Source organism: Anolis sagrei, chromosome 8 (genome assembly GCF_037176765.1).
Source record: "Anolis sagrei isolate rAnoSag1 chromosome 8, rAnoSag1.mat, whole genome shotgun sequence".
Classification (NCBI taxonomy): domain Eukaryota; kingdom Metazoa; phylum Chordata; class Lepidosauria; order Squamata; family Dactyloidae; genus Anolis; species Anolis sagrei.
Genome location: NC_090028.1, coordinates 39737448 through 39881626, shown reverse-complemented (window position 1 = coordinate 39881626; position 144179 = coordinate 39737448). Strand labels below are relative to the sequence as shown.

Genomic DNA, 144179 nt, shown 5'->3' with positions numbered 1-144179 from the left:
TTGGTTTGTTAAGAGTGTAGTGTCCAAATTTTGTGTCAATTCGTCCAGTGGTTTTTGAGTTATATTAATACCACAAATGAACATTACATTTCATTTATATAGGCTAGACGTCCCCGCTATGTGTTGCTGTGGCCCAGTCTGTGTATACGTGTTTTGTATTATGATTCTATGATTCTATCCATCTGAACATGAGGAAGAACTTCCTGACTGTGAGAGCCGTTCAGCAGTGGAACTCTCTGCCCCGGAGTGTGGTGGAGGCTCCTTCTTTGGAGGCTTTTAAACAGAGGCTGGATGGCCATCTGTCAGGGGTGCTTTGAATGCAAAATTCCCACTTCTTGGCAGGGGGTTGGACTGGATGGCCCATGAGGTCTCTTCCAACTCTTTGATTCTATGATTCTATGTGTATATGTGTGTGCGTATATTTGTGTTTATGTGTATATATGTGTGCTTGTGTATATATCTGGTTTCGCACATGTGTTGTAATGTATCATGTTGTTTTCTGGCTTTTTAAGTCTCTTCCGCTGTGTTTTTCAGTGTTTTTATGAGTGATGGTCACTTGTTGGCCTGAGAAGTGTCTTGTGTCCAAATTTGGTGTCAATTCGTCCAGTGGTTTTTGAATTATGTTAATCCCACAAACAAACATTACATTTTTATTTAAATAGATTTATTATTTATCTCTCCAGAAGGGGACTCAAAGCAGCTGGGTTTTAAAGCAACAATAACAACTTTATATTGTTGTTGTTGTGGTTCTTGTTGTTATTTCTTTTCTGCCTCTTCCCAAGATGCCAGGTGAGTTACGACACGATTAAAATACAATAGCCTCCTTCCTTACAGGCTTTGAAACAAAAGTCTGGATGGCCATCTGTCTGGGCTGCTTTGATTGTGCTTGTCCTGCATTGCAGAATGGGTTGGACTACGTGGTCTATGTGGTCTATGTGGTCTCTTTCAACTCTGTTAGTCTATGATTAGATAAAAAACATGAAACCATTTGAAACACAGATGGAAAACTGGGCTTTCTGCTGCTCTAAAGACTAGGACATGAAGTAATGAATTCAAATGGCAGGGAAAGAGATTAACATTAAACATTAGGAAGGACTTCCTGATTTCCTGATTGTAAGGAACTTCTTGACAGTAAGCTCATTCCAGAAGTGGAATCAACTGCCTATAAAGGTGGTGGGGTCACTTTCTCTGGACATCTTCCAAAAGGATTACTTACTTACTTAGGCGATCCCTTGTTGTCCGAGTAGGATTGTCTTCCAAGATCGGTGTCCTGGCGGTGCGTCCGTAGGTGACTGTGGAGCCCTATTCTTGATCTGAATCTTCTTCCGCAGTGAGGGCATCGGTTTCCAGGTGGAAGGTGGTCTCGGTCGGGGTTAGCTTGACACACCTTCCTCTTGGCATGTTTCTATTTCTCCCTCCATTCGTGCCTCTTCAAATTCTACAGCATTGCTGGTCACAGCGGACCTCCAGCTGGAACGCTCAAGGGCCAGGGCTTCCCAGTTCTCAGTGTCTATGCCAGAGTTTTTAAGGTTGGCTTTGAGCCCATCTTTCAATCTCTTTTCCTGTCCACCAACATTTCGTTTTCCATTCTTGAGTTCGGAGTAGAGCAACTGCTTTGGGAGACGGTGGTTAGGCATCCGGACACGTGGCCGGTCCAGTAGAATTGATGGCGTAGGACTATCACTTCAGTGCTGGTGGTCTTTGCTTCTTCCAGCACACTGACATTTGTCCATCTGTCTTCCCAAGAGATTTGCAGGATTTTTTGGAGGCAGCGCTGATGGAATCGTTCCAGGAGTTGCATGTGACGTCTGTAGACAGTCCTTGTCTCGCAGGCGTATAGCAGGGTTGGGAGGGCAATGGCTTTATAAACAAGCCCCTTGGTATCCCTACGGATGTCCCGGTCCTCAATCACTCTCTGCTTCATTTCGCCACCTATCTTCCCAGGAGATTTGTAGGATTTTCCGGAGGCAGTGCTGATGGAATCGTTCCAGAAGTTGCATGTGACGTCTGTAGACATTCCACGTCTCGCAGAGTTGGGAGGACAATAGCATTATAAACAAACACCTTGGTATCCCTATGGATGTCCCAGTCCTCAAACACTCTCTGCTTCATTTGGAAAAACACTTCACTCGCAGAGCTCTGCCGGTGTTGTATTTCAGTGTCAATGTTGACTTTTGTGGTGAGGTGGCTGCCAAGGGAGCGGAAATGGTCCACATTTTCTAATGTGACACCATTAAGCTGTATTTCTGGCATTGGAGAGGGGTTGGCCAATGACTGCTGGAAGAGCACTTTAGTTTTCTCGATGTTCAATGACAGGCCGAGCTTCTCATATGTTTCTGCGAAGGTGTTCAGAGTGGCTTGTAGCATAGTGTCTAGATCTAGGGAAGTAATGCTACCCCTCTTTTCCACTTTGATTAGACCACATCTGGAATATTGTGTCCAATTCTGGGCACCACAATTCAAGAGAGATGTTGACAAGCTGGAATGTGTCTAGAGGAGGGCGACTAAAACGATCAAGGGTCTGGAGAACAAGCCCTATGATGAGTGGCTTAAGGAGCTGGGCATGTTTAGCCTGAAGAAGAGAAGACTGAGAGGAGATATGATAGCCATGTATAAATATGTGAGAGGAAGCCACAGGGAGGAGGGAGCAAGCTTGTTTTCTGCTTCCCTGGAGACTAGGATGCAATGGAACAATGGCTTCAAACTACAAGAGAGGAGATTCCATCTGAACATGAGGAAGAACTTCCTGACTGTGAGAGCCATTCAGCAGTGGAACTCTGCCCCGGAGTGTGGTGGGGGCTCCTTCTTTGGAAGCTTTTAAACAGAGGCTGGATGGCCATCTGTCAGGGGTGATTTGAATGCAATATTCCTGCTTCTTGGCAGAATGGGGTTGGACTGGATGGCCCAGGAGGTCTCTTCCAACTCTTTGATTCTATGATTCTATGAATACACACAGATGGCATTGTCATCAGCATATTGGAGTTCTATAACAGATGTTGTAACCTTGGTTTTGCACCAGTGGTTCTCAACCTGTGGGTCCCTAGATGTTTTCATGTTCAACTTCCAGAAATCCTAACAGTTAGTAAACTGGCTGGGATTCCTGGGAGTCGTAGGCCAAAACATCTGGGTAGCCACAGGTTGAGAACCACTGAAGACCTTTACCTTTAGCTGGAGGTCCCATATTGAGTGAGGGATTGAATCAGATGTCTCGCATGGTAACATTCAGCTTGTGGAACAGGCAAGTTTTGGAGACAGAAAAGAGAAGTTGAGTTGCTTATTGAGTTTCCCTGTTATTCTACTTTCTCTTCTACTTTTTAAAACCACTTTCACGCAAGCAAAACCATGCCCAGCCTTGTTCCGGAAAGGATTTTACTTTATTGGCAACTTTAGCGTTTGACCCTTGTTGGAGGCAATTTGGGAACTGTAGTACCATTTGCAAGCTGTATTTTAGAACAGGATCTACTGAAGTAGTTCGCACAGACTTCCAGGTGAGAGCTCACTCAAATGTTTCTATGTCTATTTCTGATATGCATATAAGCCCATCTAAGAAATATCCACATTTTTTGACTATATCTCCCCAAATCCCTGACCCAAATGGCCATGAGTCCATGTGGCTGAATGACAGGAAGAAACCACCTCCATTGTGTTAAAGCTCTCGATGTAATATTCTTTGAAGGTGCAGCCCATGCAAGATGCCTGTCAACGTGAATGACGTGATGCAGCTCCTGTGCCATGTCTCAGAAGAGCGGAAAATGAAGGCGGCCGTCAAGCACTCTGGACGGGGCGCGTTGGTGGCCGGTGCCACTGCTTTTGTTGGGGGATTGGTGGGAGGTCCTCCCGGCATAGCCGTAGGTGAGTAAGCCGTTGTTGAGCCAGTCCTGTACAGGCAGTCATAGAATCATAGAATTATAGAATCATAGAGTTGGAAGAGACCTCATGGGCCATCCAGTCCAACCCCATTCTGCCAAGAAGCAGGAACATTGCATTCAAATCACCCCTGACAGATGGCCATCCAGCCTCTGTTTAAAAGCCTCCAAAGAAGGAGCCTCCACCACACTCCGGGGCAGAGAGTTCCACTGCTGAACGGCTCTCACAGTCAGGAAGTTCTTCCTCATGTTCAGATGGAATCTCCTCTCTTGTAGTTTGAAGCCATTGTTCCGCGTCCTAGTCTCCAAGGAAGCAGAAAACAAGCTTGCTCCCTCCTCCCTGTGGCTTCCTCTCACATATTTATACATGGCGATCATGTCTCCTCTCAGCCTTTTCTTCTGCAGGCTAAACATGCCCAGCTCCTTAAGCCGCTCCTCATAGGGCTTGTTCTCCAGACCCTTGATCATTTTAGTCGCCCTCCTCTGGACACTTCCAGCTTGTCAATATCTCTCTTGAATTGTGGGGTCCAGGATTGGACACAATATTCCAGGTGTGGTCTCACCAAAGCGGAATAGAGCATGGGGAGCATGACTTCCCTAGATCTAGACACTATGCTCCTCTTGATGCAGGCCAAAATCCCATTGGCTCTGTAGATTTGTCCTTAAGTTGAATCTGTTTATCAGTTGGAAGAGGGACACTTTAAAAGTGCAAATCCAGCCATGTATGTATGTACATGGGTTGAATGAAAAGTAATGCCTCCACCTTCATAACTCCTCAACAGATGGCAGTACTGATATGCAGTAGGTTCTGGCTTGTTCAGTAGACTCTCCTCCAGCTGTGATGTTTTTTTAAATGTCTTTCTGTGTTGCTTCCCAAGGCGGTGCCGTCGGTGGTTTGATCGGGGCCTGGATGACCAGCGGACAGTTCAAGCCCATTCCTCAGATCCTCCTGGAATTGCCTCCCGTGGAGCAGCGGAGGCTTTACGACCGCGCCTTCGCCATCATCAGCAATTTAGACTGGACGGACGCTGCGCAGCTCATTGCCCTCGTCATGGGAAACGCGGCCATTCAGGAAAAGTTGCTCACTGTCCTGACTTCCTATATCACCAATGAGCTCAGAGCAGAAATCCAGTATGGAAAGTAGATCCCGACCTCAATCTGATTGTGTGGGTTTTCTTATTTATTTATTTTTTCAGGGTGCAAAGTGTGCCTGTTCTATGTAGTGGAGAATATTTTAAATCTATGAAGATAATAATAGATTTAGTATGGATGCGGAAGTAGTAATCATCATGGTATGATAACAGTGATTCCTAAATAAGAGTCAACGTGATTTTGGGAAGGTATCTGTGACTGGTTTGCCTCTGTTCCAATATCTGGATTTCTTTTCCACCAGCACTTTCCTATGTTGCCCCTAATTGGCAGCATCTTAATTTTGGTTTTTGTGCATAAATGTGCTCACTTGGAGCGAAATCTTGGTTAGAACCCAAATGAATGTGGTCTCCAGATGAGCAAGAGCATGCTGGAAAGATAGTATTTTACTAGATGGTCAATGAGGGCATCTGATTCCAAACTTGGATAAACTTGGTATTGGAGCGACATCTCTGAACGTGCCCAAGACTGGTTTAGGGATTGAAACCATGGCACACCTTGGAAGTAGGCCTGACCCACCTGCTATTCTAATAAAACAAAACAGTGGGCAAACAAGAGGATTATACTGGCCAACGTGACTCTCTTAACATTAGATATGGATAACTGCTATGATTTGCCATGTATTTTGGTATGTTCATAACACCACTTGAAATGATAGTTGTCAAGATACCTTGACTTATTGACCTCTTATTGTGAAGGACATTTTTTTAAAAAAGAACAAAACATATTGTGTGAGTGATTAAGAATACATTACGACTTTTTGACTTAAGCAATTTTGGATTTCTTTGTACTTTGTGTGTGTGTATTATTTACATCTACATGGTTTCAAGTAATACCCCTGTCAGAGGTTATTTGCTTTCTCAGCCTTGTTGCCACTGTTCTATTTATTTTATTTATCGTGTCAGGAGCAAACCAAAACAGTTGCATTGCATTAAAAACAAACAAACAAACAAAACAAAACACAAAGTTTGCAGACTTGGTATTCTACTAAATGTCCTTTGACCAGTATCTGGCCACTTAGAATCATAGAATCATAGAATCAAAGAGTTGGAAGAGACCTCATGGGCCATCCAGTCCAACCCCATTCTGCCAAGAAGCAGGAATATTGCATTCAAATCACCCCTGACAAATGGCCATCTAGCCTCTGCTTAAAAGCTTCCAAAGAAGGAGCCTCCACCACACTCCGGGGCAGAGAGTTCCACTGCTGAACGGCTCTCACAGTCAGGAAGTTCTTCCTCGTGTTCAGGTGGAATCTCCTCTCTTGTAGTTTGAAGCCATTGTTCCGCGTCCTAGTCTCCAAGGAAGCAGAAAACAAGCTTGCTCCCTCCTCCCTGTGGCTTCCTCTCACATATTTATACATGGCTATCATATCTCCTCTCAGCCTTCTCTTCTTCAGGCTAAACATGCCCAGTTCCCTAAGCCGCTCCTCATAGGGCTTGTTCTCCAGTCCCTTGATCATTTTAGTCGCCCTCCTCTGGACACATTCCAGCTTGTCAATATCTCTCTTGAATTGTGGTGCTCAGAATTGGACACAATATTCCAGATGTGGTCTAACCAAAGCAGAATAGAGGGGTAGCATTACTTCCTTAGATCTAGACACTAGGCTCCTATTGATGCAGGCCAAAATCCCATTGGCTTTTTTTGCCGCCACATCACATTGTTGGCTCATGTTTAACTTGTTGTCCACGAGGACTCCAAGATCTTTTTCACACGTACTGCCCTCAAGCCAGGCATTGTCCCCCATTCTGTATCTTTGCATTTCATTTTTCCTGCCAAAGTAGAGTATCTTGCATTTGTCACTGTTGAACTTCATTTTGTTAGTTTTGGCCCATCTCTCTAATCTGTCAAGATCGTTTTGAATCCTGCTCCTGTCCTCTGGACTATTGGCTATGCCTCCCAATTTGGTGTCGTCTGCAAACTTGATGATCATGCCTTCTAGCCCTTCATCTAAGTCATTAATAAAGATGTTGAACAGGACCGGGCCCAGGACGGAACCCTGCGGCACTCCACTTGTCACTTCTTTCCAAAATGAAGAGGAAGCATTAGTGAACACTCTCTGTGTTCGTCCACTTAACCAATTACAGATCCACCTCACCGTAGTTTTGCCTAGCCCACATTGGACAAGTTTCCTTGCCAGAAGGTCATGGGGGACCTTGTCGAAGGCCTTACTGAAATCCAGGTACGCTACATCCACGGCATTCCCCGCATCTACCCAGCTTGTAGCTCTATCGAAGGAAGAGATCAGATTAGTCTGGCATGACTTGTTTTTGATAAATCCATGTTGACTATTAGTGATGACTGCATTTGTTTCTAAGTGTTTGCAGACCGCTTCCTTAACAATCTTTTCCAGAATCTTGCCCGGTATCGACGTGAGGCTGACCGGACGGTAGTTGTTTGGGTCATCCTTTTTTCCCTTCTTGAAGATTGGGACCACATTGGCCCTCCTCCAATCTGCTGGAACTTCTCCCGTTCTCCAAGAACTCTCAAATTGGAGTGCCTCTGGTGTTGCCGCAAGGAGGTCCTCCATTGTGCATGTCACAGGGCTCAGGGTGCATTGCAGCAGGTGGTCAGTGGTTTGCTCTTCTCCACACTCGCATGTCGTGGATTCCACTTTGTGGCCCCATTTCTTAAGGTTGGCTCTGCATCTCGTGGGGCCAGAGCGCAGTCTGTTCAGCGCCTTCCAAGCTACGTGTGAATGTTTCAACTGACTACCTTGATTAGCATTTGATGGCCTGGCAGTTCCTGGAGCAATCTTTTGTTGAGAGGTAATTAGCTGTCCCTGATTGTTTCCTCTCTGTTGTTTTGCTCTTGTAATTTTAGAGTTTTTAAAACTGGTAGCCAGATTTTGTTCATTTTCATGGCTTCTTCCTTTCTGTTGAGATTGTCCACATGCTTCTTGTGGATTTCAATGGCTTCTCTGTGTAGTCTGACATGGTGGTTGTGAGAGTGGTCCAGCATTTCTGTATTCTCAAATAATATGCTGTGTCCAGGTTGGTTCATCAAGTCATGGCTGACTTCTCTGGTTGAAGGAGACTGCAGTGCCTTTCATGTTCCTTGATTCGTGTTTTGGCAATGCTGCTGTGTTTGGTGGTCCCTATGGAGACTTCTTGTCCACAGCTGCATGGTACAACAGACAGGAAACAATCAGGGACAGCTAATCACCTCTCAACAAAAGATTCCCCCAAGCACTTTTTTGTCCTGTCAGGAGCGACTTGAGAAACTGCAAGTCGCTTCTGGTGTGACAGAATTGGCCGTCTGCAAGGACGTTGCCCAGAGGATGCCCGAATGATTTGATGTTTTTTTTATCATCCTTGTGGGAGGCTTCTCTGATGTCCCTACATGAGGACTTGGAGTTGATAGAGGGAGCCCATCAGCCTCTCCCTGGATTCGAACCTGCGACCTGTTGGTCTTCAGTCCAGCCAGCACAGGGGTTTAACGCACTGCGCCACCGGGGGCTCCCCCCCAGACACTGCCAGGCCATCAATGCTAATCAAGGTGGCCAGTTGAAACATTCACACCTAGCTCCAGCAGAAAAGAGACCTTTGTCCCACCCTGGTCATTCCACAGATATATAAACCCTTTTTCCTAGTTCCATCAGACCTCACTACCTCTGAGGATGCTTGTGATTCCAGCCATGAAAGCCTTCAACATTACATTCTTTAGCCTTGTTTGCCAAAGAGCTTGGATTCTTCACCAAATTACAAATTCCAGGATTTCATAGCATTGGGTCATGGCAGTGAGTGGGGCCAGATGGCAGGAATTCCACAGTGTAGATGCATCCGAAGTTATAATCCCTGAGAACCTTGAACCATTCATACTCAGACAGTGGCAGTTAGCCATTCTGATTCTATACTACCTCTTTGGTCAGGGACATGACGCCTGTGGACAATACCAATTGAAGGGCAATTGTTTTCCTTGGGGGTACCCAGACACTGTGTTGAACAAGCTACACAGTTGCTCTGGTTCTTCTTGGGTCATCAAGTCTCTTTCATTTTCTAAATAACAGTAATACATTTCTGGAAATGGAGCAGCTGCTGAACTAATCGTCTTATTAATCTTTAACTCTCACCCCCAAGAATCTCACCACACTAAAACAGTGGATGTGGCTCTTAATGAGACATGCTGCATTATCACGGGTTGTCTGCGCCCTACACCACTGGAGAAATTACACTGTTTGGCAGGTATTGCACCACCTGACATCCGCCGGGAAGTAGCAACCAACAGTGAAAGGACCAAGGCAGAGACATCTCCAGCTCATCCTTGTTTGGGTATCAGCCAGCACGTCAACGACTTAAATCTAGAAATAGTTTTCTAAGATCTACAGAGACACTCGCTGGAACACCTCAGCAAGCGAGAGTCCAAAAGTGGCAGGCTCAAACCCAGAACCTCAACCAATGGCTGATACCAAATGAGAGACTCCCCCCCTGGGGACACAGAAAATGGGGCGACTTGGAAGGCGCTGAACAGACTGCGCTCGGGCACCACGAGATGCAGAGCCAACCTCAAGAAATGGGGCCACAAAGTGGAATCCACGACATGCGAGTGTGGAGAAGAGCAAACCACTGACCACCTGCTGCAATGCACCCTGAGCCCTGCCACATGCACAATGGAGGACCTTCTTGCAGCAACACCAGAGGCACTCCAGGTGGCCAGATACTGGCCAAAGGACATTTAATCAACTACCAAACTACACAAATTTTGTATTCTGTCTGTTTGTTTGCTTTGTCCTGTTAGAAATGTAATGTAATTGACTGGTTGCCCTGACACGACAAATAAATAAATAACCCCAAGAATTTACCGGCAAAGCAGAAATTAAAAGGTATTGAGTTATGAAAAGAAATAACAGGAGTCTGATGTGAAATCACGTGGCTGACATTCTGGTCTTGTTTCTGGCTGAACTGAAAGCAAAAAGAGACAGGGTTCAGTCCCTGAACCTTGTCTTTTGAAAGAGCATGCATTCTGGGAATACGAAACTGACAAATTTCTGGGAAGACTAGGCTTGTATTTGCGTAACCACTATATGTGTGTGTGTGTGTGTGTGTGTGTGTGTTTGTGTATAGTTATAGATATAGAAATAGAAATGTGATGTTCGTTTGTGGGATTAACATAACTCAAAAGCCACTTAACGAATTGCTGCCACATTTGGCCACAAGACACCTACTAACCCAAGGAGTGACCATCACTCAATATTTTTAATTTTGTCATTTGGGAGTTGTAGTTGCTGGGATTTATAGTTTACTTACAATCAAAGAGCATTCTGAACTCAACCAATGATGGAATTGAACCAAACGTGGCACACAGGACTCCCCTGACCAGTAGAAAACACTAGAAGGGTTTGGTGGGCATTGACCTTGAGTTTGGGAGTTGTAGTTCACCTACATCCAGAGAGCACTGTGGACTCAAACAGTGATGGATCTGCACCAAAGTTGGCCCAAATATGAATACAGCTGGAGTTTGGGGGAAATAGGCCTTGACATTTGGGAGTTATACTTACTGGGATTTATAGTTTCCTACAATCAAAGCCATGGTATTCCCTGTAGTCACCTACGGATGTGAGAGCTGGACCTTAGGGAAGGCTGAGCGAAGGAAGAGAGATGCTTTTGAGCTGTGGTGTTGGAGGAATGTTCTGAGAGTGCCTTGGACTGCGAGAAGATCCAACCAGTCCATCCTCCAGGAAAGAAAGCCCGACTGCTCATTGGAGGGAAGGATACTAGAGACAAAGTTGAAGTACTTTGGCCACATCATGAGGAGACAGCAAAGCCTAGAGAAGACAATGATGCTGGGGAAAGCGGAAGGCAAAAGGAAGAGGGGCCGACCAAGGGCAAGGTGGATGGATGGCATCCTTGAAGTGACTGGACTGACCTCGAAGGAGCTGGGGGTGGTGACGGCTGACAGGGAGCTCTGGCATGGGCTGGTCCATGAGGTCACGAAGAGTCGGAGACAACTGAACGAATGAACAACAATATATATATATATATATATATATATATATAATCTCAGTCCCTAAGTTATGAACAAGATAGGTTCTGTAAGTTTGTTCTTAAGTTGAATTTGTTTGTAAGTCAAATCACGCACATTTTTAAAGTGTAACTGCAGGCCCAAATAAATATATCATTTTTGTTGTCAAGATGAGCTTAAAATGTTTTTCTGTTTAGACAAGGCTTGTTATTCCTGCAGAAGTGGAGGCTAAACAAATATGCATATTAGGCCTGGTTGATCAAGAAAAAAAATGGTTCTAAACTCGTTTCGTATATAGGGGGCGCTGGCGATTCAATTTTGAAATGATTTCTGAAATTTTCTTGAAAAAAGATCAGAAATAGCAGAAATCAGAATCGCTTTGTTTGCTTCATTAATGGAAGGTGCCCCTCCCTCCCTCCCTCCCTCCCTCTAGAACCATTACGTAACTTTGACAAAGTCAGAAAGCCTAAACAAACAGCTTTAAAATCTCGCAGTTTCCCTTCAGGCTAAACATGCCCAGCTCCTTAAGTGGCTCCTCATAGGGCTTGTTCTCCAGACCCTTGATCATGATGGAATTGAACCAAACGTGGCAACAGGAAGAGCTGTTCTTAGCCACGCCCACCTCGTCCCTCTTCATCATCCTTCACCGTAGATGCAGGCGAAACGTCAGGAGAGAATGCCTCTAGACCATGGCCATATAGCCCAAAAAACCCTACAACAACCCATTCACACCTAGCTCCAGCAAACAAGAGTCCTTTGTCCCACCCTTGTCATTCCACAGATATATAAACCCTTTTTCCTACTTCCAAGAGACCTCACTACCTCTGAGGATGCTTGCCATAGATGCAGGCGAAACCTCAGGAGAAATGCCTCTAGACCATGGCCATATAGCCCAAAAAACCCTACAACAACCCATTCACACCTAGCTCCAGCATACAAGAGTCCTTTGTCCCACCCTGGTCATTCCACAGATATATAAATCCTTTTTCCTACTTCCAAGAGACCTCACTACCTCTGAGGATGCTTGCCATAGATGCAGGCGAAACGTCAGGAGAGAATGCCTCTAGACCATGGCCATATAGCCCAAAAAACCCTACAACAACCCATTCACACCTAGCTCCAGCATACAAGAGTCCTTTGTCCCACCCTGGCCATTCCACAGATATATAAACCTTTTTTCCTACTTCCAACAGACCTCACTACCTCTGAGGATGCTTGCCATAGATGCAGGCGAAACGTCAGGAGAGAATGCCTCTAGACCATAGCCATATAGCCCGAAAAACCCTACAACAACCCATTCACACCTAGCTCCAGCAGACAAGAGTCCTTTGTCCCACCCTGGCCATTCCACAGATATATAAATCCTTTTTCCTACTTCCAAGAGACCTCACTACCTCTGAGGATGCTTGCCATAGATGCAGGCGAAACGTCAGGAGAGAATGCCTCTAGACCATGGCCATATAGCCCAAAAAACCCTACAACAACCCATTCACACCTAGCTCCAGCATACAAGAGTCCTTTGTCCCACCCTGGCCATTCCACAGATATATAAACCTTTTTTCCTACTTCCAACAGACCTCACTACCTCTGAGGATGCTTGCCATAGATGCAGGCGAAACGTCAGGAGATAATGCCTCTAGACCATAGCCATATAGCCCGAAAAACCCTACAACAACCCATTCACACCTAGCTCCAGCAGACAAGAGTCCTTTGTCCCACCCTGGCCATTCCACAGATATATAAATCCTTTTTCCTACTTCCAACAGACCTCACTACCTCTGAGGATGCTTGCCATAGATGCAGGCGAAACGTCAGGAGAGAATGCCTCTAGACCATAGCCATATAGCCCGAAAAACCCTACAACAACCCATTCACACCTAGCTCCAGCAGACAAGAGTCCTTTGTCCCACCCTGGCCATTCCACAGATATATAAATCCTTTTTCCTACTTCCAACAGACCTCACTACCTCTGAGGATGCTTGCCATAGATGCAGGCGAAACGTCAGGAGAGAATGCCTCTAGACCATGGCCATATAGCCCAAAAAACCCTACAACAACCCATTCACACCTAGCTCCAGCAGACAAGAGTTATTTGTCCCACCCTGGCCATTCCACAGATATATAAACCTTTTTTCCTACTTCCAACAGACCTCACTACCTCTGAGGATGCTTGCCATAGATGCAGGCGAAATGTCAGGAGAAAATGCCTCTAGACCATGGCCATATAGCCCGAAAAACCCTACAACAACCCATTCACACCTTGCTCCAGCATACAAGAGTCCTTTGTCCCACCCTGGCCATTCCACAGATATATAAACCCTTTTTCCTACTTCCAACAGACCTCACTACCTCTGAGGATGCTTGCCATACTTATTCGAGAAGGGGGTCAATGGAAAGAGCAGAGTTGACAAATTCTCCTTCTCAGCCTCTCTAGCATTGGAGGGGCTCCAACCCAAATGCTGTACTTTTTGGCGTGTCGAAGGATGAAACTCAATACTTCGACCGAGTGCAAAGTCAACAGAGACACCAGACAAAGAGAACGAAAAGAACCACAGTCGGCGGGAGCCTGGCAACAGAAGCCGTTGCCTTCTGCTAGTAATTACTCAGTTTCATATGTGAAATGTCATAAAGCCTTTTTTTGACCAAGGATCATTTTGACCAGGGACCACTCCCCAACATTAGTACCAAAAGCTTTACGAATCAGTTTTTGGTCAAGTTTAAATTCGGTTTGGTTATTTGGGGTGCTGATTCAGGAAATCAGATTGGTCCAACTTACCTGTCCAAACACATCTCTCCTTATGAACCTTCCAGGACTTTAGGATCATCTGGAGAGGCCCTGCTCTTGGTCCCGCCTTCGTCACAAGCACGGCTGGCAGGGACAAGACAGGACCTTCTCAGTGGTGGCCCCTCGGCTATGGAACATCCTCCCTAAGGACATCAGAGAGCAGGCATTTGCAACTACAGTGTAACAGACAGGAAAATGGAAAATGGACTGAAAGCCAAAACCAAGGATACAACAACATCTGTTATAGAACTCCAGTATGCTGATGACAACATCATCTGTGCACATTCAGAAGAAGATCTACAAGCCACTCTAAACACCTTTGCAGAAGCATATGAGAAGCTTGGCCTGTCATTAAACATCGAGAAAACCAAAGTGCTCTTCCAAGAGTCACCAGCCAATCCCTCTCCAATGCCAGAGATGTAGGGAACATTAGAAAATTAATGGTGGAACATTAGAAAATGTTGACCATTTCTGCTCCCTTGGCAGCCGCCTCTCCACAAAAGTCATCATTGACACCGAAATACAACACCACCTGAGCTCTGCAAGTGCAGCATTTTTCCGAATGAAGTAGAGAGTGTTGGAGGACCGGGACATCCACAGGGAGACCAAGGTGCTTGTTTATAAAGCTATTCCCCTCCCATCCCTGCTATATGCCTGTGAGACGTGGACTGTCTACAGACATCACATGCAACTCCTGAAACGATTCCATCAGCGCTACCTCTGGAAAATCCTGCAAATCTCTTGGGAAGACAAGCAGACCAATGTCAGCGTGCTGGAAGAAGCAAAGACCACCAGCATTGAAGCGATGGTCCTCCTCCATCAACTCCGCTGGACTGGCCACATTGTCCAGATGCCTGACCACCGTCTCCCAAAGCAGTTGCTCTACTCCGAACTCAAGAACGGAAAATGGAATGTTGGAGGACAGGAAAAGAGATTTTAAAAAGGGCTCAAAGCCAACCTTCAAAACTTTGGCATAGACATTGAGAACTGGGAAGCCCTGACCCTTGAGTGTTCCAGCTGGAGGTCAGCTGTAACCAGCAGTGCTGCAGAATTTGAAGAGGCACGAATGGAGGGCGAAAGGGAGAAGTGTGCCAAAAGGAAGGCATGTCAAGCCAACCCCGACCAAGACCGCCTTCCACCTGGAAACCGATGCCCTCACTGCGGAAGGGAGAACATGCAAGTGAAGAATAGGGCTCCACAGTCACCTACGGACCCACCTTGGAGGATTATCCTACTCAGACAGCGAGGGAGTGCCAAAGTAAGTAAATAAGTAAGTCTGTAAGTAAGTACGTAAGCTGGCTCTCATCCTTTTTGGCGAGATTGAATCGGTGAGACTTCGATTGGGAACTTTAGGCTTTCGCTTTAAGCACCAGGATTGTGGCACAGCTGGCTGAGTGTCAGCCGCATTAAGATCACTCTGACAAAAAGGTCATGAGTTCGAAGCCAGCCCAGGTTGGAGTGGGTTTCCAACCAATTGTGTGTAGCCTGTTGTCGACCTTTGCAACCCAAAAGACAGTTGCATCTGTCAAGTAGAAAAATTAGGTACCACCTTAAAGTGTGGAGAGGCTAAATTAACTGATTGATGAGGCCATAAAGAAGACTCCAGAAAGCATTCCAGCGGGGAAGCATGCGGGGAATGCGGAAGTACTTCATCAGCGTCACAGATGGACAATAAAAGCGACAGCTCCCCTGGCGGCCAGAAAAAGTTAAATAGCTTCTGTGTATGTCTGTATATGTTTGTATGTCAAAAATTAGCACTGAATGTTTGCCATATATGTGTACACTGTAATCCGCCCTGAGTCCCCTGCGGGGTGAGGAGAAGGGCGGAATATATAAAGAAAGAAATAAGCCTCGCCAGGCACGGACTCGGTTTCCACGTTCCAGATCTCACTATCTGCGAACTGCTCTAAATTGCTCGATAATGAGGACAAGATCCAATTTAAAAAGCCATAGCCCTGAGTGTGCAAGACATGTTTTAGGAGGTCTCCAATTCATAGGATCGCCATAAATCAGTCAGTTTGAAGTCAGCTAACAACCCCACCAGTGCAACCTAGGATCCATCTACACTGACCACATCATGCAGTTTGAAACTGCATTATATGATCAGCGTAGACTGGTGGCTCTCCAGATGTTTTGGCCTTCAACTCCCACAAATCCTACCAGCTGGTAAACTGGCTGGGATTTCTGGGAGTTGTAGGCCAAAACACCTGGGGACCCACAGGTTGAGACTCATATAATACAGTTCAACTGCATGGAAATGCATTATGTCGCAGTATATTTGGCCCCATAGATTGAAATTGCAAAATAAGTGAAGTTTTAATCTATGTAGTTGACACCCAAACAGGGGATGAGCTGGAGATGTCTCTGCCTTGGTCCTTTCACTATTGGCTGCCACTTCAAAGCACTGAGCTGCTGAGCTTGTTGATCGAAAGGTCGCAGGTTCGATTCCGGGGAGCGGCGTGAGCTTCCGCTGTCAGCCCTAGCTTCTGCCAACCTAGCAGTTTGAAAACATGCAAATGTGAGTAGATCAATAGGTACCCCCTCTGGCGGGAAGGTAACGGCGCTCCATGCAGTCATGATGGCCACATGACCTTGGAGGTGTCTACGGACAACGCTGGCTCTTCGGCTTAGAAATGGAGATGAGCACCACACCCCAGAGTCAGACATGACTGGACTTAATGTCAGGGGACTACCTTTACCTTTACCTTCCCGGCGGATGGTAAGATGTGTTCCACACTGGGCATGCATACTCAGCAGCAGAGTAGCACAGCGCAAGGGCAGATGTCTTCACTATATCTGGTTGTGATCCCCAGGTTGTACCAGTCAGCTTTCGTATGATATTGTTTCTAGTACCCACTTTTTGCTTGATGTTCAGCCAGTGCTTCTTGTAGGTAAGAGCACAATCCAGAGTGACTCCCAGGTATTTGGGTGTGCTGCAATGCTCCAGTGGGAATCCTTCCCAGGTGATCTTCAGAGCTCGGGGTTTCCCTGTAATAGGCAGTAAGAGCACCTAGAGCTTCGGAAAGCTTCTGTTCTACCATCTCAAAGCTCCCTGCTTGAGCAGTAATGCCACGATCGTCAGCATTGATGAAACTCTCTGTCCCTTCTGGCAGTGGCTGGTCATTTGTGTAGATGTTGAACATGGATGGAGCAAGCACGCTCCCCTGAGGCAGGCCGTTCTTCTGTTTCCGCCATCTGCTTCTCTGGCCCTGGAACTTTCTAAGATCTACAGAGACACTCGCTGGAACACCTCAGCAAGCGAGAGTCCAAAAGTGGCAGGCTCAAACCCAGAACCTCAACCAATGGCTGATACCAAATGAGAGACTCCATTCTGGGCACACAGAAGACTGGGTGACTTGGAAGGCGCTGAACAGACTGCGCTCTGGCACCATGAGATGCAGAGCCAACCTTCAGAAATGGGGCCACAAAGTTGAATCCACAATTCTGGGCACCACAATTCAAGAGAGATATTGACAAGCTGGAAGGTGTCCAGAGGAGAGCGACTAAAATGATAAAAGGTCTGGAGAACAAGCCCTATGAGGAGCGGCTTAAGGAGCTGGGCATGTTTAGCCTGAAGAAGAGAAGGCTGAGAGGGGATATGATAGCCATGTATAAATATGTGAGAGGAAGCCACAGGGAGGAGGAGGGAGCAAGCTTGTTTTCTGCTTCCCTGGAGACTAGGATGCGGAACAATGGCTTCAAACTACAAGAGAGGAGATTCCATCTGAACATGAGGAAGAACTTCCCGACTGTGAGAGCCGTTCAGCAGTGGAACTCTCTGCCCCAGAGTGTGGTGGAGGCTCCTTCTTTGGAAGCTTTTAAACAGAGGCTGGATGGCCATCTGTCAGGGGTGATTTGAATGCAATATTCCTGCTTCTTGGCAGAATGGGGTTGGACTGGATGGCCCAGGAGGTCTCTTCCAACTCTTTGATTCTATGATTCTATGACATGTGAGTGTGGAGAAGAGCAAAGCACTGACCACCTGCTGCAATGCAACCTGAGCCCTGCCACATGCACAAGGGAGGACCTTCTTGCAGCAACACCAGAGGCACTCCAAGGGGCCAGATACTGGTCAAAGGACATTTAATCAACTACCAAACTCACAAACGATGTATTTTGTCTGTTTGTTTGCTTTGTTCTGTTAGAAATGTAATACAATTGACTGGTTGCCCTGACACGACAAATAAATCTATGTAGTGAAATTCTTTTCAGTCACCGAATGGCTTTTGGGATCCCGCCGTTCCTTCCTGCAAATTTTGGGGGTGAATTCCTGTTTTATGTTTCCTGTCTTTTAGCCGCGCTCATCTATCACGCTTAATGGGAGGCATTAGCAGAGAGTTCGCAGCAATTAAGGGATGAGATGTGTGTATCGGCGGCTCACAGCTTGGGGACATGCACCAGTTTTATGATCCCTTGCAATAAGGAGATGAAAGCTTGCATCCTGATGTGAGACAAAAAGGGATTTGAATTCCAGAAGAGCCCTTATGCTCTTTCTTCTGTTACCACCTAGAATCATAGAATCATAGAATCAAAGAGTTGGAAGAGACCTCCTGGGCCATCCTCCAGTCCAACCCCATTCTGCCAAGAAGCAGGAATATTGCATTCAAAGCACCCCTGACAGATGGCCATCCAGTCTCTGTTTAAAAGCCTCCAAAGAAGGAGCCTCCACCACACTCCGGGGCAGTTCCACATTAGTGTTTTCCAAAGCTTTTTGAATTCTGCTTTAATTTCATTTCACCAGGGACTGTGGTGAGCGCCGGGACTTAATGCAGCTGGCTGGGAGTCAGCTGCATTAAGATCACTACTGACTGAAAAAGGTCATGAGTTCGAAGCCAGCCCAGGTCAGAGTAAGCTTCCGACCGCTGTGTGTAGCTTGCTGTCGACCTTTGCAGCCCGAAAGACAGTTGCATCTGTCAAGTAGGAAATTGAGGTATCGCTTATGCGGGGAGGCTAATTTAACTAATTTACGACACCATAAAATCTCCAGCAAGCAAGCAAAATAATGAGGAAGTAATAATAATAATAATAATAATAATAATAACAACAACAACAACACTTTATTTGTACCCCGCTACCATCTCCCAAGGGACTCGGTGCGGCTTACATGAGGCCGAGCCCAAACACAACAATACAGGCAATAATCATGACAATACAAGCAATTAAAATAAAAGTAGGTTCTTGTGGGTTTTTTCGGGCTATAGAGCCATGTTCTAGAGGCATTTCTCCTGACGTTTCGCCTGCATCTATGGCAAGCATCCTCAGAGGTAGTGAGGTCTGTTGGAACTAGGAAAAAGGAGTTTATATATCTGTGGAATGGCTGGGGTGGGGCAAGGAGCTCTTCCCTGCTGCAGTTAGGTGTGAATGTTTCAGCTGATCACCTTCATTAGCATTTGAAGGCCTGCCTGAGCCTGGGAAAATCTCTTGCTGGGAGGTATTAATCTGTGCCTGGTTGTTTCCTCTCTGTTGTTTTGCTGTTGTAATTTTAGAGTTTTTTAATACTGGTAACCAGATGTTGTTCATTTTCATGGTCTCTTCCTTTCTGTTGAAATTGTCCACATGCTTCTTGTGGATTTCAATGGCTTCTCTGTGTAGTCTGACATGGTGGTTGTGAGAGTGGCCCAGCATTTCTGTGTTCTCAAATAATATGCTGTGTCCAGGTTGGTTCATCAGGTGCTCTGCTATGGCTGACTTCTCTGGTTGAAGTAGTCTGCAGTACCTTTCATGTTCCTTGATGCGTGTCTGGGCAATGCTGCGTTTGGTGGTCCCTATGTAGACTTCTTGTCCACAGCTGCATGGTATACGGTAGACTCCTGCAGAGGTGAGAGGATCCCTCTTGTCCTTTGCTGAATGTAGCATTTGCTGGATTTTCTTGGTGGGTTTGTAGATTGTTTGTATGTTGTGCTTCCTCATCAGCTTCCCTCTGCGGTCAGTGGTTCCCTTGATGTCTGGCAGGAACACTTTTCCTCTGGGTGGATATCTTCATCTTGACTCTTGTGGCTTGTTCTTGGTCTTGCAGCTCTTCTGATGTCTGAGGTGGAGTTTCCATTGGCCTGGAGAGCCCAGTTGAGGGGGTTCAGTTCATCCATGAACCAACCTGGACACAGCATATTATTTGAGAACACAGAAATGCTGGACCACACCAACAACCACCATGTCAGACTACACAGAGAAGCCATTGAAATCCACAAGAAGCATGTGGATAATTTCAACAGAAAGGAAGAGACCATGAAAATGAACAAAATCTGGCTACCAGTATTAAAAAACTCTAAAATTACAACAGCAAAACAACAGAGAGGAAACAACCAGGCACAGATTAACACCTCCCAGCAAGAGATTTTCCCAGGCTCAGGCAGGCCTTCAAATGCTAATGAAGGTGATCAGCTGAAACATTCACACCTAACTGCAGCAGGGAAGAGCTCCTTGCCCCACCCTGGTCATTCCACAGATATATAAACCCTTTTTCCTAGTTCCAACAGACCTCACTACCTCTGAGGATGCTTGCCATAGATGCAGGCGAAACGTCAGGAGAAATGCCTCTAGAACATGGCTCTATAGCCCGAAAAAACCCACAAGAACCTAGTGATTCCAGCCATGAAAGCCTTCGACAATACAATTAAAATAAAACATAAACGATAAGCATATAACATTATCAATAAGACAACATACAGTTAAAACTGTGGGAAGGCCAAATGTAAAAATTAAAATTGGAAGTAGTGCTGAGGCATGGACAAAAAGGTGATAGTGGCATTTGTGGAAGACATACGAGCAGACCTAAAAGTATAAAGTGCTTTGGAGGGACAAAGTGCTATGGGATCATTATTCCGGGAAGGCACACTGGAACCACGTCTTCAAACTCCTCCTGAAGACTGCCAAGGTTGGGGCCTGCCTGGTGGCCTTAGGGAGTGAGTTCCAGAGTCGAGGGGCCACCACCGAAAAGGCCCTCTCTCTCGTCTCCACCAATCGCGCCTGTGATGCTGGTGGGATCGGAGCAGAGTCTCTCCAGATGAACGAAGAGATCGGTTCGTATACAGAGATGCGGTCACGCAGGTAGGCGGGTCCCAAACCGTTCAGGGATTTAAAGGTAAAAACCTGCACCTTGAATTGGGACCGGAAAATGAATGGCAACCAGTGGAGCTCCTTGAACAGGAGGGTTGACCGCTCCCTGTAAGGAGCCCCAGTTAACAACCTGGCTGCCACCCATTGGATCATCTGAAATTTCCGGGCCGTTTTCAAGGGCAGCCCCACATAGAGTGCATTGCAGTCAGGCCCGTAGCCAGGATTTTGATTCGGGGGGGGGGGGGGGGGGGGGGGTTTGAAAGAGATTTATTTATTTATTTAGAGGTTTTCTACATATTAAAATAGTACAACACAGTACAATAAAAACATCATCATTACATCATTACAGTTTCCTACGCCAAATCGTCAATCCAATCATAGTCATAGTCATGTTCGTAGTCACAGTTCATCATAATTCATCACAGGGAAGGTTCTAGGTTCAGTCCTCGAATGCCGCATTCCAGAGCCAGGTTTTTAGTGATTTCCTGAACGTCAGGAGGGAGGGGGCAGATCTAACCTCTAGTGGGAGGGAGTTCCAAAGCCGGGGAGCCACCACCAAGAAGGCCCTGTCTCTCGTCCCCACCAACCGTGATTGTGAGGGTGGTGGGACCGAGAGCAGCCCCCCCCCCCAGGAAGATCTTAATAGCCTTGATGGTTCATAGGGGAGAATCCGTTCGGACAGGTAAACTGGGCCAGAGCCGTTTAGGTCAGAACCAGCACTTTGAATTGTGCCCGGAAGCTAATCGGCAGCCAGTGGAGCTTGGGTAACAGAGGGGTCGTATGGTCTCTGTACCCTGCTCCTGTTAGCAATCTGGCTGCCGCACGTTGGACTGATTGAAGCTTCCGGGCAGTCTTCAGAGGCAACCCCACGTAGAGAGCGTTGCAGTAGTCTAAACGGGATGTAACCAGAGCCTGGACTACTGTGGCCAAGTCAGACTTCCCAAGGTATGGGCCCAGCTGGCACACAAGTTTGAAAGATGGGTTCAAAGCCAACCTTTAAAACTGTGGCATAGACACTAAGAACTGGCAAGACCGGGCCCTTGAGCACTCCAGCTGGAGGTCAGCTGTGACTAGCAGTGCTGTAGAATTTGAAGAGGCATGAATGGAGGGCGAAAGAGAGATACGTGCCAAGAGGAAGGTGCGTCAAGCCAACCCCGACTGGGACCACCTTCCACCTGGAAACCAATGCCTTCACTGTGAGAGAAGATGCAGGTCAAGAATAGGGCTCCACAGTCACCTACGGATCCACCAACAGAACACCGACCTTGGAGGACCGTCATCATTAGACTACGAGGGATCGCCTAAATACATTCCTGCAGTCCAAAACCAGAAATGGCCTTGGGTCTACTCCCCACACTGTGTTTCTTTGTTAGCTCCGAGGGATACAAGATTGTTCACAGATTTGCTGCAGATTTCAACCCAGCGTCTTCATTATGAAGCCACCAAGTACCAGATTTCAAGGAACCACTCACTTCTGGAATTGAACTTGAAGGCTGGGAGGAACCTCCTCCATTTCATTTGCTCTGTAACCTTCAATGCTTTTGCTTATTTTCCACTGGGAATGAGGAAGAGGGGTTTTTCGTGAAAACAGAAGCAAGAATACACACACACATACACAAAAGCTCTCGCCATCTGCCTGCTAAAGGTTCAGCTTGACTCTGTCATACCCGGAGCAATACCAGGTTAATAACCGTTACGGGAACAGATGGTTCCTTGGTACAAATATGTCCCTTTCTCCGCCGCACTCAGGCTTTCTCAGCTGTTTGGGGAAACTGCTGGCATCGCGTTTCTTGGTTTCCAAGGCTACGCCGATGCAGCTGGCATTTGGCACTTGGCATCATGCAGCCAAGGAGGGTAATGGGATCCGCCATCTTAACAGCCGACAACAGAGCTATGGAGAAGGGGGGTGGGTCCAGGTGGCACCTTCTCGCCCCCAAAATGAGCGCATCCCCCCCTGTGCCGTCGCGCTTGGGGGCTATTAGTCTTAATGAAGGAAGGATGGACGTGGCACCTTTCCCCCAGGGGATTGCTTCTTGCCCTCCTATAGGAAACTGGAACTCCCAAAAACCCAAAACACTGTGAATAGCTCAAGATAGGTTTTATATATCACAAAGTCATTTCTTCAAAGCAAATAGCTGGAAAACTTCAGAGGGGTGAAGGAAAACATACATTACAGTCTCAATTAGTCCTGGGTCCATGGGGTTTGAAGCTGAGAAGCCTCACCAAGTTTCCTCTTTCCTCAATGGCTGTGAATGCCGGAGCAAACCACAACCCCAGTTCAGATGGACTATGTTTTGAAGACTCAGGATCTTCCTCTGGTGCCAAAACAACCACCTTGAAGGCGCTTGGGAACTCCTCAATGTTATCCAGGACGATCTGGACATAAGGCATGAGTCCCAAGGGTAAAAAACCTCAGAACTGGTGCTAAGAGGTAACTTAAATCAGGGTCCTTTAGAATCAAGTATTTTACTCACGTCCATATGGTAGGAACTCTGATGGCAGAATGAAAAGAAAAAGGAAGCTCTCCCCTCTTGCAGGAAGAGGTGGAGCCAAACAGTACTGATTGACAGCTACAAGCAACCAATCCATACAACTATACATAAGCAGGGTAAAAAGGGGCAAGATTAAGCATGATAGAACAGTTTAAATCTTGCAACTAACAGTTCTATACATAGGTGGCCCCACTTGCGCCGTCACACCCCCATCACAAAACCCAATAAACGCTGCTGCTAGGATTGAGAGACATAGACATTAACTACCAGTCTCTGACGTGCAAAACAAGTGAAAAGGTTGCAGTTTGGAAGAGAACCATAGATGTAGAATGGAAAACATATTTACATGTATCCATTTATAAGTTCGGGAACTCCTATTTACAGTCAGCTTGTTGCACCTCAGAGTAGAATCACCTTGCTGAAGAACACCAAACTGCACACAGCCAGTAGTCTTTATGGTTTATTACGAGTAAAAGGTAAAAAGTTCTTAAAAGCAAAAGTAATGTTTCAAAAGATCATGAGCTACATGAGAAAATGCAAATCACTTCTGGTGTGAAAGAATCAGCCGTCTGCAAGGACCTTGAAGACTTGTAACCCAGAAGTGTTTTTAAGTTTACTCTAATGCAACCACAACCACAGTGCTCAAGGGCCAGGATTTATAAGTTTATTGCAACCACAAGCTTTTCATGCCAGAAAGCGCCTTGCAATCCTCTGATCTTGGGAGAAGAGTTGACTGGTAGCCACGTGGGCCTCATGGAGCTGCTGCGGTGGCTCCAGCTGCTGCTGGGGCTTGCCTCCCCAAGCCCCCACCCCTCCGTTTGGTCAGGCCTTCTCCTTCCTTCCCTCTTTCCTTCCCTCAATCCCTCCCCTCCCCAAAAGAAAAAGGACTCTGCCTTCCGGTATGGAAAGGGACTCCATGGTGAGGCTTCTTTTCCCTCATAACGGTTGGTGCTTCAATCTTCTCGCACAATGGGGAAAGAGGCTTTTGCGCATTTTTCTTTTTGGGGAGTTTTAAGTTATTTCCCCTTCGTTTTTAATGTGTGTTTTTTTGTTTGAAAGACATAGATCGGATTAGAATGTGTTTTGCTGCCAAATTTGGTGTCAAATCGTCCAGTGGTTTTTGAGTTCTGTTAATCCCACAAACGAACATTACATTTTTTATTTATATAGATGAGGATGGAGCTCAAGCCAAAGTGAACATGTTTCCGATTTGTTTTTTCCTTTTGAAAGAAATATTGTTTCAATGTAACTGGATTCCATTTCCCATCTAAGTGGATCACCATGGCCAGGAATGGTGGAAGTTGCAAAGTCCATCCATATCTTTATTTGAGGAGGGGGTCCTATTAAATTTAGTCAATTTCTGCTTACCAGAGCTACATTTTTGACTGAGCCAAGACTGAGAAGTGAGTAGGTCCTCTATTACAGTAGAAGCAGCGTTTCTCAGCGTTTCTCTTTGCAAACCTGAACCACAACAGTGACTTTGCTCTTCACCGTGCCTCTGTTTTGTTTTCCGGTGTTGAGTCTAAGCAGCCACTTGAAGCTGCAAGAGAAAGGTTATGGCCACAGGTTTTGCAATGGGAGGCCCTAAGGTAGAACGGCACATGGTGAGAAGGGAAGAAGCAATACAGGAGGTAAAGGCAGTTATCCTTCTGTTGCTTCCTGTGCAGGAGTCTGTGCAGTGTCCTCAGTGCTGTATTGTTTTGAATGACATTCCTAACCCTGTCCATCTCTGGAGATATAAAGGGAAACGCACGGCCAATAAAGGAATTCCATTGCCCTTGCAAACCCCAGAATCTAGTGACAGTTTGTTTCCTATGGCGAATAATATGAAGACCAGAGACCTTAAAAACATACACACATCCAACAACAAAGTTTAAGTATTCGGGGAAAGCATCCTGATAGCCTAATGGAAGAAATTAATGAACACTGTCTAGCTGGTATTGCACCACCTGACATCCGCCGGGGAGTAGCCACCAATAGTGAAAGGACCAAGGCAGTGACATCTCCAGCTCATCCCGTTTGGATATCAGCCAGCACGTCAATTACTTAAATCAAGAAATAGTTTTCTAAGATCTACAGAGACACTCGCTGGAACACCTCAGCAAGCGAGAGTCCAAAAGTGGCAGGCTCAAACCCAGATCCTCAATCCATGGCTGATACCAAATGAGAGACTCCTTCCTGGGCACTCAGAAGACGGGAAGCTGAACAGCCTGCGCTCTGGCACCACGAGATGCAGAGCCAACCTTGAGAAATGGGGCCACAAAGTGGAATCCGCAACATGCGAGTGTGGAGAAGAGCCAACCACTGACCACCTGCTGCAATGCAACCTGAGCCCTGCCACATGCACAAGGGAGGACCTTCTTGCAGCAACACCAGAGGCACTCCAAGTGGCCAGATACTGGTCAAAGGACATTTAATGAACTACCAAGTTTGCAAACTTTGTGTTTTGTTTGTTTGTTAAAAATGAAATACAACTGTTTGGCTTGCTCCTGACATGATAAATAAATAAATATAGTATTTGTGAATGGTCTTTCAAACCAGAAACGTCTGTTTCAGTCGAGGCCTTTGTCGGCGGGTTCTGTTTTCTATTCATGGGCAGACGAGATGGGGAATGCTGTTCACTTGCACACAACAGCTGCGGAGAATGGCACACAACTTGGGGAAAACTTAGTCAGCTGGAACATTATAAATGTGACATCGGAAAAAGGCTGCTTCCCATTGATCCCCGCTCTCCAGTTTCTGACTTCTGCAACTTGGAAGCCTTCCCCAACTGACCAGAGACCTCATTTCCACACACACACACACAAGGCTGTTTAAATGAAAATCATATGACTGGTGACTTACTCTGGAATTCTGTTTGAAAGTCATAAACATGACCGGATGGCTTTCCCATATGAGTCCTGCTTGTTTTGCTGAATAGAGACACAAAGAGGGCAACCACGGCGGCCTTGCTCCCATTCCTTTCCCCCAATCCTTCAAACTCTGTGCGGCTGGATCTGAAAACGATTGGCTTTTGTATGAGGACGGGCTTTGTATGAACTAAAATCTTGGGATTCTGATTTTTCAGGGAGAATCTCAAAAATGTGTTGTCAAAGGCTTTCATGGCTGGAATCACCGGGTTACTATATATATTCTCGATGCAGAAACAGAAGAACGGCCTGCCTCAGGGGAGTATGCTTGCCCCATCCATGTTCAACATCTACACAAATGACCAGCCACTGCCAGAAGGGACAGAGAGTTTCATCTATGCTGATGACAGTGCCATTACTGCTCAAGCAGGGAGCTTTGAGACGGTAGAACAGAAGCTCTCCGAAGCTCTAGGTGCTCTTACTGCCTATTAAAGGGAAAACCAACTGATCCCTAACCCATCTAAAACACAGACATGTGCCTTTCATCTCAAGAACAGAGAAGCATCCCAAGCTCTGAGGATCACCTGGGAAGGAATCCCACTGGAGCATTGCAGCACACCCAAATACCTCGGAGGAGTCACTCTGGACCGTGCTCTGACCTACAAGAAGCACTGCCTGAACATCAAGCAAAAGGTGGGAGCTAGAAACAATATCATACGAAAGCTGACTGGCACAACCTGGGGATCACAACTAGATACAGTGAAGACATCTGCTACTCTGCTGCTGAGTATGCATGCCCAGTGTGGAACACATCTCACCATACTAAAACAGTGGATGTGGCTCTTAATGAGACATGCTGCATTATCACGGGGTGTCTGCGCCCGACACCACTGGAGAAATTACACTGCTTAGCCGGTATTGCACCAGTTGACATCCGCCGGGAAGTAGCAGCCAATAGTGAAAGGACCAAGGCAGAGACATCTCCAGCTCATCCCCTGTTTGGGTATCAGCCAGCACGCCAATGACTTACATCTAGAAATAGTTTTCTAAGATCTACAGAGACACTCGCTGGAACACCTCAGCAAGCGAGAGTCCAAAAGTGGCAGGCTCAAACCCAGAACCTCAATCCATGGCTGATACCAAATGAGAGACTCCCTCCTGGGCACACAGAAGACTGGGCGACTTGGAAGGCATTGAACAGACTGCGCTGGGGCACCACGAGATGCAGAGCCAATCTCAAGAAATGGGGCCACAAAGTGGAATCCACAACATGTGAGTGTGGAGAAGAGCAAACCACTGACCACCTGCTGCAATGCACCCTGAGCCCCGCCACATGCACAAGGGAGGACCTTCTTATAGTAACACCAGAGGCACTCCAAGTGGCCAGATACTGGTCAAAGGACATTTAACCAGCTACCAAACTCACAAGTTGTGTATTTTGTCTGTTTGTTTGCTTTGTTCTGTTAGAAATGTAATATAATGGACTGGCTGCTCTGACACGACAAAGAAAGAATCGGGTTACTATGAGTTTTCCGGTCTGCCTGGCCATGTTCCAGAAGCATCCTCTCTTGACATTACACCCACATCTATGGCAATGGGATTTTGGCCTGCATCAATAGAAGTCTAGTGCCTAGATCCCGGGAAGTCATGCTTAGAACTCAACAATTCAGAACTCAAATTTCATTCTAAATGGCAGTTCCTAGCTGATTGTCATAAAAATCACCAATAATGAAATAATAATGAAATTTTGAAAGTTTTGTTAGAGTTCTGAAATTTTCATCACCAGGACTTTAGCAACACTGTAGAAGCAAAGCACCAGCGCCCCCTAGTTTTCACCACCAGAACTTTAGTTTTGTAAGAACTTTAGAACCATGGATTGCCCATGCCTAATACACACACACATCACAAAGCATGAAAAATGATGTTATCAACTCAAGAAGACAAATACAGAAAGAAGAGAGGAATTGCCTGCATTCACACGTAACACTAAGCTACAGGTTGCATCTACAGTGTAGAATTAATGCAGTTTGACACCACTTTAACTGCCGTGGCTGTGCTATATAATGATGGGAGTTGTGGTTTTACAAGGTTTTTAGCCTTCCCTGCCAAAGAGTGTTGGGACCTTGCCAAACTACATCTCCCAATGGAAGTCTCTACACGAGAATCTATTTGTTGTTTGTATACAATTTATCCTAATGGTTGGCAATTCTGATGGGGAAATTGCCAACAATTCCTAAGATCGGAAGCAATAAACATGAATTCCACAGATACCACATTAAGTGATATAGAGAACGAACCTGCTTTGAAGAATCATAGAATCAAAGAGTTGGAAGAGACCTCCTGGGCCATCCAGTCCAACCCCATTCTGCCAAGAAGCAGGAATATTGCATTCAAATCACCCCTGACAGATGGCCATCCAGCCTGTTTAAAAGCTTCCAAAGAAGGAGCCTCCACCACACTCCGGGGCAGAGAGTTCCACTGCTGAACGGCTCTCACAGTCAGGAAGTTCTTCCTCATGTTCAGATGGAATCTCCTCTCTTGTAGTTTGAAGTCATTGCTCCACATCCTAATCTCCAAGGAAGCAGAAAACAAGCTTGCTCCCTCCTCCTCCCTGTGGCTTTCTCTCACATATTTATACATGGCTATCATGTCTCCTCTCATCCTTCTCTTCTTCAGGCTAAGCATGCCCAGCTCCTTAAGCCGCTCCTCATAGGGCTTGTTCTCCAGACCCTTGATCATTTTAGTCGCCCTCCTCTGGACACATTCCAGCTTGTCAATATCTCTCTTCAATTGTGGAGCCCAGAATTGAACATAATATTCCAGGTGTGGTCTAACCAAAGCAGAATAGAGCATGGGGAGCATGACTTCCTTAGATCTAGGCACTAGGCTCCTATTAATACAGGCCAAAATCCCATTGGCTTTTTTTGCCGCCACATCACATTGTTGGCTCATGTTTAACTTGTTGTCCACGAGGACTCTAAGATCTTTTTCACATGTACTGCTCTCAAGCCAGGCATTGTCCCCCATTCTGTCTCTTTGCATTTCGTTTTTTCTACCTAAGTGGAGTATCTTGCATTTGTCCCTGCTGAACTTCATTTTGTTAGTTTTGGCCCATTATCTCTCTAACCTGTCAAGATTGTTTTGAATTCTGCTCCTGTCCTCTGGACTATTGGCTCTCCCTCCCAATTTGGTGTCGTCTGCAAACTTGATGATCCTGCCTTCTAGCCCTTCATCTAAGTCATTAATAAAGATGTTGAACAGGACCGGGCCCAGGACGGAACCCTGCGGCACTCCACTTGTCACTTCTTTCCAAGATGAAGAGGAAGCATTAGTGAGCACTCTCTGTGTTCGTCCACTTAACCAATTACAGATCCACCTCACCGTAGTTTTGCCTAGCCCACATTGGACTAGTTTCCTTGCCAGAAGGTCATGGGGGACCTTGTCAAAGAAGGCCTTCCTGAAATCCAGGTACGCCACATCCACGGCATTCCCCACATCTACCCAGCTTGTAGCTCTATCGAAGAAAGAGATCAGATGAGTCTGGCATGACTTGTTTTTGATAAATCCTTGTTGACTATTAGCGATGACTGCATTTGTTTCTAAGTGTGTGCAGACCGCTTCCTTAACAATCTTTTGCAGAATCTTGCCCGGTATCGACGTGAGGCTGACCGGACGGTAGTTGTTTGGGTCATCCTTTTTTCCCTTCTTGAAGATTGGGACCACATTGGCCCTCCTCCAATCTGCTAGATCTAGACACTAGGCTCCTCTTGATGCAGGCCAAAATCCCATTGGCTTTTTTTGCCACCACATCACATTGTTGGCTCATGTTTAACTTGTTGTCCACGAGGACTCCAAGATCTTTTTCACACGTACTGCTCTCGAGCCAGGCATTGTCCCCCATTCTGTCTCTTTGCATTTAGTTTTTCCTGCCAAAGTGGAGTATCTTGCATTTGTCCCTGTTGAACTTCATTTTGTTAATTTTGGCCCTTCATCTCTCTAATCTGTCAAGATCGCTTTGAATCCTTCTCCTGTCCTCTGGAGTATTGGCTATTTCTCCCAATTTGGTGTAAAACATAAATTCCACAGATACCGATTTAAGTGATATATAGAAAAAGAACTCTACGTTCCAGTTTATGGCACCATTTCTATTGCAAAGTAACCAATGTTTAGTGCGTAACTGTAAATTAAGAAAGTAAATTAAAATAATTGGCCTTCTGGCCTAGACAAAATGAAATAAAATGCAGGATCACCAACAAATTAAGTTTGGAAATTAGTGTTTCAAAATACCTTTCCGTAACGGTGACAGCATGGCATGCAATCTTCACAAACAAGACGCTGGGAAGACAGTGTTGGTGTTATTTTATTATTCCAAAGAGCATAAATAAAACAAAAATATGAAAGCTAAGGAATATGAGACATTCAGGTTCCTGATATAGTACCACGGGAAGGAGTCAGAAGTTTATTTTATAAATGGCTGGGAATATGTTTCTAAGCATTGTCAGAATTCTCTTAATATCTGCTTCTGCATCAAGCTGGCCCCAAAGAGCTCATTCTTATAATATATAATTGTTTTGAATCTTGGAACAGAATGTTACTAAAACCCTTGATTCACTTTAAAGGTAAAGGTTTTACCTTAAATCTAGAAATAGTTTTCTAAGATCTATAGAGACACTCGCTGGAGTACCCCAGCAAGCAAGAGTCCAAAAGTGGCAGGCTCAAACCCAGAATCTCATTGAAATCAATGGCTGATACCATTGACTTTTGAATATCTGTCTTTCAAAGATTTGATTGATTTCTAAACACAAATTTAATATATGTTGCATATACGTCATCTACGCATAGTTTGAATGTAATTGTGTACAATATATTTAATAATTTGTGCATATAATAAAAATGGGAGTGCACTGAAGCATGTGGAAGCCAATGTGATCCATACTCCTAGAAGTCACCATAATGTCCTGACCGTGCGTGATGCTATTTGCTTTTGGAAGCTAAGCAAGGTCGGACTTACTCAGTACAGAAGAGTCTCGCTTCTCCAACCTAAACGGGCCGGCAGAACGTTGGATGAGTGAAAATAATGAGGGATTACACAAAAGCCTATTAAACATCAAATTACGTTATGGTTTAACGAATTAGAATCATAGAATCCTTCAGTTGGAAGAGACCGCATGGGCGATCCCGTCCAACCCCTTTCTGCCAAGAAGCAGGAATATTGCATTCAAAGCACCCCTGACAGATGGCCATCCAGCCTCTGTTTAAAAGCCTCCAAAGAAGGAGCCTCCACCAACACCACAGTGTTGTTAAAACTCTGGTGGTGAAAATTTCAGAACTCTAACAAAACTTTCAAAATTTCATTATTAATGACTTTTTATGACAGAACCGTGCTCTTACCTACAAGAAGCACTGCCTGAACATCAAGCAAAAAGTGGGTGCTAGAAACAATATCATACGAAAGCTGACTGGCACAACCTGGGGATCACAACCAGATACAGTGAAGACACCTGCCCTTGCGCTGTGCTACTCTGCTGCTGAGTATGCATGCCCAGTGTGGAACACATCTCACCACACTAAAGCAGTGGATGTGGCTCTTAATGAGACATGCCGCATTATCACGGGGTGTCTGTGCCCTACACCACTGGAAAAATTACACTGTCTAGCCGGTATTGCACCACCTGACATCCGCCGGGAAGTAGCAGCCAATAGTGAAAGGACCAAGGCAGAGACATCTCCAGCCCATGCCCTGTTTGGGTATCAGCCAGCACGTCAACGACTTAAATCTAGAAAAAGTTTTCTAAGATCTACAGAGACACTCACTGGAACACCTCAGCAAGCGAGAGTCCAAAAGTGGCAGGCCCAAACCCAGTACCTCAACCAATGGCTGATACCCAATGAGAGACTCCCCCCTGGGCACACAGAGGACTAGGCGACCTGGAAGGCACTGAACAGACTGCGCTCTGGCATCACGAGATGCAGAGCCAACCTTCAGAAATGGGGCCACAAAGTGGAATCCTCGACATGCGAGTGTGGAGAAGAGCAAACCACTGACCACCTGCTGCAATGCACCCTGAGCCCTGCCACATGCACAAGGGAGGACCTTCTTGCAGCAACACCAGAGGCACTCCAAGTGGCCAGATACTGGTCAAAGGACATTTAACCAACTCACATACTCACACATTTTGTAATCTGCTTGTTTGCTTTGCTCTGTTAGAAATGTAATATAATTTGACTGGTTGTTCTGACACGACAAATAAAATAAAATAAATGACAGAACCAATTAGGAACTGCCATTTATAACGAAATTTTGAAAGTTTTGTTAGAGTTCTGAAATTTTCACCACCAGAACTTTAGCAACACTGTAGAAGCAAAGCACCAGCGCCACCTAGTTTTCACCACCAGAACTTTAGTTTTGTAAGTACTTTAGAACCATGGATTGCACATGCCTACTAGGTAGATACACCAAGGGCAGTGGTTCTCAACCTGTGGGTCCCCAGGTGTTTTGGCCTACAACTCCCAGAACTCCCAGTTTAACAGGTGTTGAGATTTCTGAGAAACAATAAATGACGGTGTCCTATGTATTTAAGAAAATTGGATCCCTTCCTCAGATGCAATTTGGAGCATTCTCGTGCATAAATCTGCAATAGTTCCCATGGCAATACTTCCTATTCTAGAAAGGGAGAACTACTTCAAACGCCCAGACTAAAAGAATGCAACCTTCTCTGGTATATTCCACAGGTTTTGAACTGCATTGCAACCCAAACCACGACAGTGTCAGCATTCAAAAAAATGTGAGTCCCAGCAGAATTGGAGAATGTTCATTGTTCTGTGGCATATTCTGGACCAAATTCGGGCTACAATTTCCACACTCCAACCCTTGGTCATATAGCCTGAGCACTCCCTTATACTCCCTTATACTACATAACACGATTTTTGTTCCTGGGTTATAAATGTCATTTCCTATTTGGTGGATGGGAAGCTTCCCACCGGAGTGACATCATCTATCGGACAGATGGCAATCTATTTGACCTCAACAGACTGAAAGCCAAAATCAAGGTTTGTTATAGAACTCCAATATGCTGATGATAATGTAGTCTGTGCACATTCAGAAGAAGACCTTAAAGCCACTCTAAACACCTTTGCAGAAGCATACGAGAAGCTCACCCTCTCATTGAACATCAAGCAAACCAAAGATCTCTTCCAGCAGAGCCAATCCCTCTCCAATGCCAGAGCCAACCCCTCTCCAGTGCCAGAAATATAGCTTAATGGTGTATCATTAGAAAATGTTGGCCATTTCCGTTCCCTTGGCAGCCACCTCTCCACCAAAGTCAATACTGAAAGCCAAAAACAAGGTCACGACAACATCTGTTATAGAACTCCAATATGCTGATGATAATGTTGTCTGTGCACATTCAGAAGAAGACATACAAGCCACTCTAAACACCTTTGCAGAAGCATATGAGTCTTTCCCTCTCGTTGAACATCAAGGAAACCAAAGTGCTCTTCCAGCAGTCACCAGCCAATCCCTCTCCAATGCCAGAAAGATAGCTTAATGGTGTAACATTAGAAAATGTTGACCACTTCCGCTCCCTTGGCAGCCACCTTTCCACAAAAGTCAACACTGAAAGCCAAAACCAAGGTCACGACAACATCTGTTATAGAACTCCAATATGCTGATGATAATGTAGTCTGTGCACATTCAGAAGAAGACCTACAAGCCACTCTAAGCACCTCTGCAGAAGCATATGAGAAGCTCACCCTCTCATTGAGCATTGAGGAAACCAAAGTGCTCTTCCAGCAATCACAGCCAATGCCTCTCCAATGCCAGAAATACAGCTTAATGGTGTAACATTAGAAAATGTTGGCCATTTCCACTCCCTTGGCAGCCACCTCCCCACAAAAGTCAACACTGAAAGCCAAAACTAAGGTCACGACAACACCTGTTATAGAACTCCAATATGCTGATGATAATGTAGTCTGTGCACATTCAGAAGAAGACCTTAAAGGGACTCTAAACACCTTTGCAGAAGCATACGAGAAGCTCAGCCTGTCATTGAGCATCAAGAAAACCAAAGTGATCTTCCAACAGTCACCAGCCAATCCCTCTCCATTGCCAGAAATACAGCTCAATGGTGTAACATTAGAAAATGTTGACCATTTCCGCTCCCTTGGCAGTCACCCCTCCACCAAAGTCAACACTGAAAGCCAAAACCAAAGTCATGACAACATGTTATAGAACTCCAATATGCTGATGATAATGTAGTCTGTGCACATTCAGAAGGCCTTAAAGCCACTCTAAACACCTTTGCAGAAGCATACGAGAAGCTCGGCCTCTCATTGAACATCGAGGAAACCAAAGTGCTCTTCCACCAGTCACCAGCCAATCCCTCTCCATTGCCAGAAAGACAGCTTAATGGTGTAATATTAGAAAATGTTGACCATTTCCGCTCCCTTGGCAGCCACCTCTCCACCAAAGTCAACACTGAAAGCGGAAACTAAGGTCATGACAACATCTGTTATAGAACTCAAATATGCTGATGATAATGTAGTCTGTGCACATTCAGAAGACCTTAAAGCCACCTTAAACACCTCTGCAGAAGAATTTTTTTTGTTGTGTCAGGAGCAAGTTGCTTCTGGTGTGAGAGAATTGACCGTCTGCAAGGACGTTGCCCAGGGGACACAACCAAAAAATTATTATTATTATCATTATTATTATTATTATTATTATTATTATTATATCCTTGGGCTATGCTGGATCACATAAGGAAGTCTATCACAAAACCATGGAAAAGGTTTCTCAAACTGCAAAAAACTTTCTTTCTGTGGGAGGGACATTTTGCAGCACGTTTTGTTATAGTTTTTCACTGTCTCATAGAATCTCAAGCAATTCAACAGAATTTGTGGCAGGCACAAAAATGAAGTTTCTTTCAAATTAAGTACCACACGATTAAACAGGAGTAATACTTTCAAATTAGGAACAAAAAAATATATCAAATTTTGTTAACGTTGTGCTATGGAACTAAACTGCATAATTATAATATCACTCCTCTGAAAGGACATTAAGGCAAATGTGTGTCCTTTGGAAAGAATAGAATCATAAAATCCTAGAGTTGGAAGAGAGTCCAACCCCATTCTGCCAAGAGGCAGGAAAATTGCATTCAAAGCATCCCCGACAGATGGCCATCCCGCCTCTGTTTAAAAGCCTCCAAAGAAGGAGCCTCCACCACACTCCGGGGCAGAGAGTTCCACTGCTGAACAGCTCTCACAATCAGGAAGTTCTTCCTAATGTTCAGGTAGAATCTCCTTTCTTGTAGGTTGAAGAACAAAGTCCCCAAAATGAACTTGAGGTCAACTATGGAACGATGACCACGCCACGTCCGATGTGTAAAATTCGGTCTCCGGCGACCATTCTAGTCGATCCTCCTCGGATCGGTCGCTGTCGTCCCCGCTGGAAGGTTCGTAGCCGGACACAGGAGACGGGACTCGTTTCGACTGCTCTTCGGCTTCCTGTTTCTCCGCCATGAGCTGTTTGTAGCACAGATTGCAAACTCTCAACGGCTTTGGGGAGAGCCGGGGCATGAGGAAGCGCTGCCTGGAGCAGTCTCCGCACACAACGAAGCCGCACTTCCGACAGTGGTGCCGTCGCGTGATAGCGGAGAACTTGGTCTGCGTGCACCGCATGCAGATATCGGTGGCCTTGTCAGGGATCCACGGGGCAGCGTGTTCGGTGGGGGGCGGCCGGCCCGTCTTGGACAACAAAATGCGGATGCACTCCTCCAAGTGGCTGATCCACTCTTTCCTCTCCGTCAGGGAAGCGGCCGACACCACAAAAGACTTCTTGGCCGTCTTGATCATCCACCGGTTCTTCATCTGCAAGGTGTCCGGCAGCGTTTCCAAAGTGACTTCGTCCAGCGGGATGATGTGCTGGGAGCTGTACTTCCTCTTGTTGATGACAATGCTCCCGTAGACAAGGATGTCGTTGAAAAGGAAGAAAATCCGCGGCTTGGCCTTCTTGCGGCATTCTTTGGTCAAGATCCCTTCGCCCAGGAGGACTCTTCCCGGCACGGCCAAGGGCTGCCCAGAGGTACCAAAGCAGCTTTCCACCGCAGCAATGCGCTGGCTGTTAATCTCCGTATTCGCCAGGTGGTCCACCATCTTGGATGGTCACCTAAGGGGGAAAGAAGAGTACCAAACAGAAATTAAATCCATGAATTTTCCAAGGGGTAAAAAAAAAAGGACTGGATTCTTTCCCCTAATCTTTTGAATAATTTGGCCACGGTGGTCAACGCTCTTGTTACATCCCGTTTAGATTACTGCAACGCACTCTACGTGGGGTTGCCTTTGAAGACTGCTCGGAAACTCCATCTAGTCCAGCGGGAGGTAGCCAGACTACTCACCGGGGCGTCATACAGGGAGCATACCACCCCCCTGTTGTGTCAGCTCCACTTGCTGCCGATCCAGTTCCGAGCAACATTCAAGGTGCTGGTTTTGACCTACAAAACCCTATACGGTTCCGGCCCAGTGTATCTATCCGAACGGATCTCCAGAGGTCCCGACTCCCAGGTTGAGAAACACTGCACTAGGGAATGAACCCACTTTAAATCCGGTTGCTGCCTTCTGGGGTTTGTAGTTTCTGGAGTAGAACAACTACTTTCAAAGTAAGGTCTGCACAATTAAACAGGAAAAACACTTCAATTTTTTAAATATTTTGTTACATAGTGATGTTATAACCTGTATATATTAAAAATGCATATACGTGTTATTTTCAAGCAATTGAACCATCTGTACTGGTAGCTTATATTTCAAAATTGCGAATAGTTTTGCTCCCAGAAGCTCACTTAACACTCCCAGACAGGATGAACTGCTCCAATACTTAAGAAAACACTCTCTTAGGCTTAATCAAACATAGCTTCACAACATGCATCATAGGAACAGCATGCAGATACGGATTGACAGGCTGAGTCATTTCCTCATGCGCAAAGGTAATCTGAGGTTTACAAAGAGCACACATGTGTTCCTGCAAGTACACACAGCACTTAATATACTTTCATTCACTAGCAAACACAGAGTTCAAAACTAAAGGTCAGAACAGGACCAAGTTCCTGGGTTGTTGTAGGTTTTTTTCAGGCTATATGGCCATGTTCTAGAGGCATTCTCTCCTGACGTTTCCCCTGCATCTATGGCAAGCATCCTCAGGGGTTGTGAGGTCTGTTGGAACTAGGAAACAGACCTCACTACCTCTGAGGATGCTTGCCATAGATGCAGGCGAAACGTCAGGAGGTGAGCACCTGCACCTTGAATTGGGACTGGAAGATGAACGGCAGCCAATGGAGCTCCTTAAACAGGAGGGTTGACCTCTCTCTGTAAGGAGCACCACTTAACAGCCTGGCCGCCAACCGTTGGACCAGTTGGAATTTCCGGGCCGTTTTCAAGGACAGCGCCACGTAGAGCACATTACAGTAGTCCAATCTAGAGGTGACCAAGGCATGGACCACCCCGGCCAGATCAGCCTTTACGAAGTACGGTCGCAGTTGGCGCACGAGTCTTAGTTGTGCGAAAGCCCTCCCAGACACCGCCGATGCCTGAGCCTCAAGTGTAAGTGATGAATCCAAGAGGACACCCAAACTGCGGACCTGTGACTTCAGGGGGAGTGTAACCCCGTCCAACACAGGTTGCCACCCTATACCCTGGTCAGGTTTGCGATCGACCAGGAGGACCTCTGTCTTGTCGGGATTGATCTTCAGCTTGTTCCTCCTCATCCAGACAGCCACAGCTGACAGGCACTCGTCCAGCACTCGAGGGGCTTCCTTGGAGTTTGGTGGGAAAGAGTAGTAGAGTTGTATGTCATCCGCGTAGAGATGGCACCCAACTCCAAAACTCCGGATGACCTCTCCCAGCAGTTTCATGTAGATGTTAAAAATAGAGACTTATATCATGACACGTGCAGTTTCAGCATCCTGTGATAAACAGAAGTGAGCCAGGGGAAATCTTTAATGAACCCCCCTCGTATATGCAGGTGGAACAACTACAAAAATTAAGGATCATGGGATCTGGTGCCATTTCGAAAAACAAAACAAACCACAGTTAAGTGTATAGTGCAGCGATGCTGGGCTGCTTTGAGGGCGAGCTTGCCGTAGTGACGGACTCACTTCCCTGCCATCAGTCGCTCTGATCATAATTTGATCATTTAGGAGACCAAAAAGAAAACCACTATGAAGTCATTTCCCTCCTATGAACATAATGACTCTGTGCACTTCAGAGCAAAGGGAGGCCGGCGCATGAAAGCCCTTTGTAAGGAAACTAAAACTACCGTCCCTCTGATCTCAGTGCGCATTTGAAGTAGTAACACACAGCTTTAAAAAACGGCAACTCCAATTATACAATAGAGAGGGAGAAGGAGGGAGGGAGCGTTGCAGGCGAGCCAAGCTTTTATAGCGATTAGAGAGCAGTTGTTTCCATGAGTGCTCTTAGCGGGGGGCTCGTGCTAACCTTTTATCACGGAATCCATGGGGCTGATTAGTGACGCTGGACTTCTCCCCTTAGAATGGAAATGTTCACAACGTCACATGCAAAAGCAGTAATTGCATGCCTTGGTGGCAGCTGAAAATCAAAGGCAGGGGGAGAGGTTGGTCTGAGATGCCAGTTCAAAGCCCTTTGGAACTAGCTCTCCAAACAGTCGGGAGCACTTTGCTCTCCGTTTCCAAACTCCAGACCTGGAAAGGGAGGTGAAGAAAGATCCTCCTGGACCTGGACCAAAGGGACATTAAGTCCAAGGGGACAGCATACTTCCCACATTGATTTTGCAGTATTCACACAAGCTTTCAGGATGCCAGGACTACATTTAGTCTGCTGCTTTCAAGCTATGCTTCTAAGTTGATATTTAAGTACGAGGGTTGGATGAAAAGTAATGCCTCCACCTTCGTAACTCCTTAACCGATGGAAGTACTGGTATGTGGCAGGTACTCACTTGTTCAGTAGACTCTCCTCTGCAGTTCCATTTTGGCAGGAAGCCTTAGCAGGAAAAGTAATGCCTCCACCTTCATAACTCCTCAACAGATATTTATTTATCGTGTCATCCGCATCCAGAACATTGTATTACATTTCTAACAGAACAAAACAAACAAACAGATAATAAATAAATAAATAAATGCAAATTTTGCAAGCTTGGTAGTTGATTAAATGTCCTTTGATCAGTATCTGGCCACTTGGGAGTGCCTCTGGTATGGCCGCAAGAAGGTCCTCCATCGTGCATGTGGCAGGGCTCAGGTTGCATTGCAGCAGGTGGTCAGTGGTTTGCTCTTCTCCACACTCGCATGTCGTGGATTCCACTTTGTGGCCCCATTTCTTGAGGTTGGCTCTGCATCTCGTGGTGCCAGAGAGCAGTCTGTTCAGCGCCTTCCAAGTCGCCTAGTCTTCTGTGTGCCCCAGGGGGGAGTCTCTCATCTGGTATCACCCACGGATTGAGTTGCTGGGTTTGAGCCTGCCACCTTTGAACTCTCGCTTGCTGAGGTGTTCCAGCGAGTGTCTCTGTAGATCTAAGAAAACTATTTCTTGATTTAAGTCGTTGATGTGCTGGCTGATACCCAAACAAGGGATGAGATGGAGATGTCTCTTCCTCAACAGATTGCAGTACTGGTATATGGCAGGTACTGGCTTGTTCAGTAGACTCTCCTCTACAGTTCCATTTTGGCAGGAAGCCTTAGCATTGAATGGTTGTGTCGTTAAAGTATGTGCAGACGGTTGGTCAATGCGACTTAAACAACATGCAGTCACTTGAATTCTTGACAGCAGAAGGTGTCACCCCAAAGGAGATCTATCAGAGAATGCAAGCTGTTTATGGTGATTGTGTTGATGTGAGTACTGTGCGTTGTTGAGCGAGTAAGTTTAAAGATGTTGAGGTGACACTTTATGCTGTCAAGAATTCAATGACTACACATTGCTTACGTCTGCACATGGTTCCATACTTTGCGCTCTACCACACTTTTGGGCAGAGAGTTCCACTGCTGAACAGCTCTCACAGTCAGGAAGTTCTTCCTAATGTTCGTAGGGAATCTCCTTTCTTGTAGTTTGAAGCCACTGTTCCATTGTGTCCTAGTCTCCAGGGCAGCAGAAAGGAAGCTTGCTCCCTCCTCCCTGTGGCTTCCTCTCACATTTATACATGGCTATCATGACTCGTCTCAGCCTTCTCTTCTTCAGGCTAAACATGCCCAGCTCTTTAATCCGCTCCTCATAGGGCTTGTTCTCCAGACCCTTGATCTTTTGAGTCACCCTCCTCTGGACACATTCCAGCTTGTCAATGTCTTTCTTCAATTGTGGTGCCCAGAATTGGACACAATATTCCAGGTGTGGTCTAACCAAGGCGGAATAGAGCATGGGGAGCATTACTTCCCTAGATCTAGACACTATGCTCCTCTTTTTGTAGGCCAAAATATCATTGGCTTTTTTTGCCGCCGCATCACATTTTTGGCTCATATTTAACTTGTTGTCCATGAAGACTCCAAGATCTTTTTCACATGTCCTGCTCTCGAGCCAGTCATCTGCCAAGAAGCAGGAAAATTGCATTCAAAGCACCCTCAACAGATGGCCATCCAGCCTCTGTTTAAAAGCCTCAAAAGAAGGAGTCTCTACCACACTCTTGGGCAGAGAGTTCCACTGCTGAACAGCTCTCACAGTCAGGAAGTTCTTCCTAATGTTCAGATGGAATCTCTTTTCTTGTAGTTTAAGGCCACTGCTCCGTGTCCTAGTCTCCAGGGCAGCAATAATAATAATAATAATAATAATAATAATAATAATAATAATAATAGCTTGCTCCCTCCTCCCTCTGGCTTCCTCTCACATGTTTATATATGGCCCTCATCATGTCTCCTCTCAGCCTTCTCTTTTTCAGGCTCAGCATGTCCAGCTCTTTAAGCCGCTCCTCATAGGGCTTGTTCTCCAGACCCTTGATCATTTCAGTCACCCACCTCCGGACACATTCCAGCTTGTCAACATCTCCCTTCAATTGGAAAGGATACGCAAGCAAATTCAAATAGGAAAAAAGACACAAAGGACAAGAATCATGGGAGTCAGCAGGTTTCAGAGTAGACACGACTGAGCCGAGACAACAGTTTTATCCGGCTTTTGGAAATCATTTGCAGAGGTTGACTTTTGACCAAGTCATGGGAAAGCCGCCCTCTTTCCTTCCAAATGCACTTTTGCAAAAGATACAGCCGTGATTTATACATTGGCTTGAATGTGCACTTCGTAAAACAAAACAAAACAAGACAAACCAAAACATGTATCTGGTTGTAACTGTTTCCAGAGAGCTTGAAACTCTTGAGTGCAACATATGAAGCACTTTGTAAACACATACTTCCTCCCTTCGCTGAATGTATTCAGTGGGGCTCATTCAGAATGCAGCTTTGGTCAGTCGGATTTCAAAGGGGGAAAAGGCAAACAAGTTTGCCATTGTATCCTGACCACACAGAATCCTGTCTTTTCTAATGTCACAAGGGATAGAAGTCAAAGCAGGTCTTTGTGCTGCAGAAACTCAACACAACAACCTTGGAGACAACAGGAGAACACGTTTACTGGACTCGATTTCGCTGCACAGGAACAAACGCTCCTCCAAAACCCACCCATTTGTAGTATGAGGGTGGATCTAAAGTTCAACCATAAATAAAATGATCAAGGGTCTGGAGAACAAGCCCTATGAGGAGCGGTATGAAAGGTAGAGACTAAAATCTGACATGGTGCAGACCAATGATAATGGAATGTGGCTTAAGTAATTTAAAATCCAAAGCTGTAATAAAGCTGGAACTATCTTCTGGAGAGTTGCCAGATGTTCAAGCTGGGTTTAGAAAAGGCAGAGGAACGAGAGACCAGATTGCCAACATCTGGATGCTGGAGAATGGAGAAAGGCAGGGAGTTTCAGAAAAACATCTACTCCTGCTCCATTGACTATTCTAAAGCCTTTGACTGTGTGGATCATAATAAATGGTGGCAAGTTCTTGGTGGGATGGGCATCCCAAGCCCCCTTCCCTCTCTCCTGAGGAATCTGTACAAGGAGCAACAGTCAGAACTGACCACAGAGGAACAGACGGGTTCAAGATTGGGAAAGGCGTCCGGCAAGGCTGCAGACTCTCTCCCAACCTTTTTAACGTGTATGCAGAACACATCATGAGATGTGCGGGGCTTGACTAATGCAAGGCTGGGGTGAAAATTGCTGGAAGAAACATTAACAACCTCAGATATGCAGATGACACCACTCTGATGGCCGAAAACAAGGAGGAGCTGAGGAGCCTTCTACTCAAGGTGAAAGAAGAAAGCGCAAAAGCCGGGTTGCAGCTAAACGTCAAAAAAACCAAGATTATGGCAACAAGAATGATTGACAACTGGGAAATAGGGGGAGAAAATGTGGAGGCCGTGACAGACTTTGTATTTCTAGGCACAAAGATTACTGCAGATGCAGACTGTGGCCAGGAAATCAGAAGATGCTTCCTTCTTGGGAGGAGAGCAATGTCCAGTCTCGATAAAATGGTGAAGAGTAGAGACATCAGACTGGCAACAAAGATCCATTGCCTAGTCAAAGCCATGGTCTTCCCTGTAGTCACCTACGGATGTGAGAGCTGGACCATAAGGAAGGCTGAGCGAAGGAAGATCGATGCTTTTGAGCTGTGGTGTTGGAGGAAAGTTCTGAGAGTGCCTTGGACTGCCAGAAGATCCAACCAGTCCATCCTCCAGGAAAGAAAGCCCAACTGCTCATTGGAGGGAAGGAGACTAGAAACAAAGTGGAAGTCCTTTGGCCACATCATGAGGAGACAGCAAAGCCTAGAGAAGGGAATGATGCTGGGGAAAGTGGAAGGCAAAAGGAAGAGGGGCCGACCAAGGGCAAGATGGATGGATGGCATCCTTGAAGTGACTGGACTGACCTTGAAGGAGCTGGGGGTGGTGACGGCCGACAGGGAGCTCTGGCGTGGGCTCGTCCATGAGGTCACGAAGAGTCGGAGTCGACTGAACGAATGAAAAAAATTGCCTTTTCAATGTATTTTTGTCTGCTGATTTATTCATCTTAATTGTTGTGTTCTGTTTCTTTGTCGGCATCTAATGACTGCCAATTGTACAAATCTATATAAATAAAAATGTAATGTTCGTTTTTGGGATTAACATAACTCAAAAACCACTGGACGAATTGACACCAAATTTGGACACAAGACACCTAACAACCCAATGTATGTCCTTCACTCAAAAAATTGATTTTGTCATTTGGGAGTTGTAGTTACTGGGATTTGGGAGTTGTAGTTACTAAACCCCACCAAGGATGGAATTGAACCAAACTTGGCACACTGTTCTGCCATGTCCAACAGAAAATACTGGAAGGGCTTGGTGGGCAGTGTCCTTTGGTTTTGGAGTTGTAGTTCACCTACATCCAGAGAGCACTGTGGTCTCAAACAATGATGGATCCAGACCAAACTCATACTCAACACGCCCAAATGTGAACACTGGTGGAGTTTGGGGAAAATAGAATCTTGAAATTTGGGAGTTGTAGTTGCTGGGATTTATAGTTCACCTACAATCACAGAGCATTCTGAACCCCACCAATGATAGAAATGGGCCAAACCTCCCACACGGAACCCCCATGTGGGCCACAGCAACGCGTGGCAGGGGACGTCTAGTACTCTAGATAAATAAATAAAAAATAAGTTGCTACTGACATGATAAAAAAAATCCCATGAAGCTCCAGTTGGTTTCATCAATGTTAAGAAGTTGTGTGCGAACATACGTAGGATAGATGGAAGTCACTTCTGCCCTTCACATTTTTGGGTTTAGGGGCACAGGACCCCATGAAAGTGGAAAGTAGAATAAAGAAATTGTTTTTTGGGGGGAGCACCTCTCTAAATAGCTAGATATTCCAATTGGAAGCTCATTATAGAATTGCATTGGAGAACCTACAGATTCTTAAAGATCAGGTCTCGCTAGAAATCGACCTCACAACCTCTGAGGATGCTTGCCATAGATGCAGGCGAAACGTCAGGAGAGAATGCTTCTAGAACATGGCCATATAGCTCGAAAAACCTACAACAACCCGATCTTTAAGTTGTCCAGAATGACTGCAGGAAATTGACTACAGAGTCGAATCAACCCTGGCAATCAATTGAGTGGCAAATGTCGCAGTCAGATCGTCCTCACATCCAGAGTCACATTGGAAGATCTAGACATTTCTAGACGTTTAAAAAAAAAAAAAGCAAAGCCACAAATGTGGAGTGGAAACTGTACAAAAAAATCAGTGAATCTCTGTTTTACAAAGTCTTTTAACCCCCTGCCCCTTTCCTCGTTTTCCTGTGTCCAGCTGGCTCCCCCCCCCCCCCCCCATCCCAGCAACACTGGAAGGCAAATGAAAGATTGCTGGAACACCAAATAAGTCTGTTGTCAGGTTGCAGTGCAACACCTGCAGCAAACAATGCAATATACTCTGGGCTGAAAAAGAGCAGAATTCTATTCTGGCCTATCTCATTGAAGCCTCACGTGCATGCCTACAAAAGGCAAGATAAACAGCAGCTGCCTTCGGAATCTGAGAAATTGAGGATCCATGCGCAACAAAACAGAGGGACAGCAGAGAAGCCTGCCTCTCCAGTTATGCCCGAAAGAATAGACAGACTTGCAAGTTTGGCCAAAATGGAAACCACAAGAGAAGTAGAAAGAAAAAGCCAGAGCTACATGCATTTTAGGGAAAGCCTTCAAGTCGTCTCATAGAATCATAGAATCAAAGAGTTGGAAGAGACCTCATGGGCCATCCAGCCCAACCCCCTGCCAAGAAGCAGGAATATTGCATTCAAATCACCCCTGACAGATGGCCATCCAGCCTCTGTTTAAAAGCTTCCAATGAAGGAACCTCCACCACATTCCAGGGCAGAGAGTTCCACTGCTGAACGGCTCTCACAGTCAGGAAGTTCTTCCTCATGTTCAGATGGAATCTCCTTTCTTGTAGTTTGAAGCCATTGTTCCATTGCGTCCTAGTCTCCAGGGAAGCAGAAAACAAGCTTGCTCCCTCCTCCCTGTGGCTTCCTCTCACATATTTATACATGGCTCTCATATCTGCTCTCAGCCTTCTCTTCTTCAGGCTAAACATGCCCAGCTCCTTAGCCGCTCCTCATAGGGCTTGACCCTTGATCATTTGAGTCTCTCTCTTCCTCTGGACACATTCCAGCTTGTCAATATCTCCCTTGAATTGTGGTGCCCAGAATTGGACACAATATTCCAGGTGTGGTCTAACCCAAGCAGAATAGAGCATGGGGAGCATGACTTCCCTAGATCTAGACACTAGGCTCCTATTGATGCAGGCCAAAATGTTCACAATAATATTCTTCACTTGCACGAGGCTCACTTGGTTGTTTCATTAACATTAGTTTTTAATAAAAGGTTATCCAACATGCACCTCTTTCTAATCCCAATCCTTTCCATTCTATTTCTGCCTCTGGCCCCAAATGTAACCATGGGAGGAAGCATGAATGCCTAGTTCTTCTTGCCCATTGAGGAAGATGTCAATGGGGCGGAGGAGCTGACCTCAGTTTCACCCAGGCACTGACCTTCCTCCTCGTCTTCTGCCCTGAACAAACAAAGGCACTTATTGACAGATGAAGGCCGCGCCTTGCCCAATGATAAGCTGGAGAGGATCCTGCCACAACAGCAAAGTTGCAAAGGAAGGAGAGGAGTTTCCTAACTCAGCCCTTCCAGAACTGATGTGCCTACTGTCCCCAAATCCTTTTTTCAATCATCAATATGATTAGCCTCAATGAACGCAATGAGATTTGCCAAAGTAGACAATTACAAGATTCCAAATCTACAGCAAAAGAGTGTGGTGACCTTTTTGGGGAGTTGGGAAGGCCCAGGGACCAAAATGTTTTGATTTTATATTGTACGAGGGTTGAATGAAAAGTAATGCCTCCAACTTCGTAACTCCTCAACCGAATGTAGTACTAGTATGGGTCAGGTACTGGCTTGTTCAGTAGACTCTCCTCTACAGTTCCATTTTGGCGAAAAGCCTTAGCATTGCACAGATGTGTTGTTATAGTGCGAAGAGCACCAGGATTGTGGCGCAGCTGGCTGAGTGTCAGCTGCATTAAGATCACTCTGACCAAAAGGTCATGAGTTCGAAGCCAGCCTGGGTTGGAGTGGGTTTGCAACCAATTGTGTGTAGCCTGTTGTCGACCTTTGCAACCCGAAAAACAGTTGCATCCGTCAAGTAGGAAAATTAGGTACCACCTTAAAGTGTGGGGAGGCTAATTTAACTAATTTATGAGGCCATAAAAAAGACTCCAGCAAAGCACTCCAGCAAAAGCATGTGGGGAATGCGAAAGTACTTCATCAGTGTCGCAGATGGACGTTGAAAGCGACAGCTCCCCTGGCGGCCAGAAAAAGTTAAGTAGCCTCTGTGTATGTCTGTATATGTTGTATGTCAAATTGCCATTGAATGTTTGCCATATATGTGTACACTGTAATCTGCCCTGAGTCCCCTGCGGGGTGAGAAGAAGGGCGGAATATAAAAGCTGTAAATAAATAAATAAGTATGGAACTCTGTGCAGATGATCGGTCAATGCGACTTAAGCAACGTGCAGTCATTGAATTTTTGACAGCAGAAGGTGTCACCCCAAAGAAGATTCTCAGACAAAGCAAGCTGTTGATGGTGATTGTGTTTTTGTGAGTACTGTGCGTCGTTGGGCAAGTAAGTTTAAAGATGTTGAGGTGGGAACATCTGACTTGCATCGCAAACAAAGAGTTGGACGTCCTGTGACAGCAACCACCGAGTTCGCAAGCAAAAGGTTGACAGATTGATTCAGGACAATCGTCGTATCACTCAAAGAGAAATTTCAAACATAATCGGGATTTCACAAGAACGTGTGGGTCACATTATTGCTTTGCTTGGCTATTGGAAGATCTGTGCATAATGGATACCCAGGATGAGAGAACTGTGAGACGCTGGTCGCGGAAACAGAGTGTCGACTTCTTCCGTGATGGCTTCAGAAAACGTGTTCATCATGGACAGAAATATATCTGTCTGGTGATTATGTGGAAAAGTGAATCACCTCGCAACAAAAGATTGCTCCAGGCACTGTCAGGCCATTAATTTTCAAATTTTATTTATTTATTTCAAAGTTTTATATACCGAGCTTCTCACCTCATAAGAGGGACTCAGCCCGGTTTCCAACCATAAAAACACATACAATCGGTAAAATATCAAAATACACATTACAATAAAACATTAAAAAGCACATATATTTAAAACTACAGTAGTCAGTTGTCATACTAAAATCGAATATAAACAGTCTTCCATCCAAATAATTGTCTCATTCTTTGAAAGCCTGTCTCCATAACCACGACTTCACCTGTTTCCTGAATGTCAGGATTGTTGGGGCGGTTCTAACCTTTGGCGGGAGAGAGTTCCAGAGTCGCGGGGCCACCACCGAGAAAGCCCTGTCCCTCGTCCCCACCAGCCGCGCTTGTGAGACCGGTGGGATTGAGAGCAGGGCCCCTCCAGACAATCTTAGTAATCTTGATGGTTTCAAGGTGGTTAGTTGAAACATTCACACCTAGCTCCAGCAGACAAGAGTCCTTTGTCCCACTCTGGTCATTCCACAGATATATAAACCCCTTTTTCCTAGTTCCAACAGACCTCACTACCTCTGAGGATGCTTGCCATAGATGCAGGTGAAACGTCAGGAGAAAATGCCTCTAGAATATGGCCATACAGCCCGAAAAAACCTACAACAACCCAAGTTTAAAGATGTTGAGGTGGGAACATCTGACTTGCGTGACAAACAAAGAGTTGGACGTCTTGTTACAGCAACTACAGAGTCTCACAAGCAAAAAAGTTGACAGATTGATTCAGGACGATCTTCGTATCACTCAGAGAGAAATTTCAAGCATAATCGACAATTCACAAGAACGTGTGGGTCACAATGGATCTGTGCACAATGGGTACACAGGATGAGAGAAATGTGAGATGCTGGTTTATTTATTTATTTATTTATTTGCTTTATTTCTATACCACGTTTTTCAGCCTGATTAGATTGCGGAAACAGAGTGTCGATTTCTTCCGTGACGGCTTCAGAAAACTTGTTAATTATTGACATAATCTAGTGATTATGTGGAAAAGTGAATAGTGGTAGTTAAAGAGGATTATTTCTGTGTTTGATTTATTAAAATATTCCCATTCAAACCCAAGTAACGAAGGCAGAGGCATTACTTTTCATTCAACCCCCGTACTACCAATATCTCTGCTGCATAGCAGAACTGCTGTGGCCTTAGAGAGAAAGAATAGTAGTCTGCATTTGCTGGACTTTAATCCCCTCCCTGACTGCTCCCCCTTATGTTTTCCAATTTTTTTTCTGACTGAATCCTTGATTGGCAGGATAATTATTAACAACAACAAAATCCACAGCAGTTATTGCGATGCAGTGGTTAGACTGCTGAACTGGGATTGGGAGATCAAGCTCCAAGTCCCTTTGCCTTCAAGTCACTTCCGACCTTTGGTGACCCTAAGATCAGTGTTTCTCAACCTTCTGAATGCCGCGACCCCTTAATACCGTTCCTCATGTTGTGGTGACCCCCAACCATAACGTTATTTTCGTTGCTACTTCATAATTGTCATTTTGCTCCTGTTATGAATCGTAATGTAAATATCTGATACACAGGATTATTTTCATTCACTGAACCAAACTTGGCACAAATACCTGATACATCCAAATCTGAATACTGGTGGGGTGGGGTGAGATTGATTTTGTCATTTGGGAGTTGTAGTTGCTGGGATTTGTAGTTCACCTACAATCAAAGAGCATTCTGAACTCCACCAATGATGGAATTGAACCAAACTTGGGACATGGAACTCCCACAACCAACAGAAAATACTGGAAGGGTCTGGTGGGAACTGTCTTTGAGTTTTGGAGTTGTAGTTCACTTACATCCAGAGAGCACCGTGTACTCTAACAATGATGTATCTGGACCAAACTTGGCACGGATACTCAATATGGCCAAATGTGATCACTGGTGGAGTTTAGGGAAAATAGACCTTGACATTTGAGAGTTGTAGTTGCTGGGATTTATAGTTCACCTACAATCAAAGAGCATTCTGAACCTCACCAACTATAGAATTGGGCCAAACTTCCCACACAGAACCCCCATGACCAACAGAAAATACTGGAAGGGTCTGGTGGGAACTGACCTTGAGTTTTTGAGTTGTAGTTCACCTACATCCAGGGAGCACTGTGGACTCTAACAATGATGGATCTGGATCAAACTTGGCACGGATACTCAATATGCCCAAATGTGAAGACTGGTGGAGTTTAGGGAAAACAGACCTTTACATTTGGGAGTTGTAATTGCTGGGATATATAGTTCACCTACAATTAAAGAGCACTCTGAACTCCACCAACGATGGAATTGAACCAAACTTGGCACACAGAACTCCCACCATCAATACAAAATACTGGAAGGGTTTCGTAGGCTTTGACCTTGAGTTCTGGAATTGTAGTTCACCTATATTCAGGGAGCACTGTGGACTCTAACAATGATGGATCTGGACCAAACTTGGCACGGATACTCAATATTCCCAAATGTGAACACTGGTGGAGTTTAGGGAAAATAGACCTTGACATTTGGGAGTTGTAGTTGCTGGGATTTATAGTTCACCTACAATCAAAGAGCATTCTGGATGCCACCAACTATAGAATTGGGCCAAATGTCCCACACAGAACCCCCATGAAAAACAGAAAATACTGTGTTTTCTGATGGTCTTTGGCAACCCTCTGACACTCCCCCACGACCCCCCAGGGGTCCCGACCCCCAGGTTGAGAAACACTGCCCTAAGATGAATCTATTACAGGGACCTCTTGATGGAGTTTGCTTTTGCGTTCCTCTGGGGTCAAGAGAGCATGAATCGCAAAAGGTTACGAAGTGCAGAAGTGCATCCATATCCCTACATAGCAGGCACAAAAGGGAGCGGCACTCTAACCCCAGGTTCCTTCTGTATATTAACGTTGGGCAATCTATGTTCCTCGGGATGTTGTTGTAGTTCATGCCCTACAATCCCTTGCCACTGGCTAGGACTGATGGGATCTGCAACCCTGCAACATTTGCTGTCGTAGAGGAACCAAGAACGGCAACTCTGGCACGGTGTTAAAACCAAAAACAGAAACTACGCCTCCCTAAGCTTTGTTGTCTTTTTGTTTCTGAGCTACTTCCAAAGAAAGAATGGCTTGAGTTTAGTGTACAAATCTGATGAGTCAAAGAAGGGAGTCTTGGTTGCAATGTTCCTGTGTGTGTGTGACACTTGGGAGCCATGACTCACAACGCTGCCTGCCAACCTCTGGGTGAGGAATCCCTCTGTTTTTCTGTGCGTTTCCAAAGAAACTCCTCAAGGAACCAAGTAGGACTGAACTTGAGTCATGAGCAAGCCTTGGGAAAGTTAGCTTTTTGGAGAACAATGCTTCTGCAATCTGTAGTCCACTAAAGAGTACATTTTTCAAGTTTGGGATTCATTGGGATAGCAACACTCCGTTTTGGGGATTCCCCGTAAACTGGTTCTAATTCATGACCAATTTGATGGATTTCATGGCTTTGTGGGAATGAGAACCTTCTCTCTGTGTGGTCCAGATGCCTCTGAGACTGTTGCAGATGGAGACCCATTTGTGCCAAATTCTACAGTTGTTGTCAAATGTGTCAAGAAGGTCATAACTTGAGATTCACTCCCACATGGGCCCCAAATACCCACCAACGTAAATACCTAAACGGGTTATATCCTGTATAGACTACTGCAACGATCTCTACGTGGGGTTGCCTATGAAGACTGCCCGGAAGCTGCAATTAGTACAACGCTCGGCAGCCAGGCTACTAATGGGAGCGGGATACAGGGAGTCAGGGCCGTAGCCAGAAAAAAAATTCGGGAGGGGTTGAAATTTTCGGGGGAGGGGAGTTGAAAATTTTGCGGAGGGGGGGGGGCTGTTGAAACTTGCCTTCTAGCTCACGCTGAAGCAAAGAGCACAGCAGGGGGCAGAGCAGCCTTCAATAGCCTGCAGCTCCGCCCCTGTCAACCACCTCCACCAAGTCTGGCCTCCTTAATGAGAGCATTCAACACACACACACCCAACTTGGTTGCTTCACTACATCGGCTATTCCTGCAAGTAATGACAGTGTGAATAAATTGTCAATATTTAAGGCCTTGCATGGTCTGGGGCCGATGTACCTGAGGGACCGCCTCACCCCCTACCAACCCCAGAGATCCCTCCGTTCTGAGGACCAAGATCTATTGGAAATTCCCAGTGTCAAGACCTTGCGTCTAACAGCAACCAGACGCAGAGCCTTTACAGCAGTGGCACCATCGCTCTGGAATACTCTGCCACCTGAAGTCCGTGCCTTGCGGGACTTATCAGCTTTCCGCAGGGCATGTCAGACATATCTGTTTCGACGGGACTTTGATCTCTGATATTGCTGTTTTTAAATTGTTTTAAATTGTTTTTAAATTGTGTTCGATTTTAGCCTGTTCTTGTAAGCCGCTCCGAGCCGCAGGGGAGTGGCGGCAGAGAAATTCGAATAATAAATAAATAAATAAATAAATATTTTCTTGAGATAGTGTTTGCAGTTCTGGAGGGACTCTTAATTTTTTGCATCTCATAGACTTACACCGCAATGAGTTGCCCTTGGGCTGAGAATTGCGGTATATAAGAGCAGTAAATAAATAAATAAATAATAAATAAACTTCGCATGGGGATTTAGTTAACCAGTTAAAATTCATGAGTAAACTGGTTTTTTTTTTAAAAAATCTAAAACATTTCGGGGGGGGGGGGTTGAACCCCTAACCCCCCCCCCCTCGCTACAGGCCTGCAGGGAGTGCACAACTCCCTCGTTGCGCCAGCTCCACTGGCTGCCAATTAGCTTCCGAGCACAATTCAAAGTGCTAGTCTTAACCTACAAAACCCTACACGGTTCCGGCCCAGTTTACCTGTCTGAACATATTCTCCCCTATAAACCATCAAGGATGTTAAGATCTTCTGGAGAGGCCCTGCTCTCGGTACAGTCACCTTCGCAGTCGCATCTGGTGGGAACGAGAGACGGGGCCTTTTCTGTGGTGGCCCCCCCGGCTATGGAATTCTCTCCCGAATAAAATTAGATCTACCCCCTCCTTCCTTACCTTGGACATTTTCCTCTGTGGGTTTTAAGGACTATGCATTCATGGATTTTGCTGTGGATTCAAGAATCATCTCTGTTCTCTTTTATGGATTATATTTGCCTACCTGCCAGTCTGGATTGTTTTAGATTCTCTTACTTAATCTTTTATTTGCCTTTTTCACCCTTTTTAATATTGCTTGCTTTTATTCATCTATTTTTGCTTCATTGACTATTCTAAAGCCTTTGACTGTGTGGATCATAATAAATTGTGGCAAGTTCTTGGTGGGATGGGCATCCCAAGCCCCCTTCCCTCTCTCCTGAGGAATCTGTCCAAGGACCAAGTAGCAACAGTCAGAACTGATCACGGAACAGGAGACGGGTTCAAGATTGGGAAAGGCGTCCGGCAAGGCTGCATCCTCTCACCCAACCTTTTAAACGTGTATGCAGAACACATCATGTGAGGATGTGCAGGGCTTGAGGAATGCAAAGCTGGGGTGAAAATTGCTGGAAGAAACATTAACAACCTCAGATATGCAGATGACACCACTCTGATGGCCGAAAGCGAGGAGGAGCTGAGGAGCCTTCTAATCAAGGTGAAAGAAGAAAGCGCAAAAGCCGGGTTGCAGCTAAACGTCAAAAAAACCAAGATTATGGCAACAAGAATGATTGACAACTGGAAAATAGAGGGAGAAAATGTGGAGGCCGTGACAGGGTTTGTATTTCTAGGCGCAAAGATGAGTGCAGATGCAGACTGTAGCCAGGAAATCAGAAGACGCTTACTTCTTGGGAGGAGAGCAATGCCCAGTCTCGATAAAATAGTAAAGAGTAGAGACATCAGACTGGCAACCAAGATCCATTGCCTAGTCCAAGCCATGGTCTTCCCTGTAGTCACCTACGGATGTGAGAGCTGGACCTTAGGGAAGGCTGAGCGAAGGAAGAGAGATGCTTTTGAGCTGTGGTGTTGGAGGAAAGTTCTGAGAGTGCCTTGGACTGCAAGAAGATCCAACCAGTCCATCCTCCAGGAAAGAAAGCCCGGCTGCTCACTGGAGGGAAGGAGACGAGAGGGAAAGTGGAAGTCCTTTGAATGCCACATCATGAGGAGACAGCAAAGCCTAGAAAAGACAATTATGCTGGGGAAAGTGGAAGGCAAAAGGAAGAGGGGCCGACCAAGGGCAAGATGGATGGATGGCATCCTTGAAGTGACTGGACTGACCTTGAAGGAGCTGGGGGTGGTGACGGCCGACAGGGAGCTCTGGCGTGGACTGGTCGGAGACGACTGAACGAATGAACAACAAGCTTTTATTCAATAAACTGTTTATTTGCTAAAGAACTTTGGAGTGTTCATGGGTTCAAAGGTGTGCTTTCAGCCTTGATGTGTGACACCCGCCACCTTCACAGTTGCGTCTGGTGGGAACGAGAGACAGGGCCTTCTCGGTGGTGCCCCACTGGCTATGGAATTTCCTCTCAAATGAAATTATATCTGCCCCCTCCCTCCTGACCTTTAGGAAGCTAGTGAAAACCTGGCTGTGGAACAAGCTAGTAATAAATAAATAAATAAATAAATAAATAAATAAATAATCAAGGTGGCCAATTGCAACATTCACACCTGACTCCAACAGACAAGAGTTCTTTCTCCCACCCTGGACATCATTCCATAGATCTATAAACCCCACTCGCCTAGTTTCCAACAGACCTCCCAACCTCGGAGGATGCCTGCCATAGATGCAGACGAAACGTCAGGAGAGAATGCTTCTGAGACATGGCCAAACAGCCCGGAAATCTCACAATCAGTTATTATTATTATAATTATTTTTGCAATATCTGCAGCTTTGCATGAAATACAAAACGGCGTGAACTTTGCATGCCGCTTTGACCTCCATAGGAGAAGGATGGGGTATAATTAAAACATCTCCTATAATCACAGCCACACAATTACAGCGTTTTTCTACCACAGCTTTGCCCTATGGAATCCTGGGATTTGCAGTTCAGTCGTGGGAAATGCCCCAAAGAGTTTTACTGGAGCGTGCTTCACCAAACTACAAACTCTAAGGATTCAATGGGATATCGCTAAGTAAAACAAAATGGTATCAACCAGCTTTTAAAAGTTACTTTTTTGGGACCTGAGAGTTCCAATGCTAGGAGTTATCACCCAAAGGTCAACTTTCCCAAACTCTGCATAATTATGTCCCATGTGGTATGTTATTATTAATAATAATAATAATGTTATTATGATTATATTCCCTCCTCCAAATTCTGCATAATTATGTACCATATATTATATTAATATCAATAATAATAATAATAATATATTATTATTATATTCCCTCCTCCAAACTCTGCATAATTATGTCCCATACAGTATATTATTATTATTATTATTATTATTATTATTATTATGTTATTATTATTATATTCCATCCTCCAAACTCTGAATAATTATATCCCATATGGTCTATATTATTATTATTATTTATTAATATGTTATTATGATTATATTCCTTCCTCCAAACTGTGCATAATTATATCCCATATGGTATATTATTATTATTATTATTATTATTATTATTATATTAATATGCTATCATGCTTATATTCCTTCCTCCAAATTCTGCATAATTATGTCCCATATGCAATATATTATTATTATATTATTATTAATATGTTATTATGATTGCATTCCTTCCTCCAAACTCTGCATAATTATGTCCCATATGGTATATATTATTATATTATTTATTATTAATATCCTATTATGATTATATTCCTTCCTCCAAACTCTGCATAATTATGTCCCATATGGTATATAATAATGATAATAATAATAATAATATGTTATTATTATATTCCCTCCTCCAAACTCTGCATAATTATATCCCATATGGTATATTATTATTATTATTATTATTATTATTATTATTATTATTATATTAATATGCTATTATGTTTATATTCCTTCCTCCAAATTCTGCATAATTATGTCCCATATGGTATATATTATTATATTATTATTAATATATTATTATGATTATATTCCTTCCTCCAAACTTTGCATGATTATATCCCATATCATATATTATTATTAATAATAATATGTTATTATGATTATATTCCCTCCTCCAAACTTTGCATGATTATATCCCATATGGTCTATATTATATATATATATATATATATATATATATATATATATATGTTATTATGATGATATTCCCTCCTCCAAACTCAGCATAATAATGTCCCATACAGTATGTTGTTGTTGTTGTTGTTATTATTATTATTAATTTATTATGGTTATATTCCTTCCTCCAAACTCTGCATAATTATGTCCCATATGGTATATATTATATTATTATTATTATTATTATTATTATTATTATTAATATATTATTATGATTATATTCCCTCCTCCAATTAAAAGGGCCCAATTTTTGACACAATTAACTATATTTTAGCAGCCCTGAGGCCCCTTCTATCTACACTGCCCTGTAATCCAATTACAATCGGCATGATCTGCTTTAATTCGGATTATATGAGTCCACACTGCCATATAACCCGGTTCAAAGCAGATAATCCGGGTTTTATATGCCAGGGTCCAACTTGGCAGAACTTTCAAAGCAACTAGAGAATCCCTCCTCGAATTATATGAGTCCACACTGCCATATAACCCGGCTCAAAGCAGATAATCCGGGTTTTATATGCCAGGGTCCAACTTGGCAGAACTTTCAAAGCAACTAGAGAATCCCTCCTCGAATTATATGAGTCCACACTGCCATATAACCCGGCTCAAAGCAGATAATCCGGGTTTTATATGCCAGGGTCCAACTTGGCAGAACTTTCAAAGCAACTAGAGAATCCCTCCTCGAATTATATGAGTCCACACTGCCATATAACCCGGCTCAAAGCAGATAATCCGGGTTTTATATGCCAGGGTCCAACTTGGCAGAACTTTCAAAGCAACTAGAGAATCCCTCCTCGAATTATATGAGTCCACACTGCCATATAACCCGGTTCAAAGCAGATAATCCGGGTTTTATATGGCAGGGTCCAACTTGGCAGAACTTTCAAAGCAACTAAAGAATCCCTCCTCGAATTATATGAGTCCACACTGCCATATAACCCGGTTCAAAGCAGATAATCCGGGTTTTATAAAGCAGAATCGAACTTGGCAGAACTTTCAAAGCAATTAGAGAATTTTTGGGGGAATGTTACCTCCTCGTGACTCTGTTGCTTCTCCTTCCTCCCAACCGGGACCCGATCTTCTTTTTGCTGTTCCGAGCCCGTCCACACGGAGACGGAGTTAATCGCGCGTTCGTCCCGCGAGAGGGGCCTCCTTCCGCCTCTGGGAGGTTCAAACTCCCCAACATTCCATTGGCCTGGGCGGGCAGCCAATCAGAGCGCCGCCGCCTCCCGAGCAGGACGGTCCGGTTCTGGCACTCTCAAACAGCCAGCGTTCCATCGCCTCAGGCCACGCCCCCGAAAGTAGGCGGCGGCCAATCACGGCGCGCGGAACCGAGCCAGGCGCGTCTGATTGGCCAGGACGGGAAGCGGAGCCACGCCCGGAAAGAACAAAGGTGAATCAAAACAAAGGCTTTAGGGAGTTGCAGTTTGGCAAGGTCTCAGAGCCAAAGGGCTGGGGTCTCACCAAAGGGGACTCAGAGCAGCTTACAATATTACATACATACATACATATATATATATATATATATATATATATATATATATATATATATATAATTTTACATTTCACATTACATGTAATATTACTAATAATATTACACTATTATGGTATAGTACAATATAGTAATATATAATACTAATATTGTGCTAATAATGTATAATATTATAATTTAATATAATACAAATAATTTATTTATTTATTTATTTATTTATTTGGTGCATTTGTTGACCGCCGTTCTCAGCCCTAGGGCGACTCACGGCGGTGTACAACATGTAAAAAACAATTTACAACAAGGCAATAACAACAAATCAACATATCATTAATACACAATAATATAGTTACACTAAATAATCCGCTCCGTCTCTTCGTAGAATCATAAACCAATCTCGTAATCCATATTCCGTTCCAGTTGTCATTACCACTTTATGTAGCACTCAGTTAAATGATTTTTCGAATAACCATGTCTTTAAGTTCTTACGGAAAGACATAAGGGAGGGTGCCTGTCTGATGTCAACAGGGAGGTCGTTCCACAGCCGGGGGGCCACCACCGAGAAGGCCCTCTCTCTCGTCCCCGCCATATACATGGCCATATAGCCCGAAAAAAACCCACAAGAACTGAGTGATTCCAGCCATGAAAGCCTTCGACAATACAATATAATAATTTTACATTTCACATTACATGTAATATTACTAATAATATTACAATATAATGGCATAGTACAATATAGTAATATATAATACTGATATAGTGCTGTGATAATAATGTAATATATTGTATGCACATATAATATTGATAACATTATAATTTAATATAATATAATACTAATAATACAATATAATAATTTTACATTTCACATTACATGTAATATTACTAATAATATTACACTATTATGGTATAGTACAATATAGTAATATATAATACTGATATTGTGCCGTGATAATAATATAATATCTTGTATACACATAAAATAATATAATATATTGTATGTGCATGTGTATATGTGGGGAGTTGTATGTGTATGTAAGAGGAGAAATTGGGTTTGTATTTGGTTTTATTGATTTTATTGATTTTATGGTTATAATGCATAAATTGTTGTTAACTGTAAATTGATGTAATTTTGTGTATGATTGTTTTTGATGCAGGCATCAAATTGTGCCTTTGCTTTTGTAAGCCGCCCTGAGTCCCCTTCGGGGTGAGAAGGGCGGGGTAAAAGAACCCCAAATAATAAATAAATAAATAAATAAATATGTGTATATGTGGGGAGTGGTAGTTTGTGGGGAGTTGTATGTGGGGAGTGGTAATTTGGCAAGCTCTCAGAGCCAAAGGGCTGGGGTCTCACCAAGGGGGACTCAGGACAGCTTACAATATATACATATACATACACACACACACACACACACACACACATATATATATATATATATATAGTAAGCTGCTCTGAGTCCCCCTTGGTGAGACCCCAGCCCTTTGGCTCTGTATGTGTGTGTGTATGTATGGATATATATATATATATATTGTAAGCTGCTCTGAGTCCCCCTTGGTGAGACCCCAGCCCTTTGGCTCTGTATGTGTGTGTGTATGTATGGATATATATATATATATATATATATATATATATATATATATATATATATTGTAAGCTGCTCTGAGTCCCCCTTGGTGAGACCCCAGCCCTTTGGCTCTGTATGTGTGTGTGTATGTATGGATATATATATATATATATTGTAAGCTGCTCTGAGTCCCCCTTGGTGAGACCCCAGCCCTTTGGCTCTGTATGTGTGTGTGTATGTATGGATATATATATATATATATATATATATATATATATATATATATTGTAAGCTGCTCTGAGTCCCCCTTGGTGAGACCCCAGCCCTTTGGCTCTGTATGTGTGTGTGTATGTATGGATATATATATATATATATTGTAAGCTGCTCTGAGTCCCCCTTGGTGAGACCCCAGCCCTTTGGCTCTGTATGTGTGTGTGTATGTATGGATATATATATATATATATATATATATATATATATATATATATATATATTGTAAGCTGCTCTGAGTCCCCCTTGGTGAGACCCCAGCCCTTTGGCTCTGTATGTGTGTGTGTATGTATGGATATATATATATATATATATTGTAAGCTGCTCTGAGTCCCCCTTGGTGAGACCCCAGCCCTTTGGCTCTGTATGTGTGTGTGTATGTATGGATATATATATATATATATATATATATATATATATATATATATTGTAAGCTGCTCTGAGTCCCCCTTGGTGAGACCCCAGCCCTTTGGCTCTGTATGTGTGTGTGTATGTATGGATATATATATATATATATATATATATATATATATATATATATATATATATATTGTAAGCTGCTCTGAGTCCCCCTTGGTGAGACCCCAGCCCTTTGGCTCTGTATGTGTGTGTGTATGTATGGATATATATATATATTGTAAGCTGCTCTGAGTCCCCCTTGGTGAGACCCCAGCCCTTTGGCTCTGTATGTGTGTGTGTATGTATGGATATATATATATATATTGTAAGCTGCTCTGAGTCCCCCTTGGTGAGACCCCAGCCCTTTGGCTCTGCATGTGTGTGTGTATGTATGGATATATATATATATTGTAAGCTGCTCTGAGTCCCCCTTGGTGAGACCCCAGCCCTTTGGCTCTGTATGTGTGTGTGTATGTATGGATATATATATATATATATATATTGTAAGCTGCTCTGAGTCCCCCTTGGTGAGACCCCAGCCCTTTGGCTCTGTATGTGTGTATGGATATATATATATATTGTAAGCTGCTCTGAGTCCCCCTTGGTGAGACCCCAGCCCTTTGGCTCTGTATGTGTGTGTGTATGTATGGATATATATATATATATATATATATATATATGTAAGCTGCTCTGAGTCCCCTTTGGTGAGGCTCTGAGACCTTGCCAAACTACAACTCCCCACATACAACTCCCCACAAACTACAACTCCCCAGATATACACATACACATACAATATATTATATTATTTTATGTGTATACAATATATTATATTATTATCACAGCACAATATCAGTATTATATATTACTATATTGTACTATACCATAATACTGTAATATTATTAGTAATATTACATGTAATGTGAAATGTAAAATTACATATAGGCAGGGACATCTAATTACCTCTCAACAAAAGTTTGCCCCAGGCACTGCCAGGCCATCAAATGCTAATCAAGGTGGTCAGTTGAAACATTCACACCTAGCTCCAGCAGACAAGAGTCCTTTGTCCCACCCTTTGTCCCAAGGGGAATCAGAGCAGCTTGCACATACACATACAATATATTATATTATTATGTGTGTATACAATATATTATATTATTATCACAGCACAATATTCGTATTATATATTACTATATTGTACTATACTATAAAATTATTAGTAATATCACATGTAATGTGAAATGTAAAATTGTTATATTGCATTATTAGTATTATATTAAATTATAATAATATATTATTATACATTATTAGCACAATATTAGTATTATATATTATTATATTGTACTATACCATTATATTGTAATATTATTAGTAATATTACATGTAATGTGAAATGTAAAATTATTATATTTTATTATTTGTACTATATTGTATTAATTATATGCAGATGACACCACTCTGATGGCCGAAAGCGAGGAGGAGCTGAGGAGCCTTCTAATCAAGGTGAAAGAAGAAAGCGCAAAAGCTGAGTTGCAGCTAAACGTCAAAAAAACCAAGATTATGGCAACAAGAATGATTGACAACTGGAAAATAGAGGGAGAAAATGTGGAGGCCGTGACAGACTTTGTATTTCTAGTTGCAAAGATTACTGCAGATGCAGACTGTGGCCAGGAAATCAGAAGACGCTTCCTTCTTGGGAGGAGAGCCATGTCCAGTCTCGATAAAATAGTAAAGAGTAGAGACATCACACTGGCAACAAAGATCCATTGCCTAGTCCAAGCCATGGTCATCCCTGTAGTCACCTACGGATGTGAGAGCTAGACCTTCGGGAAGGCTGAGCGAAGGGAGAGAGATGCTTTTGAGCTGTGGTGTTGGAGGAAAGTGCTGACAGTGCCTTGGACTGCGAGAAGATCCAACCAGTCCATCCTCCAGGAAATAAAGGCCGACTGCTCATTGGAGGGAAGGAGACTAGAGACAAAGTGGAAGTCCTTTGGCCACATCATGAGGAGACAGCAAAGCCTAGAGAAGACAATGATGCTGGGGAAAGTGGAAGGTAAAAGGAAAAGGGGCCGACCAAGGGAAAGATGGATGGATGGCATCCTTGAAGTGACTGGACTGACCTTGAAGGAGCTGGGGGTGGTGACGGCCGACACGGAGCTCTGGCGTGGGCTGGTCCATGAGGTCACGAAGAGTTGGAGACGACTGAATGAATGAACAACAACAAGCTGGTGTTGCACCACCTGACATCCGCCGGGAAGTAGCAGCCAATCGTGAAAGGACCAAGACAGAGACATCTCCAGCCCATCCCCTGTTTGGGTATCAGCCAGCACGTCAACGACTTAAATCAAGAAATAGTTTTTAAAGATCTACAGAGACACTCGCTGGAACACCTCAGCAAGCGAGAGTCAACAACAACAACAATTCTTTATTGATTAGTCAATTTTGACCATATCAAAACATGCAAAACATACAAATCATACACATACAGTAAAACCATATATGAATACAAAATATCATGGCCTACTGGCCTGTCGACCCACTCCTGAATAATTGAGCAACTACAAGATAAAGAGGTTAAAAGATTAAAAATTGATTAATTCTTTAACATAGGGTTAGGGTGGCAAGCGAGAGTCCAAAAGTGGCAGGCTCAAACCCAGAACCTCAATCAATGGCTGATACCAAATGAGAGGCTCCCCCCTGGGCAGGCCCATAGCTAGGATTTTGATTCGGGGGGGGGGGGGGGCGAGTTTGATTGGGGGGGGGGGGGGGTGAGTCTGAGTGAAAGAGGGTCTACCCTAGCAAACCTTTTGTATCGCTATCCCAATACCCCCATGCATATGAGATATATTGAGCATGGTGATCAGACCATGATATGAATAAACCTAACAGTTTAAATAATGTACTAGTAAGGCCTTTTCACAGACCACCATGAGAATTTCGGGGGGGCTGAAGCCCCCAAAGCACCCCCCCCCCCCCGGCTACATGCCTACCCCTGGGCACACAGAAGACTGGGCGACTTGGAAGGTGCTGAACAGACTGCGCTCTGGCACCACGAGATGCAGAGCCAAGCTCAAGAAATGGGGCCACAAAGTGGAATCCACGACATGCGAGTGTGGAGAAGAAGAGCAAACCACTGACCACCTGCTGCAATGCACCTTGAGCCCTGCCACATGCACAAGGGAGGACCTTCTTGTGGCAACACCAGAGGCACTCCAAGGGGCCAGATACTGGTCAAAGGACATCTAATCAACTACCAAACTCACAAATTTTGTATTTTGTCTGTTTGTTTGTTCTGTTCTGTTAGAAATGTAATACAATTGACTGGTTGCCCTGACATGACAAATAAATAAATAAATGTTCATTCATTCATTCGATACACACACACACACACACACACACACTAGCTGTACCCGCCATACATTGCTGTGGCCAACCTTTCCTCTTTCTTGCCTTCTTTCTTTCTTTCCTTCCTTCCTTCCCTCTTTCCTTCCTTCCCTCTTTTTCTTTCCCTCCTTCTTTCTTCCTTCTCTACCTGTTTCTTTCCTTGCTTCCTCTGCTCTTTGGTTCCATCCTTCCTTGTCTCCTTCCTACCTTCTCTCTCTCTTTCATTCTTTCTGAAAAACTAGGGCTGAAAAACTAGGCTTATACTTGAGTACATACAGTCATTTCTTGAGATACAGTCACAAAATGAAATGCAAATTTTTAAGCGTATTGGCTTCTGACAACAAAAAGGTGTCCCGGTGTCAAATGATTATGAGATTCTTGAGCAGGCAAAATCTCAGAAGCGGTGCTGCTTCATTGCCAGCCAAAGACACCAATATCATATTACCTATTTCACGTACTTCATTAGCACCTAGCATTTTTACGATTCATCTTTAAAATGTAATACTTGACATTATTGCAGCGTCAAAATCAGTTTTTAAATCTTCAAGTTCAGAAGCAATAATCCCCCCTGTTTCATTTTTCGACAGCCTCCTTTTGTGATCAGTTGACTTACCTGTGCCTAGAAATGGAAGTGATTGTGCATTTCCCTCACTTTGTCTCCACCAAAGGAGAGAGCCCTGTGCCGATCCCTGTTTTGAATTCTCATTCTTCGCCAGCTCCCTTTTATTTAAACAGCAATCTTATATTCTGCGTGTGTTCTTTTATTATACAGGGGAAATCGTGATGAATGATTAGGTATTTCAAACACTAAAACTTAGGTAGATTAGCTACTTCAAATATTAGAACTGAAAAAATATTGCAGAGGACAAGTGTATGATAATCATCAGTTAATTTAAAAAGTTGTAAATGTGTTCACCGTGATAGACGGAGCCTTCGCAGAGGTACATAAAAGAGCCACGCAGAATATAAAACTTGGGGTGGCTTCAGGCCCACCGCTACCAAGCTGTCAAGGCTTGAGAAGATGTCTTAGAGAAAGCTGTCCTTCATTCTGACAAAAACCACCTGTCACTTTTAAGACAGGCACCATTTCTTTCCATTGGTTCCTTTCCTTATCCTTCCACTTCCCTTCCCTTTCTTTCCCTTCTCTTTCCCCTTCCCTTTCCCTTCCTTCCACTTTCTCCTTTCCCCTTTCCTTTCCCATCCCTTTTGCTTCCACCTTCACTTCCCTTTCCCTTTTTCTTCCCTTCCCATCCACTTCCCCATTCCCTTCCCTTTCTTTTCCCTTTCAATTTCCTTTTCTCTTTGCTTTCCCTTTCCTTCCCCTTCCCTTTCCCTTCCTTCCCCCTCCTCCTTTCCCTTTCCTTTCCCGTCCCTTTTGCTTCCCCCTTCCCTTTCTTTCCCTTTCCCTTCTTCTTCCCTTCCCCATTCCCTTCTCTTTCTTTTCCCTTTCAATTTCCTTTTCTCTTTGCTTTCCCTTTTCCCTTTCAAATTCCTTTTCTCTTTGCTTTCCCTTTTCCCTTTCAAATTCCTTTTCTCTTTGCTTTCCCTTTTCCCTTTCCTTCCTTCCCCTCCTCCTTTCCCTTTCCTTTCCCATCCCTTTTGCTTCCCCCTTCCCTTCTTCTTCCCTTCCCCATTCCCTCTCCTTTCTTTTCCCTTTCAATTTCCTTTTCTCTTTACTTTCCCTTTCTCCTTTCCTTTTCCCTTTCAATTTCCTTTTCTCTTTGCTTTCCCTTTCCCTTTCCTTCCTCTTCCCTTTCCCTTCCTTCCCCCTTCTCCTTTCCCTTTTCTTTCCTTTCCCATCCCTTTTGCTTCCCCCTTCCCTTTCCTTTCCCTTTTTCTTCCCTTCCCCATCCCCTTCCCTTTCTCTTTCCTTTTCTTTGCTTTCCCTGCCTTTCCCTTCCCTTTCCCTTCTCTTTCCCTTCTCTTTCCCCTTCCCTTTCCCTTCCTTCCACCTTCTCCTTTCCCTTCCCTTCCCTTTCCCGTCCCTTTTGCTTCCCCTTCCCCATCCCCTTTCCTTCCCCATTCCCCTTTCTCTTTCCCTTCCCTTTTCTCTTTGCTTTCCCTTCCCCTTCCCTTCCCTTTCTTTTCTCTTTTCCTTCCCTTCCCCTCCCCTCCCCTTTCTCTTTCCCTTCCCTTTCGACTTCCCTTTCCCTTTCCCTTTCCTTCCCTTTCTTTTCTCTCTTCCTTCCCTTCCCCATTCCCTTCCCTGTAGCTGCTTTCTCTTAGGATAATCTGTTTCTTTGGGCATTTCCTTCTCATAGGCATAGGACACTCAGGATCTCCAAAGTTTCAGAACTTTTCTCAGCATTATCTTAGGACTTGAACGTGGTGGCTCCCATGGCAGTGATGGTGTGAGTCCATCCTAGGCTGAGCCTGGTCTTTAGTAGAACTATCCAAGGTTTTGAAACTAATGTCAGAGGATAGGGTTCACAATTGCCTTTCGATTTCAGACTGAAATCCAGGGCAGAAACACCATCCTACTGACATTGGAGCCACAACCCTCCATTGCTCGAACCCTTCAGTGACATCTTCTCACACTCAGTTTTGTTGGGAAACGTTTCCATCTTGGTGGCATTTAGCTCTCTCTTGTGATATTATTCTGTTCCCCAGCATTCAGTGTGGGACTCTGTATTAATAAACGGAACAGTTTCCATCAATGTGTCCTAACATCCATACACAGTAAGTTATGAAAAGGTTATGGTGTCACGATTGCCCCGAACAGCGCTGCATTTGTGGCTGTGAATAGCCTCTCTGTGCATGTTGCATTGGGGAGAAGTCCTAAATATTCACTTTGCTAGCGAACCAAACCCGGTTGCCAAACAATGAATAACTCTTCCCCATATTTATTTGAGTGCACAGCATTAGGCAAATTACAATATGTAACACATTTTGAAAAGAAACTGTTCCTAGTTTGAAAGTGTTATTTCCTGTTTAATTGTGCAGTCCTTACTTTGAAAGCCGTTGTGATATTTCCTGCTTGCCTATGGCTGCAGAGAGAATTATTAAATACCAATGTTCTGTTAAGGATATTAGAGGCAAGGATGAAGTTCTTTGGCCACATATTGAGAAGACAGGAAAGTTCGGAGAAGATAATGATGCTGGAAGGAAGGAAAAGGGAAGGAAAAAGGAAGAGAGGTTGACCAAGGGCAAGATGGATGGATCTTATCCTTGAAGGGACTGCCTTGGGCTGACAGGAGGCTCTGGCATCGGCTGGTCCATGAGGTCACGGAGACTTGGAAGCAACTGAATGAAGAAACAACAATAAATGTTCTGTTGTGGTTTTGATCATGTTGCCTCCTTTATTATGACGGAGAGCCTCTGGTTAGAGATGACTGATGCACATCCCTACTGAATGGAAATATACTCCTGAAAGAATGTGGAGAGAATGGTGCCGCAAAACAATTTACTTCTGTAGCACCGATAGAGCCACAGTGCAATCTTCATGTGAGCATTTTGTGAGGAGTTGGTGTGTCAGCTCAGGTCCTCCCTCTTTAAAGATTTCAGCAGGGATCCCATCAGGTCCGCTGGCTTTGTTCTTTTTTTTGTTGTTGGCTGATGGCATTACTGACTTCTTCCAAACTAATAATAATAATAATAATAATAATAATAATAATACTTTATTTATATACTGCTCTATCTCCCCGAGGGTAACATCACAAAACATACAAAGTAAAACAACATAACCATAAGATTAACAAAACAATATAAGCATAAAAATTGTCACCATAACACACATATATCAAAAGTAATCCTGCCTGTTCAAGGCAATTAAAAAATTTAAAAGGATGGGCCAAGATTTATGCAAGCCCAAAATTCTAGGGGGCCTGGGGAATTAAGTGCAATGCTATGGCAGGCAATAATAATATTAGGTAGGGGTCTGTGGCTATTCATTTCGGAGCCAATTAGAGGAAATGATCTGGGTAATTGGTAGGAAGAATAAGGCTGTATTCGACAATATGTAAGACTGAGTTAGAACTGGTCATTTTCAAAAGCTTGTTGAAACCACCAGGTCTTCAAGCACCAGGTCTTCAAACTAGGCAGTGCTGCAAGCCAACCTTAAAAACTGTGGCATAGACACTGAAAACTGGGGAGCCCTGGCCCTTGAGCGCTCCAGCTGGAAGTCAGCTGTGACCAGCAGTGCTGCAGAATTTGAAGAGGCATGAATGGAGGGCGAAAGACAGAAATGTGCCAAGAGGAAGGCGCAGCAAGCCAACCCCGGCCAGGACCGCCTTCCACCTGGAAACCGATGCCCTCACTGGGGGAGAACATGAAGGCCAAGAATAGGGTTCCATAGTCACCTACATACCCACCACCAGTACACCAATCTCAGAAGACAATCCTACTCGGACAACGAGGGATCACCTAAGTAAGTAAGTAAGAGATATAAAATCTTAAACTACCATATTATTTTTCACATCTCAGACAGAACATTCCTCTTCCTTATGTAGTTTAATGCTATAGTATCATGGGAGTTGTAGTTTGATGAAACACCAAGAGAAGATAAAAGATCTTGTAAAACGATAACCCTCATGGGTTGTTGTAGTTTTTTTTGGGCTGTATGGCCATGGTCTAGAAGCATTCTCTCCTGACGTTTCGCCTGCATCTATGGCAAGCATCCTCAGAGGTAGTGAGGTCACCTCACTACCTCTGAGGATGCTTGCCATAGATGCAGGCGAAACGTCAGGGAAGAATGCCTCTAGACCATGCCCATGCAGCCCGAAAAAACCTACAACAACCCAGTGATTCCGGCCATGAAAGCCTTCGACTATAACCCCCATGATTCCTCAGCATTGAGTCATTGCAGTTAAAGTGGTGTTACACTGCATTGATTCTACAGTGCAGATGCATCCTGTGTTCCCCATGCAAGCAAGCACAAGGAGAGTTCAGAGAAAGCTGCTTCAGAGATGTTCTTCCTGCGACACACACATGTGAAGAATTCAGTATCTTGTAGAGCAGTGTTTCTCAACCTGGGGGTCGGGACCCCTTGAGGGGTCGCAAGGGGGTGTCAGAGGGGTCACCAAAGACCAGAAGAAAACCCAGTATTGTCTGTTGGTCATGTGGGGTTCTGTGTGGGAAGTTTGGCCCATTTCTATCATTGGTGGGGTTCAGAATGTTCTTTGATTGTGGGTGAACTATAAATCCCAGCGACTACAACTCCCAAATGTCAAGGTCTATTTTCCCCAAACTCCACCACTGTTCACATTCAGGCATATTGAGTATTCATGCCAAGTTTGGTCCATCATTGTTTGAGTCCACAGTGCTCTCTGGATGTAGGTGAACTACAATTCCAAAACTCAAGGTCAGTGCCCACCAAACACTTCCAGTGTTTTCTGTGTGCTAAGTTTGGTTCAATTCCATTGTTGGTGGAGTTCAGAATGCTCTTTGATTGTAGGTGAACTATAAATCCCAACAACTACAACTCCCAAATGACAAAATCAACCCCCCTCAACCCCATTAGTACTCAAATTTGAGCATATTTGTGCCAAATTTGGTCCAGCGAATGAAAATACATCCTGCATATCAGGTATTTACATTACGATTCATAACAGTAGCAGTCTTACAGTTGTGAAGTAGCAACAAAAATAATTTTATGGCTTGGGGGTCACCACAACATGAGGAACTGTATTAAGGGGTCGAGGCATTAGGAAGGTTGAGAATCACTGTTGTAGAGCTTCCAGAACATGTGACAGAAGTGTCACATCCATAATATCCTCTTTTTTTATTCCCATAAATTCTCCTCATATTCTTTGGGTGACTTGTTTAATTATACGTAAAATTGCTTGGCAACATTATACTAGAATTACTAGGTGATTATGAGAAGTTTGGAGTGGGTGGCTTAGTGGGGATGCTGCTCCACCATGTGGCAGAGACACAGCTGTGCCTCGAAAGGAGAGAAATGCAAAGGAAGGTGAGAAAATGTATTGTCGAAGGCTTTCATGGCCAGAATCACTCAGTTCTTGTGGGTTTTTTCGGGCTATATGGCCATGTTCTAGAGGCATTTCTCCTGACGTTTCGCCTGCATCTATGGCAAGCTTCCTCAGAGGTGAGGACCTCACCTCTGAGGAAGCTTGCCATAGATGCAGGCGAAACGTCAGGTGAAATGCCTCTAGAACATGGCCATATAGCCCGAAAAAACCCACAAGAACTGAGAGAAGGTGAGAAAGTTGGACAGAAACAGAAGGGAATGTGGCGAGACATGGCGACTGTGGGGTGGAATGGGAATTGGTTGGCTGCCCAAAGGATGCTTCCCAATGGATCCTCTTCATCCTGGGAAGAGGTGACCAGAGGGGTGCCATAAAGAGGGTTCTGTCCCGAGCTCTGTGATATTCGACACGTTTATTAATGATTTGAATGACATTTATTTGTCATGTCAGGACAACCAGTCAAATTGTCCTGACATGACAAATAAATTGTCAAATTGTCCTTGGGAAGTCTGACTTGGCCACGGTAGTCCACGCTCTGGTTACATCCCGTTTAGACTACTGCAACGCTCTCTACGTGGGGTTGCCTTTGAAGACAGCTCGGAAGCTCCAACTAGTCCAACGCTCGGCAGCCATGATGTTAACAGGAGCGGAGCGCAGGGAGCATACAACCCCCCTGTTGCGCCAACTCCACTGGCTACCGATCTGCTACCGGGCTGAATTCAAAGTGCTGGCATTGGCCTTTAAAGCCCTAAACGGTTCCGGCCCAAGCTACCTATCCGACCGCATCTCTGCCTATGAACCCACCAGGACTTTGAGATCTTCCAGGGAGACCCTGCTCTCGATCCCACCTGCTTCTCAAGCTCGGCTGGCGGGGACGAGAGATAGGGCCTTCTCGGTGGTGGCTCCTCGGCTGTGGAACGCCCTTCCTATGGACATTAGACTAGCACCATCTCTAATGGTATTCCGCAAAAAAGTGAAGACCTGGCTGTTTGAGCAGGCGTTCCAATAATTAGTGCAATGATTGGTTAATGAACACTGGAATGGTACAATGGATGACGAATCTGGAACATGTTTTTGATGACGAGACGACAGTGAATGAGTATTGTAGTAACTGTTTATTAATTGTGTAGGTTGTTAACTGTTTCTATACTGTAGCACTGGATTTTTGCTGTTCGTATTTGTTGTGAACCGCTGTGAGTTGCCTTCGGGCTGAGAACAGCGGTATATAAGTAAGGTAAATAAATAAATTATATTACATTTCTAACAGAACAAAGCAAACAAACAGATAAAATACAAAATTTGTGAGTTTGGTAGTTGATTAAATGTCCTTTGACCAGTATCTGGCCACTTGGAGTGCCTCTGGTGTTGCTGCAAGAAGGTCTTCCCTTGCGCATGTGGCAGGGCTCAGGTTGCATCGCAGCACGTGGTCAGTGGTTTGCTCTTCTCCACACTCGCATGTCGTGGATTCCACTTTGTAGGCCCATTTCCGAAGGTTGGCTTTGCATCTCGTGGTGCCAGAGCGCAGTCTGTTCAGCGCCTTCCAAGTCGCCCAGTCTTCTGTGTGCCCAGGGGGGAGTCTGTCATTGGGTATCAGCCATTGGTTGAGGTTCTGGGTTTGAGCCTGCCAATTTTGGACTCTCACTTGCTGAGGGGTTCCAGCGAGTGTCTCTGTAGATCTTAGAAAACTATTTCTTGATTTAAGTCATTGGCGTGTTGGCTGATACCCAAACAAGGGATGAGCTGGAGATGTCTCTGCCTTGGTCCTTTCACTATTGGCTGCTATCCCGGCGGATGTCAGGTGGTGCAATACTGGCTAAGCAGTGTAATTTCTCCAGTGGTGTAGGGCACAGACACCCTGTGATAATGCAGCATGTCCCATTAAGAGCCACATCCACTGTTTTAGAGTGGTGAGATGTGTTCTACACTGGGCATGCATACTCAGCAGCAGAGTAGCACAGCGCAAGGGCAGATGTCTTCACTGTGTCTGGTTGTGATCCCCAGGTTGTGCCAGTCAGCTTTCATGTGATATTGTTTCTAGCACCTGATATCGAGCTCTTTTTGGGGGTTCTCCCAGCGAGGGGAGTCCCTAAGGACCGCTAATGGGGTCCTGACCTTGGTGAGCGGCCAGCGGATGCCAATTCTAAAAGACGCAAAAATGTTGAAAATCAATCTCACCAGAGGCTGAAGAGAAATCTGCGACCGAGGCGTTTATTTTGCGATTCAGCTGAAAAGGATGCGTTACAGGGATGAATCCTCCATAAGCATGCAGTACAGTGAATTTCAGGCATATTTATACAGGCAAAACAAAGAAAATCCGGTTTGAATCTCCCGCCCGCCTTCTGTCAGTTTCCTCTGTCCTGATTGGCCGGCTCCGGAACAGCTGGGAGGAGGCTTGGCCGCTGATCCCGCCTTCTGTCCAATCGTCGGCCGCTGTCGCCTCCAGGGGGCCAATCAGAGCCCTCGGAGCGCCTCCGGAGATTGTCCAATCAGCGGCCAGGAGGCGGGATGTATTTTGACAGCGCAGAGGGGCGGAATGCCTGGGAGGCGTCCGCCAGCTGATTGATCACCTTTTGTTCTTTACACGGCAGGGGGGCAGACGGGGGAACAAGGGATTTCCTGAGTTCCGATAACAGATGTGTATAGGCATAAAGGGTGGGCTATGGGTGGCATTTGGATCTCAACCTTGTGGACAAAGGGGGTCCTTAGTCACAAAGGAGCGTACACAAACACCATGATTGATTTAATCAGTCTGTTTTTCCGGGTTTTCGGCTGACAAATCTCTGGCTTTGTTTGTCTGACTCTGAAAACAAAGCCATAAGATATTGCCAGTACTGATCCATGCAATGCTAGTATGAATGGAGTTTCTTCTAAGGAAATTGGATTCCTTAACTGTAATCCCCAGGTCACATACTTTAATAGGGCAAAGTTCAAGAGGGGAAAAGTAAGGAAGGAGGGTGAGGGTACATCTCATTTCATTTCATATCATATCATATATTCCATATATATATTCTTCATAGACTTTCATAACTCATAGATTTCATAAAAAGGGGTCCCCATCCCATCCCATCCCAGTGAAGTTTATTAGAAAACCACAGCAATTGGTAGAGGCAATCAGCAGAGTTCCTGAGGTATGATCCTTTTCAACAAGGGCATGCACACACACAGGCGGGGGCCCTTTCTCCCCAAGCGGCTTGGCTTTGAGTTCGTGGAGGAAGTCTGTGATGATAGGGCATCAAGTCAATCAGTGAGGGCCGAAAGGTCCGCAAAGAGTCCGCAAATGGTGGAGAGTGGAGCAATGTCCTTCGGAGAACTGCATCTCCCAGCCAAGACCTGGAACCCATCTAGCCCCCTCCCCGGGGCTGCTGCAGCCGGCTGCCGCGGAGAAGCGGGAAAACCCGGTCGCTGACAATCAGCTGTTTCTCTGCAAGACAGAAGCTCTCAAAACAAAACTAATTTTTCTCCCGGGAGGAGCAGCCCAAAACAGAGAAACGGAGATGGCAGATAGGCTCAGAATAAGTCATAGAACAAAGCAAAATTGGAACGGCGGCGATCCGCCATGTTATGTGTTTTTGGTGGATAGCGGGGTTTGTAATGGAGGTTTCCGTATCCGCGGGTTGATTTAACGCAGATTCGGGGTCCGGGGGGCACCTGGAGGCGCCCCCCCGCGGGCTCACGGCCCTCCGGAGCCCAGAAAGGGGTTTGTGGAAACGTTCATGGAGTGCTGAGCCAGGAAAGGATACAAAAGTAGCATGCGGAAAGATAAAAAGTTTCAAGTTTCAAGTGTTTTATTGGGGAATGATACAAGGTAAGGGAGAGGGAAAGTTAGCCGAGGTTTGCAGGCATTCCTGGTCTTGGAGCTGGCGGCTGAGGCACATTCCATCTGCTGGCCTCAAAGCTTGGCCCAGGAACTGCGGAACTCCCTGCTGCAATTCATACTAATGTAAAGGCTGGGCTACCGGCTGCGCCCGCTGTCACACCCACTTTTTACTTGATGTTCAGGCAGTGCTTCTTGTAGGTAAGAGCATGGTCCAGAGTGACTCCCAGGTATTTGGGTGCGCTGTAATGCTCCAGTGGGATTCCTTCCCAGGTGATCTTCAAAGCTTGGGAGGCTTCTCTGTTCTTGAGATGAAAGGCACATGTCTGTGTTTTGGATGGGTTGGGGATCAGCTGGTTTTCCCTGTAATAGGCAGTAAGGGCACCTAGAGCTTCGGAAAGCTTCTGACAGAACAGAACACACACTTATCATATTTGCAGATGACATCCAACTGGGAGTGAGTTAATATCCTAGAGGACAGGACCAGAATCAAAAATGACTGTCAAAGATTAGAAAGCTGGGCCAAACAAGTATTGACAGGGAGAAATATATTATTATTTTATTATTATTTCCAGCATTTCTCTAACCTGCCTTTCTCAACCTCTCGAGGGGGGACTCAGGGCGGTTTACACCCGGCAACAATTTGATGCCGCAACATAAAACAGATACAAAAATATAACCACAATTTAAATCAGTAAATAGAACATTGAGTTAAAACAAGTTAAAGCATCATTATCAAACCATCCAGCCATTTCCAGTCTGATTCTACTTCCAAAGTGCTGTTATAATAACTACTACTACTACTACTACTACTACTACTACTATATTATTTAATAACATTATATTAAATTTACCTTTACACATGGAGCCCCCGGTGGCACAGTGGGTTAAACCCCTGTGCCGGCAGGACTGAAGATTGACAGGTCGCAGGTTTGAATCCAGGGAGAGGCGGATGAGCTCCCTCTATCAGCTCCAGATCCTCATGCGGGGACATCAGAGAAGCCTCCCACAAGGATGATAAAAACATGAAATCATCCGGGCGTCCCCTCGGTAACGTCCTTGCAGACGGCCAATTCTCTCACACCAGAAGCGACTTGCAGTTTCTCAAGTTGCTCCTGACACAACAAAAAAAAAACCCTTTACACATTCACACACACACACACACAGAAATATAATATAATTTATAATTAGAATAGACAAAGTATGGATTGTTGATGTTGCAATCTCAGGTGACAACAGGATTGAAGAGAAACAACTGGAAAAGTGAAAGTGCTGTAACAACAACAACAACAACTATTATTATTATATAATTTAATAATATTACATTAAATTTACCTTTACACACACACACAGAAATATAATATAATTTATAATTATAATATAATAATATTAATAATCCTCAACTGCTGCAAGAAGATCACACAGACAGACTACAAGCAGAGGCACAACACCGTTGCTCAGATGATTCATTGGAATTTGTGCCACAAACATAATCTTCCTGCGACAAAGAACTGACGGGATCACAAGCCAGAAAAAGTTACAGAGAATGAACACGTCAAACTACTCTGGGACTTCCAAATTCAGACAGATAGAGTTTTGGAGAATAATACTCCTGACCTCACGATCATGTTAATAAACAAAGTATGGATTGTCAATGTTGCAATTTCAGGTGACAGCAGGATTGAAGAGAAACAACTGGAAAAACTGACAAGATATGAGGATTTAAAGATCGAACTGCAAAGACTCTGGCACAAGCCAGTCAAGGTGGTCCCAGTGGTGATCGGCACACTGGGTGCAGTGCCTAAAGACCTTGGCCTGCACTTAAACACAACCGGCGCTGACAAAATTACCATCTGCCAGCTGAAGAAGGCCACCTAACTGGGATCTACATGCATTATTCACAGATACATCACACAGTCCTAGACACTTGGGAAGTGTCTGACATGTGATCCAATACAACAGCCAGCAGAGTGATCTTGTCTGTTTTGGACTCATCTTGTCCATGATTCTGCATAATAATAATAATAATAATAATAATAATAATAATAATTTATTTTTAACCTGCCACCATCTCCCCAAGGGGACTTGGGACAGCTTACATTAGGCTAAGCCTAGCAATTACAACAATGCAAATATACAGCATAAAAATACATCAATAAAATATAATAAAAATAAAATACCAAAAACAATACAAAATAAAAACTCAGAAGGAAATGTGGTCACAAAGGTAGGTGGGTCCCAAACCATTCAGGGCTTTGTAGGTAAGAACCTGCACCTTGAATTTCTAACAGCCTCATGGGAGTTGAAGTCCAAAACACCTGGAGGCCTGAAGTTTGCTCATGCCTGGTCTACACTGCCATATAATCCAGTTTAAAGCAGACAATCTAGATCTTATATGGCAATGTTGATGGGGAGAAGGCCTATGTGTGATACACAGGGACCATGAAGAAGAAAGTCAGGGTGTTTACCTGTATCTCACACTCTTTGCGTGGTCACCTAAGCATTCCTCAAAACACCTGGAGATCTCAAGTTTGCCCATTCCTGCTGGAGACTCATATAATCCAGTCCAAATCAGATAATCTGGATTATCTGCTTTGAAAATCTGAATTATAAAGCAGTGTAGTTCTAGCTATAGAGTATCAACTAGCAAACACACTCACCTAGTAGGGCAGGGGGTGCATTAGTTGGAAATAGAAGATATGAGAGCCTTATTGCCAATGCCATTGACATCTATGCTGTCACGCCTGGGGGCTATAACTCTTAGTGAAAGAGACATAGACATGACATCTTTCCCTTGCCTTCCTTTAGAGAACTGGAACTCCCAATGACCAAAACACTGTAGATAACTCAAAATAGGTTTTATTGTTCACAAAGAGTTATCCCTTTAAGGCTATAAGCTGGAAGTTTCAAAGGGGGTAAAGGAAATATACATTACAGTCTCTGGTTGTCTTGGGTCCAAGGAGATTACGCAGCTGAGAAGCTTTTCCTGTTCCCTCTTTTCTCAATGGCTGTGAAAGTCGGAACAAACACAGCCCCCAGTCCAATGGCCTATGTTGAAGGCACAGTGTCTTCCTTTTGATGTGAAAGGACTGGTTTGAAGGCGCTTGGGTCTCCTCAACGTTGTCCAGGGCGATCTGGACATGACGTATTAGTCCCAAGGGTAAAAACCTTAGAATTGGTGATGAGAGGTAACTTAATCATGGGCTTTAGAGCCAAGTCTCTTTCTCACATCTATCTGATAGAAAGTTTGATGGTAGAATGGAAAAGGAAAAGCTCTGCTCTCCTCCAGGAAGAGGTGCAGCCAAGCAATTGGGCTGAGGAAGCAATATAACTGGTGCAAACAACATTGATTGACAGCTATAAATAACCAATCAATCCAACAAACTTGTGCGCCAGCTGTGCCCGTACCTTGGGAAGTCTGACTTGGCCATGGTGGTCCACGCTTTGGTTACATCCCGTTTAGATTACTGCAACGCTCTCTACGTGGGGTTGCCTCTGAAGACAGCCCGGAAGCTCCAACTAGTCCAACGAGCGGCAGCCAGACTACTAACGGGTGCTGGGTACAGGGAGCACACCACTCCGCTGTTACACCAGCTCCACTGGCTGCCAATTAGCTTCCGAGCACAATTCAAAGTGCTGGTGTTAACCTATAAAGCCCTAAACGACTCCGGCCCTGTTTACCTCTCCAAACGTATTCTCCCCTATGAACCATCAAGGTTATTAAGATCGTCTGGAGAGGCCCTGCTCTCAGTCCCACCGGCCTCACAAGCGCGTCTGGTGGGGACGAGGGACAGGGCCATCTCGGTGGTGGCCCCGCGACTCTGGAACTCTCTCCCACCGGAGATCAGAACCGCCCCTTCTATCCTGACATTTAGGAAATAGGTGAAGACGTGGTTATAGAGACAGGGTTTTGATGAGTGAGACAACACCCTAATATAAGGATGGAAGATATGTATAATTGATTTTAGTATGACGACTGACCACTGTAGTTTTGAATATATTTCTTGTTTTAATGTGTTATTGTAATATGAACTATGATGTTTTTACTGATTGTATGTGTTTTTATGGTTGGAAACCGGTCTGAGTCCCTCAAAAGAGGTGAGAAGGTCGGTATATAAAACTTTGAAATAAATAATAAATAAATAAATTTACAAACTAGGCAAGTTTGGGCATGTTATACAGTTTAAACCAGGGGTCCTCAAACTTTTTGAACAGAGGGCCAGGTCACAGTCCCTCAAACTGTTGGAGGGCCAGATTATCATTTGAAAAAAGTATGAATGAATTCCTATGCACACTGCACTTATCTTATTTGTAGTGCAAAACAACACTTTAAAACAATATAATAATTAAAATGAAGAACAATTTCAACAAATATAAAATTATTAGTATTTCAGTGGGAAGTGTGGGCCTGCTTTTGACTGATGAGATAGGCTGGATGAGACAGGAAAGGAAATTCCACTTGAACATTAGGAAAAACTTTCTGACTGCGAGAGCTGTTCAGCAGTGGAACTCTCTGCTCTGAGGTGTGGTGGGGGCTCCTTCTATGGAGGCTTTTAAACAGAGGCTGGGCGGCCATCTGTTGGGGGTGCTTTGAATGCGATTGTCCTGCTTCTTGGCAGGGGGTTGGACTGGATGGCCCACAAGGTCTCTTCCATCTCTAGGATTCTATGATTGTTGTTGTTGTTGTGTGCTTTCAAGTCATTTCAGACTTAGGTTGACCCTGAGCGAGGGCCAGATAAATGACCGTGGAGGGCCGTATCTGGCCCCCGGGCCTTAGTTTGAGGACCCCTGGTTTAAACCTTTGCACTTTAAAGTTCTACACACAGGTGGTGCCACTTGCGCCGTCACAACATCAACCCATTCTTTAACAACATTTAATGATGGACACTTGCTAAAAGCATGTCTAGAGAAGCCAATGGGCAGCTGTTTGACAAACTTCTTTTGGTGGGCATTCCAAAACCCTCCTCCTCCACTTTTGTCACCTTTTCCTTGCTTGCCGCCTGAAAGGAAAAGCCAGCCTTGTGCGCTTTGGATGGGCTTGGACGGCTGAAGGCTCCCGTTTGCCAACGGCTCGTCCCCGCTCATTATCATAGGGTTGCAATCAAACTCTAATTCCTGGAATGAAATACAGCCGAATCTGTTATTGAGACAATTAAGGCTCCTATCGCCATTATTTAGGATGGCTACTTACCTTTTACTCAATGGGCAAGCGTAATGCAAGTGCCCCTATAAAATCCCCTCAAATGGCCACTGTGGCAGCAAGTAGATTTTCCTTGGAGTAAAATAATCCTCGGTGAGTGAGACATAACGATCATTTACATTAATTAGGCAGGCACCTAATGGGGTGTTCAAGAGCTGCTACATCATTGGGATTCTTCGGCGAACAGCTCAGAGCCACCCGGATGCACTCTTCCAAGTCCATAATTCTGAAATAATCCTTTCGGCCGCAGACTTGATGAGCGGCGAAGGCTGAGAGCTCACGGGAGGGGGACGCCTTGTTTTCTCCCATTTTACACAGGGCCTTCTCATCCATGTAGGAAATACATTGTGCACCTGTCACATAAATCTGAAAAATCCCCTTCTTCTAAGCAATAATGCAGTTTAATAAGTTTTCTTTCACAGTATATTTGGGAAAGAGATTCCGGAGAAGCTGCATTGGCCTGTTGGCAGAAGTACAAGGGTTGAATGAAAAGTAATGCCTCCACCTTCGTTACTAGAGTTTGGATGGGAATATTTTAATAACTAAAACGCAGAAATAATCCTTAGAACGTGCTCTTTAACTCCCACTATTCATTTTTCCATATAATCACCAGACAATTGGATACATTTCTGCCAACGATGAACAAGTTTTCTGAAGCCGTCACGGAAGAAGTCGACACTCTGTTTCCGCAACCAGCATCTCACAGTTCTCTCATCCTGGGTACCCATAGTGCACAGATCCATTGTGACCCACACATTCTTGTGAATTGTCGTTTATGCTTGAAATTTCTCTCTGAGTGATACCCCGATCGTCCTGAATCAATCTATCAACCTTTTGCTTGTGAAACTCGGTGGTTGCTGTCACAGGACATCCAACTCTTTGTTTGTCACGCAACCAGCGTCTCACAGTTTTCTTGACGTCTTCATCAGAAGCACAATGATGTCCCCGCAGATCTTTCATTATCGGGAATAGATGGAAGTCAGACGGTGCTAAATCTGGACTGAATGGAGGATGTCATACGATGGTGAGATCCAGTCTCTGAAGTTTCAAGTCTGTGCGCTTTCATTTCAGGCATCAGCATCCTGGGTACCCATCGTGTACAGATCTTCCAATAGACAAGCAAAGCAATAATGTGACCCATACGTTCTTGTGAAATGCTGGTTATGCTTGACATTTCTCTCTGAGTGATACGACAATCGTCCTGAATCAATCTGTCAACCTTTTGCTTGTGAAACTCGGTGGTTGCTGTCACAGGACGTCCAACTCTTTGTTTGTCATGCAAGACAGATGTTCCCACCTCAACATCTTTAAACTTTCTCACCCAACGATGCAAGGTACTCACATCAACACAACCCCCATAAACAGCTTGCATTCTCTGATGAATCACCTTTGGGGTGACACCTTCTGCTGTCAAGAATTCAATGACTTCATGTTGCTTAAGTCGCATTGACTGACCGTCTGCGCAGGGTTCCATACTTCACACTTTAACAACACAACTGTTCAATGATAAGGCTTCCTGCCAAAATAAAACTGTAGAAGAGATTCTACTGAACAAGCCAGTTCCTGCCGTATACCAGTACTGCCATCTGTTGAGGAGTTACAAAGGTGGAGGCATTACTTTTCATTCAACCCTCACTTTTCACTTTGTGTTTTAAGGCACCTGATTTTCAATTTGAGAATAATACTAAGTAGTGTTATATAAATTATGAGCCCCTGGTAGTGCAGCAGGTCAAACCACTGAGCTGCTGGACTGGCAGACCGAAAGATCGGCGGTTCGAATCCGGGGAGTGGAATGAGCTTCCACTGTTAGCCCCAGCTTCTGCCTAGCTAGCAGTTCAAAAACATGCAAATGTGAGTAGATCAATAGGTACCGCTTCTGCAGGAAGAGAACAGAGCTCTGTGCAGTCATGCTGGCCAAATGACTTTGGAGATGTCTACGGACAACGCCGGCTCTTTGGCTTAGAAATGGAGATGAGCACCAACCCCCAGATTCAGGCACGACTGGACTTAATGTCAGGGGACAACCTTTTACCTTACCTAGGGACTTCTAACACTTGCATCAACCCTTGCAGTAATCTTCTGAAATTATTATTATTATATCACTTTTTCTCTTAAAGAGACTCAAATTGGTGAAAATGTTCATTAAAAAGGGTCTTATTTCTGCTCATTGCTAACTTTTGAAAACCGTGGTCCAAATCCAATTGTTAATCCTAAGAGTAAACTCATTGAATCAATGCAATTTACATAAATGTCAATATCAATGTTTATTGATTATAGTTGGGATTTAGTCCAGGATTGTTTTGTTTTTGTTTAATCACTATAGAACGCTGCAGGTTAAATTCCCAAAACTATACTATATATTTGCAATGATGGTAACTATTTCTCAAAGGCCATAGTTTTAAGTACAGCTCTCAGTGACTGTCGGTAATAAATTGAGTTGTATATCCCGACAACAGCTTGTGTGTCCTTCACAGTCCGATGCAACACAAGTTAGGCCCCGCTTTAATTTGTGTAGCATCTTCACTAACGATGTCGATTTAAGACATCCATTAACGGCCCATAATGTTAATTAACTGGACTGTGCCAATAAAGTTCTATTAGCCTCCCCCTATTAAATTAATACGATACGCATTTAACAGATGTCCTAATTAGATGTTACATCATGGAATGAGGTAAATTAGAACTCAGCCATTGTTCAAAAGTAGCTTGGGTGAAGTCTATGTGGGGAGGATGGTGCCCGATGGGAGGAAAACGAGCCTTAGGGTCAGGGGAGGAGGTAAACTCGTTGTGGTTGCCTTTGGAAGAGGACTTCTTGGTGCCAGGGGTCAGTTGGATACTTCTGCTGGATTGAATGGGTTCTTCCAGAACTGGAGATCTCCCCTACTTAGGCAATCCCTCGTTGTCCGAGTAGGATTGTCTTCCAAGATCGGTGTCCTGGTGGTGGGTCTTGTGAAGCTTCAAGATGTCATTGAACTACAACTCTCAGCTAGCTTACTTACTTAGGCGATCCCTCATAGTCCGAGGATGATGGTCCTCCAAGTTGGGTGTCCTGGCGGTGGGTCCGTAGGTGACTGTGGAGCCCTATTCTTGACCTGCATGTTCTCCCGCAGTGAGGGCATCGGTTTCCAGGTGGAAGGCAGTCCCGATTGGGGTTGGCTTGACACGCCTTCCTCTTGGCACGTTTCTCCCTTTTGCCTTCCAATTGTGCCTCTTCAAAATTCTATAGCACTGCTGGTCACAGCTGACCTCCAACTGGAGCACTCAAGGGCCAGGGTTTCCCAGTTCTCAGTGTCTATGCCAGAGTTTTTAAGGTTGGCTTTGAGCCCATCTTTCAATCTCTTTTCCTGCCCACCAACATTCCCTTTTCCGTTCTTGAGTTCAGAGTAGAGCAACTGCTTTGGGAACTGTGGTCAGGCATCCGGACAACGTGGCCAGTCCAGTGGAGTTGATGGTGTTGGACCATCACTTCAATGCTGGTGGTCTTTGCTTCTTCCAGCACGCTGACATTTGTCCACCTGTCTTCCCAAGAGATTTGCAGGATTTTCCGGAGGCAGCGCTGATGGAATCGTTCCAGGAGTTGCATGTGACGTCTGTAGACAGTCCACGTTTCACAGGCATATAGCAGGGTTGGGAGGACAATAGCTTTATAAACAAGCACCTTGGTATCCCTATGGATGTCCCGGTCCTCAAACACTCTCTGCTTCATTTGGAAAAATGCTGCACTCTCAGAGCTCAGACAGTGTTGTATTTCGGTGTCGATGTTGACTTTGGTGGAGAGGCGGCTGCCAAGGGAGCGGAAATGGTCAACATTTTCTAATGTTACACCATGAAGCTGTATTTCTGGCATTGGAGAGGGATTGGCTGGTGACTTCTGGAAGAGCACTTTGGTTTTCCCGATATTCAATGACAGGTCGAGCTTCTCGTATGCTTCTGCGAAGGTGTTTAGAGTGGCTTTAAGGTCTTATTCCGAATGTGTTCAGATGACATTGTCATCAGCATATTGGAGTTCTATAACAGATATTGTCATGACCTTGGTTTTGGCTTTCAGTGTTGACTTTGGTGGAGAGGTGGCTGCCAAGGGAGCGGAAATGGTCAACATTTTCTAATGTTACACCATGAAGCTGTATCTCTGGCATTGGAGAGGGATTGGCTGGTGACTCCTGGAAGAGCACTTTGGTTTTCTTGGCATATGAAAGGTTAAAAAGGCAAGCCGCAAAAATGTAGTTTCTGGAGTATAACAACTACTTGGTTTTGACACACGTGATCTAAGGTAAGTCTGCTCATGTGCAAGCACCTCGCGACACACTCATCCTGAAGCCAGCACTAGCATGATTTTCAGGAAGAATCCAGATTTTTTGTACCCCTTAATCCAATCTTACTCTGCAGAAAGCAAAGGGGTTACTCCGGGAATAGTGCTGTACCTATCTTGGAAATTACATCTTACTTAGTTCATTCTTTGAGTGCTAATATTTGGCAATTTCAATGGTGTTGTTTAATGAAATGTTTATGAGCCGCTTGATTGTTGATATAACAACAAACTCATTGTTGACATGTTTGTTAACAGAATTGTTACTTTAGCTGAACTATTTGCTTAGTGTATTTTTTTAAATGAATGATTGAATAGTGTATTGTCGAAGGCTTTCATGGCTGGAATCACTAGGTTCTTGTGGGTTTTTTCGGGCTATAGAGCCATGTTCTAGAGGCATTTCTCCTGACGTTTTGCCTGCATCTATGGCAAGCATCCTCAGAGGATTGAATTGAATTGAATAGTGGTTGAGATGGCTTTCAAAGGACTAGGTCCATTTATGGGAGGATTAGGCTGTCTATTGCTACTAATGATGGGTTAAGAATCCCAGGTAACAGGGCCACGTCAGGGTATCCTTCTCTACAATGCCACCATCAGGTAGATCTCCAACTTTTGTACATATTGCTCCCTATCTTAAAAGGTTCAAATGGTACAGTTACAGGGGCACAGGCAGTAAACATCCGAGGGGTATTCCTGGATCCTGGATGTGATCCTGGATTCATCGCTGAGCCTGGATCCCCAGGTTTCAGTGGTGACCAGGGGAGCATTTGCACAACTAAAACTTGTGCGCCAGCTGCGCCCGTAACTTGGGAAGTCTGACTTGGCTACGGTGGTCAACGCTCTGGTTACATCCCGTATAGATTACTGCAACGCGCTCTACACGAGGTTGCCTTTGAAGACGGCCCGGAAACTTCAAATGGTCCAGCGTGCGGCAGCCAGGTTGTTAACAGGAGCGGGGCTCAGGGAGCATACAACTCCTCTGTTGAATCAGCTCCACTGGCTGCCAGTTTGCTACCGGGCTCAATTCAAAGTGCTGGCTTTAGCCTATAAAGCCCTAAACGGTTCTGGCCCAGCCTATCTATCCTAATGCATCTCTTCCTATGAACCCTCCAGGAACTTGAGATTGTGATCCTGGACTCATCGCTGACCCTGGATCCCCAGGTTTCGGCGGTGACCAGGGGAGCATTTGCACAATTAAAACTTGTGCGCCAGCTGCGCCCGTACCTTGGGAAGTCTGACTTGGCCACGGTGGTCCACGCTCTGGTTACATCCCGTATAGATTACTGCAATGCGCTCTACATGGGGTTGCCTTTGAAGATGGCCCGGAAGCTTCAAACGGTCCAGCGTGCGGCAGCCAGGTTGTTAACAGGAGCGGGGCTCAGGAAGCATACTACTCCTCTGTTGAATCAGCTCCACTGGCTGCCAGTTTGCTACCAGGCTCAATTCAAAGTGCTGGCTTTAGCCTATAAAGCCCTAAACCAGCAGTTCTCAACCTGGGGGTCGCGACCCCCAGGTGGGTCGCTGGGCCATTTTCTGGGGGTCGCGAAGGTGCCTCGGTTGGCTCCGCCTCCTCAAAATGACTGCCGGACCCTGGGCCAGGGAAACAGCCAGGCTTTCAAGGTCAGCCCCAGCTTGCGTGAGGTGTCCTTCGTGCTCCTGCCGGCCGGCAAGGGTGCAAGTCAGGCAAGGGCCTTGCACGAAGCCTGTCTTGCTGCCCTCGCGCTCCCGCCAAATGGCAGGGGCACGGGGGATGGCAAGGGCCCCTTTGCATCATCTGGCAGGGATGTGAACCCGGCAAGAGGCCCCAAACTTCTCCAGTATTTTATGTTGGTAATGGGAGTTCTGTATGCCAGGTATGGATCAATTCCATGTTTGTCAAGAGTTCAGAATGATTTTTGATGGCAGGTGAACTATACATCCAAGCAACTGCAACTCCCAAATGTCAGGGTCTATTTTCCCCAAATTCCATCAATGTTCAAATTTGGGCATATTGAGTCCAGATCCATATTTGGACCAAATATGGTCCAGATCCATATTTGTTTGGGTTCGCAATGCTCTCCAGATGTAGGTGAACTACATCTCCACCAAATCACTGTCAATTCCTCCCAAACACCTCCAGTATTTTTTGTTTGACATGGGAGTTCTGTGTGGAGGTCTCAGTGGTCTGTGGAAGTCAGAGCTGAATCGGTTGAAGGTACTGCAAATCCCATCCATCTGTTTTCCATACTCCCCGAAACATATTTTTTCTGATTAATTACAATGCTTTAATTATGTTGAATTTGTAACAATGAAAGCACATCCTGCCTATCAGATATTTACATTACAGTTCGTAACAGTAGCAAAATTACAGTTATAAAGGAGCAACAAAAATAATTTTATGGTTGGGGGTCACCACCACATGAGGAAGCATATTTAGGGGTCCCGGTGTTAGAAAGGTTGAGAACCACTGCCCTAAACGGTTCCGGCCCAGCCTATCTATCTGAATGCATCTCTTCCTATGAACCCTCCAGGAACTTGAGATTGTCTGGGGAGGCCCTGCTCTCAATCCCACCTGCTTCGCAGGCATGTCTGGTGGGGACGAGAGACAGGGCCTTCTCTGTGGTGACCCCTCGGCTGTGGAACTCCCTCCCTAGGGGTATGAGATCAGCCCCCTCCTTCCTGACTTTCCGAAAAAAAGTAAAAACCTGGCTCTTCGAGCAAGCATTCGGAACCTCTGAATAAATAGACAAACTTGAATTGGAAAATGACCCAGGAATGGCCAAGACAATGTAACGGATGAGGATTTGTACAAGAGGACATCGTTCTTTTTTAAATTGTTTACTATGCACTGTCGTTTATGTTTAACTTGCATTTAATGTTTTTGCTTTATTAATGTATGTATTTTGTTTCGGCATCGAATTGTGCTGACTATGTATACCGCCCTGAGTCGCCTTCAGGCTGAAATGGGCGGGATAGAAATAATGTAAGTAAATAATAAATAAATAAATATTCACCTTTCTCTGTGCTATCCAAAGCTAGAAAATATATATTTCTTGGCAGGAGTAGCACTTCAAAAATGTATGTGTTCTGACTTACATACAACTTCAGAACAAACCGATAGAATCTCTCTTGTTCAAAAATTGGAGACTGCCTATGTGTATGGGTGTGTGTATGTGTGTGCGTGTGTATATATATATATGGAGAGATGCCAGCCACATGACCTTGGAGGTTAAAATTGCTGGACGAAACATTAACAACCTTAGATATGCAGATGATACAACTTTGACGGCCAAAAGTGAGGAGGAGCTGAGGAGCCTTCTAACCAAGGTGAAACAAGAAAGCGCAAAAGCCGGGTTGCAGCTAAACGTCAAAAAAACCAAGATTATGGCAACAAGAATGATTGACAACTGGGAAATAGAGGGAGAAAACGTGGAGGCCGAGACAGGGTTTGTATTTCTAGGTGGGAAGATGACTGCAGATGCAGACTGTGGCCAGGAAATCAGGAGACGCTTCCTTCTTGGGAGGAGAGCAATGACCAATCTCGATAAGATAGTGAAGAGTAGAGACATCAGACTGGCAACAAAGATCTGCATAGTCAAAGCAATGGTATTCCCCATAGTAACCTATGGATGTGAGAACTGGACCTTAGGGAAGGCTGAGCAAAGGAAGAGGGATGCTTTTGAGCTGTGGTGCTGGAGGAAAATCCTGAGAGTGCCTTGGACTGCGAGAAGATCCAACCAGTCCATCCTCCAGGAAAGAAAGCCTGACTGTTCACTGGAGGGAAGGAGACTAGAGACAAAGTTGAAGTCCTTTGGCCACATCATGAGAAGACAAGAAAGCTTGGAGAAGACAATGATGCTGGGGGAAAGTGGAAGGTAAAAGGAAGAGGGGCCGACCAAGGGCAAGGTGGATGGATGGCATCCTTGAAGTGACTGGCTTGACTCTGAAGGAACTGGGGGAGGTGATGGCCGACAGGGAGCTCTGGTGTGGGATGGTCCATGAGGTCACGAAGAGTCGGAAGTGACTGAACAAATAAACTATATATATATATATATATGTGTGTGTGTGTGTGTGTGTGTGTATGTATGTATGTGTGTGTACATACACACACACACACACACATATGTACTGAAAGGTTGCAGGTTCAAATCCAGGGAGCTAGGTGAGCTCCTGCTGTTAGCCCCAGCTTCTGCCAACCTAGGAGTTCGAAAACATGCAAATGTGAATAGATCAATAGGTACCTCTCCGGCGGGAAGGTAACAGTGCTCCATGAAGTCATGCTGGCCACATGACCTTGGAGGTGTCAACAGGCAACACCTGTTCTTCAGCCTAGAAATGGAGATGAGCACCAACCCGCAGAGTCGGACATGACTGGACTTCATGTCAGTGGAAAACCTTTACCTATATATATGTGTGTGTGTATACACACACATATAGATACATACACACACATATATACATATATATGTACAGAAAGGTTGCAGGTTCAAATCCAGGGAGCTGGGTGAGCTCCTGCTGTCAGCTCCAGCTTCTGCCAACGTAGTAGTTCAAAAACATGCAAATGTGACAAGATCAATAGGTACCTCTCTGGCAGGAAGGTAACAGTGCTCGATACAGTCATGCTTGCCACATGACTTTGGAGTTGTCTACGGACAATTCCGGCTCTTTGGCTTAGAAATGGAGATGAGCACCAACCTCCAAAGTCGCATATGAGTGGACTTAACGTCAGGGGAAAATCTTTACTTCTATCTGTCTATCTATCTATCTATCTATCTATCTATCTATCTATCTATCTACCTATCTATTGGGGTTCAGCCTGAGTTTGAACTTGAACCTGATTCTCTGTTTGTTCCTCCTGATGCTAATGAAAATATATTTACTGATGCTAATGAAAATGTACTTCCTGATGCTAATGAAAATGTACCTCTTGATGCCAATGCTCCTGAAATTAGTGAGGAAGAAACTTCTGTAGATTTGGAAAATGAAAGTGTTCATGAGAATGTTTCAGAGGGAAGCCATGACCTTTCACTCCTTTCTGCACCTGGGAACCTTAATGAGAATAGAAGGGGCCAGATCTGGCAAGACAGGAGTGAATCACTCAGCTTGCAAAGGTCTTCCAGATTAAAAGAAAAACAAACAAGGGCTTCAAAGCAGGGAGGCGTATCACGAAACCAATTCCTCGGCTTTAAGTGCCTTCCGCCGGGCTGACTTTCTCAGTTCAGGCATCGTTTTAGATTGATGAAGACCTTGGCAGTTCTCCCGGTTAACCTGGCCATCGTCTTGAAAGATTTCTAGGACATCAAGTACGGTTAGTGGATTGCTAACAGGTTCCAGTATTTTACAGTGTGGCTTTGGGTTTTGATCTTGTTCATGGAAATTCATGTTTGCTGATTTTGCTGTGGCTTTTGACTTTGCATTTTTCTTTTATTTTGTAACCATTTTTCTTCAATAAAAAAGGATTGTTTTTTCACAGTCAAGTGTGGTGGATAGTTATCTTAGGGCCTCGTTTCCTGCTCTGGATTGCAACACTATCTATCTATCTATCTATCTATCTATCTATCTATCTATCTATCTATCTATCTATCTATCTATCTCCAAAATACCCGGGACTAGAAGTGTTTAGGATTTCTGATGTTTCAGCTTTTGGAATATTCACAATCCATAATGAGAAATTTTGGAGAGGGCACCCAAATCGAAATATGAAACCAGGTGCTTGGCCCAGATCCATCCAGTTCTTCTTACGTTCTGGCATTATTTATACCTGGAGGCTGTGGAGAAATGGAAACCAAGCATTTCCCAGATCAAAAAAGATGATCAATTCTTGCATCAAGTCCACCCTTTCCTCCCTTTCGGTCATTTTAATGTAAGGATCTCCAAAAAAGAGAGATAGAAATAGAAAGGAATGTTTTATTCATAGGGCTTTCTTGCTGCAAAGAAATTGATGTGTTCAGGCTTGTCCTGATTTATAATCCCATCCCAACGAATGCCGTTTTTCTCTTTCATTTCAATGTCAATGTGCATCCTGTGTTTTTTCTCTCTCTCTCTTTTAATTTCGGTATAGTTAATCTTTGAAGCACACGTTTACTCTTGAGGATTGAGCTCGGAACGAAGGCCACTCCTTCCCTTTTCCTCCCCTCAAAGAGGAAAAAAAATACCACAATGGGGGGAAACTTTGCATTACAAAGCCTGTGCGCAGGTATTGCTTATTAAGAGTATCAAAAGAGTTATTTTCCATCTCAATTTGAAGACAGACACAGGAGTTTACACGGTTCAACAGAATGCCCCTGCGAAACAGAGGGGAGGCGCGCGAGCCTTAGAAGAGAGGCGGCATTTACATAATCTCCCTTTCTTTTTTTGGCTAGTCCTTGATACATTCCGCAATAAACACCTGCCCATGAAACTGTGAAAAGGAAAGTCTTTTCAGAAACTAGGAGGAAAACGCACACAATACCGTTCCTTTCTAGGCCAACAATAAAAAAAATCCAAAACTATCAACGTAATGCCAACTATTCCGCACATCCTCCTCATGCCCAGTTTTAATACAAAGACACATAGGGAGCACAACTAGGCTTGGGCGGTTTCGTTCGTTAATTTCGTAATTCGTTATTAATTAGTATTTAAATTAGCTTACGATCCAATATTGAGCCATGCAGGACTACTGTGAGGAGTAATTAAAAATCGAAACAATTTTTTTCAATTTATTTCGTATTGTTTCGTAATTGTTTCGAAATTGTTTCGTAATTATTTTCGCATGTCTGGTGCAAGTTTTATAGTTGTTGTTTGTTTTATCACACCAACAGTCAACAACAGAGGGAGAGGGAAGCTTCAGAAGTTCCTCCTGTCCCATTTGGAGGGGTTTTTAGCATATTGCGCAATCGCGTCCGCCATTAATGAATCGATTCGTAATTGTTTCGTAATTTACGAAATTTTGTAAATATCGAACTTTTTTAAAGAAAAATTTCGGAATTCTTTTAAAAAACGAAACGCAAAAACCCCCTAAAAACGAATTGAGTTTAGAAACAAATTTTTCCGTGGTTGCCCAGCCCTAGAACACAACATTCTTGTTTTGAATCTTAGCATGTGAAATGTGTAATTTTCAGGAGTAGGCTACATGCGATGCGGGCAGCCATGGAAATCTTAGTGATGGGAGGATGGAGTTATCATTATGTTAGCATTATGTCCCAACGCACTTTATCAGAGATCTAGGATATCTGCATGCCCATTCCACTCCAAAACACACCACCTGGTCATGCCCAGCACGTTTAATTTTAATTATTACATTTGGCCCTGGCATTGTTTTTAATTGTATCATTGTGTGTTGTCAATGTTATTGCTTTGTTTTCTGAGTTATTTTGCTGTTTGTCGTTACTGTTGTTTTTACTATTGTATTTGGGCTCGGCTTCTTGTAAGCTGCACCGAGTCCTTCGGGAGATAGTAGAGGGGTACAAATTTATTTATTTATCGTGTCATCCGCAACCAGAACATTGTATTACATTTCTAACAGAACAAAACAAACAAACAGATAAAAGAAACAACACAAATAATCTTCACCTTGCTTCCAAACACCACCACACAAGAGCTGTAGTTTTATAGTTTATCGAGGAAGAAATCAAAGTCAAAATAAAGAATAAGCATTGCAAAGTTCCAAAGATTAAGGTTAAATGCAGAATATAGTTCCAAAGATCTTCAGGTAAAAGTAGGAGACACAGTCCTATTGGCAAAGTTCAAACCAGAGTCCCAGGTACAAGCAATGAAACAATTGCCCCATGAATCACAATGCAAGAAATCCCAAGCGTACTGCTTTCCAGGCTAAGATTATTCCATGAAGCTTTCAGGCTAATAAGCTACGTTGAACTGACACTTTCCCTTGGTTTGCAAGAAGCCCAAATACCTTTCTAACATGAAAACATTACATGAAATCATTGCGATGACCTTTCACCGAGCTGGCCTCTTGTCTGCTGGCCAGGCGAGAACTCCACCTGACCCGGAGATCAAGACAAGCTTGCCGGGTCAGGTCACTGTCAAGGCTTTCAGTACTTTCAGTATCAGCATGGGAAGGAGGTGAATGCCTCCCCACTTGTTCGCTATCTCCTTTGTTAAAATTCCCTTCTCTTGGGAACTGTTAATGTTGACTCTGCACTGTCTGTGCTGTCTGTGGGAGCCGCAGGCCCAGAGATCTGAGGCACAGAAAAAGAGCCAGGAATCTGCATCCCATCATCCTCATCATCACAGAACATCTCAGCCACAACACACTCCAAGTGGCCAGCTTCTAGTCAGAGGACATTTAGCATAATGACACATTTTTAAACTTTGTGTTTTTAAATACATGTTAACTGTACCCTCAACTTGCTTCTGACATGATAAAAATGTGCTCTTTTTTGGGAGATGCTCAAAAACAGATATAGGGAGGGGGGCTTCTGAAACAAGCAAGCAGAAACCAATAGTGATTCTACATGAATGCACAACCCTAGTAAATATGGGAAGGCGTCAACATTGCTCTATAAAGAAATCAAGCAATAGAAAAGATGGCTGGAATTATTTTATTTGACAAATATTGGACAAGGAGCTACATCACAGATGTATTTATTTATTTACCACGTTTATATACTGCCACTCTCCGCCCAGAGCGGTTCAAGTCTGTGTTAAAGTCTCAGCTGGCTAGGAAGTCTAGCTGTAAACACTTCCCGTTCCTTGGAGACCACATCAGTTCTCGACTCTCCAGGAAAGCTACAAGTCAAGGGATCCTCTCCCTTTGAACTTCTTTGCAGAACGCTCGCTGGCGCGGAACTGGATCCGGCTTCCGTAGATGTAGGACACAAACCCATCAAGTTCGATGCTGAAGACGTTGTTAAACTTTGGGATAACTGAAAAAACAGAAGCCAAAAATAAATAAAAAAATCATCACAGGGATAGAAAGTTTGCTATCCATAGTTTGCTTGTGTGTATATATGTATATGTGCACATATGTATTATGTATAGGTGGAGCCCTCAGTGGTGCAGCAGGTTAACCCACTAAGCTGACCGAAAGGTTAGCGGTTCAAATCCAAGGAGCAAGGTGAGCTCCTACTGTTAGCTCCAGCTTCTGCCAGCCTAGCACTTCGACCTAGCAGCAGTAGGTATCGCTAAAGCGGGAAGGTAACACTACTCCATGCAGTCATGCTGGCCACATGACCTTGGAGGTGTCTACGGACAATGCTCTTCGGCTTAGAAATGGAGATGAGAACCAGCCCCCAGAATCGGACATGACTAGACTTAATGTCAAGGGGATACATTTACCTTTATGTATGCATGTGTGTGTGTGTGTTGTGTGTATGTGTGGATATATATATATATATATATATACACACACACACATAAAGGGAACATGTATGTATATATGTATGTATGCATGTATATGTCAATGGGACACATTTACCTTTATGTATGCATGTGTGTGGATATATATGTATACACACACACAGGGAACATGTATGTATATAATGTCAAGGGGATATGTTTACCTTTATGTATACATGTGTGTGTGTGTTGTGTGTATGTGTATACACACACACACACACAGGGAACATGTATGTATATAATATCAAGGGGATATGTCTACCTTTATGTATGCATGTGTGTGTGTGTGTTGTGTGTGTATATATATAAACACATACAGGGAACATGTATTTATATATGTATGTGTATAATGTCAAGGGGATATGTTTACCTTTATGTATATGTGTGTGTGCATTATGTGGTGTGTGTGTGTGTGTATATATATATATATATATAGGGAACATATATGTATATATGTGTGTGTATATACACACACACATATACAGGGAACAAGGACATATTTAAGTGTCAATCCTATATATATTTAAGGATTGACACTTAAATATGTCCCTGTCCCGACTTACAAACAAATTCAACTTTAGAACAAACCTACTGAAGTGATCCTGTTTGTAACTTGGGGACTGCCTGCACATGGCACCTTACAAAGAACGACAACACTGCCTTCCACCCAAAGGCACTACAAATGGATTTAAATCATGGATGTAATACTGTGAAGAAACAGGTTCCAACTAAGAGTTTTCTATGCTCACTTTTCAGTTTGTCTTCTTTTGTGATGATTTTGAAAACGTGCTTCATTTCCTGCACGATGAAACCCGTGATGCCGACATAGGAGGGACACTTGGATTTCGTGACTAGAAAAAACGAAACCAGATTATTAGAGTGACAAAGCGTTGTTATGACACACACTTAACTACATGTGGCATGGTTTTCTTGGCCAAAAAAATATATCATGCACATTTCTGAAGCTTTCTCATCAGACAAAAGATGATTAAAAAAACCAAAAAGCTGGAAAAGATGTTTTATATCATGAATTTTTAAAAAACAAGGCATGTGAAGGACCAGAATAGTGTCTCTTGATGTAAATGTGGAAGCTGGCCATGTAAAATAAGATGGCAGAAAGTCCAGAGTGACTTGAGAAACTGCAAGTCACTCCTGGTGTGGGAGAATTGGCCATCTGAAAGGACGTTGCCCAGGGGACGGCCAGATGTTTTATCATCCTGTGGGAGGCTTCTCTCATATCCCTGCATGAGAAGCTGGGGCTGGCAGATGGGAGCTCACCCTGCTCCCCAGATTTGAACTGCCGACCTTTTGGTCAGCAGTCCTGCCAGCACAACTGTGCGACCGGGGACTCCATGGAACTGAAGAAATTTAAATCAGAATAGGCAATTAATGCAGGAATAGAGCAAGGATACCTGTAACGAGAGCGCCGTGGAGATCAGCTTTTAGCAGTTTTGTTTGAATCATCTGTGGCTGCCTGATTAAAAAAACCATAGCAATTAATATTCTTTAAAGCATGAAACAGAATAAACTAAATTGGAAGACAAAACATCAAAGAAACACCCAACTATTCACTTCAAGAATCCAAAGAGGATTCTACACGTATGTTTGACAATATTATTATGCATACACACACACACACACACACACACACACACACATATATATGCTGAAGATCGTGCCATTACCACTCAAGCAGGGAGCTTTGAGATGGCTGAACAGAAGCTCTCCGAAGCTCTAGGTGCCCTTACTGCCTATTACAGGGAAAACCAGCTGATCCCTAATCCATATAAAACACAGACGTGTGCCTCTCACCTTAAGAACAGACAAGCATCCCGAGCTCTGAAGATCACCTGGGAAGGAATCCCACTGGAGCATTGCAGCACACCCAAATACCTGGGAGTCACTTTGGACCGTGCTCTGATCTACAAGAAGCACTGCCTGAACATCAAGCAAAAAGTGGGTGCTAGAAACAATATCATAAGAAAGCTGACTGGCACAACCTGGGGATCACAACCAGACACAGTGAAGACATCTGCCCTTGCACTATGCTACTCTGCTGCTATGCATGCCCAGTGTGGAACACATCTCACCACGCTAAAACAGTGGATGTGACTCTTAATGAGACATGCCGCATTCTCACGGGGTGTCTGCGCCCTACACCACTGGAGAAATTACACTGCTTAGCCGGTACTGCACCACCTGACATCCGCTGGGAAGTAGCAGCCAATAGTGAAAGGACCAAGGCAGAGACATCTCCAGCTCATCCCCTGTTTGGGTATCAGCCAGCACGTCAATGACTTAAATCAAGAAATAGTTTTCTAAGATCTACAGAGGCACTCGCTGGAACACCTCAGCAAGTGAGAGTCCAAAAGTGGCAGGCTCAAACCCAGCACCTCAATCCGTGTGTGATACCAGATGAGAGACCCCCCTGGGCACACAGAAAACTGGGCGACGTGGAAGGCGCTGAACAGACTGCGCTCTGGCACCACGAGATGCAGAGCCAACCTCAAGAAATGGGGCCACAAAGTGGAATCCACGACATGCGAGTGGGGAGAAGAACAAACCACTGACCACCTGCTGCAATGCAACCTGAGCCCTGCCACATGCACAATGGAGGACCTTCTTGCAGCAACACCAGAGGAACTCCAAGGGGACAGATCCTGGTCAAAGGACATTTAATTAACTACCAAACTCACACATTTTGTGTTTTTTTAATCTGTTTGTTTGTTTTGTTCTGTTAGAAATGTAATACAATGGTATGGTTGCTGATGACATGATAAATAATATAATAATACACACACACACACTCAGACATATACTCAAGTATAAGCCAACCCGAATATAAGCTGAGGCACCTAATTTTACCACAAACAACTGGGAAAATGTATTGATTTGAGTCTAAGCCAAGGGTGGGAAATGCAGCAGCTACTGGTCAATTTCAAAATAAAAATAAAAATAAAAATAGATACCAATAAAATTACATTAATTGAGGCATCAGTAGATTATTTTTTAAAATATTTATATAAAAGTGCAATTTAAGATAAGACTGTCCAACTATTATTCTAACCTTCTTCAATATAAATGTGCCTATGGATCCTTCCAATAATTAAGGGAGTAAAATAATAAATGCAATAATAATAATAATAATAATAATAATAATAATAATAGAGTAAAACAGTGGAAATGTAAAAAAATACGTAATAACAGAGTAAAATAATAAATGTAGTAGTAATAATAATAATTAGAGCAAAATAATAAATGCAATAAAAATAATAATAGTAGAGTAAAATAATGTAAATGTAATAATAATAATAATAATTAGAGTAAAATAATAAATGCAATAATAATAGAGTAAAATAATGGAAATGTAAAAAAAAAACATAATAACAGAGTAAAATAATATATGTAATAATAATACTTATTAGAGTAAAATAATAGTAGAGTAAAATAATGTAAATGTAATAATAATAATAATAATAACAGAGTAAAATAATAAACAACTTTGACTCAAGTATAAGCCAAGGGGGACTTTTTTAGACTCAAAAAGGGGCTGAAAAACTAGGCTTATTCTCAAGTATTTTCTATCTATCTATCTATCTATCTATCTATCTATCTATCTATCTATCTATCTATGTGACATCTGCAGCCAGGCATAATTCCATCCATCAGAGTGAGTGTTAATATCATTTTCTCTCATTCTATCTATATCTATCTATCTATCTATCTATCTATCTATCTATCTATCTATCTATCTATATATGAGAGAGAGAAAATGATATTAACACTCACTCTTAAATTTATTACAATAGCCCCAACAATCGCTTAAAATAAAGGAGCTTACGCATCAGGCCGGAGTCCGTTGCAGAGGTCTCTGATGTACTGCTTCCATAATTCGTGCAATGGGACAAATATCTCATACCTGCACAACAAGGAAAAGATTAGGTTCTTGTTCAATAGTAACCGTTATCTCAAAGAATGTGCCTAGCATATTCAGGATTAATTAGGAAACTTTTTTTTGCTCCTTCAACCATCTATATAAATAAAAATGTAATGTTCGTTTGTGGGATAACAGAACTCAAAAACTACTGGACGAATTGGCACCAAATGTGGACTCAAGACACCTAACAGTCCAATGAGTGACCATCACTCATAAAAACATTGAAAAACACAGCAGAAGGGACTTAAAAACCCAAAAACAACAACATTACAACACATGCACAAAACCACATATATATACACAAACACACATATATACACACATATATGCATACACACACAAAACACATACACAGAAAGGATGAAGGAAGGGAGAGAAATAGGGATGGAAGGAGAGCAGGAAGGAAAGAAAGAAGGATAGAGAAGGAAGGAGGGAGAGAAGAAGGGAAAGAAGGAGGGAAGGAGAGAAGGAAGGAAAGAAAGAAAGGTAGAGAAGGAAGGAGGGAGAGAAAGAGGAAGAGAAAGAGGGAGAGAAGAAGGAGGAAAGGAAGGAAGGAAAAAAAGAAGGGTAGAGAAGGAAGGGAGGAGAAGGAGGGAGAGAAAGAGGGAGGGAGAGAAGGAAGGAAAGAAAGAAGGGCAGAGAAGGAAGGAAGGAGAGAAGGAGGGAGAGATGGAGGGAAGAAGATAAAGAAGGAAAGACAAGGGTAGAGAAGGAAGGAGGGAGAGAAAGAAGAAGAGAAAGATGGAGAAAAGAAAGGAAAGAAGGAGGGAAAAAAGAATTGAGAAGGAAGGGAAGAGAGAAGGAGTGAGAGAAAGAGGGAAGGAGAGAAGGAAGGAAAGAAAGAAGGGTAGAGAAGGAAGGAAGGAAAGAAGGAGGGAAGGAAAGAGAAGGAAAGACAGAAGGGTAGAGAAGGAAGGAAGGAGAAAAGGGGGAAGAGAATGAAATAAAAAAGTGAAAGAGGGAAGGAAGGAGAGAAGGAACGAAAGAGAGAAAGAGGGAGGGAAGGAAGGAAGGAAAGAGACAAGACAGGATGGAATCAAAGAGCAAAGGAAGCGAGACAAGAAACAGGCAGAGAAGGAAGAAAGAAGAAGGGAAAGAAAAAGAGGGAAGAAAGGAAGGAGAGAAAGAAAGAAAGAAAGAAAGAAAGAAAGAAAGAAAGAAGAGAAAGAGGGAGGGAAAGTTGGCCACAGCAATGCGTGGAGGGTACAGCTAGTCTATATAAATAAAAATGTAATGTTCGTTTGTGGGACTAACAGAACTCAAAAACTACTGGACAAACTGACACCAAATTTGGACACAAGACACCTCTCAGGCCAACGAGTGACCATCATTCATAAAAACACCAAAAACACAGCAAAAGAGACTTAAAAAGCCAAAAAAGCAAAAAGACGTTACAGTGCATGTGCAAAAACATCTCCCCCAGGCAAACAAAACACACAACAGCATATCCACACTCTCTTCCAGACTACAGCTCCCAGCATCCCCCTAGACCAGGTCCTTTAGGAGAAGAGGAGGATCCAGATGCACTGCTTCCAAGCTGCAAGCTTTCTTCTCCTTGGAGTTTTTTGAGAGCATCCCAATCCCTGCATATCTCCAGTTTCCTATTCCTGGACTGCAACTCCCAGCCAGGGGCGGCTCAACCCACTACGCAAAGTAAGTATTTGCAGTATAGTTGACTTTGCCCAGGGGCGCTCTTGGGGGAGAATAGACCTTGACATATGTGAGTTGTAGTTGCTGGGATGTATAGTTCACTTACAATCAAAGAGCATTCTGAACTCCACCAATGATGGAATTGAACCAAATATGGCACATAGAACTCCCACGACGAACAGAAAATATATATCAGTGATTGGTTGGGGGTGGTGGTGGTGCCAAAATACTGTTTGCTTACCATTGAAAATTACCTAGGGCTGCCTCTGCTCCCAGCAATCTTACAGACAGATAAATTAGATAGAGATAGGTAGGTAGGTAGGTAGGTAGGAAGGTGGATCAATCAGGAGGACTGCTGGGAGTTGCAGTCCAAGAATATGTAGAGAAGGAAGAAAGGGGAAAAAGAGGAAGGGAAAGAAAAGGGGGGAAGGAAGGGAAGAGGAAGGGAAGGATGGAAGGAGAGAAGGGAAGAAAAAAAAGAAGGAAGGAGAAAGAGAAAGAAGGAGAGAAAGAGGGAGGGAAGGTTGGCTACAGCAATGCATGGCGGGTACAGCTAGTAGTTTTATAAATGTGAAAATAAACAGAGCTCTCAATACAATAGTCCAGACCATGGATTTCACAGCTTATATTTTACAATCAAGGATTTCCACAACAAGATCATCGGATGCCCTCTAGTGGCCAAGCATCGGCCATCCATCCCAGAATCATTTGAAATTCCCAAGCTGATACTTGGAATAGTCGTTTTATACAAATTTGGGATATTAGTAGAGCATGAAAATAGCAATTTAAAAAACAATGAACTCCTCAGGTACATGGCCAATGGGAATTCTGGACTCCTGGTCTTTTAAAAAGACTGCTTCCTGTCTGGGGGAATCCTATGTTGGGAGGTGATTAGTTGGCCCAGATTGTTTCTTGTTTTTGCACCCCAGGACAGGAAAAGCCCTCTGACTTTAAACACCCCACCACTGGATGGAAAATAATCCTTTTATTGAAGATAATTAAAAAACAATAAGGTAAAAAACACTTTAAAGAAATAGGTAAATCCAGTTAGGTAGGAAGATAAGCAGGAACAAAGTCGTCCAGGGTAATAGTCCAGCAAAGTCCATAAAAACAAAGGCAAAACTTCCCAAATAACATGCAAAGAATCAGGAAACATGAACCAATGGCATGAATATAGAGCATAAAATCCAAGAATCAAATCCATGAAACAAAGGCACTTAAAACATGAATTTCCCAAGCAAAACTTCCATGAACCAGGAAGAGATCTTGACTTGATTCCTAACAATGCTTCATCTGACTACATATCCTGTACTTGGGACTTTTATCTCCTTGTTAGCTAAGTCTCTAGCATTCAGAAATTGGTTTCGTTTTAACTGAGAACCTCTTATCCTTTTCTCTCAAAGCCTGGCAGACCGCCAAAGCCACTGTTCGGCTCTCCTGTTTTGACTAATCTCGTGTCTATCTATTTGCTCATTAATTTCTGCAGCTGGGCCAGGTGCTGAGCTATTTTCATGTTCCCTATCATGGGAACTCTCTGGTAACAATTCATAAAGCACACCATCATCCCCACACCCCTCAGGGACATTCTCATGGGAAACGACACTTTGAACAGGGATCTCCTGGTCATTCTCTGCATCAATATCACTGACCAAACCATTGCCATCTTGAAACTCACTGACATCACTCCCCACATCCAAAGCACCCTGATCCTGAAACACAATCACAGGCTGAGCTTCAACATTTGTCTGGAATTTCTGTTTTTGAGTGTTGTTCTTTATTTACTATCCTGATTTTAGAATTTATTTAAATACTGGTAACCAGATTTAAGTATTAAAGTCCTCCTGTTAGGAATTGTGGGAGTTAAAATCCAAAACACCTGGAGGGAGGGCCGAAGTTGGCCCATGCCTGCTTTACATCATAACAACACTAATGTTTCCACTCTGATAAACTTAGCAGGCCAATCCCTGCACGCTTAACGTACTTCTGTTGCTCTGGTTTGATCTCAAAAAGCCGCATCTCCCTCCTCTCTTTGGCAGACAGCCCTTTTCCTCTCTTCTTCTTCTGCCTCTTCCTCCGCTTGTGGAAATGCTCCAGGACCACGGCTTTGTAGGTCAGGTGCTCTTCGATGGCTTCATCGCTCTTTCCGGGCAAACTCCGCTTCAGGAAGGCTTTCACAAAGGCCTCAGCCTCCTTCGAGCCTTCAGGCTGCAAAAGGAGGTCATTAGTGATACAAACAGACATGGCTGAGGGCACCTCATTTTCCTCTAGAGCAGTGGTTCCCAAACTTTGGGCCTCCAGGTATTCTGAACTTCAACTCCCAGAAATCCCACCCATCTTAACAGCTGTAATAATAATAAAACAACAACAACAACAACACTTTATTAGGAACTGTGGGAGCAAAAGTCCAAACATCTGGCGGCCCAAAGGTTGGGAACCACTGTTTTAGAGGGTCTCAGAGGCATTGAGAGTCATATGGACTGAACTTGGGACAGAGATCCCCCAGGTTCTCAGACCCACAACCTATTAACCCTTTGAGTGGCTGAAACTGCAAACCCACCTGCATGGTTTCAGAAGACGGGTTCGGAGGAAGATAGAAGAATGGGAGAAACTGGGTCTATTAAGGCCCCCGAGGCTCCTTCTACACTGCCATATAATCCAGATTATCAAAACAGATAATGACTTTATCTCCTCTGAAATGTATTATATGAGTCTACAATGTAATATAATCCAGATTAACAAATCAAATAATCCAGATTTTATATGGCAGCATAAAAAGAACCTCAGTCTCACACAGTGTGTGTAAATGTAATTTAATATTACTAGGATGAGCTACAGTCTTTGAATGTTGATCTTTTTAGGAAACCAAGGAAATAGCCCTCTGTCTTAATCATGCAGATCAATAATAATAAGAAGAATAAGAATAGTAAGAACAAGAAGACGATGACAGAGGGAAGCATAATAATAATAATAATAATGATAATAATAAGACAGAGGGGAGCAGAAGACATTTCCACCTTGACTTTACTAGTAATATAATATAATATATTGTATATATAAAATATTTATAATATTATAATATAATATAATATTAGTTATAATAATATAATACTATAATTATATATTTACATTACATGTAATTTTACTAATAATATTGCAATATAATGGTATAGCGCAACATAGTAACATATAATACGGATATTGTACTATGCGAATAATATAATATATTGTATGAAAATATATCTTGTAAGCCGCTCTGAGTCCCCTTCGGGGTGAGAAGGGTGCCAAAGAAATGCCGCAAATAAATAAATAAATAAAACAACCAGAAGAGTGATCTTGTCTGCTATGGACACAAGTTGAGTTTCAAGTAATAATAATAATAATAATAATAATAATAATAATAATAATAATGCAGACATTATTTTCAAAGGATTTCAGATTGCAATTCCACATTATTATTATTATTATTATTATTATTATTATTATTATTATTATCAGAGAGTTTCATCTATGCTGATGATCGTGCCATTACCGCTCAAGCAGGGAGCTTTGAGATGGTAGAACAGAAGCTCCCCGAAGCTCTAGGTGCTCTTACTGCCTATTACAGGGAAAACCAACTGATCCCTAATCCATCTAAAACACAGACATGTGCCTTTCACCTTAAGGACAGGCAAGCATCCCAAACTCTGAGGATTATTACCTGGGAAGGAATCCCACTGGAGCATTGCAGAGCACCCAAATACCTGGGAGTCACTCTGGACCGTGCTCTGACCTACAAGAAGCACTGCCTGAATATCAAGCAGAAGGTGGGCGCTAGAAATAATATCATTCAAAAGCTGACTGGCACAACCTGGGGATCACAACCAGACACAGTGAAGACATCTGCCCTTGCGCTATGCTACTCTGCTGCTGAGTACGCATGCCCAGTGTGGAACACATCTCACCGCGCTCAAACAGTGGATGTGGCTCTTAATGAGACATGCCGCATTATCACAGGGTGTCTGCGCCCTACACCACTGGAGAAATTACACTGCTTAGCCAGTATTGCACCACCTGACATCCGCCAGGAAGTAGCAGCCAATAGTGAAAGGACCAAGGCAGAGACATCTCCAGCTCATCCCTTGTTTGGGTATCAGCCAGCACGTCAACGACTTAAATCAAGAAATAGTTTTCTTAGATCTACAGAGACACTCGCTGGAACACCTCAGCAAGCGAGAGTCCAAAAGTGGCAGGCTCAAACCCAGTACCTGAATCTGTGGGTGATACCGGATGAGAGACTCCCCCCTGGGCACTTAGAAGACTGGGCAACTTGGAAGGCACTGAACAGACTGCACTCTGGCACCACGAGATGCAGAGCCAACCTCAAGAAATGGGGCTACAAAGTGGAGTCCACGACATGCGAGTGCGGAGAGGAGCAAACCACTGACCACCTGCTGCAATGCAGTCTGAACCCTGACACATGCACCAGGGAGGACCTTCTTGCGGCAACACCAGAGGCACTCCAAGTGGCCAGATACTGGTCAAAGGACATCTAATCAACTACCAAGTGTGCAAAATTTGTGTTTTTTAATCTGCTTGTCTGTTTTGTTCTGTTAGAAATGTTATACAATTGTATGGTTGCTGATGACACGATAAATATTATTATTATTATTATTTACACCCTGCATTATCTCCTGTGAAGAGGACTCAAAGAGGCTTAACATAAAAGCATCAGCATAACAACTTAAATATACAAATATGTGAACATTAAAACAGGATTAAATATAAACAATATTTTTTTTAATTCTCAGTTAAAAACCAGTAAAACAAATTTGAAGTTAAAAACCACAGCACCCCCTGAAGCGACCTTAAGACTCGATAAATAAGCTTATTGGGATTTAACTGTGGAGAGGTATGTGAATGTGCTCTCACTCTTCTGCAATATATCTCTATTCCCATTTGACCTACACCAGGAATGGGGAACATGGTTGAACTGATGCTCTCATCATCCTTCTTTCCTCTCTGGCAATGCTAACTAGGGATGATGGGAGTTGCAGTCTGAGCACATCCTCTGGAGCCTAACACCCCTCTCCAAAAGCATTTCCCATCCATATTGCACACCCATCCTCTTAAAACAGAAAATACCTGAATGTTAAGAAGTGTCACCGTTTCTTGAGGTAGCGGCTTATACAAAGAACCTGGAAGATAAAAGAGGTGAGTTTTTTTCTCTGTTATTTTTTTTAAAACCCCAGAGTGAGATAGGTAAAAATAATATAAAATAAATAAAAATATTAATTAATAAAGTTAATGAAACACTAACTCATAAAATGCTATCAATTAATAAAATTAATAAATAATATAAAATAAATAAAAATATTAATCAATAAAGTTAATGAAACACTAACTCATAAAATGCTAACAATCAATTAATAAAATTGATAAATTAAATTAAATAAAATAAATAAAAATTAATCAATAAAGTTAATAAAACACAAACTCATAAAATACTAACAATCAATTAATAAAATTAATACATTAAATTAAAACATAAGAAATTTAATTAATAAAGTTAATAAAACACTAACTCATAATAAAATACTAACAATCAATTAATAAAATTAATAAAAAATAAAATTAATTAATAAAGTTAATAAAACCCTAACTCATAAAATGCTAACAATTAATTAATAAAATTAATAAATAAAAAAAATAATTAATAAAGTTAATAAAACATTAACTCATAAAATAATAACAATAACAATAAATAAATAAATAAAGTTAATAAAACACTAACTCATAAAATGCTAACAATTAATACAATTAACACATTAAATAAAATAAAATAAATAAAAATAATTAATTAAGTTAATAAAACACTAACTCATATAATGCTAGCAATCAATTAATAAAATTAATACATTAAATTAAATTAAATTAATAAAACATTTAATTAATTAAGTTAATTAAACACTAACTCAAAAAAGCTAGCAATCAATTAATAAAATTAATACATAAAATTAAATTAATAAAAATTAATTAATTAAGTTAATAAAACACTAACTCAAAAAAGCTAACAATCAATTAATAAAATTAATACATAAAAGAAAATAAAAAACAGAATTAATAAAGTTAATAAAACACTCAAAATGCGAACAATGAATTAATAAATAAAATAAATAAAAATATTAATTAATAAAGTTAATAAAACACTAACTCATAAAATACTAACAATCAATTAAAATACTCCTGTACCACAAAACAAGCATGAAAGCGAGGCAGATCCACTTACTCTCCATGTGGACGGACAAAGCGAAATGAAAGCGGAGCAACAATCAGCAGGAGCAACCCAGCACTTCCGGGTCTCCCACGCGGATGAAATACGCATGCGCTCTTGCTGTTCTCCGATAGGCCCAAAGTAGAAGAGAGGCGGCCAATTAAAACTTTAGGTCGCACGCAGCACCATAGAGCTACGAAATGAAAAAGTAGAGAGGGATGAGATAGACAAGAGGGTCTTTTTTCTACGCATGCGCATATATGCCTTCCAGGCTAAAAGGGGAGAGAAAACTGTTCCAACACTGCAAGGCTGTTGTTAAATAAATCTCAACCATAATCTTGTAATTTGGAGGGGGGGGGGGTAGAATATAATAATATTATTCTATTATTATGCTATTCTAATACTATAATTATTACTTCTTGGGAGGAGAGCAATGTCCAGTCTCGATAAAATAGTGAAGAGTAGAGACATCAGGCTGGCAACCAAGATCCATTGCCTAGTCCAAGCCATGGTCTTCCCTGTAGTAGTAACCTACGGATGTGAGAGCTGGACCTTCGGGAAGGCTGAGTGGAGGAAGATCGATGCTTTTGAGCTGTGGTGTTGGAGGAAAGTGCTGAGAGTGCCTTGGACTGCGAGAAGATCCCACCAGTCCATCCTCCAGGAAATAAAGCCCGGCTGCTCATTGGAGGGAAGGATAGTAGAGACAAAGCTGAAGTCCTTTGGCCACATCATGAGGAGACAGGAAAGCCTAGAGAAGACAATTATGCTGGGGAAAGTGGAAGGCAAAAGGAAGAGGGGCCGACCAAGGGCAAGATGGATGGATGGCATCCTTGAAGTGACTGGACTGACCTTGAAGGAGCTGGGGGTGGTGACGGCCGACAGGGAGCTCTGGCGTGGACTGGTCCATGAAGTCACGAAGAGTCGGAGACGACTGAACGAATGAACAACAAATACTATAATATTATTCTTTTATGCTATTCTAATAATATAATATAATATATTGTATATACATATAATATTTATAATGTAATACAATAAAATAATACTCATAATAATAATATGACAATTATATATTTTATATTACATGTAATATTACTAATACTATTCTGTTATTATGCTATTCTAATACTATAATATTATTCTATTATTATGCTATTCTAATACTATAATATTATTGTATTATTATGCTATTCTAATACTATAATATTATTATTTTATGCTATTCTAATAATATAATATAATATATTGTATATACATATAATATTTATAATATAATACAATAAAATAATACTCATAATAATAATATGACATAATTATATATTTTATATTACATGTAATATTACTAATACTATTCTGTTATTATGCTATTCTAATAATATAATATTATTCTTTTAAGCTATTCTAATAATATAATATATTGTATATACATATAATATTTATAATGTAATACAATATACAATAATATTATAGTGTAATACAATATAATAATACTACTAATAATATGATATTATAATTATATATTTTATATTACATGTAATATTACCAATAATATTACAATATAATAGTATAGTACAATATATTAATATTTAATACTGATATTGTACTATGCTAATAATATAATATATTGTATGTATATATATCTTGTAGGCTGCTCTGAGTCCCCTTCGGGGTGAGAAGGGCAGCATATAAATAAATAAATATTGTATATGTTAGGTTCTTGTGGGGTTTTTTTGTATATGTTTATATGTGTATATGTATATATGTTAGGTTCTTGTGGGTTTTTTTGTATATGTTTATATGTGTATATGTATATATGTTGACCTTGAAGGAGCTGGGGGTGGTGACGGCCGACAGGGAGCTCTGGCGTGGGCTGGTCCATGAGGTCATGAAGAGTCAGAGACGGCTGAACGAATGAACAACAACAACATGTATATATGTATGTGTGCATAATAATAATAATAATAATAATAATAATAATCTTTATTTGACACCCCGCCAAAATCCTGCAAATCTCTTGGGAAGACAAGCAGACAAACGTCAGCGTGCTGGAAGAAGCAAAGACCACCAGCATTGAAGCAATGGTCCTCCTCCATCAACTCTGCTGGACTGGCCACGTTGTCCAGATGCCCGGCCACTGTCTCCCAAAGCAGTTGCTCTACTCTGAACTCAAAAACGGAAAATAGAAGGTTGATGGACAAGAAAAGAGATTTAAAAATGGTCTTAAAGCCAACCTCAAAAACTGTGGCATAGACACTGAGAACTGAGAAGCCCTGGGTCTTGAGCTTTCCAGTCCGAGGTCAGCTGTGACCAGCAGTGCTGTGCTGTAGAATTTGAAGAGGTACGAATGGAGGGTGAAAGAGAGAAAAGTGCCAAGAGGAAGGTGCATCAAGCCAACCCCAACTGGGACCACCTTCCACCTGGAAACCGATGCCCTCTCTGTGGGAGAAGATGCAGGTCAAGAATAGGGCTCCACAGTCACCTACGGACCCACCCCCAGGACAACGCACTTGGAGGACCATCCTACTTGGACAACAAGGGATTGCCTAAGCATGTGTATATGCATATGTGTGTATAGATTTGTGTATTTGTGTTATATGCATATATGCATATTTGTGTGTGCATGTGTATATGTATATGTTTGTATATATGTATATTTGTGAATGCATGTGTATATGTGTGTATGTATATGCATGTGTGTGTATATGTGTATATTTGTGTGTGCTTGTGCATATATATACATGTGTGTGTATGAATGTGTGCATGTGTATATGAGTGTACGTGTCTATTTATATATGGTGTATTTTTGGGGTTTTTAAGTCAGTTCCGCTGAGTGTTTTTTTCTTTTTTGTGTGTGGATATAGGGCTGTGTGGAAGGGCCCATCGTGGTTTTGAGCCATATATCCAGATCTTCACATGCCTGTATGTCCTGCACTCAGAAATCCAAGATTTTTTATTTGGGTTTGGCCCTGGGTTTTAGATGTTTGTTCCTGATTGGTCGGTTACTAAAAAGAAGGTGACATTTGAGTAGAAGGCAAAAACTTTGTGTGCCAGAAACTTCATGAAATGTGTGGAGGGCTCATTTTCCCTGGCCAGGATAAAGTTGTGGTCCCCTAGTTGTAGGTTGTAACACTGCCTCAAGAAGAGGACTACGGTTATGTTCAATCTCCTTCAGAGCAGGACCCTTCAGAGATTTCCATGTTTAATGTAGCTTCTCAGGGGTCTGTGAATGAAAGAGAGGGCACAGAACAAACTGCAGAGCAAGGGGAGTTGGAAGACTCTGGGATTGTTAGTTCTCAAGATAGAATGGTTTCCAGACAGTCTGATGGGTACCAGCTTGTGTTGCTAGATAAGGAAAGTGAAAAGAATGTGTTAAGGAGCAACCGGGAGGAATCAACCTTTGATAGAAGGGGTCAAATCTGTCAAGATCGCCACCAACAAGGGGGAGTCCGAAGGTCTGTCAGGATAAGGGAAAAGAGGAATTTGCAGGAGAGTTCTCAAGGGAATCGGAATGCATTTTGTGTAGGACTTTTTGAATAAATATAGGGCTTTCACAGCACTGCCTTCAGTGAGCGCAACGTCGGTTACTGGGCAAGTCTTGTATGTATGTCATGCCAAGATTCATGGAACACTCTGCTCAAGACTCATGTTCAAGTTGCTTTTGGTGAAAGTTTCCCTATGGAATTCTTCTGTGGATTTTGGATCTATGCAACCCTGTTCCTTGGCTTTTCAAGAGTTTGAACATTTTCCTCTGTGGGTTTTAAGGACTATGCATTCGTTGATTTTGCTGTGAAATCAAGGATCATCTCTGTGCTGTTTTATGGATTACATTTGCCTACCTGTCAGTTTGGATTGCTTTAGATTCTCTTACTTAATCTTTTATTTGCCTTTTCCACCCTTTTAAAAATATTGCTTGCATTTATTCAATAAACTGTTTATTTGCTAAAGAACTTTGGAGTGTTCGTGGGTTCAAAGGTGTGCTTCCAGCCTTGGTGTGCAACACTAGTCAATGTTGTACATCTTTTCACAAGAAATGCAATCAGGAGCAGCACCCAGTTGCTTGATGCCACAAGTACACAACCAAATCTGTCTGGACAGATGACCAGGCAGCCAGCCTCTAAAAAGTGTCAATAATGACAAAGTTCTGTTCCTGGTTTGAAAATTGTGCAGTGCTCACTTGGGCAGAAGTGGTCCTATCCCATAAACCTTTATCTCTGTGGCAGATACTTCATGAAATGTGGTGGGCACAGTTTCTCTGGCCAGGACAAAGAACGGAACTTTTGCAGTGATTCACTGCAGTGATTATCCGCATATTCACAACTCAAGAAGTTTCCGTTGGAAGTCCCGCAGTGGCCATATTGAGAGCCTCTAAATTTTGCAACAAAGTCTGGACAATGGAAGCAGAAATCCCAGGACCAGAAGATCTGTATGTGGACCTCTCGTGAAGTCCCGGGATTTTTTTGCCCTTTTTTAAAACCCGTGATTTAGTGCTGTCTGGAAGCGCCCTTGGGCAATGGATATGATATTCCACAATAAAGCTACCTTGGTTCCTTCCACATTTTGCAATTATAGCATTGTGATTCTGCTTTTTATAAATCTCTCCTTCCCTTTAGTATATACAAGTTTTTGTAGCTATATTAATTTTCTAAATAATGTGAATCAGGCATTTTAGTGTGACGATTTTATACAGCTGGGAAATTCTCATATTTAGTGCTAAAAGTAAATTCCTCCATTGAATTTGCTAATTAATTAGACCAATCATTCCATTAAACGTTTTCTCTGAAATCGATAAAAATGGTTGATAACGACTTAAAGTAATGAGAACTGTAAATTGTCACTCAACTCCAGCTTCAGCGCGTTTAATGATTAAACTAGGAAATATTAACATCACTGCCAAAACCTTGACATATTAGAGGCTAACACTAAAGTTAAACTTTTATGAATTATTTCCAAACTGCCAAATAGTTTGGACAGTATTGTACAAATTGTGATGTCAGTCCAGGATGCGTTTCCAAGTAGATGCTTCTGGAAAATTCGAATTGATACATTTTATTAAAGGGTTGGTGTGCTGGTACGGCTCTACCAGGAGCTCCAACTTCTTTTCATTTCTATTGAGTGTTTGCATGTATTCCAAAGTTCCATGCATTTTGCAATAAGGTGGCTTCCCTTGGTTTGCAATCATAGGGCCAATGACCCATCAATTATCATTATGTTCTTTAGTTCCGCCCCCTTTTCTGGGTTAAGGAGGGAAAAAGGGAACCTCTAGTTCAGTTCACACAGAGAAGCTTTTCGTACAGGACGTGAATCAGTTCTACCTTTAGAAAGCTTTGTCTTTTACAGCTTTGCTGTCCCACAGCTCTACAGAGAACTACAGCATAGTCTTTGTTGGGGAATTTAGTCCCACAACTCTACAGCCAGCTTTCACTGGGAATTGAAAGCCTTCTATCCTCTTGGAAATCTACAAAAGGGTTCTGTTTGGTAAGGACCACTCGCGGCAGCCATAACGCAATTTGGACCAGGTGTAGGGGCCCACGCCAGCAGAGCTCAAGTCAGATTGCCCTGGGAGAGGTGAAGGATTTCCCTTGTAGAAGGAAGAAACAGTTTATGAAGAAAGTTGCCTGTCCCTTGTGGACAAGATTTAAGCAAGCCACCAGTTGATTCAAAGTCTTGAAGTATTTGTTTGATTTATTGAATATTTAAGCAACAATAAAAACTTTGTTGAACCTTCTAAGTCTTTAAAAGAACTTTGTGTGGGGAAATCCGAAAGGCCTCTCAGCCGAGGCACCCCCGGCATTCCGTTGGGCATTCAGAAAACACGTCCTGTCTACAGACTCTTTCACAGGCCCAGCGCGTGACAGCACAGTTGGATTTGATAGAGTTTGTAGGGTACAGCTGCTGCTGGGTCCATTCCAGAGCCCCTGGCGCTTTTGCAACAGCCACTGAAAATGTTTTAATAACAAAGAAAAAAATCATATTGTTTGTTGAAGTCTCTTCATGAACTATGCATCTTTGGGGGGGGGGGGCGAGGTGCCATGGTTCGACAAAATCTACACTGTAGAATTAATTCAGTTTCACATCACTGTAACTAGCATGGCTCAAAGCTATAGAATGATGGGAATTGTAGTTCTTTGCACTCTCTGCTAAAGAGGGCTGATGCCTTACCAAACTGCAAATCCCAGAATTCCATAGCATTAAAACCATGGCAGTTGAAGTGGTTTCAAACTGCATTAATTTCACAGTGTAGATGCATCCCCAGTCATAGATCATAGAATCCTAGAGTTGGAAGGGACCTCATGGGCCATCCAGTCCAACCCCCTGCCAAGAAGCAGGAATTTTGCATTCAAAGCACCCCCAACAGATGGCCATCCAGCCACTGTTTAAAAGCTTCCAAAGAGGGAGCCTCCACCACACTCCAAGGCAGGGAGTTCCACTGCTGAACGGCTCCCACAGTCAGGATGTTCTTCCTCGTGTCAGGTGGAATCTCTTTTTTGTAGTTTGAAGCCATTGCTCCATTGCGTCCTAATCTCCAGGGCAGCAGTAAACAAGCTTGCTCCCTCCTCTCGATGACTTCCCCTCACATATTTATACATGGCTATCATATCTCCTCTCAGTCTTCTCTTCTTCAGGCTAAACATGCCCAGCTCTCCAAGCCGCTCCTCATAGGGCAGTGTTTCTCAACCTGGGGGTCGGGACCCCTGAGGGGGTCACGAGGGGATGTCAAAGGGGTTGCCAAAGACCATCAGTATTTTCTGTTGGTCATGGGGATTCTGTGTGGGAGGTTTGAGCCAATTCTATCCTTGGTGGGGTTCAGAAAGCTCTTTGATTTTAGGTGAACTATAAATCCCAGCAACTACAACTCCCAGATGTTAAGGTCTAGTTTCCTCAAATTCCACCAGTGTTCACATTTGGGCACATTGATTACTCGTGCCAAATTTGGTCCAGATCTATCACTGTTTGAATCCACAGTGCTTTCTGGATGTAGGTGAACTACAACTCCAAAACTCCAGGTCAATGCCCACCAATCCCTTCCTGTATTTTGGTTGTGGGCATTGTGTGTGCCAGGTTTGGTTCAATTCCATCATTGATGGAGTTCAGAATGCTCTTTGATTGTAGGTGAACTATAAATCCCAGCAACTACAACTCCCAAATGACAAAATCAATCCCCTCCCCAACTCCACCAGTATTCACATTTGGGCATATCGAGTATTTGTGCCAAATTTAGTCCTGTGAATGAAAATACAACCTGCATATCAGATATTTACATTATGATTCATGACAGTAGCAAAATCACAGTTGTGAAATGGCAACGAAAATAATGTTATGTTTCGGGGGTCACCACAACCTCAGGAACTGCATTAAGGGGTCGCGACATTAGGAAGGTTGAGAACCACTGTCATAGGGCTTGTTCTCCAGACCCTTAATCATTTTAGTTGCCCTCCTCTTGACATATTCCATCTCTCTTGAATTGTGGTGCCCAGAATTGGACACAATATTCCAGGTGTGGTCTAACCAAGGTGGAAGAGAGCATGGGGAGCATGACTTCCCTAGATCTAGACACTATGCTCCTATTGATGCAGGCCAAAATCCCATTGGCTTTTTTTGCCGCCGCATCACATTGTTGGCTCATTTTTTAACTTGTTGTCCATGAGGACTCCAAGATCTTTTTCACACGTACTGCTCTCGAGCCAGGCATCGTCCCCCATTCTGTATCTTTGCATTTCCTTTTTTCTGCCTAAGTGGAGTATCTTGTATTTGTCCCTGTTGAACTTCATTTTGTTAGTTTTGGCCCATCGTCTCTCTAATCTGTCAAGATCGTTTTGAATCCTGCTCCTGTCTTCTGGAGTATTGGCTATCCCCCCCAATTTGGTGTCGTCTGCAAACTTGATGATCAGTCAAGTTATCCAAGCATAACTAAGGCTGCTTCCGACCAAATGTAATAGCAATGGAACTATCTTTGTTGCATCTCACATGAAATCTACAATTTGGAATACATTAAAGCATGCTTCAGTGAATTTTGCCCTTTGAATGCAACCAATATCCATCATTCTTATTAATATTTCTTCCCATTTTCCTTCTTGAAAGTCTAGGATATGCTTATTTTTCACTAGAGGGCAGGAGAAGACAAGAATTCAATATCTGTCCTGTCCATCCAAAGAAATAGATTCTGTGCTTTTATGATGCACTGCATAGTTCTGCCATCGATCAGGATCTGCAATTTTTGAAGCAATAATAATGTTAATTATTAAAAAGAAAAATACACGTCAAAGACCAAAGTGGGTGTCTCTCCAAATGCCACAATCTCAATGTTAGGAATTTAACACTGAATTCCACATAGCTATATAAACTAGAATATCAAGGCAGACAATCCGCAATATCTGATTTGAACTGTGTTACCCGAGTCCACACTGCCATATAATCCATTTCAATGTGGATTTTATACAGTTGTGTGGAAGGCCCCCCAGTTTTGTTGAGTTGTTGTTTACTTTATGAGGTGAAATGTTTGCCTTGTGCTAGATAAAAATAAATGCTTTGCACCTGGCATTGTTCTCTGTCATACCTAATTTAGGCCTCTTCTACACTGCCATATAAAATCCAGATTTTTATGGCAGTGTAGGGTCATATAATCCAGTTAAAAGCATATATGGCAGTGTAGGGTCATATAATCCAGTTAAAAGCATATAGCATACATTATCTGTTTTGATAATCGGGATTATATGGCATTACAGAAGGGGCCTCAGAGGTGTATTTTGTGCTTTGGAACCTTAATGTACAAAAGCCAGCTAAGAGGAGGAAGAGGACTGAGGAAGAGACTTTAAAAACACCCGTCTCCTGGCTTTTGCTTACTACATCTGCCTGCCACCTCAGGAGGAGAAGGAGGAAATCCTGCTGCTACTCTCCCTCTCCCAAGCCAGCTAAGAGGAGGAAGGGGACTGAGGAAGAGACTTTAAAAACACCCGTCTCCTGGCTGTTGCTTACTACATCTGCCTGCCACCTCAGGAGGAGAAGGAGGAAATCCTGTTGCTACTCTCCCTCTCCCAAGCCAGCTAAGAGGAGGAAGGGAACTGAGGAAGAGACTTTAAAAACATCTGTTTCCTGGCTGTTGCTTACTACGTCTGCCTGCCAACTCAGGAGGAGAAGGAGGAAATCCTGCTGCTACTTTCCCCCTCCCAAGCCAGCTAAGAGGAGGAAGGGACTGAGGAAGAAACTTTAAAAACACCTGTCTCTTAGCTATTGCTTACTACATCTGCCTGCCACCTCAGGAGGAGAAGGAGGAAATCCTGCTGTTTCTCCCCACCCCCAAGCCAGCTAAGAGGAGGAAGGGGACTGAGGAAGAGACTTTAAAAACACCCGTCTCCTGGCTGTTGCTTACTACATCTGCCTGCCACCTCAGGAGGAGAAGGAGGAAATCCTGCTGCTACTCTCCCTCTCCCAAGCCAGCTAAGAGGAGGAAGGGGACTGAGGAAGAGACTTTAAAAACCACCTGTCTCCTGGCTGTTGCTTACTACATCTGCCTGCCACCTCAGGAGGAGAAGGAAGAAATCCTGCTACTACTCTCCCCCTCCCAAACCAGCAAAGAGGAGGAAGGGGACTGAGGAAGAGACTTTAAAAACACCTGTCTCCTGGCTGTTGTTTACTACATCTGCCTGCCACCTCAGGAGGAGAAGAAGAAAATCCTGCTGCTACTCTCCCCCTCCCAGGCCAGCTAAGAGGAGGAAGGGGACTGAGGAAGAGACGTTAAAACACCTGTCTCTTCACTCTTGCTTACTACATCTGCCTACCACTTCAGGAGGAGAAGGAGGAAATCCTGCTGCTGCTCTCCCCCTCCCAAGCCTGCTAAGAGGAGGAAGGGGACTGAGGAAGAGACTTTAAAAACACCTGTCTCCTGGTTGTTGCTTATTATTTCTGTTGTGGTTTTATATTGTATTTAATGTTTTTATGTGCATTTTGCTATTATGTATATTACTTGTTGCCTGTAAACCGCCTTGAGTCGCAGAAAGGTGGTATGCAAATACAGCAAATAAATAAATAGCCTGCTGAAAAACATATTTTGGAAAACAATGGTTTATCAGCTCTCTCACACTGCATTGCGATCAAAGCGGAGAGGTTTTGAAACTTTTTGGTCACGTTCCGTGCTACAAGAAATTGCATTTGATATGACAGTGGATTTCTAAGCAGAAGATCTTGTCAAATTGGATGCTACAGGAGGAGCACAATGGAAACAATAATTCAATGTTCCCAGCAATATACACATTTGAAATAGGAAGGAAACTGCACCTCGGCCTCGGAGGCTGAATCTGCCCTTGTCTGTCTTAAACAGCAATTGCTGAATGGCTGGAGAGCAACCAAGCAAAATATTAACTGATAGAGTGAAATCATTATTTACCTAGGAATGTATCATCTCAATCGGAGGCTCTTACAACAAAAGGCAGGAAAGACCCAAAGATAGTAACAATTCTGTGAATTGTATACATATAATTTAGATCTCGCGGATTGCAGAGATTAGGCAGTTCATTCCGAGATTGTCACTATCCAAGGATGGCACAAAAATGCATCTAGTGTGAAAATAGGTTAAATGTTCACACCGGAAAGCAAAAATTGGCCCTGTAATTTGGGAACTTTGGGAACTTGCCCATTCCTGGATGGAGGTTGTTTGAGAACTCAAGCACTGGGATGGAAGAGGGTTTCCACCTATGTTTTATGGCGTTTTCGTTGCAGCAATTCTCAGGTCTGGGAAGGATCCAACCAAGTGTGCCAGTCGTAGGCATGTCTCTCTTCTTTTTTGGTTTTGAAATGATTTTTATTAGTAACTAGCCATCCCCTGCCAGATATTGCTGTGGCCCAGTCTGATGATCTGGAAAATAAAGTAATGAGAAAGTGTTGGTTTCTAATATATGTAATTTCTTTATGATTGAGGGTAAACTACCGTATATACTCTAGTACAAGCCGACCCGACTATAAGCCGAGGCACCTAACTTTACGACAAAAAACTGGGAAAACATATTGACTCAAGTATAAGCCGAGGGTGGGAAATGCAGCCACTACTGGTAAATTTCAAAATAGAAATAGATAGAAATAAAATTACATTAATTGAAGCACCAGGAAGTGAAATGTTTTTGAATATTTACATAAAACTGTAATTTGAGATAAGACTGCCCAACTCTGATTAAATCATTATTCTAAACTTCTTCAATGTAAATATACTTACGTATCCTTCCAACAATAATAAAGAGAGTAAAATAATAAACATAATAATAATAATAATAATAATAATAATAATAATAATAATAAAGTAAAATAATGGAAATGCAATAACAACAGTAATAACTAGGCTTGGGTAACCACGGAAAAATTTGGTTCTAAACTCGTTTTGTTTTTAGGGGGCCCTTGCGTTTCGTTTTTTTAAAGAATTCCGAAATTTTCCTTTAAAAAAGTTTGAAATATACGAAATTTCGTAAAATTACGAATCGATTCGTTAATGGCGGATGCGATTGTGCAATATGCTAAAAAACCCTCTAAATGGGACAGGGGGAACTTCTGAAGCTTCCCTCTCCCTATGTTGTTGACTGTTAGTGTGATAAAACACACAACAACTATAAAACTTGCACCAGACATACGGAAATAATTATGAAACAATTTCAAAACAATTTTGAACTAATTACGAAACAATTACGAAACAATACGAAATAAATTGGAAAAATTGTTTCGATTTTTAATTACTCCTCACAGTAGTCCTGCATGGCTCAATATTGGATCATAAGCTAATTTAAATACGAATTAATAACGAATTACGAAATTAACGAACGAAACCGCCCAAGCCTAGTAATAACAGAGTAAAATAATAAATGTAATAATAGAGTAAAATAATAAATGCAGTACTAATAAAGTAAAATAATAAATGTAATAATAATAATAAATAGTGTATAATGATGATAATAATAATAATAATAATAATAATAATAATTTTATTTATTGTGTCAGGCAACCAAACAGTTGTATTACATTTTTTACATTATTATTATTATTATTATTATTATTATTAATAATAATAATAATAATAGGGTAACATACTGTAAATGTAATATTAATTGAGTAAAATAATACATTAAATAAAAATAATACTAATAACAGAGTAAAATAATAAATAACCTTGACTCGAGTATAAGCCAAGGGAAGCTTTTTCAGCCTAAAAAAGGGGCTGAAAAACTAGGCTTATACTCGAGGATATACAGTATTTCTTGTTGTTTCTTTCTCAGTGTTGATGTAAAGATTGCCTGGTTTGCCAACTCTGAAACATGCAACATAGAATTGTCCTTCTTTAGGGGTCCCTTTCAAATGTATGGTACTATATCTGTTATAAACGTGTGTGTGTGTGTGTGTGTGACTCATATATATTTATCTGTATCTATGGCTGGATGGTTCTTTGTCAGGAGGACTTTATGTTTTCTTGTTCTGGTGAAGGGAGTTGGACTGGATGGCCTTAAGGCAGCATTTCTCAACCTGGGGTTGGGGACCCCTGGGGGGGGGGGTTGCAAGGGGGTGTCAGAAGGGTCACCAAAGACTACCAGAAAACACAGTATTTTCTGTTTGTCACGAGGGTTCTATGTGGGAAGTTTGCCCCAATTCTGTCGTTGGTGGGGTTCAGAATGCTCCTTGATTGTAGGTGAACTATAAATCCCAGTAACTACAGCTCCCAAATGTCAAGGTCTATTTCCCCCAATCTGTGTTTATATTTGGGCATATTGAGTTTGGTCCAGATCCATCATTGTTTGAGTCCAAGTGCTCTCTAGATGTAGGTGAACTACAACTCCAAAACTCAAGGTCCGACCAAACCCTTTTAGTGTTTTTTGTTGGTCAGGGGAGTCCTGTGTGCCAAGTTTGGTTCAATTCCATCATTGGCAGAGTTCAGAATGCTCTTTGATTATAGGTGAACTATAAATCCCAGCAACTACAACTCCAAAATGACAAAATCATAATTTTTTGAGTGATGGTCACTCCTTGTGTTGTGAGACGTTTTTGTTGCCAAATTTGGTGTGATTTTGTTCATTGGTTCTTTTGTTTTTAAGGTACTCATTAAGCATAGAGCATTTTTATATATTAGTAATTTCACAAGAAAACATAAAATAACATAACAATGTCACATAGAAAAAAAAACACCATCCATCATCCATCTACTCTCTAACACACATAAAGCTATCAACCAATCTCCATATACAAAAAAGGAAGAAAAAAAGAAATAATAGTAATAATAATAATAATAATAATAATAATAATAATAATAGATTAAACTTTGTGACTTCCGTTCTTCTTCCATTACTTCCATGTTTCTGCCAGGCCTTGGGAGAAAGGTTTACTCCCTTCGCCAGTGAGCTTTCCAGATTCTAGTTTGGAAAACAGTCTGACACCTGCTAAAGTTAATGAGGAGTCAGATAAGCAGAGTTGGGGGCTGGAGATTAGCCACAATCGACAAGAGGCCTAATGTTTACATAGATCCAAAAGAATTCGTCAATTAAAATCAAAGTCTGGGGGAAAGCGAAACCAGTTTTTGGGATTTAAGGTTTGTCTGTAGAAAATCTTGTCAGATCAGGCATCATTTGGAAACCAAGTATAAGCCTCATGGAATCCCTGTTCAAGTGGTCTCGTCTCCATAGATTTTTCTAGCTTTTTAAGGTGACTAGCAGCGTCTGGTCTGTTTTAGCTTCTTGTTTGATTCCTGTGTGGATATCATTGCCTTGGATTACAATTTCCTGTTTTTTGGACATTGTTTTTGATTGCTACATTTAGACACTGTTTTATCTGGCTGCCTTTGAATGCCTTGTTGCTTTATGGAACCTTATCTATCTTTTACAAACATTTATTTTTACTGGCTTTTTTTGGCTAAACTTTAATAAAAAGGATTATTCCTTCACTCAACGTGTGGTGTGTTTATAGTCAGAGGGGCTAGTTCCTGTTCTGGAGTGCAACAATAACATCAGTATAGATGGGACCATAGTCTTTGACAGTGGTCAAAGAGCATCAAACTCTAGGAAAAGCTATTAATGGGAGAGAATGCAAAAGTGACGAGAGACAGTGTCAGTGTGCGTTTGCCTGGATTGTGACGGCGCGTCTGGCCCCACTTGTATGTGAATGTACAGTTGAATTGTTTGGCTATCTACTGCTTTCTATCAATGTTGTTTGCATCTGTTGAATTGCCTCCCCTGCTTAATTGTTTGGCTCCTCCCCTTCCTGGGGAGGAGGGCAGGGTTTTCTTTTCATTCTACCATCAGACATCTCAGCAGATGGACATGAGAAAGGCTTAGCTCCAAAAGCCCTCAGTTAAGTCATCTCTCTTCACCAATTCTTAAGTTTGTACTCTTAAGATTCATTCTTCATATCCAGCTCACCTGGACGATGTTGCGGAATCTTAAGCGCCCTCAAACCAGTCCTTTGGCATCAAGAGGAAGACTTTGGCCTTCGATATAGGTCATTGGACTGGGGTTGTGAATGTTCCGACTTTCACAGCCATTGAGAAAGAGGGAACTTGGAAAGCTCCTCATCTGTAAAACTCCTTGGACCCAAGACTCCAGAGACTGTAATGTATGTTTTCTTTACCCCTTTTGAATATCAAGTTTATGCCCAAGGAAGAGAACTCATTGTGAACAATAAAGCCTATTTCGAGTTATCTCTAGTGTCTTGATCCTTGAGAGTTCCAGTTCTCTAAAGGAGGGCAAGAAGCAATCCCCTGGGGAGAGATGTCACATCCATGTTTCTTTCACTAAGATCTATAGACCCCAGACGCGACGGTACATGGATCTACTGGGAAGGACAAGACTTCACCCTCTTTTCTCTCCGAATCAATTGAAAGCAAACTCCCTTTCCTGGCTTAAACTCAGTTTGCAGCAAATGAAATAATCTGAGGGCAAAGGAGGAAAATGGGAAGAAGCAAAAGAAACCGGGACACTTTGATAGCAGGTGCCAACTGGGATCGTTGAAAGATCTAGCAAGGTGCCCATGAACACACAAATACATTTTGCAGCCCCAGGGAAACATCAAGAATAAGTTGCCTCAAAACTATAAATGACTTTGCTACACACAGATAATGGACTGCCTTTTTCCTGGATAGGTCATACTTCTGGCAGGCCAGGTATAAGTGAGATCAACGCTGTTTCTGACATTAAAAGTGCTTAATAACTGCTCTGCTTTGGCCTTAATTGAAGCCTGCATGCACCATTTGGGGCAATCTCAACTTTTATGCTGCAGGAATACAGCACATTGTGTGTTTTCTGCCACTGTGTGAAGTGATGGATAGACCGCACTGGCGAGAGGACGAGAGGAGAAAGGAAAATGCCCTTCAGGAGACATTAAATTTTTAAAACATTTTGTTAGTTGCCCTTTGGAGTCAACATCACCATCTTCTCTCCTGACCTTAACCTGCCTGCCTCCCATTTGCCTTCAAATAGGAGCATATTTCCACCCAGGGAATTCAAGTGGAACTAATTGTTTTATTAAATAATATTTTACTTGGAAGCATTTGCTCTTGGCGAGGGGAAGGGGAAAAACCTTCTTGTTATGTCTGTAGCAAATCTAGGTCAGACTTTCGGAAAAGAAGCGCTAGCAAATGGGTTGTTATCAAGTTGAAAGACAAGTGAATATTCTTCCTTGAAGGTGTAGTCGAGGATGGAGGTGGGGAGAAGACAAGAGGAATGCAAAATGGTTTGGATTTCTGAATCTCAATACTCTCTGGAGCACAAAAGAGTCCCTAAAAGAAGCTAGCGATTCCACATTACTATAGTTTGGAGTGAGCTTACGACTAATTTGTGTAGCTTGCTGTTGACCTTTGTAGCCCGAAAGACAGTAGGAAATTTAGGTACCGCTAAATTTCCTACTGTCAAGAAGAAAATTTAGATACCGCTTATGCAGGGAGGCTAATTTAACTAATTTATGAGGCCATAAAAATCTCTAGCAAGCATGCAAAGAATGAGGAAGTACTTCATCAGTGTCACAAATCGTAAATGAAGCAACAGCTCCCCTGGTGGCCAGAATACCCTCAAGAAAAGATGGAATGTTAAATAGCCTCTGAATGTCTCTCTATATATGTTGTGTGTCTATGGCATTGAATGATTGCCAAGTAAACGGTTCGGGCCCAAGCTACCTATCCGAACGTATCTCTGCCTATGAACCCACCAGGACTCTAAGATCTTCTGGGGAGGCCCTGCTCTCGATCCCGCCTGCATCACAAGCACGGCTGGCGGGGACGAGGGACAGGGCCTTCTCTGTGGTGGCCCCTCGGCTGTGGAATGCCCTTCCCATGGACATTAGATCAGCTCCTACGTTAATGGTGTTTCGAAGAAAACTAAAAACCTGGCTGTTTGAACAGGCATTCGGATAAACAGTGCAATGAATACGATGAATATAGGAACGGAATTATAGACAACGAATTGGATCATGATTCTAGTTACGAGACATTAATGTGTTGTTATTGATGTGTCATTACTTTGTATATTATGCTCTTAATGGTTTTTAAATTGTATATTGTTATGATTGTCTTTTTGCTCTTGTTGTGAACCGCGTTGAGTCGCCTATGGGCTGAGAAACTGCGGTATACAAGCAAAGTAAGTAAATAAATAAATAAATATACATTGCAATCGGCTCTGAAGGGTGGAATATAAATACTGTAAATAAATAAATAAATAAATACTCACATTTGCATGTTTTTGAACTGCTAGGTTGGCAAAACCTGGGGCTAACAGCAGGAGCTCACCTTGTTTGCTGGATTCGAAGTTCAGCATATATCTATAGTATAGAATAGTATATATATATTGGTTTCATCATGACCTCCTGCCAAGAATCATGAGAACTGCTATACTATGCTATATTCTATGTTATACTATTCTACAGTATAGCATTTTATTGCTGCCGCATGACATTGTTGGCTCATATTTAACTTGTTGACCATGAGGACTGCAAGATCTTTTTCACACATACTGCTCTCGAGCCAGGCATCGTCTCCCATTCTGTATCTTTGTATTTCATTTTTTTCTGCCTACGTGGGGTAAGTATCTTGTATTTGTCCCTGCTGAACAGGGAGGTCTATTGTAGATACACACTCACACTGTGGCGTCCCTGCTATCTCTTTACTTTATAGTTCTTACCCAGATGCCTTCAACTTGGCTTCTGGGATTTGTCATGGATTTGTTCACAGGTGTAAACATTCTTGACATATAGTGTTACTATCCTTTATTCCAATTTGGTCTATTTTTCTACAATAGGTTATACCTTTTTACTATTACATTCAAATCATGACATCCCATGGTTTCAGTGATGCTTATTTGTTTTGCTGTGTCAAGAGTTCAAGTTCATCTTGCTTATTTCCCATTTGTGTACAGAGAGCTAAGATCATGGGCCATCCCATCTAGCTGCTCATTAAAGTTTTCTTCTTTCCTGCTGTTAGGTTTTTGTACTATTTGCCCAGTTCTCTATATTAACATCAGGCTCTTATCTCAAGCACTCTGGGTTAACTTATCCAATTACAGATCCACCTAACCGTAGTTTTGCCTAGCCCACATTTTGACTAGTTTGTTTGCCAGAAGGTCATGGGGTGTTGGAGTTCAGCCTGTGATTGTGTTTCAGGATCAGGGTGCTTTGGATGTGGGGAATGATGTTAATGAGGTTCAAGATGAGGTTCAAGATGGCAATGGTTTGGTCAGTGATATTGATGCAGAGAATGACCAGGAGATCCCTGTAGTTTCCCTGAGGGATGTGAGGATGCACCTGCAGAAATTAATGAGCAAATAGATGATGAGCCAAGAGATAGACAAGAAGAATTCAGTCAAAACAGGAGCGATGTGCAAAGACTTAGGCGATCTGCCAGGCTTTGGCAGAAGACAATAACAAAGCCTCAACTAAAGAAAAACCAATTTCTGACCGCTAGTGACCTAGCTAATGAGGGGATAAAAGTCTGAAGTTTGGCATGTGTAGTCAGAAGAAGCATAGTTTAGAATCACGCCAAGTTCTCATCCTTGTTTTATGGAAACCTTGCTTTGAAGTTTCATGCTAAGATATTTCTTGTTCATGGTTTTGGATTCCTATATTTCATGATTGCTACCCAAGCCTTGGATCAATGTATTCCTGATTTTTTTGGATTGTATTGGAGATGAGTGAACTTTGCTTTTATGGACGTTGCTGCACTCTACTTTGGACTAATTTGTTCCTACTTATTTTCTTAGCTAATTGGGTTTACTTATTTCCTTAAAGTGCTTTTTTTTACTTTGCTGCTTTTTACTTATCTTCAATAAAAGAATTGTTTTTTTTTTCCTTTTCAACATGTGGTGTTTAAAGTCAAAGGGTTATTCCTGTTCTGGAGTGCAACATGGGGGACTTTGATGAAGGCCTTCCTAAAATCCAGATACGCTCCAACCATGGTGTCCCCAGTATCTACCCAGCTTGTAACTCTATCGAAAAAATTGATCAGATTAGTCTGGCATGACTTTTTGGATTGTATTGGAGATGTGTGAACTTTGCTTTTATGGATGTTGCTGCACTCTACCTTGGACTAATTTGTTCCTGCTTATTTTCTTACCTAATTGGATTTACCTATTTCCTTAAAGTGCTTTTTTTTTTACTTATCTTCAATCAAAGGATTGTTTTTTTTCCTATTCAATGTGTGGTATTTAAAGTCAGAGGGCTATTCCTGTTCTGGAGTGCAACATGGGGGACCTTGTTGAAGGCCTTCCTGAAATCCAGATATGCTCCAACCATGGCGTTCCCGGTATCTACCCAGCTTGTAACTCTATTGAAAAAAGAGATCAGATTAGTCTGGCATGACTTTTTGGATTTTTTGGATTGTATTGGGTTGTATTTGCTTTTATGGACGTTGCTGCACTGTACCTTGGACTAATTTGTTCCTGCTTATTTTCTTACCTAATTGGATTTACCTATTTCCTTAAAGTGCTTTTTTACTTTGCTGCTTTTTACTTATCTTCAAAAAAAAGGATTGTTTTTTTCCTATTCAACGTGTGGTGTTTAAAGTCAGAGGATTATTCCTGTTCTGGAATGCAACATGGTGGACCTTGTTGAAGGCCTTCCTGAACTCCAGATATGCTCCAACCACGGCATTCCCAGTATCTACCCAGCTTGTAACTCTATCGAAAAAAGAGATCAGATGAGTCTGGCATGACTTATTTTGGATAAATCCGTGTTGACTATTAGCGATGACAACATTTGTTTCTAAGTGTGTGCAGACCACTTCCTTAACGATCTTTTCCAGAATCTTGCCCGGTATCGACATGAGGCTGATCGGATGGTAATTCTTTGGGTCGTCCTTTTTTCCCTTCTTGAAGATCGGGACCATCAATAATTGCAACGCTCGCTGTCCTGGTCAGGCTGAGTTATCGCAAATGGACCATTACTCGGGATGTCAGTTATGCTTTTGTCCCTTGACGCCACAAGTTCAAGAGCAGCTGAGCCCCATCCACTGCAAGATGATTTACTTAATCCCTTAAGTCATTGGGCTGACCTTATAAATCATTTTAATTAGTGAAGCTAAATAGGCTGTAGAAAGATATCAGCTGAAATTATGGCATTTAGTCTGGCAATTCTGTGCATTCATTACGGGGAAGAATTATATTAGCCAACTTTGAGGCTAATTGCAAAGGAGGAAGATAGCAATTTAATCGGATGCTTTTGATAAGGAATTATACTTTGATACAAACTATGGAACGGATTCCAGTGTACAGTGCGAGCCCAAATGACTTGGAGGGCTTTGAGCCCTTTAAAAAAGGGTCGAGATCTTACAAAACGGTATGTTGCATTTGGGCAGGCTGCTCTGTGCAATAACTCAGAAAATATCAGGGCAGAACCACGCTTCATTCAACAGAAACAAATGTAAATGTATTAAATTACCAAGTGTCCATCGCACTGATGTTCTTCAAAAGCTTCCTGGGTATCACAAATGCATACTTCTACAGCAATTAGCACTTGCAAATTTCAATAATAGTTGTGAATATCCTTCTGGAAAGTTGAAAGTAACTCACTTGGAAACAGCAAGGTGATTCTGTAGAGCAGTGGTTCCCAACCTTCCCAATGCTGTGACCCCTTAATACAGTTCCTGATGTTGTGGTGACCCCCCAGCATAAAATTATTTTGGTTGCTATTTCATAACTAATTTTACTACTGTTATGAATTGTAATGTAAATATCTGATATGCAGAATGTATTTTCATTCACTGGACCAAATTTGGCACAAATATCCTATACCCCCAAATTTGAATACTGGTGGCCTTGGGGGGATTCATTTGGGAGTTGTAGTTGCTGGGATTTATAGTTAACCTACAATCAAAGAGCATTCTGAACTCCACCAACGATAGAACTGAACCAAACTTGGCATGCAGGACTTCCAAGACCAACAGAAAATACTGGAAGGGCTTGTTAGGAATTGACCTTGAGTTTGGGAGTTGTAGTTCACCTATATCCAGAGGGAACTGTGGACTCAAAGAGTGATAGATCTATTGTCGAAGGCTATTGTCAAGGTGATCAGTTGAAACATTCCCACCTAGCTCCAACAGGCAAGAGTTCTTTGTCCATCCCTGGTCATTCCACAGATATATAAACCCATTTTCCTAGTTCCAGCAGACCTCACTACCTCTGAGGATGCTTGCCATAGTTGCAGGCAAAACATCAGGGGAGAATGCCTCTAATTTTTTGAGTGATGGTCACTGCTTGTGTTGTGAGATGTTTATGTTACCAAATTTGGTGTCATTGATTCTTTTATTAAAAAACTCTAAAATTGCAACAGCACAACAACAGAGAGGAAACAAACAAGGACATGTAATCACCTCTCAACAAAAGTTTGCTCCAGGCACAGTCAGGCCATTGTATGCTAATCAAGATGGTCAGTTGAAACATTCACACCTAGCTCCAACAGACAAGAGTTCTTTGTCCAACCCTGGTCATTCCACAGATATATAAACCCATTTTTCCTAATTCCAACAGACCTCACTACCTCCGAGGATGCTTGCCATAGATGCAGGCGAAACGTCAGGAGAGAATGCCTCCAGAACATGGCCATATAGCCCGAAAAAACCTACAACAACCCAGTGATAGGTTTGTGCCAAACTTGGCATGAATACCGAATATGCCCAAATGTGAACGCTGGTGGAGTTTGGGGAAAGCAAACCTTGACATTTGGGAGTTGTAGATGCTGGGATTCATAGTTTACCTACAATCAAAGAGCATTCTGAACCCCACCAACAATAGCATTGGCCCAAACTTTCCATACAATATCCTTATGACCAACAGAAACTACTGTGTTTTTTGATGGTCTTTGGCGACCCCTCTGACACCTCCTCGTGACTCCCCCCAGGGGTCCCGACCCCCAGGTTGAGAAACACTGCTGTAGAGGAAGTGTGTATATGCTCTTTCTGTCTGTATGTGTCTCTTTGTGTCACAGCTGAAGAAAGTAACAGATAGCACTGTTCTCGTTCTGATCTGGGATCCCAAAAGAATGAAATAAACATTAAACTTGTTTGATAAATTTTAATGAAACGATTGAAAATAGGTCTCTCTGCCTCCTTCTCTCTCTTATCGCCCTTTCTTGAGGTCATTAGGTTACATCTCGAATAGACTACTGCAATGCACTCTACATGGGGTTGCCTTTGAAGACTGTTCAGAAACTTCAAGTAGTCCAATGGGCGTCAGCCAGATTTCTCACCAGAGCGTGGTGAGAGCACACATCTCTACTGTTACATCAGCGTCACTGGCTGCCAATCTGCTACTGAGCATAATTCAAAGTACTGGCTTTAGCCTATAAAACTCTAAACCAGTGGTTCTCAACCTTCTTAATGTCACGACCCCTTAATACAGTTTCTCATGTTGTGGTGACCCCCAACCATAAAATTATTGTTGTTGTTACTTCGTAACTGCAACTTTGCTACTGTTATGATGTAAATATCTGATATGCAGGATGTATTTTCATTCACTGGACCAAATTTGACACAAATACTCAATACACCAAAATCTGAATACTAGTGGGGTTGTGGAGATTTATTTTGTCATTTGGGAGTTGTAGTTGCTGGGATTTATAGTTCACCTACATCAAAGAGTATTCTGAACTCCACCAACAATGAAATTGAACCAAACTTGGGTCACAGAATTTCCATGACCAACAGAAAATACTGGAACAGTTTGCGGGCATTGACCTTAAGTTTGGGAGTTGTAGTTCACCACATCCAGAGAGCACTGTGGACTCAAACAATAATGGATCTGGACCAAACCTGGCATGAATACTCAATATGCCCAAATGTGAAGACAGATGAAGTTTGGGGAAAATCAACCTTGAGATTTGGGAATTGTAGTAGCTGAGACTTATAGTTCGCCTACAATCAAAGAGCATTCCGAATCCCATCAATGAAAGAATTGGGCCAAACTTCCAACACAGAACCCGCATGAACAACAGAAAATACTGTGTTTTCTGATGCTCTTTGGCGACCCCTCTGAAACCCCCTCGCGACCCCCCCAGGGGTCCCGACTCCCAGGTTGAGAAATGCTGCTCTAAACAGTTCTGGCCCAGGCTACCTGTCCAAACATATATATTTCTTTGAGCCAGCTAGGAGGTTAAGATCATCTGGGGAGGCCCTGCTCTCGGTGTCACCTCCTTCATCCAGTCCAACCCCATTCTGCCAAGAAGCAGGAAAATTGCACTCAAAGCACCCCTGACAGATGGCCATCCAGCCTCTGTTTAAAAGCTTCCAAAGAAGGAGCTTCCACCACACTTTGGTGCAGAGAGTTCCACTGCTGAACAGCTCTCACAGTCAGGAAGTTCTTCCTCATGTTCAGATGGAATCTCCTTTCTTGTAGTTTGAAGCCATTGTTCCATTGCGTCCTAGTCTCCAGGGAAGCAGAAAACAAGCTTGCTCCCTCCTCCCTATGACTTCCTCTCATGTATTATACATGGCCTTCATCATGTCTCCTCCCAGCCTTCTCTTATTTAGGCTAAACATGCCCAGCTCTTTAAGCCACTCCTCATAGGGCTTGTTCACCAAACCCTTGATCATTTCAGTCGCCCTCCTCTGGACACATTCCAGCTTGTCAACATCTCTCTTCAATTGCGGTGCCCAGAATTGGACACAATATTCCAGGTGTGGTCTAACCAAGGCAGAATAGAGCATGGGGAACATGACTTCTCTGGATCTAGACACTAGACTCCTCTTGATGCAGGCCAAAATCCCATTGGCTTTTTTTGCCGCCGCATCACATTGTTGGCTCATGTTTAACTTGTTGTCCATGAGGACTCCAAGATCTTTTTCACACGTACTGCTCTCGAGCAATGTGTCAAGAGAGAATGCTTCTAGAGCAGTGTTTCTCAACCTGGGGGTCGGGACCCCTGAGGGGGTTGCGAGGGGGTATCAGAGGGGTCGCCAAATATAATCAGAAAACACAGTATTTTCTGTTGGCCATGGGGATTCCATCTGGGAAGTTTGACCCAATTCTATCATTGGTGGAGTTCAGAATGTTTTTTGATTGTAGTGAATCACAACAACTACAACTCCCAAATGTCAAGGTCTATTTTTCCCCAGACTCCACCAGTGTTCACATTTGGGCATATTGAGTATTTGTGCCAAGTTTGGTCCAGATCCATCATTGCGTGAGTCCACAGTGCTCTCTGAATATAGGTGAACTACAACTCCCAAACTCAAGGTCAATGCCCACCAAACCCTTCCAGTGATTTCTGTTGGCATGGGAGTTCTGTGTGACCAATTTGATTCAATTCCATCACTGGTGGAGCTCAGAATGCTCTTTGATTATAGGCGAGCTATAAATCCCAGCAACTAAAACTCCCAAATGACAAACTCAGTCTCACCAGTATTCATATTTGGGCCTATTGAGTATTTGTGCCAAATTTGTTCCAGTGAATGAAAATACATCCTGCATATAGGATATTTACATTATGATTTATAACAGTAGTAAAATGACTGTTATGAAGTAGCAAAGAAAACAATGTTATGGTTGGGGGTCACCACAACATGAGGGACTGTATTAAGGGGTCACAGCATTAGGAAGGTCTAGAACCACTGTTCTAGAGCATGGCCATATAGCCCGAAAAACCTACAACAATCCAGTGATTCTGGCCATGAAAGCCTTCGACAATACAATGTTTTCTTTACATTTTTTCCCCATTTTAGGTATGTGTCCCAAACCCCAGGAAATGTGTAGAGCTGACTGTCCTCCACATGCTGGACCATACACTATTATGACCACATGTGCTGTAGCATTCTTGCTTTTCCTTCCCATCTGGCTTTCTGTGTGATGCTCAAGACCGAGGTGGGCCGCTCACCGTTTATTAATAACTGGCACTTTTCTCCCCTGTTCGCTGTTTTTTAAGGGCACTTAAATCTTTCTTTAGATCCTCAAGCTCCACGGCATTTGAATTACCCACTTCATTGAACCCCAATTAGGTGGGAATGAACACTGTAAATGATTTACCGGTGGGAATCGTTCATCGAAGTGCCGCAGTTTATGTGGAGTTGAATGAACCTCCGGAAAGTCTAAACAGTGCTAATGTACCTTTGTGATTAAATCAAGCCCTTTCGAGATGAGCACAATGCGCCGCTTCCAAACTTATTGCACTTTGTGCTCTTTAGAATGAAATGGGATCTATTTCAGAGGAAGGGAATTAGGTGCTGATTTGTGTGGCGACGCTCCTCTTCGCTCAGGTTGGAAAATGTGTGGCCGGAGGAATAATTATTTGAGCAAAGGGGAAGAAGACGGCAACGCTGCATCCTCTTCTATCTCAGAGCGATTCTTGTTGGTTTTGTCTGAAATCACCATCTAAACATGGACATGATATGGCCTTAGAATCATAGAATCATAGAATCAAAGAGTTGGAAGAGACCTCATGGGCCATCCAGTCCAACCCCCTGCCAAGAAGCAGGAATATTGCATTCAAATCACCCCTGACAGATGGCCATCCAGCCTCTGCATAAAAGCTTCCAAAGAAGGAGCCTCCACCACACTCCGGGGCAGAGAGTTCCACTGCTGAACGGCTCTCACAGTCAGGAAGTTCTTCCTAATGTTCAGATGGAATCTCCTCTCTTGTAGTTTGAAGCCATTGTTCCGCGTCCTAGTCTCCAAGGAAGCAGAAAACAAGCTTGCTCCCTCCTCCCTGTGGCTTCCTCTCACATATTTATACATGGCTATCATATCTCCCCTCAGCCTTCTCTTCTTCAGGCTAAACATGCCCAGTTCCCTAAGCCGCTCCTCATAGGGCTTGTTCTCCAGACCCTTGATCCTTTGAGTCGCCCTCCTCTGGACACATTCCAGCTTGTCAATATCTCTCTTGAATTGTGGTGCCCAGAATTGGACACAATATTCCAGATGTGGTCTAACCAAAGCAGAATAGAGGGGTAGCATTACTTCCTTAGATCTAGACACTATGCTCCTATTGATGCAGGCCAACATCCCATTGGCTTTTTTTGCCGCCACATCACATTGTTGGCTCATGTTTAACCTTCCAGATATCCATGCTAGCTAGGATATCTAGGATATCGACAGAAAGACAGAAAGGCAGAGAATCTGACCACTGAATATATAGACCAGGGGTTTTTGGTGCTCTTCCAGCAGTCACCGGCCAATCCCTCTCCAAAGCCAGAGATACAGCTTAATGGTGGAACATTAGAAAATGTGGACCATTTCCGCTCCCTTGGCAGCCACCTCTCCACAAAAGTCAACATTGACACTGAAATACAACACCGTCTGAGCTCTGCGAGTGCAGCATTTCCCCGAATGAAGCAGAGAGTGTTTGAGGACCGGGACATCCATAGGGAGACTGAGGTGCTTGTTTATAAGGCTATTGTCCTCCCAACCCTGCTATATGCCTACGAAACGTGGACTGTCTTCAGACGTCACATGCAACTCCTGGAACGATTCCATCAGCGCTGCCTCCGGAAAATCCTGCAAATCTCTTGGGAAGACAGGCGGACAAACATGAGCATGCTGGAAGAAGCAAAGACCACCAGCATTGAAGCGATGGTCCTCCGCCATCAACTCCGCTGGACCGGCCACGTTGTCCGGATGCCCGACCACCATCTCCCAAAGTGGTTGCTCTACTCTGAACTCAAGAACGGAAAACGGAATGTTGGTGGACAGGAATAGAGATTTAAAGATGGGCTCAAAGCCAACCTTAAAATCTCTGGCATAGACACTGAGAACTGGGAAGCCCTGGCCCTTGAGTGCTCCAGCTGGAGGTCAGCTGTGACCAGCAGTGCTGCAGAATTTGAGGCACGAATAGAGGGTGAAAGAGATAAATGTGCCAAGAGGAAGGTGCATCAAGCCAACCCCGACTGAGACTGCCTTCCACCTGGAAGCCAATGCCCTCATTGCGGGAGAAGATACAGATCAAGAATAGGGCTCCACAGTCACCTACGGACCCACCGCCAGGACACCAAACTTGGAGGACCATCATCCTCGGACTACGAGGGATCACCTAAATAAGTAAGCTAGCTGAGAGTTGTAGTTCAATGACATCTTGAAGCCTCACAATTCCTATCACTGTCCTTAAAGAAATATATCCTCTAATTTGGCAGGGACAGTTTCCATTCATTCTCTGTTGTTGTTGTTGTTGTGGTTGTTGTAGTAGATCAGCCAGAGGCTGATGGTTTCATTGATTATTTAGAGAGGATTGTGGGCTTTCCAGTGGCACAAAGTGATGAGCCCTCAAGCTTGGGAAATTCAAGGCTGGGAAATGATGGTTTTCTCTGTGAGAAAACTGGCTAAGAAAATGCAAGGCCCCAAGGCCATTCAAGGGAGTAGCAACAGCAGATAAGGAATCGAGTGATAAGGAGGGTTCCCAGGAGAAACTACCTGTAGGTATGGAGATCAACAAAACTCTTTATTTACAAATCAGAGCCGACAGTAGATTGAGGCAGTCAGAGAGATTACATGGAATAGTTATGGAGAAAATTCATGGGAGACATAATGATTTCATGGGTGTGTATTAAACAACTACCGTATATTATGGCGTATAAGACTACTTTATATCACCCTGAGTTTTTAAATCATTTTATGTACATACAGCCCGCTCATTGGCATTATGTTTGGTTTACTGCTTTTTTCCTTCTCTTTATGTTTTGTGTATATTGTTTATATGCTTATATGTTTTATACTTTAATGCTATGTTGTTTATTTTATTGCAATTTGTATCTTATTTTATTGTAATCTGTTGTTAGGGCTTGGCCTCATGTAAGCCGCCCCGAGTCCCCGTTAGGGGAGATGGTGGCGGGGTATAAATAAAGTTTATTATTATTATTATTATTATTATTATTTATTTATTACTAGCCGTCCCCTGCCACGCATTGCTGTGGCCCACGTGGGAGTTCTGTGTGGAAGGTTTGGCCCAATTCTATCGGTGGTGGGGTTCAGAATGCTCTGTGATTGTAGGTGAACTATAAATCCCAGCAACTACAACTCCCAAATGTCAAGATTCTATTTTCCCAAACTCCACCAGCGTTCACATTTGGGCATATTGAGTATTCCTGTAGAGTTTGGTCCAGATCCATCATTGTTTGAGTCCACAGTAATCTCTGGATGTAGGTGAACTACAACTCCAAAACCACTGCCCACCAAACCTTTCCAGTATTTTCTGTTGGTCATGGGAGAACTGTGTGCCAAGTTTAGTCCAATTCCATCATTGGTGGGGTTCAGAATGCTCTTTGATTGAAGGTGAACTATAAATCCCAGCATCTACAACTCCCAAATGACAAAATTATTTTTTTAGTGAAGGACATACATTGGATTGTTAGGCATATTGTGTCCAAATTTGGTGTCAATTGGTCCAGTCGTTTCTGAGTTATGTTAATACCACAAACGAACATTACATTTTTATTTATATAGATTATTTTTAACCCAAGAAAATCTTCTCAAAAGTCAGGGGTCATCTTATACGTGGGTGTCGTCTTATACACGGGAGTAGTTTTATACATGGGAGTTGTCTTATACTCTGGAGTAGCCTTATGCATGGGAGTAGTCTTATATGCAGGAGTAGTCTTATACGCCGGGAGTCATCTTATAGAGTGGGTACTGAAACTTCCAATACAGACTGGGGAATCTGTGGCTGCTGCATATAGTGGGGGGAGCTAAAAAATGGCAGTGGCTGCATCCCTGACATATGCAGCGACTGTATGAAAGCATTAAGGGCGATGCTGTACAACTATGTGGATTGTGGCGCAGCTGGCTGAGTGTCAGCTGCATTAAGATCACTCTGACCAAAAGGTCATGAGTTCGAAGCCAGCCCGGGTTGGAGGGGGTTTCCAACTAATTGTGTGTAGCCTGTTGTCGACCTTTGCAACCCGAAAGACAGTTGCATCTGTCAAGTAGGAAAATAAGGTACCACCTTAAAGTGTGGGGAGGCTAAATTAACTGCTTTATGAGGCCATAAAGAAGACTCCAGCAAAGCATTCCAGCTGGGAAGCATGCGGGGAATGCGGAAGTGCTTCATCAGCATCGCAGATGGATGATGAAAGCAACAGCTCCCCTGGTGACCAGAAAAGTTAAATAGCTTTTGTGTATGTCTGTATATGTTTGTATGTCAAAAATTGGTATTGAATGTTTGCCATATATGTGTACACTGCAATCCACCCTGAGTCCCCTGCGGGGTGAGAAGAAGGGCGGAATATAAAAGCTGTAAATAAATAAATAAATAAATAAATATGGTAGAAGAAAATCCATTCATCAGGATTCATGGACTTAATGTGGTCCCGATGGTGGACTTAATGTGGTCCCGAGGGCGTCTTACCGGGAAGGTGTAAGTGAAGGGCGCAGGAAGCTGCAGGCATTCAGGGTGTGCGGGTATGGAAAAAAGAGATAGTGGCTCTGGGCCCAGAAAAACACAACTCTTTTATCTGTCTGGCCAGCCCTTGTATCCTATTACCGTCCCTCCTCCTCTGCCTCTCAGATCTTGCTTCTGAAGACTGCAATGAAGCGGTGCAGGTGCACATGTGCGAGATCTGAGAGGCAGAGAAGGAGGGACAGTAATAGGAAAATTACCATATTGAAATCAAATCTGATGCTTTTTAAAATTTTACTTGGTGTGTGTTCGAAGAGGGGTAGTCTTATATGGCGAATATATCCCAAACTCTATATTTTAACTGGAAAAGTTGGGGGTCGTCTTATACGCCCAGTCATCTTGTATGCCAGAATATACATAGTTCTTTACCTTAAGGTCAGTTCAGGCAACACTGCATGAGTGCGAGAAGCTAAGCCCGAGTTCTTTTGTTCTTCTTTCAAGTCAAGCCTTGGTTTTGGAAGTTTTCTATGGTCCTGTTCATGTACTCCTGCTCCAGTTTTTACTAAATATACCTTCTTTCTTGTGGAGTTATGCTGTACCTCTGATTTCTGACTGTTCCTGGACTTTGTCATCTCTGGAACTTTATGAGACATTTGGATTATTGTTTGGTTATTGTGAGTAAATTTGAAGATGTTGAATTCTCGACAGCAGAAAGTGTCACCCCAAAGGAGATTCATCAGAGAATGCAAGCTGTTTATGGTGATTGTGTTGATGTGTGTACAGTGCGTCGTTGGGCAAGAAAATTTAAAGATGTTGAGGTGGGAACATCTGACTTGCATGACAAACAAAGAGTTGGACATCCTGTGACAGCAACCACCGAGTTTCACAAGCAAAAGGTTGACAGATTGATTCAGGACAATCGTCATATCACTCAGAGAGAAATTTCAAGCATAATCGGCATTTCACAAGAACGTGTGGTCACATTATTGGTTTGCTTGGTTATCGGAAGATCTGTGCACGATGGGTACCCAGGATGAGAGAAATGTGAGATGCTGGTTGCGGAAACAGAGTGTCGACTTCTTCCGTGACAGCTTCAGAAAACTTGTTCATCGTTGGCAGAAAAGTATCCAATTGTCTGGTGACTATGTGGAAAAGTGAATAGTGGTAGTTGAAGAGCACATTCTAAGGAATATTTCAGCATTTGATTTATTAAAATATTCCCATCCAAACCCAAGTAACGAAGGTGGAGGCATTACTATTCATTTAACCCTCGTATGTTCCTTTACTCCAGTGGTTCTCAACCTTCCTCATGCCAAGACTCCTTAATACGCTCCCTCATGTTATGGTGACCCCCAACCATAAAATTAGTTTCATTGCTACTTCGTAACTGTAATTTTGTTACTATTATGAAAAGTAATATAAATATCTGATATGCAGGATATATTTTCATACACTGGACCAAATTTGGCACAAATACCCAATGCACTCAAATTTGAATACTGGTTGGATTGGGGGAGGGTATTGATTTTGTCCTGTGGGAGTTGTAGTTGCTGGGAGTTATAGTTCACCTACAATCAAAGAGCATTCTAAACTCCACCAATGATGGAATTGAATCAAACTTGGCATACAGAACTCCCATAACCAACAGAAAATACTGGAAGGGTTTGGTGGGCACTGACCTTGAGGTTTGGGAGTTGTAGTTTACCTACATCCAGAGAGCACTGTGGACTCAAACAATGATGGATCTGGACCAAACTTGGCACAAATACTCAGTATGTCCAAATTTGGGGAGTTTGGGGAAAATAGAGCTTGACATTTGGGAGTTGTAGTTGCTGGGATTTACAGTTCACCTACAATCAAAGAGCATTCTGAACGCTACCAATGGTTAAATTGGGCCAAACTTCCCAAAGAGAACCTCTATGACCAATAGAAAATACTGTGTTTTCTGGTGGTCTTTGGTGACCCCTCTGACACCCCCTTGCGACCCCTCCAGGGGTCTCGACCCCCAGGTTGAGAAACACTGCTTTACTCCAAAGGAACAAAACAGTGTTTAGCATGTATTGTCGAAGGCTTTCATGGCTGGAATCACTAGGTTCTTGTGGGTTTTTTCGGGCTATAGAGCCATGTTCTAGAGGCATTTCTCCTGACGTTTCGCCTGCATCCAAGGCAAGCATCCTCAGAGGATGCTTGCCTTGGATGCAGGCGAAACGTCAGGAGAAATGCCTCTAGAACATGGCTCTATAGCCCGAAAAAACCCACAAGAACCTAGTGTTTAGCATGCATTACTCCTTGGCAATAATGGGAGCCTCTGAATACAACAACTGTTCTAGGATTCTCAAAGCTGCAGTTAGTACAAATCAACCATCTTCAGTGGGTTCACTCATTCAGAACCAGAAAAACCCATTAACACATTTTACAATGTAAGAAGAAGGCCGGGTTATTGCCCGCTTTGATTTTCTCATTCTCTTACATGGCCGTCCTAAGTGTGCCGAGAATGAAACTTTTGCAAAGCGAACGCCTAACCGTTTCCCTGTTTTTCAGCAAGGATTTGTCAACACGGTCATAAAATTGTGCATGGATGATTCGAGCAAGTTTCGGGATCATTACCCAGGGATAATTTAAAACCTCACCACGGAGGTGCAATGCCAGGCAGAGCGCAGCTCATGCTCACTGCCATGAAAAGGCCATGTGTTTCACACTGCGCGTCTCACACAATTCGGTGATCGTCTGCTGTTGCGGCTGCCGCTGGCATTTGCAAAGCTGGAGAGGGAAAACAGCCATCTGATTTGTTGCTTACAATAGAAACGCCAATTAAATCACAAAACCGGGAACACCGGGGCTGTTTACCTGGACGCTGCGCAGCGTTCGACAGCTGTGCATCGGAAGGGAGGACACAATAAAACTCGGTGCTGGAAATTAACTCGGCCTTCGGAGATTTTAGCCTTCACAGCCACTTCGTAGCCATGAATTTGCAAATAGGAGCAGGCAGTAATCGACATCGTGAGAGATGGCTAAACACAGTAACAAGGCCCTTTTTACAGAATCGACGTAAGGTGAACACACATGGAAAGAACGAATGGTACCAATGGTAGACCTGGTCTGCACAATAATAATAATAATAATGATGATGATGATGATGATGATGATGATGATAACAACACTTTATTTATACCCCGCTACCATCTCCCCAAGAATGGCCATCAGACTGGAAAAAATCAACTTATATCCCCATACCAAAAAAGGGAAATGCGAAAGACTGCTCAAACTTCCGTACAGTGGCCCTTATTTCTCATGCCAGTAAGGTAATGCTCAAGATCCTGCAAGGAAGACTCCAGCAATACATGGAGCGAGAGTTGCCAGATGTTCAAGCTGGGTTTAGAAAAGGCAGAGGAACGAGAGACCAAATTGCCAATATCCGCTGGATAATGGAGAAAGGCAGGGAGTTTCAGAAAAACATCTACTTCTGCTTCATTGACTATTCTAAAGCCTTTGACTGTGTGGATCATAATAAATTGTGGCAAGTTCTTGGTGGGATGGGCATACCAAGCCACCTTGTCTCTCTCCTGAGGAATCTGTACAAGGACCAAGTAGCAACAGTCAGAACTGACCACGGAACAACAGACTGGTTCAAGATTGGGAAAGGCGTACGGCAAGGCTGCATCCTCTCACCCAACCTCTTTAACTTGTATGCAGAACACATCATGCGAGGATGTGTGGGGCTGGATGAATGCAAAGCTGGGGTGAAAATTGCTGGAAGAAACATTAACAACCTCAGATATGCAGATGACACCACTCTGATGGCCGAAAGCGAGGAGGAGCTGAGGAGCCTTCTAATCAAGGTGAAAGAAGAAAGCGCAAAAGCCGGGTTGCAGCTAAACATCAAAAAAACCAAGATTATGGCAACAAGAATGATTGACAACTGGAAAATAGAGGGAGAAAATGCGGAGGCCGTGACAGACTTTGTATTTCTAGGTGCAAAGATTACTGCAGATGCAGACTGTGGCCAGGAAATCAGAAGACGCTTACTTCTTGGGAGGAGAGCAATGTCCAATCTCGATAAAATAGTGAAGAGTAGAGACATCAGACTGGCAACAAAGATCCGCCTAGTCCAAGCCATGGTATTCCCTGTAGTAACCTACGGATGTGAGAGCTGGACCTTAGGGAAGGCTGAGCGAAGGAAGATCGATGCTTTTGAGCTGTGGTGTTGGAGGAAAGTTCTGAGAGTGCCTTGGACTGCGAGAAGATCCAACCAGTCCATCCTCCAGGAAATAAAGCCCGACTGCTCACTGGAGGGAAAGATACTAGAGACAAAGTTGAAGTACTTTGGTCACATCATGAGGAGACAGGAAAGCCTAGAGAAGACAATTATGCTGGGGAAAGTGGAAGGCAAAAGGAAGAGGGGCCGACCAAGGGCAAGATGGATGGATGGCATCCTTGAAGTGACTGGACTGACCTTGAGGGAGCTGGGGGTGGTAACGGCTGACAGGGAGCTCTGGCGTGGGCTGGTCCATGAGGTCACGAAGAGTCGGAGACGACTGAACGAATGAACAACAACAACCATCTCCCCAAGGGCTTACATGAGGTCAAGCCCAAAATGCAACAATACAAGCAATAACAACTGCACGTTGCTTAAGGCGTATTGACCGACCGTCTGTGCAGGGTTCCATACTTTGCACTTTAACAACACAACCGTTCAATGCTAAGGCTTCCCACCAAAATGGAACTGTAGAGGAGAGTCTACTGAACAAGCCAGTACCTGCCGCATACCAGTACAGCCATCTGTTGAGGAGTTACAAAGATGGAGGCATTACTTTTCATGCAACCCTCATAGGATTTTACCCTCCAAGTGTCTGGTGTCTGTTTCCTCATATTGCCAGCTCTTTTCAAAATGTCCAGGTTTTTCTCCCTTCCTGAGCTCAAAGTTCAAATGCGATTTGGACTCAATTCCTGTAGATAGCATACTAATGTATAGGTCTAGACGGAAGAGCTCAATAGGTACCACTCCGGCGGGAAGGTAACGGCGCTCCATGGAGTCATGCCGGCCACATGACATTGGAGGTGTCTATGGACAACGCCAGCTCTTCAGCTTAGAAATGGAGATGAGCACCACACCCTAGAGTCAGACATGACTGGACTTAATGTCAGGGGACAACCTTTACCTTTTTAGATGCAAGAGCTACGGTGGCACAATGGCACAATGGGTCAAACTCTTGTGCCGTCTGAACTGCTGATCTGAAGGTCAGTAGTTCAAATTTGTGAGACAGAGTGAGCTCCCAACTGTCAGCTCCAGCTTCCCTTGTGGCGACATGAGAGAAGCCTCCCACAGGTTGGTAAAACATCCAGACATCCCCTTACAGATGGCCAATTCTCTCACACCAGAAGCAACTTGCAATTTCTCAGGTATCTATTTCGAACTGGGTTATCTGAGTCCACATTACCATATAATCCCGTTCAAGATGGATTTTATATAGCTGTGTAGGAGGGGCCTGTGTGTCTTTGAGGTCAGAAGTCCATTTTAATCTTTCATAATTATTTTGATTTTTTTTCCATTGGGGTGGGTGAGAGAAACTAAAATGATGTATATAGCAGTATAAGTCACATAGAGGAAAATTAGGGTTAGGGTTTTCGAACTGCTAAGTTGGCAGAAGCTAAGGCTAACAATGGGAGCTCACTCTGCTCCCCAGATTTTTTAATTGCCTTGAACAGGCAGGATTACTTTTAATGTGTGTGTGTTATGGTGAAAATTTTTAAGCATATTTTGTTTTGTTAATCTTGTGGTTATGTTGTTTTTACTTCGTATGTTCTGTGTTTTTTACCTGGGAACTGCTCTGAGTCCCTTTGAGGAGACAGAGTGGTATATAAATAAAGTTATTATTATTATTATTATTATTATTATTATTGTTGTTGTTGTTGTTGTTGTTCTGTCGCCACTGGGCCTATAGCTAGTTGACTTTAGATATAGGATGTGTAACTTTTACCCAGCGGGAAGCCAGGGGCCTTAGGAAAAGTTCTCAGAGGCTTCCTTTACAAAAGGAATCTTCAAATGGCTTAAAAGGTACAACAAAGTCTTTTATTAATGAACCCAACAGGAATTGTAACGCTTTCTTGGCAAAGTATCAGTTCTCTCAAACTTGTCCACAGGGAACAGGCATTATCTTCAATGACTTTCTTCAAAGGAAAATTCCCCTTTTTAACTTCTCCCAAGGCTAACTAAAATCCAACCCTCCCTGGTGTGGGCTCCTCTGCCAGGCCGAACTGCTTCTCGAAACACTGAGAGGACCTACCAGACAGGCAATGGATGTTCTTTAGAGTTTACGGCTGTCTTCCTGGAAACTCCCAAGGCTGTAGGAAGGCATCCCTGGAGTTCTTAGGAGACTCTTAAAGCTGTGGGAATGCTTCCCTGGCGTTCTTTCCCTGGAGCTCTTAAAGGTTGAAGCCTTTGTACAGAAGTAAACACATCCTATACATTGGCTACCTTGCTGTGACTGACTGGAAAAGGCTCCCTTCCCTCCAAAGCCTAGAAAGGGGGCGGAGCCAGGGAACCCAATGATAATTGACAGGTGGCTTGCCCTATGAATGCAGCCAAAGGAAGCCACCTATCTGCAGAGTCCCTGAAACTTAGAACTATAAACAAACACTCAGTGCAAAGCACAAAATTGGAGCTCCTGGAACAGCTGTTCCAGAACAATTATTATTATAAACCGCCAATAGGCCTGGGTAACAACGGAAAAAATTGTTTCTAAAATTGATTCGTTTTTTGGGGTTTTTTGCGTTTCGATATTTAAAAGAATTCCGAAATTTTCTTTAAAAAAAGTTCGATATTTACGAAATTTCGTAAATGGTAAAAAAATTACAAAACAATAACGAAACAATAACGAATCGATTCGTTAATGGTGGCCGCGATCACGCAATACGCTAAAAAAACTTCTGAAGCTTCCCTCTCCCTCTGTTGTTGACTGTTGGTGTGATATTATAATTTTTTTTCACTAATTAAACAAAAAACAACTATAAAATTTGCCCCAGACATGCGGAAATAATAACGAAACGACCTCAAACCAATAACGAAACGAATACATAACGAAATACGAAGCATTTACGAAACGAATTGAAAAATTCGTTTTGTTTTTAAGTTGCTCCAGAATGGTTCGTTATCGCTTCGTTAACAAAAAAAATAACGAATTTTTAACGAATTACGAATTAACGAAACGAAACCGCCCAGCCCTAACCGCCAACCTTTCGTTCAGCAAGTTCAGTATTTCAGTGGTTCAATATAGAGTTACACTTAAACATGTACTTGTTCTGACTTACATACAAATTCAGCTTAAGAACAAACCTTGTTCATAAGGTTTGGGGACGGCCTGTACTGGTCTTGCTGAGCACGATCCTGGATTTCGCCCAACCAGCCTCCTGCTGGGGAGAGTTACTCCCTGGCTCTTTCCGACATTTCAGTTCAGATTAAAGAGGATTGTGGAGGAATGGCACTTAGTGGATTCTGCCCACGGTATGTTTGTCTCACTTTGAAGTCAGACAGAGTAATAACTGGACTGGGCAGCCGTCCAGGACAAGCAATGCCTGTTGTGGCTATTGATCTCCCCGTTGGAACAGCAGGAGGCCAGAAGCACTCTGGAGGGGAGAGGGGCACCGGGGCATGGAGCAGCGCCAACAAGAAAGGCGTAAACAAGAAACCCTATCCAAGAGCAATGATTGGACCTGTGCTTAAAATAACATTGTTCCCCCACTTCTCCTTCCAGTGTTCAATCCTGTATGCTGTCACTCGTACAGTCTTGCCATCAGTAGAATTTCTGGAGCTCGGAGGTCTTCAGAAAGGCACCAGAAAAGTATCTGAAGAGGGAACTCAAGGGAACGAATATTTCTTCCTCAGTATTATTATGCCATTACTTCAGTCTTGATCAGGGGCGGCTCAACCCATTACGCAAAGTAAGCCTTTGCAGTATAGTTGATGTTGCCCAGGGGCGCTCTTGAGGCGCTCTTGGAGGAAAATAGACCTTGACATATGCGAGTTGTAGTTACTGGGATGTATAGTTTACCTACAATCAAAGAGCATTCTGAACTTCACCAATGATGGAATTGAATCAAATATGGCACACAGAACTCCCACGGCAAACAGAAAATATACGAGGGGTATTTTTTAAGTAAGGTCCATTTGAACATAAGTACACAACGAAAGTTTATTTCAAAAAAGTAAATTTATTTTCAGAAAGTACATACTTCACTCTATGTTTTGACATAGTTGCCAAGTTTGTTCAAACACTTATCATACCTCTGAACCAATTTTAAAATGCCCTCTTCATAAAAACGTGCCACCTGCTCCGATAACCAAGAGTTCACTGCCGTTTTCACATGGTCCTCATCATGGACGTTGTCACGGCCATCTTTGAGTTGTCGTACCCACTTACGCACTTTGCTTTCACTCATAACAGTCTCACCGTACACTTCACAAATCTGTCGATGAATTTCTGCAGCAGGCAGGTTCCTTGCGGACAAAAACCGTATCACTGAGCGAATCTCACATGCGGAGCGTGAGTTGATAGTCTTAAACATTTTTAAAGCACAGAACAGAACCGTACAGGTGAGCTACAGAGCAGAAACTGAGCACAGTTGTTCCCAAGGCATGCCGGTACACGGCGCACGCGCTCGTTGCGGTATGCGCACGAACTACTAGTGTCTACAACAAAACGGACCTTACTTAAAAAATACTCCTCATACACCAGTGATTACCTAGGGCCACCTCTGGTCTTGATTGTGTGGATCATAATAAATTGTGGCAAGTTCTTGGTGGTCTGGGCATACCAAATCACCTTGTCTCTCTCCTGAGGAATCTGTATCAGGACCAAGCAGCAACAGTCAGAACTGACCCTGGAACAACAGACTGGGTCAAGATTGGGAAAGGTGTACGGCAGGGTTGTATACTCTCCCCCAATCTTTTTAACGTGTATGCAGAACACATCATGCAATGTGCGGGGCTTGAGGAATGCAAGGCTGGGGTGAAAATTGCTGGAAGAAACATTCACAACCTTAGATATGCAGATGATACCACTTTGATGGCTGTAAACTAGGAGGAGCTGAGGAGCCTTCTAATCAAGGTGAAAGAAGAAAGCGCAAAAGCTGGGTTGCAGTTAAACAACAAAAAAAACCCAAGATTATGGCAACAAGTGTTGTGACTCAGCTGGAATCTGAGAGGGATAGTGTCAATGATTCTGATGGGGATGATGGGATTCAGATTCACAGTCAGGTGCAAAGTAATGATGTCCCTGTGACAGCAACCATCAAGTTTCACAAGCAAAAGGTTGACAGATTGATTCAGGACGATCGTCATATCACTCAGAGAGAAATTTCAAGCATAACCGGCATTTCACAAGAACGTGTGGGTCACATTATTGCTTTGCTTGGCTATTGGAAGATCTGTGCACGATGGGTACCCAGGATGAGAGAACTGTGAGAAGCTGATTGCAGAAATAGAGTCAACTTCTTCAGTGACGGCTTCAGAAAACTTGTTCATCGTTGGCAGAAATGTATCCAATTGTCTGGTGATTATGTGGAAAAGTGAATAGTGGTAGTTAAAGAGTACAGAAACAGGGGGCAGAAGTTCAGTTGTTTCCCACAGCAAGGGATGACGCTGGGGAAAGTGAAACTACTGAGCCAGGTGCAGGATTCAGCAGGAAGGGAGGACAGTTCTCAGCCAGATAGTTCTCAGCCTGATAATTAACGGGGGAATTGACCATGATGAAGCCGGAGGTTTAGATAGAGCTGATCGATTGGAATTTAAGGTTCAAAGGAGTGTCAGGAACACTAGAAGGCAAGAGAGGGACGTTCGGGGCCATAAGAATGCCTTCATGTTGTCCAAAGAGTATTAAACAGGCTGTTTGAATGTGCCTCAGTGTCAGAGCAACTTCCTGCTTCAACCAAAAAACTTTGGATTCATCTTGCAGCTTTCATGTTCATGTTTCAGGACTTTGTCATGTTCTCATGGGACTTTGCCTTGCCTGTGTCTTCATGGATCTTGTTTGCCTATGTTACCTGGGATTCATCTTTTGGAATATACTTTTGCCTTTTGAACTTTTTGTCTTTTATTTTAATAAACCATAAAGACTACTGCTGGTGTGTTCTTTGGTGTCTTAAGCAAGGTGCTTTTACCCTGAGGTGTGACACGAAGAATGATTGACAACTGGGAAATAGAGGGAGAAAACATGGAGGCAGTGACAGACTTTGTATTTCTAGGTGCAAAGATGACTGCAGACGCAGACTGGAGCCAGGAAATCAGGAGATGCTTACTTCTTGGGAGGAGAGCAAGGACCAATCTTGATAAAAGAGTGAACAGTAGAGACGTCAACTGGCAACAAAGATCCGCCTAGTCACAGCCATGGGATTCCCTGTAGTCACCTATGGATGTGAGAGCTAGACCATAGGGAAGGCTGAGCGAAGGAAGAGAGATGCTTTTGAACTGTGGTGCTGGAGGAAAGTTCTGAGAGTGCCTTGGACTGCGAGACGATCCAACCAGTCCATCCTCCAGGAAATAAAGCTCGACTGTTCATTGGAGGGAAGGATATTAGAGGCCAAGATGAAGTCCTTTGGCCACATCATGTGAAGACAGGAAAGCTTGGAGAAGACAATTGTACTGGGGAAAATGGAAGGAAAAAGGAAGAGGGACCGACCAAGGGTAAGATGGAGGGATGGCATCCTTGAAGTGACTGGATTCAGTTGGTCATGCGGGTTCTGCGTGGCAAGTTTGCTCTAGATGCACCATCAGTGGGGTTCAGTGTGCTCTCTGGTTGTAGGGTAAACTACAACTCCCTCTATGGTGAGTCAGTCCCCTTAAACCCCCCTCCCCCAGTAGGTTCAGTTGGTCATGCGGGTATACTGCGTGGCAAGTTTGGTCCAGATCCATCATCGGTGGTCACAGTTTTTATGGTGAACTATAACTCCCAGAAAGGAACATGAGTTCCTCCCAAACCCCTCTAGTAATCAAATTTTGGCATATCAAGCATGTGTGTCTAATTTGGTCCAGATCCATCAGTGTTTGGATTCACAGTGTTCTCTGGATGTAGGTGAACTACAACTCCTATAAATCCCTCCAAAAACCTCCATTACTTTTGGTTAGTCATGGGGGTTGTGTGTGTCAGGTTAGTTCCAGGTCCATCATTGGTGGAGTTCAGAGTGTTCTTAGATTGCAGGTGAAATATACATCCTAGTATCTACAATTCCTATAAATCATGGTGAATTATCCCAAACTTCTCTAGTATATTCGGTTGCTGATCAATTCCTCTGACTGTTGTGTACCATAGTTTTGCTGTAGAAATGAACAATAAAGTGTTATGGGAGAGGCAGTGGGCAGAGTCATGCAAATCCCACACCAATGGAGAGAGTCTGAAACACTGGGATGTCTGTGGTGGAGGAAACACATGGAAAATCTAGACTGAAATTGTCCCCTTATGCAAGTCTTCACTTGGGAGATGGGCAGTATGGTGTTGTTGGAGGACATTGGCAGGAAAGTGTTATGGGAGAGGCAGCGGGTGGGTCCATGCCAATCCCACACCAATGGAGAGAATCAGAAACACTGGGATGTCTGTGGTGGAGGAAACACATAGAAAATCTAGACTGAAATTGTCCCCTTATGCAAGTCTTTACTTGGGTGGTGGGCAGTATGGGGTTGGTGGAGGACATAGGCAGGAAAGTGTTATGGGAGAGGCAGCGGGTGGGGTCATGCAAATTCCACACCAATGGAGAGTCAGAAACACTGGGATGCCTGTGGTGGAGGAAACACATGGAAAATCTAGATTCCCCCTGTATGCAATCCTTCACTTGGGTGGTGGGCAGTATGGGGTTGGTGGAGGACATAGGCAGGAAAGTGTTATGGGAGAGGCAGCGGGTGGGGTCATGCAAATTCCACACCAATGGAGAGTCAGAAACACTGGGATGCCTGTGGTGGAGGAAACACATGGAAAATCTAGATTCCCCCTGTATGCAATCCTTCACTTGGGTGGTGGGCAGTATGGGGTTGGTGGAGGACATTAGCAGGAAAGTGTTATGGGAGAGGCAGCGGGTGGGGTCATGCAAATTCCACACCAATGGAGAGAGTCAGAAACACTGGGATGTCTGTGGTGGAGGAAACACATGGAAAATCTAGATTCTCCCTGTATGCAAGCCTTCACGGGTGATGGGCAGTATGGGGTTGGTGGAGGACATTGGCAGGAAAGTGTTATGGGAGAGGCAGCGGGTTGGGTCATGTCAATCCCACACCAATGGAGAGAGTCAGAAACACTGGGATGTCTGTGGTGGAGGAAACACATAGAAAATCTAGACTGAAATTGTCCTTGTATGCAAGCCTTCACTTGGGTGGTGGGCAGTATGGTGTTGGTGGAGGACATTGACAGGGCTCTTGGACATGTTTACGGTGCTCTCTACAACCTGCAATGTCATTGGAGGGAGGGCCATTGGTGTCTCCTGAG

General features: G+C 43.3%; 3 protein-coding genes across 6 annotated transcripts in view; 1 reads left to right on the top strand and 2 right to left on the bottom strand.

Annotated features, from left to right (window-relative positions):
* C8H19orf12 (chromosome 8 C19orf12 homolog) overlaps positions 1–5784 on the top strand; it is a 10272-nt gene extending 4488 nt beyond the window's left edge. For all 3 annotated transcript variants that reach the window (XM_060788080.2, XM_060788081.2, XM_060788079.2), the window contains exons 2-3: positions 3677–3852; positions 4745–5784. In XM_060788080.2, the coding sequence (XP_060644063.2) occupies positions 3693–3852; positions 4745–5010 (426 nt within the window). In that variant the 5' untranslated portion in view covers positions 3677–3692 and the 3' untranslated portion in view covers positions 5011–5784. The remainder of the gene's footprint in view (positions 1–3676; positions 3853–4744) is intronic.
* A 26153-nt stretch (positions 5785–31937) lies between these two features.
* On the bottom strand, positions 31938–124289 carry PLEKHF1 (pleckstrin homology and FYVE domain containing 1). Of its 2 annotated transcripts, none has more exons than XM_067471129.1 (2): positions 124277–124289; positions 31938–36317 (listed from the first exon to the last, which is right to left on the bottom strand). In XM_067471129.1, the coding sequence occupies exon 2, from the start codon at positions 36302–36304 to the stop codon at positions 35498–35500; it is 807 nt and encodes a 268-aa protein (XP_067327230.1). In that variant the 5' UTR covers positions 36305–36317; positions 124277–124289; the 3' UTR covers positions 31938–35497. The 2 variants fall into 2 exon arrangements, with proteins under 2 accessions (XP_067327230.1, XP_067327229.1); XM_067471128.1 differs by lacking the exon at positions 124277–124289 and adding an exon at positions 56498–56714 and having other exon boundaries at positions 31939–36317.
* POP4 (POP4 homolog, ribonuclease P/MRP subunit) lies at positions 90317–103082 on the bottom strand. Its single transcript, XM_067471127.1, has 7 exons — positions 102979–103082; positions 101835–101887; positions 98695–98918; positions 94968–95045; positions 92539–92600; positions 91876–91977; positions 90317–90654 (listed from the first exon to the last, which is right to left on the bottom strand). Exons 1-7 carry the CDS (start codon positions 102983–102985, stop codon positions 90518–90520), a joined length of 663 nt encoding a protein of 220 aa, XP_067327228.1. The 5' UTR covers positions 102986–103082; the 3' UTR covers positions 90317–90517.
* Positions 124290–144179: the final 19890 nt, after the last annotated feature.

What these genes read in the sequence shown, in the direction of transcription:
- PLEKHF1 (XM_067471129.1), bottom strand. Translation starts at nt 36,304, where the DNA reads ATGGTGGACCACCTGGCGAATACGGAGATTAACAGCCAGCGCATTGCT.
- POP4 (XM_067471127.1), bottom strand. An exon ending in TGACACTTCTTAACATTCAG is followed by an intron (nt 98,919 to 101,834) that starts GTATTTTCTGTT and finishes CTCCTTTTGCAG; the next exon opens with CCTGAAGGCTCGAAGGAGGC. An exon ending in ATCAAACCAGAGCAACAGAA is followed by an intron (nt 95,046 to 98,694) that starts GTACGTTAAGCG and finishes CTTGTTGTGCAG; the next exon opens with GTATGAGATATTTGTCCCAT.